General features: G+C 39.8%; 4 protein-coding genes across 7 annotated transcripts in view; 1 reads left to right on the forward strand and 3 right to left on the reverse strand.

Annotated features, from left to right (window-relative positions):
* zhx2a (zinc fingers and homeoboxes 2a) overlaps positions 1-13,942 on the reverse strand; it is a 17,770-nt gene extending 3,828 nt beyond the window's left edge. The window contains exons 1-2 of the mRNA XM_028817626.2: positions 13,749-13,942; positions 893-3,309 (exon numbers count right to left, since the gene is read on the reverse strand). Coding sequence (XP_028673459.2) covers positions 893-3,127 — 2,235 coding nt within the window. The 5' untranslated portion in view covers positions 3,128-3,309; positions 13,749-13,942. The remainder of the gene's footprint in view (positions 1-892; positions 3,310-13,748) is intronic.
* A 9,660-nt stretch (positions 13,943-23,602) lies between these two features.
* Positions 23,603-82,034, forward strand: ints8 (integrator complex subunit 8). 2 transcript variants are annotated; one of them, XM_028817622.2, is made up of 28 exons: positions 23,603-23,622; positions 28,192-28,325; positions 28,436-28,610; positions 29,097-29,237; positions 29,723-29,794; positions 29,890-29,941; positions 31,924-32,106; positions 32,663-32,770; positions 33,831-33,986; positions 35,194-35,294; positions 36,051-36,192; positions 36,548-36,618; positions 41,029-41,204; positions 47,264-47,394; positions 48,575-48,685; positions 49,393-49,594; positions 50,168-50,289; positions 51,229-51,413; positions 52,524-52,557; positions 54,582-54,641; positions 54,738-54,799; positions 58,512-58,630; positions 60,417-60,520; positions 63,749-63,799; positions 72,995-73,068; positions 73,142-73,206; positions 74,412-74,455; positions 81,802-82,034. In XM_028817622.2, the coding sequence occupies exons 2-28, from the start codon at positions 28,196-28,198 to the stop codon at positions 81,916-81,918; spliced, it is 2,988 nt and encodes a 995-aa protein (XP_028673455.1). In that variant the 5' UTR covers positions 23,603-23,622; positions 28,192-28,195; the 3' UTR covers positions 81,919-82,034. The 2 variants fall into 2 exon arrangements, with proteins under 2 accessions (XP_028673455.1, XP_028673453.1); XM_028817620.2 differs by lacking the exon at positions 23,603-23,622 and adding an exon at positions 23,652-23,906.
* On the reverse strand, positions 81,996-103,413 carry ccne2 (cyclin E2). Of its 3 annotated transcripts, none has more exons than XM_028817623.2 (12): positions 102,566-103,413; positions 101,643-101,678; positions 101,440-101,521; positions 101,254-101,301; positions 95,902-96,050; positions 95,160-95,295; positions 93,191-93,337; positions 89,094-89,189; positions 88,001-88,135; positions 87,609-87,720; positions 86,605-86,762; positions 81,996-83,137 (listed from the first exon to the last, which is right to left on the reverse strand). In XM_028817623.2, exons 2-12 carry the CDS (start codon positions 101,654-101,656, stop codon positions 82,985-82,987), a joined length of 1,230 nt encoding a protein of 409 aa, XP_028673456.1. In that variant the 5' UTR covers positions 101,657-101,678; positions 102,566-103,413; the 3' UTR covers positions 81,996-82,984. The 3 variants fall into 3 exon arrangements, with proteins under 3 accessions (XP_028673456.1, XP_028673457.1, XP_051791467.1); XM_028817624.2 differs by lacking the exon at positions 102,566-103,413 and adding an exon at positions 102,381-102,559; XM_051935507.1 differs by lacking the exon at positions 102,566-103,413 and having other exon boundaries at positions 101,643-102,373.
* A 10,470-nt stretch (positions 103,414-113,883) lies between these two features.
* Positions 113,884-135,991, reverse strand: tp53inp1 (tumor protein p53 inducible nuclear protein 1). Its single transcript, XM_028817619.2, has 4 exons — positions 135,758-135,991; positions 130,591-130,885; positions 128,411-128,750; positions 113,884-118,625 (listed from the first exon to the last, which is right to left on the reverse strand). The coding sequence occupies exons 2-4, from the start codon at positions 130,706-130,708 to the stop codon at positions 118,379-118,381; spliced, it is 705 nt and encodes a 234-aa protein (XP_028673452.1). The 5' UTR covers positions 130,709-130,885; positions 135,758-135,991; the 3' UTR covers positions 113,884-118,378.
* Positions 135,992-144,179: the final 8,188 nt, after the last annotated feature.

Raw genomic sequence — 144,179 nt, forward strand, 5'->3', positions numbered from 1 at the left:
ACTCTGAATAGTTAAGTGAGCAGAAGATGAACCGATCACCAAAACTCTTAAAATTCAAGATGACACGTTTCTTTTTTAGCATTTTATGCAAGATGAGTGTATTGTTTTAAGTTTTGTACGATTGTACAGTGAAAAAAGGAAAGGAATACCATGCAAACGTTTGGGCACCCCAAGATATTTGAAGTTCTCAGATAACTTTTGCCAAGGTGGTCTCAGAGCTTCATTAGCTCATTAGGGCTATGGCTTGTTCACAGTCATCGTTAAGAAACCCCACATGATACAAATGTCAAAGCTGCCTAAATTCTCGGACTCCTCAAATCTCATCCCAAGAATCATCAGCCATGGGCTCCTCTAAGCAGCGGTCTAGCACTCTGAAAAGTAAAAGTATTGATGCTGACAAAGCAGGAGAAGGTGACAAGAGGATATAAAGGTAGGCCCAATCTAGAATTTGAATAAATTTGCAAAGCTTTCTGAAAGCATGTTTTCACTTTGTCATTATGGGTTAGAGTGGTAAACATGGCAAACTTATCAATTGAAGATTAAATCGACAACACAGTAAAGTGTGCAGAAAGTAAAAGGGTTTGAATACTTTATGAAACACTGTATGTGAGTTACATCTACCATCCACTATAATATCCAACCATCCATTCATGTTTTGACTGTAGCAGCCAGAGTTTACCCCACCTACATCTGGTCCAAGGGGGCTCCTTAACCCGGTATGTGGCACCACCCCATCACAGAACACACCTACCCCATGCCTACAATTATTTCTCTTAATCTTAACAATTCACCCGCTCATCCAGCTAAAAATGGAACTGACCATCCCAGACAGAGTCAGTCTTGGTGTTGCCCAAAGGGATCGTCAGTTCAGTTTGGACAAGCTGCTTCTTACCTCTTGTTGTGTCACTTCTGAAGGTTTGTCGACCACTTTGTTCAAATCCTCCTCCCTCGTCTCCAGCGTCTTGCTGCAGTGCTGATGGAGTATCGGCGTAACAGTTTTTGCGCTGTCCGTTGTCGGACTCTGTCCATTTTTCCTCTCACCATTCATCTTCTGATATTGTTCCATCCAATCCAAAGTTCCAGACTTGAGTCCCGACCGATTGTCTTTAAACCAGCGAACGATATCCGTTCGAGACAATCCTGTTTTAAGTGCTAACTGGTCGTACTCCTCGGGCGATGGCCACTGAGTTCGTACAAAGACGCCTTTCAGAAGTTCCTGAGAGGCTTTACTAATGGGGACATGACTAAGTGTGGAGATGATCACTGAAAGTGCTGATGCCTTAGTCTGTCCTCCATGACCTAGTATTCCGTTGTGTGCTCCTTGGTCAAGGGCTTTTTCTTTATCAGCATTCACAGAGTTCAAAAGGACCTCTTCAACACAGGTTCTAACCTTTTGTTTATCTAATAACCTGTCCTCAGCATCTGTTTTAGGAACCCTGGGGTCTCCTAAGAAGTTATCTGTATCAACTTGTGACGGAAAGCAGGTTTGATGTAAGGTGCGCTCCACCATCTTGGCTGGTTCTGGGCCACTGCCCTTGCAGTTTTTCAACGACATTTCGATATTGGGATTCTGAGCCTTGCTTAAGTCGTGAATTACGTCTTTCATTAAAGAGTCATTTGCCAGATTTATAACACCCTTTTGAGTCCGGTAGCGTTGGTCGCTAAACCACTTCTTAATCTCACCTCTTGAGAGTCCGGTGGCCTCAATTAATCGATAGACCTCCATATCTTCTGGAAATTGTTGTTTTGTAAAGCTTCTCCTAAGTTCAGAAAGTTGTTCCTTTGACTTCTTTCGTTCCAAAAACAAATGAGATCCGTTAAACTCCAAAGATGAGGATTGTGAATGCGCGACTTCGATAACGTTTGCCCGTTTCACTTGCTGGTCCACAACTGGAGTGGGTAAAGGCCGCTTGGTTGCCTGCATGTTATTCGCTACAGTAACTGTGATTGGAGAACAAGTCATCGTTGACCCATTCGCCATCTGGGTCAGCACCAAACTGGTTTGTCCTAGAAACTGACAAGGGACGGTTTGGATTAGGGATGGTGGGGTTTCAGTTGTCGATGACAAATGATTAGGCAAAACGGCAAAAGCAGGCTGCACTGGCTGGATGGTGCCATTGAACATTTTCTTTCTGGCTTCTTCTACTTCCTCTGGTGACCAACTGATGCCTTGCTTTAGGCGCTGGGCTGTAAACCAGACTTTTATTTGTTCCTCAGGATGTTTTGATGCTGCGGTCAGCCAAGAGAGTTCTGCTTGGGTTGGATAGGGGAACTTATTAAATGCAGTAATAAGAGTCGTGTTGATATCTAACAGTGGATTATATTTAGAAGTGTTCAAAGGAACAGCAACTTTTGGTACCAAGCTGTAGTTGGGAGGTCGCTGAAGAGAGGGCATAACATGAGACAGACCCTCTTGCACTGTAGGTTCTGGTATGATCACTGTTCCATTTATGGTAAATGCTGGAAAAGTATCCTTAATTATCAGCGGCCTAGGAATATGTAGATCATCGGCCCACCGGGGTATTCGGTTGGTCTCCATTTTGGGCTTTCCAGTTTTCATAGTGGAAGTTTTGTTCACAGGTACAGATGAAGGAGCGTCACTTGTGATCACAGTGGCAGGGCTGAGGTTGATGGCACTATTTGAGCCCTCGATGGTCTGTTCCAGAATGGTCTGGATGTTGTTTTTGATCAGCTTCAATTTGAAGTTGTTCACCCCGGGGTGAGATTTGAAATTGTGGTGAGATAACGTGTCGTACTTCTTTGTGCTGAAGTTGCATTCGGCACAGACGTAAAGTGGGTTGAGAATAACGTTGGGATGGCTAGAATCCACATGCTCAGTAAATTTATTTAAATCTTGTGTAGAATAGGGGCAGTACTTACATTCATAACCGCCTTGTGGCTTCCACTGATGTTGTCCATCCTGTGATATTTTTTCCAGCATTGCATTCATCTCTTCATTTTGGTCAAGGTTGCCTGAATTCCAGGTACTATTGTCTGGTAGAGTGTGTAAAGACCCATTTTCTTTGACTTCATCATCAGTGTCTTTGACCTCTTCAGGGTCATTATCTTCATCCAGTTCAGATGCCCTTACCATACATGGAACAGTTGATTTTCTTTTGCTGGCCATTGCCCGAATTTAACATGAAACTGTATTTCAGGTTCAGATAGTAGTAAGTGCATGTATCCACGAGTGCAAATGATGAAGACTGGAGCCCAGTCTTACTGCACGGATGGAATGCTGAAGTTGAATGACCTCCGATATCCGCTCCAGGTGAGTACTTCAGGAGACCTCATCCCAGACTGCTTGACCTAAAATTAAGAAATGAAAAAGACAAAGTGTGAAGCCAATGTCACGTTACGCAACTTCCAGTCAGAGGGGTTATCACACATGATGACTGCAGTTGCAGATCTCTTGCCTAACTGGAAGCAGCTGTGGATGTCAAATAACAGTTAGGTCCATAAGTATCTGGACAGTGATTCCATTCTGATAATTTTGGCTCTGTGCGCCACCACAATGGATCTGAAATGAAGCAATGAAGATGTGATTGAAGTGTAGACTCGCAGTTTTAATTGAAGGGGTTGAACAAAAGCATTGTAGGAGCCATTTAGAAAAGATGGCCATTTTTATACATGGTCACCCCATTTTTAGGGGCATAAAAGTATTTAGATAAACTAACATAATCGTGAATGTAACGATCACATTCAATACTTGGTTGAAAATCCTTTGCAGTCCATGACTGCCTGAAGTCTGAACCCACGGCCATCTCCAAGTGTTGGGTTTCCACCCTGCTGATGCATTGCCAGGCCTTTACTGCCGCTGTCTGCAGGTGCTGCTTGTTCATTGGACTTTCTGCCACCAGTTTTGTCTTCAGCAAGTGAACTGCATGTCCAGTTGGGTTGAGGTCAGTTGATCGACATGGCCATTGAAGAATATTCCACTTCTTTGCTTTGAAAAGCACTTGGTTTACTGTCACTGTATGTTTTGGTTCATTATCTCTCTGTTCTGTGAAGCGTCATCCTATCAGTTTTGCAGCATTTGTCTGAATCTGAGCAGACAGTACAGCGCCCTGGACACTTCAGAATTCATCCTGCTACTTCATATTATCAATAAACATCAGTGATCCACTTCCAGAGGCAGCCATGTATGATCACGAGATAACACGGCCTCCACCATGTTTCATAGATGATGTAGTATTCATTGGATCATGAGCCATTTTCTCTTCACCATACTCTTCTCTTTCCATCATTCTGGTACATATTGATCTTCATTTCATTTGTCCAAAGAAAACTGTTCCAGAACTGGACTGACTTTTAAGAAATGTTTTCTGGCAAAGTCTAATCTGTCCTTCCTATGCTTGAGGTTTACCAGTGGTTTGCACCTTGTGCTAAACTCTCTGCCTTTACTTTCATGAAGTCTTCTCTTGATTGTAGACTTTGCCCATGACAGGCCTACCTCTTGGAGAGTGTTCTTGGTTTGGGTAAATGTTGTGAAGGGGTTCTTCTTCACCAATTACAGAATTCTGCAATCATCCAGCACAGTTAACTTCTGTGGTTGTCCAGACATTCTGATATTGCTGAGTTCACCAGCGTGTTCCTTCTCTTTAAGAATCTACCAGACAGTTGACTTGACCACTCCTGGTGTTTCTGCTGTCTCTCTAAAGGGTTTGCTTTGTTTTCTCAGCCTAATGATGGCCTGTTTTTACTTGCATGAACAGCTGTTTGGACCTCATATTGAGAGTTCACAGTGACATGCTTCCAAGTGCAAATTCCACACTTCTACCTGCTTAATAGTTAATGAAATAAGGAGCGACCTGCTCACACCTGGCTATGGAACAGCCTGTCAGTTAAATGTCTGAATACGTTTTCAGCCTTCAAAGTGGGGGGACCATGTATAAAAATGGCTGTCATTCCTAAATGGCTCATATGATATTTCAGTTAAACCCTATGAATTAATGCTAAAAGCCTACACTTTAATCATGTAATTGTTTCTTCATTTCCAATCCATTGTGGTGGCGGATAGAGCAAAAATTATGAGAATTGTGTCACTGTCCAAATACTTGTGGAGCTAACTGTATGTGACTGCATAACAACTTTTCAGCACAGTTTCACATTTCCAAAGTACAGTAATCCCTCGCTATATCGCACTTCGACTTCCACGGCTTCACTCTATCCCGGATTTTATATGTAAGCATATCTAAATATATATTGCGGATTTTTCGCTGGTTTGATGATTTCTGCTGACAATGGGTCTTTTAATTTCTGGTACGCGCTTCCTCAGTTGGTTTGCCCAGCTGATTTCATACAAGGGACGCTATTGGTAGATGGCTGAGAAGCTACCCAATCAGAGCACGTATTACGTATTAAATAAAACTCCTCGATGATATATGATACGTATGCTTGTGCGTAGTATATAAACAGTGTGTTTACATACATAATTTCAACTAATCTTACCTAATATCTAAGAGAATATAAATGGTTTATGCTGTATAACTGTGTGGGAAATGTTTATAAGAGTGTGATAGATAGATAGATAGATAGATAGATAGATAGATAGATAGATAGATAGATAGATAGATAGATAGATAGATAGATAGATAGATAGAATTTTAGTATAGTAGGCTAGATAGATAGATAGATAGATAGATAGATAGATAGATAGATAGATAGATAGATAGATAGATAGATAGATAGATAGATAGATAGACAGATAGATAGACAGATAGATAGATAGATAGATAGATAGATAGATAGACAGAATTTTAGTATAGTAGGCAGGATAGATTGATAGATAGATAGATAGAATTTTAGTATAGTAGGCAGGATAGATAGATAGATAGATAGATAGATAGATAGATAGATAGATAGATAGATAGATAGATAGATAGATAGATAGATAGATAGATAGATACATACTTTATTGTAGTGTGGGAGAGTTTATAAGGGCTTAAAATATATTGTGAGCAGGGGGGCTGTTCGCACCCCTAGAGGATACGGACACTCCTCTAAAAAACGCTGAAAGACTACCTTCACATTGCTCCCTTTCTTGCTGGGCTTACCTGCGGCTGCTTTGTCGCGCGATATGCATCCCGCGCCGGTGCTTTGCATTACTTAAAAGCCCGAACAGCGCCTATTGATTTTTGATTGTTTGCTTTTCTCTCTCTATCTCTCTGACAGTCTCTGCTCCTGACGCGCACTCCTTTGAAGAGGAAGATATGTTTGCATTCTTTTAATTGTGAGACGGAACTGTCATCTCTGTCTTGTCATGGAGCACAGTTTAAACTTTTGAAAAAGAGACAAATGTTTGTTTGCAGTGTTTGAATAAAGTTCCTGTCTCTACAACCTCCTGTGTTTCTGTGCAAATCTGTGACCCAAGCGTGACAATATAAAAATAACCATATAAACGTATGGTTTTCACCTTTCGCGGGGGGTCCTGGAATGCAACCCCCGCGATCGAGGAGGGATCACTGTATTGCAAGCTCGCCCCTTTTCCTGACAGCCGATAACATGATGCCTGACGGAGCTGGTACCCGTGTAAATGGTTTATATGTCAATCAGGGTCTCAAACAACACCAAATGAGGTGTGAGGCCTCGCCACAAAAGCAGGCCAAGAACTTCAAAAGCCTGCCAGGAAAGGTTCACCCCAATACAGCCAGACCCCAATTACTACATGCTGCCTTTGATTATGTTCTGATAGAGAACTAACGGGAACGTTTTGAAAAGTAATCGGGAGAAACGACGTAGTCGAAAGCCCCAGAAGCCAAATTGCCAGACAAAACCAAAGCCAAATTTACCAGCATGAGTCAAGACCGGAGAAAACTTTCAGAAAAAGGATTTGATTTGAACAAAAGAACGACTGACGAAAAGGGGTTTCCCAACTTGGATGGGAAGTGAACTTTTTGGTGGCCTTTTAAGAACCCGTCACATCATTGACAAACATCTGAGGACATGCCCTTAACAACACGGAAAGCTTCATGACGATGAGAGCACAAATTGTGAAAATCGTGAAACAACAAAAATGGAGGCCAGGAAAGGACAAATTGTCATGACAGGTAAACGTTTTGAGTATCATCAGGGGTTACGTTTAAAAAAACAAAAAAAAAAAAATGGACAACCTGGGAAATCACTATTAAAACACAAATCGTGAAATAAAATCAAAGTTAAGAGAACAGGCAAGAGGTCAAAACTGAATGAAACACACAATATTATTTAGAGCAGGGCTTTATGATAGTGTTTTGGTATCCGCAGATCGAATAAAGAAATGAACTTCTAGCCACCCTTTTATCTCATCTCTGAGGCCTCACCCCTAGAAACACAGGGAATTCAACATGGAGGCAATAAGGACCTAAAATCAGTGGCGTAGGAAGGCGGGTGAGGTGGGTGCGGCCCGCACCGGGTACCAGCTCTGAGGGGGTGACAAAAAATTGCCGGTTTTGTATTAATGCGCCTTTTTGTTACATAAAATAACGTCAAATAATTTACATGGGCTTTAACAATCCCTAATTGCAGCAAATTGTGGGTGAATGATGTGATGCTGTAATTATTTAGTATTATTGTGTGGTGCGTGGGGGGGGGGGGGTGTTCTGTCTCGCTTCTTTTGAACTGTGCTGGTGCTCAAGTATACAAACAACCGGTCCTGTGACTCGTTGTCTCATCCCTGCCACAAATATATCATCGCCCCCAAGTCGTTCTGTGCAACAAGATGATATTTTTAACCCGAACATCATAATAATATAGTCGGTGCGAAACGTTTTAGACAGTGGGGTGGGTAGGCATTGTCCGCTCTAGAACCGACCATGTTTACTTTAGGATCATTCTACGAGCGAACGGACAATATCTCCCTCCCCATCCCACTATCTTAAGGCCCCTATATATACACGAGCCGGGACACACGACGAAATCATGTGTCACAATTCTGGCTAATTGGCGATTTGGCATAATTTTTTTTTTTTACAGTAATTCCACGCCTAAGAAGATTTCTAAAAGCCGCCAAAGCTCCAAAAGAAGAGTCTCTTGGTTGGACTTCCTTAAGATTCTTAGAGTTTGTGGTTGAATATGAACTTTTAGACTCTGTTCCCAATCTCACTTTAGCATTAAGATTTTTCTTAACTTTATGTGTTTCTGTTGCATCATGTGAGAGGAGTTTTTCGAAACTCAAACTAATTAAGAATGATCTCAGATCCACTATGAACCAAGCACGACTCTCTAGCTTAGCTATTTTGTCAACTGAAAATAGTGTAGCTGAAGGTATCGATTTTGATGATGCAATTTCAAAATTTGCAGAATAAAAAGTTAGAAAGAAGTGTGGATAGCGCTTTGAGTACTGAGAAAAGTACTATATAAATGTAATGAATTATTATTATTCTTAAGAGATTCTAAGTATCATGTTAAAGTACAGTTTGTTGGATTAGAGCCTAGAGAACGAAACTTGTAAACAATTAAGTTTTCATTAAATTGTATTATAATAATAATAAAGTTATGCACTAGGTACTATCACTATGAAAAAAGATTTCTTACATTGTACATTAAACTGGCTTTTTTTATTCATAAAAAATTGTTTACAAAATAATTAACATTATGCCCTCTTTACTTAACCAATTGAATAAAAAAATTGCTTTCTCAATAAATTTCATTTTATATTCTGGTGGACATGAGGGTGACAAGTTTAAACTCCACACCGGGTGCCATCAGACCTTGCTACGCCACTACCTAAAATGGTGTCCAAAAACGCAGCAAAAACAAAACACAGCATGTAAACCATAAAGACCTCTGAGCAAAAAATGACAGAAGCAGAATCCTTGAAATCAAAATCCCCAAATTCAAGTGCGAGGTAATACTATTTAACAATGTGATATAAATAATGTTTTAGATCCGGAACCAAGCTATTAATCCATCAATTAATAGTAAAATCGAATTTTATGTTATAAAACACCTCTAAAAAAAGTCCAAGATCTCACAAAACAAAGAAAATCAGAAATAATAATAGCCTATACAGACCCAAAATGGGGAAAATGGCTTATAAAGTTCAAATTATACTTTAAAGTCCCCAAAATAACCAAACTATCTCACGGGGGAGAGAAACTGTGAAAACTCTGGCTTTAAGAAACAAGTCGAAATGCAGAATCTTTATAAATGCAAAGGTTAATTCACAAAAACAGGAAACATAAATGCTAAAATGAAGTTGATTAAAAGGCAATCCTAGGCGAACAAGTCCCAAAACTCAATCTAAGAGATGTGGCAAATCATTTAATCGTCAAAATACTCTCAGAAGCAGTGAATGGCGTCCATCAGTAAAATTACGAGGGACGTTCAAAAAGTTTCCGCACTTTTCTATTTTCGTTGGAAACGGTGAAGGTCGGGAGGAGTAGTAATCGGTCGTGTCTGAGTGTCATGTGACTGAGAGAATTGCATCGCAAAGGAAGGTGACTTTAGAAAAGTGATGCAATTTGTTTTTGAAATTTTTAATAAATAGAGTTAAAAAAAAGTGAGCAAACTTTTTGAACGTCCCTCGTAACATTAATTTGAATTGTTTCTTTCAGAATTTAATATATATATGACAATTACCTCTGATCAAAACAACTCAAATTAATTAGCTGAGTGACATTAATAATTCATTTACAATTTACCTATATTCAATAATTCACACACCTGCATAAAACTAGCAACAAAATGTAGTCATAGTAAAACATACTATAATAATAATAATAAACGTTATTGGAAGAAAACCATTTTACACATTAAAATGAATGCAATGTTTAACAAAAGCCCTTTGTGTTGGCTGGTGAGAAGGAAAGGTTGCTTTTGTGATGTAGGATGTGCTACAGATTCACCAATTTATTAAAAACAAACCGCCATAAATAATCAGCTCTCACGATCACAAAAAAAAGAGAAAAAAAATACCTTCAGCACACACAGAAAAGCGACTCTGCTAACCATCTAGAAATGTAGGTTTCCCACAGTACAAAGGTGTGAGGGTCATCGGGAACAGAAAGGCGTTCCTTATGCAAATATGCAAATTTTATGCAAATTTTGAATTGACTGCCATTGTTACTTTACGGCAATGCAACAATTATTCATAAAACAGTCTTGCACACTGAAAACAATTAACTGACCTCGAGAGCTACAAACGTTGCTTAAATGTTCATTTGTGAATATTTATCTGTTTAAAATCATTACTTTAACCATATAATAATAATAATTTTTTGCATTTATATAGCGCTTTTCTCACTACTCAAAGCGCTTAGCAATTGCAGGTTAAGGGCCTTGCTTATACTGTATTACATATTTTTTTGTAAAAATATACGGTTAATGTAATGTATTTTGGAGATTTGTTGTTCACGTTTCCCTCCAACGACTCAACTTGTAAATTTAGTAAGTTCACAGTCGAAAACCTTCTGTGAATGCCACTTTTTGTGTGGCGCTGAATGGCAAAATGTAAAGTCTTATTTTCTAATTTTTGTTAGCTACCAGATACACGCTTTCCAGATGATTTTTATATGTTGGAACAAAAAACATTTCAAAAAATGCTAAACTACAAAACAGGGTGTAGCAAAACAGGTGGCGCGGGGTGTCCTGTGACAACTGAGTGTCATCTGTAGAATGCCGAACGTCCACTAAACATCCAAGCTGACTTTCAGCGAGGCCGTGGCACGTGTGGGGCGGGGCCTCCGAAATTTCCATTTATAAGTGGGCGTGTCTATTTGCTCTGAAATCAGTACTAGTGGAGCAGCTCGCGAAAATATCAATCGACTTCACGTCATCGTACAGGCCAGGAGTACGTATGAGCAGGCCCCTAAGTTCTGCTTGGGGGGCGTCGATGTCAACTGTACATAGTTCAACCATTAATTAACGGACAGATGTTGTTGGTTTCCATGTATGTTAATCACTTTCCACTTTACTTTCTCTGTTTTAAAAAGTCACTTTTTTTGTGTACTAATTCTGTTATTTGGTAATGTGTAAAATATATACAGTATATGCGATTTAACTGAGAATTTGTCACAGCGCTCTTCACCTCCTCTCGGTGAAGAGCGCTAAACAAAAATAAACTGAATTGAACTGAATCTGAAGAGGTGGAGCGTCGAATGATCAAAGTTACAAAAATCCAAGTAACAGTATACCGACAACTTGTTTAGGGAGGGCTTGACTTGATATTTGGGGGTGATTAGCACGTGGAGCCGGGTCTGCGTATATGAATTGGACTGAGGCGCATCGTCCCACGAGCCTGCGCCAAACTCGTCCCTGTTGTTTGAGCCGTTTAACGCAGCACAACGCGAGGCTGCATCGTTAAGGCGGAGTGAGTGGCAGGCCTTCGGGCTCTTACCTACAGGTTTGCTTGTTTGTTTGTTTTTTTTTGAAATGTAGATTATATAACATTGAAAAAAAACCCACCGAAGTCTGACAAGATGCCAACTACCGGCGTACATTATCACAGGCTGTAAACAGTTCACTATACTTTAAAGGTTAAAAGAGTGTCATTTAACTGTCAACAACGATCGGAAGCATTGAACACTGTGCTGTTAATAACAAATAACATTCTATTCAACATTTGAGTGAACTATTTAACTACATACATAAATGCATTTTATGCTGATTTCAGAACAATAACCTGAATTGTCTGCGTATTAGTTTTTAACAGTAAAAACCACTCCTGGAGTCATGCATTTAAGTATGTCATTATAGCCTATACTGTGTACGCATGATAATAAACTTGAATTAGTATAAGTGAGTTACAAAATGAATGAACTAATGGAATATTTAAACGCGGCACAAAGGCTAAAACCCCTTCTTCACAACTAACTGGGATGAGTTGATTTCATTGGCCAGTGTAGGTGTCATCATTAAGACTTCTCCACAAACTCTGAACATGCTCACTATGTGAAAGTCTGTTTACTCGCAAGATTGTACGGACACTTTCAAAAATATCGGTTCCTTATCGGCACTTTACAAGGTTGTGTGGGTCCTCGAAGAACCAACCATTACTTGACAAAAAAATCATTTCATACTGGGAATGGTTCTTTGGATTTTGAAAATGGTTCTAATAAGTGGACAAAACAGAAATCTTTAATGTATAGTAAGCTATCTATCAGGACACTAATAGTTCAGGAAACCTGAACATTGTCCGAGTTATTGTATGCAACAATTATAATTTTAAAATCATGAATTGGTATTTCAGAAATCTGTTATCATCTGTTCATGGTTATATTGACACCTGTTAAATATCGAATGATCTTCCTGGAACTTTCGCCTGGGTGGTCCTTTATGAAACCAAAAATGTTTCCCCTATGGCATCGCTCTGAAGAACCACCCTGGCCCCTTTATTAAAAAAAAATGCAGTTATGAGTTAGCATCCCGTCCACTCCTGGAGGTCGATGCTGCCGAGATTTTTTTTTGATTAATAGCTTTCTAGACACACGAATTCGGAAAATTCACGTTTTTATTCTTTCTGATGACGCACAAATCCCTCTCGATATTTCTGCAGCAAACTAGAGGCTGCACATTTCGCACCGTTAATGGCTTCGCTCGTGGAGATTCGGCACTTGCTGCGATGCCCTTCTCCCATTTGGGAGCCCCCGATCCAGTGTGTGTGTTTTAAAGCCACCTTGTGGAGGCTGTCAGCAGGCACACACAGGCTGAAAAACCGCAAACAAAAGGCAGTGAGGAAATAGTTGAGGGCAGACCCCCACATGGCTTTGAAGTAAATCAATCAGGTGGAACTCTCAGCAAATCGCAGCATCTTCCCGCATCCCGAGGACAAGTTCAAAAATCTCAGAAGAGTTAGGTGCTAGCTGGTGGGAATATTCCTGCAAAGGAGGATTTTTTTTCCTCTTGGAATTCGAACAAAGACAGGAAAAACGAGCGTAGCAGAAGGGAAAAAAGCGAGCCATGCTGGCTTAGCCGTGAGTGAGTGAGTGACACATCCACGGTACAGCGTATACCGCGTCCACGCAGCTCTCTCGTCCGATCGAATGCGATCCACCGTACGTAGGGCACATATTGTATTACCGACATCGTCCGATCAGATCGAGATGTTCTAGCAAAATCTAAAGCGCACAGACCGCGCTTTGTGTGCATTCGCAGCTGCCTCGTTCGTTTTGCTGGTAGGCGTCACCACCATTTCCTACATCATAACGCCACAAATCCAAAGGCACTGTACGACGCTGTACATAAAGGATCGACATCCAGGCTTACAAATGTATCCACCGTCATGCTCCAAAAACGATCATGTTAAGACAGCGGGCGACAATGTCGGGTTATATTTTTCCTACGATACAGTACGCCAAACCCTCCAAAAATAACGAGAAATATACAGATATCCGAAGCGACGTAACGCCATGTCGAAATCGGAAGCCATATTTTGCTGGTAATTTCGACATAGGGGGGTAGACATGTTTTTTTACCTCCTCCTCCTCATCCCGATTCCTTTCACATTTTGACAAACGTGTTTATTTTAACTAAAAATGGCTCAAATATAACCCTTCGATAGCTGTCAGTCTGCCCTACGATTTAAGGGATCATTGTGAAATTCTGTAAACTTCGCGGCACAAGTTCTAATTTCAGACCTTCACGAAACAGATTTTAATACATCCATTTAAATGATCTAGGTGAGTGTGTACCCAAGGTATATGACATCTGTAGGAAACGGACGACCCGATGAGGTAAGCGCAGACAGTGCAGTTAAGTTTAGGACTTGTTTCGCTCACCGGCTGCTACCGATCGGAATCGTCAAACGCCGACTTTCCGAGTTTTCTTACCTGCCCTCCGTATCTGTGGTACACGACACGGGGTTACGCGGCGGCGCAACACCCGAGTGAGGCTCCCGCTTTTCTGCCCTAATGCTGATCGCCGGGATTAATTGTAAAGATTGTAACCGAAGCCTAAAGACAACAGTGGGGGGGGGGGTGAACAAAATTCTCGATCAGAGGGGGATCTACGCCAAAACCCACATGATCGCCAACGTCAGCGTGCGTATTTGCATACGATACCAGAAGCGCTTCCACCTTCGAGTTTTTTATATTACTTTAGACTTGAACTTGAGAGATGCTTCAAAAAAATCTTAAAATGCTGAAGGGGTTGGGACGGTCAACGGCGTTTCTTTCACTTTCTCCGAAAAGTCTATTGGTTATTTCTTTTTCTTTTTTTAATCCAACTTGTTAACGACTGCAACCGAATTATTTTCATATTTAAATTTGAGAAGGGTCTTGCCGTCTGCACGTTTGCGTCGTTGTCACCAGTATCTTGGGCAGGGTCCGGGTTTAAAAAAAAAAAAAATCTATGCACCGCCACACCACGGCTAACACTCCAAAGGCAGCGATTGCTTTTAATGAGCCCGAATAGCTTGGGAAAATATTTACCGCTAAAAGAGTGGATTGTACGGACTAAGTGACCTGGAAACTTCGCTTGTCACCCACTGTGGACAAAACAGGGGGAAGGGCTTCATCGGACCTGCACCTCGTCACATTTTGGTGTCCCCCTCGTGGGGGAGGCAGGCCATCAAAGTCAAAAATCGGTAACGCTTCACAATCGAACGAATGAGCTTTTCCGTTTCTGAGGCTCCTAATAAGGACTAAGTTAAATACTTTTAGTAAACGGGCCGCATAATCGTAGGCCTGTGTTTAAACCAACGCACGCGCGCACTTCAGCGCTTGTCACACGAATAACGAGTTTTATTGACTGAACAGTCATACACGAAGCAGAAAATTATTAGGTGTTAACGAACGCGCACTGGTTACACCTGCACATGAAACTTAGTGGAAAAAAAGTTTGATCCCTCAGTTTACACATGCAGTTCTCGTGTAGCTTATTCAGTTTATTTTTATATGTCGCACTTTACTAGGTGCAGGCGCGCTGTAATAAGTTCAGTTTTTTAATGTCATTTTTTATTGTATCAATATTAAAACACATTAGTAATACAAGTTATCCATTAACATTGAATGCAAACTTCAAAAAATAAAAGATAATTTACATACATGAACAGTTAAACCGTTATGTAAAAGACGGATTCAGAGATTAGCATTACAAGCTGTTAAGAAAAGAGCGGACAATTTCCGCAATTTCTTCACCGTCTTCCCCGAAGAGACTTTTTAGGAATTCTATTTATATATATATATATATATATATATATATATATATAGGTGGGTAAAAGTAGGTTTACAGTTATGAGTCAGCAATTTCAACGCTTACGAGACTAAACCTAAATGCATTGGGCCGTTGTGACATTCTTTTGAGTTAATACAGCTATCATGTCGTTTTACATACGAACAACTGTTAACCTACTTTTGTCCACCCATATATATATATATATATATATATATATATATATATATATATATATATATATATAAAGGTAGTTATAAAACTGTTTTTCTTTTGGATGTTTTATATATGGGATGGCACAGTGGTAGCGCTGCTGCCTTGCAGTAAGGGGACCAGGGTTCACCTGCCAGGTCCTCCCTGTGTGGAGTTTGCATCTTTTTCTTGTGTCTGTATGGGTTTCCTCCGGGTGCTCAGATTTACTCCCAAAGTCCAAAGGTATGCAAGTTAGGTGGGTTGGCAATGCTAAACTAGTCCTAGTTTATGGTTGATGTGTTTGTGGTTGTACGTTTTCCCAGTGATGGACTGGCACCCTGTCCAGGGGTTCTTTCTGCCTTACGCACCTGAGATGGTTGGAATATGCTCCAGCACCAACTGCGACCCTGTTAAGGAAAAAGTGGGTTAGAAAACGATTGACAGAAAAATGAATATTTTATTTTTGCCCATTTGTCTTAATATTCACTCCTATAACATACCTGGCAATATAACCCTAACCTAAAATGAATTCTGACAAGAACAGGCCAACATAGCTCATGAATATATATATATACTAAACTGTTTCAAAATAACATTAAGCTTTAAAAATCACTTTTTTTTTTATATCTGTTAATTTTAAATAGGTTGTTGAATATTTTAAGAGCACTAACTCTTTAAATTAGTGTAACCTTTGACCTCCTTTATTTAATAATTAATTTTTTTTTTTTTCAAAGTCAGTCAGGCAGTCATTTTCTAACCTGCTTAAACCTAAACAGGGTCATGGGGGTCTGCTGGAGCCTATCACAGATAGCACAGGGCGCCAGTCCATTGCAGGACAAACACACACACCCACCAAACGCATAGGGCTAATTTAGTATTGTAAATCCAGCTAATCTGTACGTCTGTGGACTGTGGGAGGAAACCGGAGCACCTGGAGGACTCCGACACAGACACGGGGAGAACATGCAAACTCCACGCAGGGAGGAACTGCCATGCAAATCCCTGATCTCCTTACTGCACGACAGCAGTGCTACCATTGTGCCACCATGCTGCCCTTTTTTTCCAAAGTGTCTCTGGTAATCCTTTCACAGGTAGACCACCCCCCCCCCCTTTAAAAAAATGAAAACACTGTCATTCCATTGTGGTCCACAGGCAGTTATAACAGACAATGTCAGACAAAATCACAGTCCTGGAGACCTTGGCCAACTGGCTGCCCACCATTTCCTTTGCATTCTACAGACAAAGTCTGTGCTGGGTTGTCTCATATGAAAATCCTTGCAAACTCCACACAACAATTGGGTGTTAAACTTCAGTCTTGTACCGCCCTGCGGTGGGCTGGCACCCTGTCCGGGGTTTGTTTCCTGCCTTGCGCCCTGTGTTGGATAGGATTGGCTCTAGCAGACCCCCGTGACCCTGTAGTTAGGATATAGCGGGTTGGATAATGGATGGATGGACTTCAGTCTTGTAGGATGCTGAATCAATCAGCAATCAATATACTATGTGACATCTACAATACGCTTTCAGGGTGATGATTGACATCCAAGGTTATTCCTCATTTTACTTTTATTTTATTGTAGAATGAACTCTCGGCAGCGGGTAGCAGGGCAGCCCTGCGGCACATGCGTACAGCTGCTGTTCTCATCCCTACCACCTTCGCCGTCACTTCCCCTACCTCTTCATATCGTAAATCATTCTTGAGGCAGATTGAAGACTTAAGTGACCAGCTTAAGTGAAAAATTAAGGAAAACTCACTAAGTAATTGCAACACAAACACCGACTTAATCAGTTTTAATGCAAAAAGATGCCGGCGAAAGAAGAGAAGAAGTGGGCCGCTAGGGTGGAGAAAAGACGGGCTGCTCAGGAAGCAACAAGCGCATCAACCTCTGAGCAAACGAATGGTAAATGTACAGAGAAAGAGGAGGAAAATTAGGAATGTCAAGTCAAGTGGATTCACTGCATGTTATTGTGCAGTGCGCCATTACTGGTCTATCTATAATCATTGTCATTACAATCTGTTATCATTGTATCATAAATGTAAGTCGCCTTGGATAAAGGCATCAGCCTAATAAGTAAATATAAAATGTAAAGCCTTTCATAACTATCTATCTATCTGTCTATCTATCTATCTACAGTGCATCCGGAAAGTATTCACAGCGCATCACTTTGTCCACATTTTGTTATGTTACAGCCTTATTCCAAAATGGATTCAATTTATTTTTTTCCTCAGAATTCTACACACAACACCCCATAATGACAACGTGAAGAAAGTTTACTTGAGGTTTTTGCAAATTTATTAAAAATAAAAAAACTGAGAAATCCCATGTCCATAAGTATTCACAGCCTTTGCTCAATACTTTGTCGATGCCCCTTTGGCAGCAATTACAGCCTCAAGTCTTTTTGAATATGATGCCACAAGCTTGGCACACCTATCCTTGGCCAGTTTGGCCCATTCCTCTTTGCAGCACCTCTCAAGCTCCATCAGGTTGGATGGGAAGCGTCGGTGCACAGCCATTTTAAGATCTCTCTAGAGATGTTCAATCGGATTCAAGTCTGGGCTCTGGCTGGGCCACTCAAGGACATTCACAGAGTTGTCCTGAAGCCACTCCTTTGATATCTTGGCTGTGTGCTTAGGGTCGTTGTCCTGCTGAAAGATGAACCGTCGCCCCAGTCTGAGGTCAAGAGCGCTCTGGAGCAGGTTTTCATCCAGGATGTCTCTGTACATTGCTGCAGTCATCTTTCCCTTTATCCTGACTAGTCTCCCAGTCCCTGCTGCTGAAAAACATCCCCACAGCATGATGCTGCCACCACCATGCTTCACTGTAGGGATGGTATTTGCCTGGTAATGAGCGGTGCCTGGTTTCCTCCAAATGTGACACCTGGCATTCACACCAAAGAGTTCAATCTTTGTCTCATCAGACCAGAGAATTTTCTTTCTCATGATCTGAAAGTCCTTCAGGTGCCTTTTGGCAAACTCCAGTGGGCTGCCATGTGCCTTTTACTAAGGAGTGGCTTCCATCTGGCCACTCTACTATACAGGCCTGATTGGTGGATTGCTGCAGAGATGGTTGTCCTTCTGGAAGGTTCTCCTCTCTCCACAGAGGACCTCTGGAGCTCTGACAGAGTGACCATCGGGTTCTTGGTCACCTCCCTGACTAAGGCCCTTCTCCCCCGATCGCTCAGTTTAGATGGCCGGCCAGCTCTAGGACAAGTCCTGGTGGTTTCGAACTTCTTCCACTTACGGATGATGGAGGCCACTGTGCTCATTGGGACCTTCAAAGCAGCAGAAATTTTTCTGTAACCTTCCCCAGATTTGTGCCTCGAGACAATCCTGTCTCGGAGGTCTACAGACAATTCCTTTGACTTCATGCTTGGTTTGTGCTCTGACATGAACTGTCAACTGTGGGACCTTCTATAGACAGGTGTGTGCCTTTCCAAATCATGTCCAAAACATCTCAAGGATGATCAGGGGAAACAGGATGCACCTGAGCTGAATTTGGAACTTCATGGCAAAGGCTGTGAATACTTATGTACATGTGCTTTCTCAATTTTTTTATTTTTAATTAATTTGCAAAAATCTCAAGTAAACTTTTGTCACGTTGTCATTATGGGGTGTTGTGTGTAGAATTCTGAGGAAAACAATGAATTTAATCCATTTTGGAATAAGGCTGTATCATAACAAAATGTGGAAAAAGTGATGAAGTGCTGTGAATACTTTCCGGATGCACTCTATCTATCTATCTATCTATCTATCTATCTATCTATCTATCTATCTATCTATCTATCTATCTATCTATCTATCTATCGTTTAAGGCTTTGGACTTCAGACCCTGAGATTGTGGGTTCACATCCTGCTACTGGCGCTGTGTGACCACGAGCAAGTCACTTCACCTGCCTGCGCTCCAAATGGGAAAACCAAAAGAAATAAAAACTTTGAAATGCTTCTTTGAATGTGGTGGCCCCTGAATCATTAAGTACACAAAATAAGAGAATACATTTGACGAATTGGAGTCTCGTTGCCCTATCTGTCCAGCACAACATTTTATTGAATTTCTCAGGCTAAATTGAAAATGTACATTTATGGTATAGGAGTGATTGTGGGTATATGTTAAGTGTGTCTTGCAGCAAACTGGTATAACCACCCAGGATTAGTTCCAACCATCTACCCTTGGATGTGGCTCCCAGAAATGTATCCATCTATTTTAATATCTAGTTAGTCCAGTTCACGGTTGTGGGGGCCTTAGCATATTCCAGTAAAAGCAGATGCAGGGCAGGATCTAATCCTGGACGGAATGTCAGTCCATCGCAGTCAGAGCTACAGGATCACACGGATAATAAACCACACTGTTTGTGAGAACTTTGAAACTACCAACTAGACTCAAATAAAAAATATGAAGATGTGAGACTTCTGAACTGGCCACTGTATCATCATGCTACTCTCTCAGCAAATGGTTTAAACAGGTCTTGAACCCCTGTCTACCTGGTGGTGTTGTCACAAAGTAGCACACAAGCCCACCCTTCACTTCCTGCTTCTCCTTCTTCAGATCCATGCTGATCTTCCTACAACAAGTTGTTTGCGCCCCCCCATCTTCTCCATTCTGCATTTAGTAATTCAGTTCAACCTCATGGTGAATCACATAGTCAAGGTAATCAGTGGGAATGAAGAGGAAGTGCATTCAGGACTGAAGCCAGAAAACACTTCTTTATTCAAAGAGTTGTGACATGTACAGTTGGGGTGAAAAGTTTCCATCCACTCATATAACAGACATATATGTGTTGGTCTGTCAATGGTTTCTACAACTGTTATTTAATGTGGCAGAATGATTGTAAAACATATACCTTTACTGTATTACAAAAAAAAGTCAGAACTTTAGTGCACATGTTTTAATTTATTGTGGATTTAATGAAACCATCACACGGTCAACAATATCCATACACCTACTTAGATTATTATTTGGTACTGAAAGTTCCAAAATGTGATGTTAGTGATCATGTTAGTGATCATCATGATTGACTGCAGCTGTTAGCTTTTCCATTTTGGGTTCGTTTGACAGCAGCACTCATTGGATTGACCAACACACATTACAATGGGAAAGTCCAAGGAGCTCAGTGCATACATGAGAAAGAGGATCAGAGATTTATACGAATCAAGAATCTCTCTTAGAGCCATTTCTAAACAATTTCAGATTCCAAGATCATCAGTTCAAACAAATGTTCATAAGTAGAAGTTCTGTGGAGCTGTAGATGCTTTGCCAAGGTCTGGAAGAAGACCCAAACCATCACCCTCAGCTGATAGGAAATTGGTCCGAATGGTCTGGTATAATACTAGAACCTCCAAGAAACAGGTCTACTGTGAACATGAAGCGGCTGGAACACCAGTGTCACTGTCCAAAGTCAAGTCAATTTTACATGACCATGGCCTGAGAGGCCCCTGCTACAAAACTCGTCCGACAAGACACTGGCGCTGTATAAGAAGGGTCAGACCAGACTGTACTCCCTACGGAGGCTCAGGTGTCTTGATGCATTTAGCAAGCTGCTGGAAATGTTCTGTCAGTCCATAGTAGCCACCAGTGTGTTGTTCTACACTGTGGTCTCTTGGGGAAGGAACTTGAACTCAAAAGAAGCACAATGCCTGAAGAAACTTATCAGGAAAGCCTCCTCCATCACAGGACAAACCATGGACACAATGGAAGCTGTTGTGGAAAAGAGGATGATGGCAAAATTGGATGCCATCATGAAAAAGCCTCTCCAGGAGGAGCTCTCTCTTGGAGTACTTCTAGCCACTAACTCATTCCACCATGGTGTGCTAAGAAGCACCTCTTGTGGCTGTTTCTGCCCGCTGTTATCAGGTAATGCAATGCCTCCTCTAGACCCTCTACTTGTTAAATTTATTTTGCAATATCTGCACAATATACATTTTTTGAAATTATTTATTGATTGGCTGTGTTATTTGTCTGATGAGTCAGTTTTTATGTTCATGCTGCTATATGCATGTGAATTTTCCCATGGGGATTAATAAAGTTGACCTAATCTAATCTAAAACTGACCCCTTCAAGCTCAACTAAGTTTTGTAGTTGACCACATGGACAAAGAAAAGGCCTTCCAGAAGGAAATCAATGGCCAGATGAGACAAAGTTTGAGGTGTTTGGCCACAATGACCAGAGGTATATTTGGAAGAGAAAAGGCGAGACATTCAACCCCAAGAACACTGTGCCAACTGTTAAAGTCTATAGGTGGTACCTTCATGCTGGAGGCTATTTTGTTGCCTACAGAACTGATCTGGTGCACTGCACAAATTAGAAGGAACAATGAGCAAGGAGGATTACCTCAGAATTCTTCAGCATAAACTCAAACTGTCAGCTAGAAGGCTGAAACTTGGAAGGAGCTGACAATGACCCTAAGACATACAAGGAAACAGTATTTTGGAATGTCTAAATCAGGCTAACATTAAGCATTTGGAATGGCCTTCCTAAATCCCTGACCTCAACCGCACTGAAAATATTTGGATTGTGCCAAAAAACCAACAAATCTGACTGAACTCTACCAGTTCTGCTAAGCATAGGAGTCAAATACCCAACCAGAATTCTGTCAGAAACTTGTTGATGACTACCAGAAGAGTTTGATAGAGATGAAACTCACTAAATCAGGGGTCCCCAACTCTGGTTCTGGAGGGCCCCAGTGGCTGCAGGATTTCATTCTAATCCTTTTCTTAATTCGTGACCTATTTTTGCTGCTTATTAATTTCTTTTGAATTAATTTTAATTTTTATATACTTGCTCTTGAAGACTCTGACCCCTTAATTGTTTCTTTTTCCTTAATTAACAGCCAAAAAATAATGATATATAAAATGAACCAAAACAAGACAAGCAAACTGTGTCCATCATACAATATCTGACAATAAAGAAAAGTGAAGGTCTCAGGAATTCTGATCAGCTCAGATCGCCAAAACATTTTAATGGAGCTCTTAGAAAAGAGAAAATCAACAATTTCGGAAATGTCTGCTATTGCACAATGAGAGCAGCAACAAGCCATGAATTAAAGAATGGGTTTAGTTAACAACAAGAATCACAGCCTAATTAAGCAACCGGTTGGAGTGAAATTGGTTGGAGTTTGAGGCCCTGACTTAGTTGGTCTTCTGTTGGCTCCCTCACTTCACATTTCATTTCTGTTTGGGTGCCATTTAAGGAAAGAAATGAAGTAATTCAGAGGAACAAATCTTAACAAAGCAAGTCAATTAAAATTAAATCAAACGAAGTTAATTAGCAGTCAGAACATGTCACTAATTAAGAAAAGGGTTAGAATGAAAACCTGCAGCCACTGGGGCCCCTCCAGGACCGGAGTTGGGGACTGCTGCACTAAAGGGATATAGTGAACCAAACATTAGGTGTTTTATGGATATTTTTGACCCTGAGATGATATCAGAAAGCCCTCAAAACATTCAAACCTTTGCACTCAACTTCTGGTTTTGTTTTCTTGTAGTAGTTTGTGCAATCATTCTGCAACATGCAAGATGTAGAAATCACTGAAAGCTCAATACTGCACTGACGTACATGTCCGTTAGATGAACGGAGTTAATAATAATAAATGATAAACTTTCTTAATCCAATAGAATAATTCAAATGTACAGAGCAGCAGAAACATATATAAAACGAATACAGTCCCACAGGACAGACAGCACATCCAATCAATCGATAAACAGATAAAAATAAACTTAACGAGTCTATCGGGTGGAAGCATTTATTTGCCTGATAGCGGTGGGCAGAGGGGAACCCCCCAGAACCGTTAAAGCAGAAATCTCAACCACCCTTAAGAAGAGTCTGGATGAAATACTGTATTGGGACGGCTTAACTACACAAACAAGTGACAAAATGACCAAATTGTCTCCAAATTCTTTATGTTCTCATGTTCATTAAGACAAGAATCTGTTTGTGAAGGTTCTTTAAATCCCTGCACATGGCATTCGCGGGTAAATTTGTAAAATTAACATTTTTAGCTTTGGGTATTAGGAAACCACATCGATTAAACTTTCTTTACTCATATTTTAGTGCCGTTTTCCAAAATAAATCCTCCGTAGCCCAAATCTATGTTTTAGAACGCAGATCCTATGTGTTAGAAATACTGTAAATCTTTAAACAGCAGATGTCATTCCCTTCAAAAATTGGCAAGCTGTACCTGATTTCTTTGATATATGAAAACCGCCAAAATTTTCAACAAAATTGCGCAGCCTGACGTCCCATGACGCGCGCACAATAATATGAATTTGGAAGTCACTTCCGGGATTTCAGCCAATTACAGGAAGCGATAGCACAGTGACCCGGATGTTCTACTTCCCATTCAGCATCAGTATGTAAAAGAAAAGAAAGTGTGGGGGGTTTTTTGTTGGTGGTTTTTTATAATAACAATAATAATAATACATTTTATTTAATAGGCTCCTTTCTTAGCACTCAAGATCACCTTACAATGAAATTAAATTACATTAGTAAAATTAAACCAAAGAGAATGATAAATTAAAAATAAATAATTAGCAAACAAGCAAAAATAAAATTAACTTGCAAGGTGCTTAGTGCAAAAAGGCTTATTTCCCCTTTATGGACGAGTTTTCCTAAATAACAAGTACACGTCACAAGGTAAGCCCTTATGTTCGATAACGTGAGAAAGGTAAATGTGTTTTTGAATGTGTAAAGTTGTAGTGATTCAATAGTTCAATTGGCAATAAAGAGTTTAAAACCGTTTGTTGTGACGAGAGTGTTCGGGTGTGAAAAGGGACGAATGTGATCTGTTGGAGAAGCTGGTAGATAAATTAGTAATATTTGTTCAAGTGTTGCATGTCATTTTATAGAATGGTGTGATACGGTTTCATGCAAGTTTAGAACCGAAGTTTTAAAATGAACGAATGTGGGCATAAATGAAAAAGATGTTTTGCGGATTTCAGTGGGCCATTGTTAAAAATATGCTGCTGTTTTTATTCCTTCGGAAGCAATATAATTATGTGTATACCTCACTAACCAATATATCATCATTATTTGTGTTTTAACCAATTTAATACGAAGCTGACGTCATCAAGTAAAACGGATTATTTGTTTGACAGCCAGCTCCATCGTAGCCCAATTTGGTGTTATGTTAACCCCCGAATATGAAAACGAACCAAAAGCGGATTTTTTTTTTTTTTTTTTAACAACAAGAAAATGTTATGTGTAACAGAGATATAAACACCAAAACCTCAACTTAATCGCAGTAAGAAAGGCAAGTCTAGTGGCCACTGCGGTATTGATGCGGAGTTCGTATACGTGCTCCGTCTGATATGCTTTGACAGTCACCAACGTACATAGGCACTGTTCCAGCAGATGACAAAAGATTTGTTTGTCATATTTTGTCTGTTTCTTGCGCATGAGAGAGTAGAATGGCAGTCAGTGCACGATCGGCGCGCCCCTTGTGTTACTGTAGGCTACCACAGTACATTGACAGCTGCTGGTTTGTGAACAGTGCTAGAACTTGGCACCGAGCCTTGCCCGTGCACTGTATCCACGACAGTCCTACCCTGTAACCCGTGAGACTTTCGTCACTACTTATTATTTCAGGATCAGGGACATACACCTTCTGCATAGATGCACATTCCATAGTTTGTACAGTTTCGGTGCTGGGTGACTGACTTCATCATTGTCATCGTTATTAGTGAAATGTAGGTATTTCATAATGAGTGAAAAATCACAGCCAGTATGTGAATCAGTACCATCTCTAGACTGGTTTACCCTCAATGCCCCATAGTATAAGGAGACTGAAAAACACACAAAGTCACCAACAACTGTGACAGCCTAATGGTTTACTGTGACTTTTCAAGCACTGCTGAGCACGGTGGTCTGCTTCAACAACTTTTCTCCACCATTAACATATCGTTATATAGTCTAGATTAGGGGTGGGCAAAGTCAGTCCTGGAGTGCCGCAATGGCTGCAGGTTTTTGTTCCAACAGTCAGTCAAGTCAGGTTGGGGAGCATACCGATCCTGGTTGGCACCCCCCCCCCAAGTAGACACGCAGTCCAGTCCCACCCTCCAGAAATGACCCTCTATCTGCCATAGTCAGGTGTTAAGTGGGTGTCTCCATGCCCTGTTCCAGCCACTCGGGTCCCCAACAGTTGCTTAATTAGAAAACAGTTCTTGCCAAGTATTTAATTTCATGGCCTGTTAGTGTGTTCTCATATCCTAGATTTTTTTTTTTTTTCCTTTCTAAAGATATCATCCAAATAATTTAAAGTCTAAAACGGATGAGTAATTCTCAGTCCTTCACTTTTTTCTCTTCACTTTCCTTCAAAGTATTTAATTAAACCAAATAGTGTATGATAAACACACATGGGTGTAAATGGAAACAAGCTAAATCGAGAAATCCTGGTTTCTTTTGTCATTTGTCTCTTATTGCTAATAAGGAGAAATTAAAAACCGAGAAGACAGCTATTTAAAATAAGCAATAAGTGTTCAAAATCTTAACGAGCGAGATGACTATAATGAAGCAGAAGTGTTACTTGAGCAGTAAGTGCTTCTTATTAACTAACTGGGTTGGAACAAAAACCTGCAGCCACTGCGGCCCTCCAGGAGCGACTTCACCCACTCATTGTCTAGATAATCATGATCAACAGATATCTTTAGACCAAGCTTACCCGTAATTGGGCAACAAGGATGTGCAGGATTGTCAGCAGCAGTATGAAGCCAGCACCAAACGTAAACATCACTGAAAATCGGCAGGTTGGAATCTGCCAGACAGGTGTCAGTTTCACTTTGTGTGATAATGGTTGATGACCAATTCACATTGTCCTCACTGTTGCTTGATTCGAGCAATGGTTCAGTTTCAGTTTTGTCCTAAAACTGGCTTTAAGGCTTCTCGTTTCCCATTGTCTTTTTGGTTGAAGGCTACACCCGACTCATTAATGTTGATAAGTTACAAAATTATAAAATGGCAGAACACATAGAAATATTCATGATTTTTTACAGTATAATGTTATTTCATTTATTAAATTGCAGCAGCATACCGTCACAAGTGTTATTCGGGCTAAATACTGTAAAGTGAATCATTACATGTCACTCCGGGTCTGTCTTGGGCCTGTCCATATTTACGTATATTCCGATCCCAAGTCTCGCTCAGGATTAAAACCATAGAGACTAAATAGCTTTTTCCTAGTTAACAATAAAGTAAACTTTTCTACAAGGTGTATGTAAACTTGCATCATTAAAATCGGTGAAGTATTTGAAAACACAAATATTCCACATTTTGAAAGTGCACGCGTAGAAATGTATACGATAGGTCACATAGTGCCATCCTTATTTTAACAGTTTTGTGACAAGATAGATTCCTTTGTTATTTTGTATTTTCTGTTTATTTGTTTGTTTGTTTGTTATTTGTTTCCATTTGAGTTTTGCTGTATCCAATGTGGGTGCACTGATCTAATTCACTGGCAAACTTAGCACACGCCTGTATTTAATGCATAGAACTGTCCAATAGGGCAAAAATCCATTGCACTGCACCAATGGGAATGTGTGTTGTATGAAAACTGTGAAAGTAAGGTGGATCAACATGACATGACCCATTTGTACCCATGCAGAGCCTTAATATGGAATACCAGTAACAGCGCACTGCACGATAACGTGCAGTGAATACACTTGACTTGAGCATTCATAGTATTCATCGTCTTTCTCTGTACGTTTAGCATTTGTTTGCTCAGAGGTTGATGTGCTTGCTGCTTCCTGAGCAGCTCTTCTTTACTCCACCCTAGCGGCCCGCTGCCTGTCTTCTTTCGTCGGCATCTTTTCGCGTTAAAACTGATTAAGTTAGTTTTTGTGTTGCAATTACTTAGTACGTTTTCTTTATTCTTTCACTTAATCTGGCACTTAAGTCTTCAATCTGCCTCAAGAATGATTAGCGAAGGTGGTAGGGAATGAGAACGGCGCCCGTACGCATGCGCCACATTGCCGCCCTGCTGCGCGCTGCCGAGAGTCGATTCTACAATAAAATAAAATAAAAATAAAAAGAGTAATAAAATCATCACCCTGAAAGCGGATAGTAGACATCACGTAGTATATGTGTAATAAATTTCAAGTCAATTGGTGAAACGGTTTGTGAGCTACTGGTGATTTAAAATCCTGGACAGACAAACGAACAGCCACAGTAGCGTATTATAGAAGAAGATTTGTGTGGTTTTTTTTTTTATATATATATTAATAATTATTTGGTTTCCTTCTAGTCACTTTAAATAAATCCCAGATCGGTGGAGTGTTGCAGTGATGGTTGTCCTTCTAGAGGCTTCTCCCATCTCCACATAGGTTCTTTGGAGATCAGCTAGCATGACCATTGAGTTCTTGGTCACCTCTCTTCTCTCCCAAATTTCTCAGTGTGGTCTAGTAAGAGTCAGGGTCATTCTAAACTTCTTCTATTTAAGAATTATGGAGGCCAACTTTGCTCTCGGCAATTTGTTTGTATTAGTTTCAGAATATTCTGGGGTTTAGGCAAGATTCGAGAAAATACAATTATGCATTTCAAATGTGTTTAGTAGTTTTGCAATATAACGCACTGTTCAGCAAAGCCCTTGAGATTCAGTTACTGTTTTTAGTGAAGAATTAGAAGGAAAAATGATGTAGTGGTTATTAAAATGGGGAAAGTGGCAGCATTTTGTTTTAACTTGTATCCTTATAGTAGCAATAAAGGTGCCAGTAAGCATTTATAAAATCTAGAGTGAATCTGCACATAAGACCCATAGAATTTAATCCCTGTTGCAGTTCTAGTGTAAGACAGGTGTATTGAGCAGTTTAAAGTTTAGAAATTGGTGGGTGAGAATAATTTGTGATTTCTGTAATCTTGGTGACCCCTTTTCCTCCCCAGTTTCACACAGCACCTTTATACTGTATATTATGTTTTTGCTAATCTACAGTAAGATGAGTGCTGAGGCAGCAGACCGTGAAGCTGTGACGTGCAGCCGACCCTGCACACCTACACAGACATCATGGTTTGAATTTCTCTTGGACGATTCCCTCCTAGAACGTCACCTACAAAACCTATGTCCTGGTAAGATGTTTACACAATAAGCAAAGAGTGTTTTATATGTTAAGTACCATAATTCTTTCCCCAAATATTTCATTTGTTGGGTTGGTTTTCTGTTTTGTTTTATTTTCCAGATCCTGCACCTGTACCACTCATCATTCAGTTTCTGGAGCAAGCTTCAAAACCCACAGTAAATGAACAGAACCAAGTTCAGCCTCCAGCAGATAACAAGAGAAACAGGACACTCAAGCTTCTTGCTCTCAAAGTGGCTGCTCATTTGAAGTGGGACTTGGATGCTTTAGAAAAAGGGTGTGATTATTATTTTTTCTTTTTACCAAAAATATGTCAATTTCCATTTCCCTATCATTTTTATTAATCCACAGTCCATTATTTTGTATGTATTATTGTAGACATATTCAAACAATGCAGTGACCTGACATTAAAAACAACACATTATCATTAGAATGCTTTAGAAGAAGCTTTTGATATATTTTAGTTACGGTCCTATTCAAAGGAGTGACATGTCTTAGGAGTGACATAACGAAGAAGTGAAACCTCAGATATAAATTTCAAAGGAGTGACAACCATCCAACCAACCATCCAAGTGATTTTTTTGGCGAGCATACTTTCAGTTGTGTGTGGTTTGTCACTCCTTTAATACGGTATTCATGTCACTCCTTTGTTATGTCACTCCTATGAAGTGTCACTCCTTTGATACAGACCCTTTAGTTATGGTGTAAAATGAATAAAGCATCATGTTTCAAGATGTGTCCTAACATTAGTTTTGCCTTTCAGTTTGTCAATTCCAGTTCTCAATATGCTTTTGAATGAACTTCTGTGCGTTAGCAAAGTACCACCAGGAGTTAAACATGTGGATCTCGATCTCTCAACATTACCTCCAACTACCGCTATGGCTGTTCTTGTGTACAATCGATGGTAAGATCTTAATATTAAATTTCGTCTTAAATGATTTATGGTTCCTCCACAAACCAGAACTGAATTAAGTTGGTTTGTTAATGTTATATTTTATTTTGATTTATTGTTTAATTACTCTGTGACTCTGCTCTGGATAAGCAGTTTTGGAAGATGGATCGATGGATGTTTAACTTACTTTTGCATTTTGTACATCATAGGCTGTTGAGTAGAAATTGTTACCTCCAACATTGTTTCTTCAGTCTAATTCTGTAAAAAAGTACTTTGGCCTGATGTATGCACAGTAATGAGTAGATACAATATATATCATGTGGAAGTAGTGTCTATAATAACATTACAGATTATTATTTTTAATAGAGCAGAAGAGCAGCCATCCATCCTGGTACTTGGAATTGTTACAACATTACAGATATCAGATTTTTAAGGAAAGGTTGAAATTTACTGAAGTACATTCTTATTTTATTAAAAATATTTTTATTCTCTCACAGGGCTATTCGAACAGCAGTTAAAAGCAGTTTCCCAATAAAGCAAGCAAAACCTGGACCACATCAGCTGAACATGTATGTTGTATCTAATATTAAAATGTTAAGGCCATTCTTCTTTTTACATAGTGACTGATCTTCATTTAAACATATTTTTGATGCGTATTATTTAGGCTGAACCATGTACAGCAGGAAAAGGAATTAACAGAAAACATTTTAAAAGTGGTGAGTAGGATTTAATTATTTTATCAAATATCTATTTTTTTTATGAATGATGACACATGCCACTTTTCTTTTTGCATTTTAGTGATGATGGGAAGTGAAAAAACACAATTTTTGAGAGAGAAATATTTTTTAAATTATTAAGCCATGTAAAATGTATAACTTACATGTATAATTATTTTAAATATAATTATTACATAAAAAAGTTATCGCTTGGTAGTTTTTTTTTTTTTTGTTTTCTCTTCTAATCCTCTGAAGGGGTTTCTTTGCGGAATAATCAACATAAGTCTGCTAATGCACACTTGCTCCACTTTGAACTCTTAACGTTTCTCTATCTGAGTGATGTCCAGGTGGATGGCTCCCCATGTTCATCAGAGACCATTAGATGTTCTGTTTTACTATTTGCTTACCTGTTACCTGGTCAAGACAATGGATGGGTCTACCAAACCTTCTGTAAAAACCATTTAAACAGCAACCTTCTCTCTTCTAGGGAATTACATTGTACTGGCTATTTTTTGAAGGAATAAGTAGGGAGAAAAAAATACCAAATAGAAAGCAAAAAGTGTGTAGCAGATACCTAATTTTGGGTTGTTTCCACTTCAACTATCGTTAAGAACATAAGAAATTCGATGAACAAGAGATAAACCATTCAGTCCATCAGTCTCACTTGTTTAGTTAATAACTAAGGTTTCCCAATATGTCATCCAGATACTTCCTAAAAGTTGTTAAGGTTTTTGCTTCATCTACATGTCTCAGTAGTTTGTTCCAAACTCTGACAACTCTTTGTGTAAAGAACTGCTTCCTTGCCTCAGTAATAAATAAACATCCTCAAGAACAAGGGGGACTGATATTTTTTATCTCAAAATATACTTCATATTATGAGCATGAAAAATACCTATGCCAGAAAAAAAAACATTTTTTTTTTAAATCAACAATTTTATTCAAAATAGCTGAATCTGATATCTTGCAAAAACAGTTTATGTTAGAGAATTTTTTTTTTTTTTTTGGACCAACCCTTTAGATCAGTTACAGTGCAATATTATTTATGAAGTGTAACAATAGTGGAGTTGATTTTAAGTGCCATATAGAGGAGGATAAATGAGCCCTCAATACTTTTGTTCTTTTTTCATGAATATTGCAAAGGAATAATTGGTTCCAGTTGAATTAAACACCTGTTAGCAAGAAAATGAACATAATAATTTTTAATTTGAAATATTAAACTTTTTCTAAGGACTTTAAGTAAATGGTACTGATTTTTTTTTTTAACAGAACTCTTGAGTACTTTTTTTTTTAAGTTCTTATTGATGAGTTATGAGATGCACTGCTTTTAATGCACATGGTCCAGCTTATAGAATAATGAATTCTGTTTACTATCTGCTCCAGCAAAAATAATCCCAAGAACTAATGTGATAGCCAGTTTTAAACTAGTAGTATAATTACCCAGCAGAAAGCTTGTATTTGACAGATTTTCAACTATCAAGGATACCTCTTTATTCCTGAAAGTGCTAATTAAACAATGATCTCGCTGCCCTTGCATAACTTACAGTTGTTCTGTTCTTCTATTATTGTGTTAATATTTGAAAATAGGGTGTTGGCAACATGTTATTATGTTTTATATCGCACTTCTAATTAAGCTTGTATATTTCTTAGTGTTGTTATTATTTAAATTATTATTGTATTTTTTTTCCCTGAGATGATGATAAATGATATTCACTATGGACGCAAAAAAATGACATGTAGTATGACAGTCTTAATGCATGATAGAAAAGCTCTGGATGTGCTGAAGCTGAAACTTAAAAGGTGAAAGTAGGAATACTACAACAACTATTACTTTATCGTATGTAAATTTCAAGTGACGGCAACTACAAGTATTTTGTGTAGATTAAGGTGATGGTGAACACATACTTTTCTTTCTTTTATGTATGAGACCTGCTGAATAACTGTAATTGATTAATTTCAAAGAAACTGATTTTTGCTTTTTATAGCTTAAAGAGCAAGCAGATGACTCTATTGCTGTCCTAGAGGCCATCCTAGGAATGAAGAAGGATTTCTATGTTCACACAATGAGAACTCTGGATCTCCTGGCTGTAGATTCATGTACTTCAAATGGGGAGACTGAATGTTCAACTGCAGGGCTCAAAATAAGCAAAGATGAGCTGCATTGCCAGGTATATTTTCTGTTACCAGCAAACGTTTATTCTGAGAAAATGAGGGAATGGGTTTAAAATATAACAATTAGATTTTAACATGATCAATTTGTTAAAATATTTAACAAATATATCATTAATGCACAACAGTGTGACCCACATTTTCAACCATGGAAATTTGAACTTCTTGCTCTATTTGTTTTAAGGAAATGATCCAGCGTCATGGGTTCAAGGCCATTAGACAGGTTTTCTGTGTGAAGTCTGTACGTTCTCCAGGTTTGAGTGGGGTTTCCTCAGAGTACTACAGTTTTCGTACTCCAGGTTAAGTGAATTGGCGATTCCTAATTGGATTGGTAGCTTGAGTGTGGGTGGGCGTGAGTGAGTGAGCCTTATGATGGACTGGTACCCCGTTCAGGGATATTTTCTACCCTGTGCCTACTATTGTCAGCAATAGGCAAAGACCAACCCAACACCCACCCATTATGTAAAGGAGAACTGATATTGCATTCATTATCTAAGGAAATAGACCCTTTTCATTTTTCAAACATTAATAAATTATTTTGTTTTTTTACTGTAGGTTTCATATGATCTGGGCACAGTCTTCTTTCAGCAGGGCTGTGCAAATTCCTCATGTTATGAAAAGGCCAGGGAGAATTTCTTAAAAACAAGAGAATTGCTTGCTAAGGTATTTGATAATCACTGTATTACTTCATGAATTAAGTAAAATGTATAGCATTGTTTAACCAATTAGAGAGCGTAAAATATAATGATGCAGCATTACCTACAATTCTAAACAGGGACAATTACTCAGAACATTAAACTATTAAGCACAGATCATGTCCTGTATGTATATGTATATGTGTATGTATATATATTATATATATATATATATATATATATATATATATATAGCTTAACAGTGCCTGTAGTGTGTGTATACAGTATATTTTTAATAGGTACGACATCATTAACTTTTGTTTTTCCGAGATATTTATAAAATGTTTGCCATTTCAGTGGTTTTAGTACTCATAATTCAGGCTTCAGGTTGTTATCTGAAGATATGCTCATGTTTTTTGTTGTCAAAATATGGCACATGAAACCTTTGTTTGATTGATTGTTTGTTTGTTTGTTTGAGCTTCTACCACTGCTTGTTTATAATTCCAAGAGAACTTGTGTATTTACCTCACTATTATTTTATATATTAGTGCGGTTGTGAAATGCATGCCTGTGTGTATCTTTTGATCTCTAATTCCGTGGAAAACAATGTCTTTCTGAAGATATCAAAACAGATGTGCCGATGCAAAAATGAGTAACGTGTGAAAGGTTGAAAGGTAATGATAAATGAGGATGTCATGTAGCCATATGAAGCAAAACTTCTTTATGCTTTGTTTATTATGTACAGTGAAGAGTTTTCACTACTTTTAACATAGCAAAATACTGTATAGCAATGGTAAATGTGTGTTCGATCGTCCATGTTAAATGAGAAAGATAAACACTGTCTTTTACATTTCTTTGCTGAAAAAGCAGGTTAAGAAATACTGGAGTGATTATTTTTGAATTTTTTAGGGATATTCCTGTAGCCTAGATGAGCCAAGTTATGGTACATACACTAAAACTCATCTTAATAATGATTCAATAAATAGGGTATAATTGAGCCTTTAGCTTAGTTATTTTGCAGTTTTTGTGTTTATGTTAGTCAAAAAGTGTGAAATATATGATTGTTTTTTTCCTGTGTTCTTTTTCAGCTTGGTGCAAGAGCTGTGCATTGTAAGATTGATGAAAGCAGGTTAGTTGGATACTGCCAAGCATGTGGGGTTTTGACTGGATTATCCAAGGGTGATGATGGACAATCTGTGATATATGGCAAGATACACAGCTTAGTCAAATCGGGAGACTATAAGGTAAAGAATGCTAAATAGTGATGTTGTTTATAGTTTTATGTAAGTTTGTTATGTGTCTTGTAGGTTCCATTCACAATTAAGTTATTTTGTACAATGATGAGAGTAAACATTTTGAATATGAAATGTGTAACAAATGTAGGTGCTGCACTATATGTAGCAGCAGAGGGAAAAGTACAATAAAGATATAACACGCATTCCAGGCTGCAGGAGAGTTTTTACCCCCAAGCTGTTAGACTCCTTAACACCAGGCTGCCCCCTGGGACCTTCCACACGGCCTCAACCACCACTAAAAACAGAACTTTTATACATGTGAGCCACTGTCCTGCAAAGACGAGTGTGCATGTAGAGAAGAACTGAAAATCTCCTACTGACCTTTAAGTATTTTGACACTCTTGTTATCCTTCTGCTGTGAAACATTCTGACCTGTCATTGTTTACACATTTTAAACAACTATTATCATGCACTGATCATTTCTGTATTATCTATATCTATTATTTATTATATTACATACTGTATTTTACACATCAATATTGCTGCTACTTCTTTGTCTTTGTCTTGTTTGTGTTTTAATTTTAATTTAAATTTTAATTCTATTTTTAAATTATTATTTGCACGTCATGTTGTTACACTGTGGACCCTGAGCTTCGCAATTTCGTCTATCTGTATACTTGTATATGGTTGAGATGACAATAAAGTTTACTTTGACTTTGACTTTGAAATAATCTGGAGAAGGCATTTACTTTCTAAAGTGCATGCTCACAGCTTCCAGATATTAGCTGAAGGTTCAGGTACAACCTTTTGCAAAGTCCTGGTTAGACAGACAGACTAACAATTTTTCACCTTAAAAAGAAATCATCTGCTCCATACACGTCTCTGAGTTGTCAATTTAACATTTTTGCCTCCAGTTTTCATGTATCTGTAATTTAAGCAATACCTAAAAAGCAGTTTCCGTGCACTCCACCAGCAAACTACCATTTGACAATTTTTTCAATTCCATCTGCACCAAATATCACTTTTAATGTTGCTGCCAGTCTTGTAGCTCAGTTAATTATATTTGTGTGATTGTTCCCTTTTCTGTATGATAGATTTTTATGTTTATATCTGTCATTTATATTATTTAAATGATGTTTTCTTTCTTTTGATTCTTTTCATTTTGTGGTGAATTTGAAATATTACATATTCTTTATTCTTTTTTTTTCTTTACCAGGGAATAGTTGACATATTTTTAGAGGACAACGTAACCTTGAGTTTACCAAATCATTTCAGACAATCTATTCTAAGAGAATTCTTCCAGAAAGCACAGCAAGGGTGAGTACAATTCCACACCCTTCCTGCAAATCAGTCAACAATTTTATGCAAGAAAATAGTAAGGCTGGGAACATTGCCCATTAAATAAACAGCATGGTGGAGCAATGGTTTTGTTTTTAAACAAAAACAGTAGTGTGGACATAGTCTTACATTCATTGCTTCCAGGTTAGCCTCCAGCGCCTCTTTTGAAGTTCTGGAAAAAGTTAGTTAAATGTAAAGATAAGGAGATAAAGCAAGAAACAGGACTATTTATTTAGCCCAGAGGCCTGAAATTGAAAATTAAATCTATACAGAAATTTGCTGTATGGACCTTGTGGGTTTTGGGGCTGTTCTAAGATAGCCAGGAATGTGAAGGCTTTCGTCTTCCCCTGTTATGCCTTCCCATTAAACTCCAGGATGACAAGAGCTTTTAGAACAAACATAATAGATATGGAAAAGAGTATAGAAGGTTGACCACAAACCATTAACGTTTTAGTAGCAAATGTTTTTATAAGATATTTGCTGTGTTTTCTTGATTAGGTAATGTAAAGGTATTTAAATAATGCAGCCCAGTGCTGTCAATCAATAAAAAATAAGCCAGACACATTTCTTTTTTGTCTACTATTGGAAATCTGAAAGTACTGCATGGGTAACTCTATAGTACTAGCTGATATTAGTGTGGGAATGATATTCACTGAATGGGCAACTAGATCAAACATTAGATGAATAATTCATATTCTTATTTTGTGTACTTGCTGTCTTTATATTTTTGTTCAGGAATAAAACTCTAGATGAAGTGTGTTATAAAATCTGTATATGTAATGGAGTGCGTGATGTCCTGGAGGGTGAAGTAATTAGTCTTCGATTTCGGCAGCTTCTGCTGAAACCAACAAAAGAAAAACTCAACTTTCTGCTTGAGGTAAGGATTTGCAACTAGAGAGTATACTCATTAGGTATAAGCACTTCAGCAGCTTTTTATTAAACTGTATTTTTTAAGGCTTTATGACTTTGGTTTTTTTTTTTGAAGAATCACAAGGTTATGCAGAGCAAAATTAAATTCTGGAGCTTGACTTGTAATGCTGAGCATAGGACTCCAAACGTTCAGTTTGTATCAGTTAACTTGTTCATAAATTAATGTTTTCTTAAAAAGATTATTTGATAGCTTCTTTATTTTGTAAGTGTTCAGGATTAAAGGGGTGATCAGTTTTTGAAGAGACATTTACATAAAGCTGTTTCTTCTGAATTTCAGAAAGATTTAAAATGTATTTTTGCAGGTATGCACAAGATCACTGCCAAAGGAGACAGCTTCAGAAAGCATGAAAAAGAATATGACTTCTTTTTTAAAGTAGGTGTTAATTCGTTTCATTCCTCTATAATTTTGTCATTTCGGGGAAGAGTAAACTTGTAACCCTTGCATTAAGATCAGCTCTTGAAAAGTACAAATGGTAATAAAAACCCTATGCTACAATTATCATAACTTCAAGATTTATATTTTTTCCTTTCTTTCTGCTGAATTATTAAAACACCAGTAACAGCGCTGTTTCGTGAGCAGCTCTTCTTTTCTCCTCTATAGTGGCCCGGTTCTTCTCTTCTTTCATTGGCATCTTTTCGCGTTAAAACTGATTAATTCAGTGTTTGTGTTGCAATTACTTAGTACATTTTCTTTAATTTTTCACTAGAGCTGGCACTTAAGTCTTCAATCTGCCTCAAGAATGATTTAAGATATGAAGAGATAGGGGAAGTGACGATGAAGGTGGTAGGGATGAGAACGGCGCCTATACGCATGCACCACACGGCCGCCCTGCTGCCGAGAGTTGATTCTACAATAAAATAAAATAAAAATAAAAAGAGCAATAATTCCAAAACTCTTCGCTTTTAATAAAAAGCTGTAGTGCAGAGTTTCAGCGTAGTATATGTGTATCAAATTTCAGGCTACAGGTTAGGTGATTTTTGACCTTGACCTTCCTGGGTTGACCTTTGACCTTGGAAGTCAATCATCACCCTGAAAGCGGATAAGAGAAGAGGTCATGTAGTATATGTGTACCAAATTTCAGTTCAATAGGTCAAATAATTTAGGCATGTTTACAAGTCTTAAGTTTTACTCCTTAGGCCATGCTCTCCTTCTCAGGGGTGGGGTTTGATTTGTTTTCAATCCTACTTTTTGTAAAAATTGATTTATATGTGCCAAATGATTACAATAAAATTAATTAAAAAAAAGTTAAAAAATAGGTCAAATGCTTTTGCGTGCTACAGGTGATTTAAAATCCTGGACAGACAAATGGACAGCCACGGTAGCGTATTATATGAGAAAGATGTGGTGACAGAAAAGGGGTTAAGAATGCCTTTTCTAGATACAAAGTGATTTCGTACCTGTATTTTTTTGTTTTTTAAGGAAAGCTTCCTCCATGTGTTTTCATACATTCTTGACAATTACTCCTATTAAAATAATATTGGCCTTCACAATTTACTATATGTCTAAAGACTATGTCATATTAGAACACTTTTCCAGCGACATCATCTTACTGAGTTGGAGGCACGCTTCTGTGAAGACCACTCCCATAGTCTGGCATACCCAGCGACTCACTCCCACTAGTCTCCAACTCACCCCGACCAACTCAAACAGGTTTGATTTTATCTTTAGTTGTAGGGATGGGCTCTGTGTATGTGAGCGCTGACAACCAATTAATGCTCATGTGGTAGTACATTGCATGTAATGCAGTGACAAGGAGTAAGGAATGTGGATGTTTTGGACCTTACAAACAGAAGACGTGCTCCTCAGTTTGATGTCTCATGTTTTATGTACCACAACAAAAAGGAAATATAGAAAGGAAAGGGCTGAGATTGCAGTTCAACTTCTCATATGCCTATTAAGACTTCACACAGCACCGACCCTGCCAGACAGCATACTATCAGCTGTCAGAGAAAAGGGTGAGCTCGACAGTGCTGATAAATTTGATGTGCCCAGTGATTTTCAGTCATTTAAATTGACCTGATCCTGCAATGAAGTCAACAAATGCAGTTTAACAAACCCTACAACTAGATGGTGGAATTGGCTTTAAAAGATATTAGTTATAGATATGGAATAGTTTGGAGGCAGTTACCCCAGTACCCTTCCTCACAGTCCTTCTCATGAACTTCAGTCATCACAAGCTTAGCTTGTTCCTTCGTAGATGTGCATTTGGATGTTAATAAAGTCGAAATAAAAAATAGTCACTGTTCCAAGTGGGTATATGTACTCTCTGAGCAATAGCTCCATGATTATATGTTTATAATGTTTTATATCAGGGGTCCTCAATCACAGTCCTGGAGGGCCGCCATGGCCACAGGTTTTTATTCCAACTAGTTTCCTAATTAGAAAGCAGCCTACGCTGATAATGAAACTTGGTATTGAACTGTTTAGCTTGATAATGCTTGTGTTCATCCAAGAGCAGTTTTAATTGCACTGTAGAGTTTCCTTCTGTGAGAACATCATCCTTGTGTTTTGTGGACCCGAATAGATTTAAACTTAATGGTCCTTCCAATTCCCCTCTCATTCACTTCTAAACATTTTTTGACAGATACTTCATGGTAAGCACGTCAGCTGGAGAGCTGCTGGTATATTGGTTATCTGCATCTCATTATTAACTAATGTCTGATTAAGAAAACATACAGCAATTAAAAGTTAAATGCAGCTGCTAAAATCTAAAATAGGCAATTACGGGTTCTGAATGCTAACAGGCAAGAGAACTAAAATTAAGCCCAAAAATGTATTGCTTTAGTAGTAAATAAAAGGGTTCTAATTAAGAAATTGGTTAAAGTGAAAACCTACAAATGGACAGGACTGTAATTGAGGACCTCTGATCCACAAAGTTACTAAAATTTGTCTTTGATGATTAAAGGCACTAACAGGGCATAGAGTTAAACACCAACTTTCATTATCAGCAAAGACTGAGTTCTAATTAGGACACTGGCTGGAATGAAAACCTGTAGCCACTGCGGCCCTCCAGGACCGTGATTGAGGACCCCTGTTTTATATGATCCATAATTTATAAAATCATTTTAATTCTACATCCCAAACCTAATTTATATATATGGAAAAAAGGATCTTGTTACTGATGACACATCAGTGCACATTAGGAGTTGGAATTGCCAAGTACAGTATCATGTCAAGTACAGTATGACTCAGTATTATTGTGACACCTCCATCATTATACAAGAATATATATATATATATATATATTGTAAGGTGGTCGCTATATACCACCCGACACAGACTGGACATGGGAGGCACATGTAAAAACAAAGAAACTTTTATTTTTCTTCGTCTGTGGGCTACGCCTTCCCCGTACCCACAGACACAACACAGTCTCAAGCACATAAGTAAAAAAAGCACTTTCTCTTCCTCCTTGGCACCAGCACTCCCCCCAAGTAACCTTGTCCTCCTCTACCCGACTCTGGCCGCTAAGTAGTGGATGCTGGCTCCTTTTATAGTTCACCCGGAAGTGCTCCAGGTGCTTGATCACCGAGTTCCTGCTGCACTTCTGGGTGTGACGAATATGCTGCCTACACGGCCTCAGGAGTCCCAAACACAGCACCCCCTGGCGCTCCCTGCGAGACCCAACAGGGCTGCACCCAACTCCAATTCCCAGGGAGCCCTATGGGAACCTGAGGCACTGCTCCACCCCAGGGGGGGGGCGGCCATCTAGCGTCCAGGTGGAGGTATTGCACTGTCCAGGGCTACTCCCCCCGAATATGGTGTGCTGGGGCGTCCTGGCTGGGCATGGACGCCAGCCGCCTGCCACAATAAATATATAGTGCATCCGGAAAGTATTGACATTTTTTTTATTTTTAATAAATTTGCAAAAATCTCAAGTAAACTTTTTTCACGTTGTCATTATGGGGTGTTGTGTGTAGAATTCTGAGGAAAAAAATGAATTTAATCCATTTTGGAATAAGGCTGTAACATAACAAAATGTGCAAAAAGTGATGCGCTGTGAATACTTTCCAGATGCACTGTAGATATATATAATATATATGATGTATTGCATTTTATTACTACTTTTGATTTAACTAAAGTTAAAAATTAAATCATACCTATACACGTCAAAATGTCAGTGTTTGAAACCGTTTGTGATTCTGCATCAAGTATAAATAAACCTTCATCTGATCCTGCTGGGTTTAGAGGAGGGAATGGTTAAATTGCATTTTAAGTTTTTTTTTTTGCCATGATATTGTGAAAATAAAAATGAACCTAAACTCTCAACTTAAGAATTGGTCTGTCCATGTTTATAGGAATTTTTGCAGCTGCTGCAATGCTTGTAGTGAGTCATGTGTTGGGCTGCACTTAGTCATGAAATACATCATATAACAAATAATGCATCACAGGCATTACCACTGTTCCAAAAAGGTATAGGCGAAATATTGCCATGAAAAACATTTACTGGATTGATTTTGCTTCTCTCTGCCTGTAGTACATGTACAGTATGTTTTTAAAATGCCTGTCTTTAACTGTACATATTTTAAACAGGATTTGTTTTTCAGTCAATACACTTTGTCTTTTCTGCTGAAAAATGATTTTCTCATGTAAGATACTGTGTAAACAACATCTTTCTGCTAAGGAATCATTTATAATTTTAAAAATTATAAGTATTGCTGACTTTATGCATGTATAGTATATGCCTTTTGATTAATTCAGCTGCATTTTTCATCTAAACTTCAACTTAAAATTTAGTTTAGTTCAAGCTTTAACTTATGTGCCTCTATACTTTAATCTCAGGAATCTTTGTCTCAGCCTCGAGGACCTCCAGCTTGTTTTCATGCTTTCTTCCCATGAGCTCTTCATAACATTACTGAAAGATGAGGAAAGAGTAGCTCTTGTAAATCAGATGAGAAAACGGTCATCGGCCATCAATCTGTCAATGAAACCTTTGACTTCCTTTTATGATATGCCAGGTTAGTAGCTCTTCAATACTGGAAAACTGTGGAATATTTTAGGGGAAAAAAAAGCAGGATTTCAAAGGAATATCATATAGAATAGTTGGTCATAGGTTCTCGACTGTATTCATTATTAGAACCCAGTACATTTTTTTTGACAGAACCTGTCATTTAATTGGATTGTTTGCTCCTCCTCTTTGTCTTCATTGTTATTTTGCCAGTACTGGGGTTTACTTCTCTCCATGAGTTTTGGAAAAATGACTGCAGTGTACACAGTTTATTTGATATATGTGAATATTTTTTTTTTATTCCCTTGTGTCCGTTAATTTTGCTTCTTTAGATGCTGAACCCTCAATTACTGCCAATAAACAATTGAACAGGAATAATCTAATAGCCAGTTTTACACCTTAAATATTTATGTGTAATTATTTTTTCTGAAATGCATGATTTTTGCTATTTACTTTCACTAAGTGTTGTGGGTGGAAAATGGTCTGACAAGAATTGTCTTGATTTTAACTATTACGTTACGAAAAGGTTAAACTTCAGTAAAGGTTGGCAGACTTTTCATATTCACTGCATGTGCCGTGTAGCACTCTTGTGGATCATATTTGTGAAAATGTAGTTCGTTTTGAGCCTGTACAGTGAGAAACGGGCTATCCATGAATAAACTAAACAGAACTGAGCATACCACTGTGCACTCTGCTGCCCCTGTTTGAAGTTGGCAGCCCCTGCTAATTCTGCTGCTCTCACTGGCAGCTATTAAACTATAGTAGGCATGTAATGAAGCAGACCTTTTGCATTCATTTCCTACAGTGTGGTCTGACTCATGTATACATTCTTCTTTTATGGATTTATTCACTCAAAGTTCAACTCTGCTTTATTAAGCTTATCAGAAAAGGTACTGTATGTATCTTGGTGCTCTGATATGCTACAGATTTAAATGAATACAGAAATGAATATAAAAAGGCTTTGTGAAATCAAGGTTAACTTTTTATGTCTGCTTTCATTCCTAGTGCTATTTTTGACACAGCAAACCTTGAGTTGTACTTTTTTAATTCTTACTAAGGGGATTTTTAGATTGTCACAATAAAAGTAGAAAATGGACAATTAAGTAAATTTAATTAATTTAGGAGTACTAGGGTGTTGTACCGTGTTAGCCATTATGAATGTAGAGAAAAGCCAAGCAAAATGACCCCTTTTATTGGCTAACTAAAAAGATTACAATATGCAAGCTTTCGAGTCAACTCACGCCCCTTCTTCAGGCAAGATGTAATTAATTTAGGAGTTTAGTTTAAAGCAGAAAATAAATCCAGCTGTGGTCTTTGGTTAACTGAGTTAAATAGTCAAGGTTCACAGAGGTTCTAAAAGTCAGATATTGATTAACAACACAGTACATCAGTCTGGTGCTGATAAAAAGAACAGAGACAGTTGTCTTCCTTAAAACACATAAAAGCAGTTATATAAATTTATATATACAGTGCCTTCAGAGAATATTCAGACCCTTCATTTTTACCATTTTGTTATGTTGCAGCCTTAACTAAAGTCATTTAAATGTTTTCCCCCCACATCAAGCAAAACTCAATACACCAGCATAACAAAATGAAAATGGATTGCAGAAATTTGAGCTAATTTATTAAAAATAAAAAATGAAAATATCACATTGGCCATTAGTATTTAGACCCTTTGCACTGATACTTTGCTCAGGTGCCTCCCATACTATTGATCATCCTTGAAATGTTTCTACACCTTGTCTGGATTCACCCTGTGGTCAATTCAATTAATTAGACGTGATTAAAACAAGGCACATAGCTGTCTATAGAAAGTCCCTCAGTTGCACAGAAGCCAAGCCGTGAGGTCAAAACAATTGCCTGCAGAGCTTAGAGACAGGATTGTATCAAGGCACAGATCTGGGGAAGGCTACAGAACATTTCTGCAGCATGGAAGGTTCCCAAAAGCACATTGGCCTCAGTAATTTTTAAATGAAAGAAGTTTGTAATGACCATGACGCTTATTAAAGCTGACTCCCTAACCCTAACTGAACAACTTAGGGGCCCAAATAAGCTATTGTGATTGTTGTGATAAAAGTGGCAGTTAAATACACGCATGATTCTTTATACACCATTTTTAATTTTTGCATTATCTGGTGTTAAGTTCTTTTAATGCCAGCTTTGTTTTACCATTCATTTACAATAGGAGTACATATGGCACATTGCATTAAGAGAAATAAAAGGGTAAACAATGGAAATAGAGGAGAAAGTCAACATATACAGTATTTGTCTTGAATCTTATTTGCGACTTTTTATTGAAAATTCCGCAAATGGATTAAATAGAGACAATTCTGTGTGTGCACTGTGTTGAGCTAACTGAATTCCTGCATGCTTCTGTCTTATAGCTGTGTATCATCAATATACATGTATCTATTGCAAAATGAATTTATGGCAGGTGCCACTTTTAACCCATCTAAATGGATTTGTCTTCTTCTTTCGGCTGCTCCCGTTAGGGGTTACCACAGCGGATCATCTTCTTCCATATCTTTCTGTCCTCTGCATCTTGTTCTGTTACACCCATCACCTGCATGTCCTCTCTCATCACATCCATAAACCTTCCCTTAGACCTTCCTCTTTTCCTCGTCCCTGGCATCTCTATCCTTAGCATCCTTCTCCCAATATATACTCAGCATTTCTCCTCTGCACATGTCCAAACCAATGCAATCTCGCCTCTCTGACTTTGTCTCCCAACCGTCAAACTTGAGCTGACCCTCTAATGTACTCATTTCTAATCCTGTCCATCCTTGTCACACCCAATGCAAATCTTAACATCTTTAACTCTGCCACTTCCAGCTCTGTCTCCTGCTTTCTGGTCAGTGCCACCGTCTCCAACCCATATAACATAGCTGGTCTCACTACCATCCGGTAGACCTTCCCTTTCACTCTTGCTGATATCTGTCTTTCACAAATGACTCCTGACACTCTTCTGCACCCATTCCACCCTCCCTGCAATCTCTTTTTTACCTGTCTTCCACAATCCCCATTACTCTGTACTGTTGATCCCAAGTATTTAAACTCATCCACCTTCGCCAACTCTACTCCTTGCATCCTCACCATTCCACTGACCTCCTTCTCATTCACACACACATGTATTCTGTCTTGTTCCTACTGACCTTCATTCCTCTCCTCTCATATCTCCACCTCTCCAGGGTCTCCTCAAACTGCTCCCTACTCTCGCTACAGATCACAATGTCATCAGCAAACATCATAGTCCACGGGGACTCCTGTCTAATCTCGCCTGTAAACCTGCCCATCACCATTGTAAATAAGAAAGGGCTCAGAGCCGATCCCTGATGTAATCCCACCTCCGTCACTTCTACCGCAGACCTCACCACAGTCACACTTCTCTCATACATATCCTGTACAACTCTTACGTACTTCTCTGCCACTCCCGACTTCCTCATACAATACCACAGCTCTTTTCGAGGCACTCTGTCATATGCTTTCTTCAGGTCCACAAAGACGCAATGCAACTCCTTCTGGTCTTCTCTAATCTTCTCAATCAACACCCTCAGAGCAAACATCGCATCTGTGATGCTTTTTCTTGGCATGAAACCATACTACTGCTCACTAATCATCACCTCACTTCTTAACCTAGCTTCCACTACTCTTTCCCATACCTTCATGCTGTGGCTCATCAATTTTATCCCCCTGTAGTTACTACAGTCCTGCACATCCCCCTTATTCTTAAATATCGGCACCAGTACACTTCTTCTCCACTCCTCTGGCATCCCCTCACTTTCCAAGATTCCATTAAACAATCTGGTTAAAAACTCCACTACCATCTCTCCTAAACACCTCCATGCTTCCACAGGTATGTCATCTGGACCAACGACCTTTCCATTCTTCATCCTCTTCATAGCTGTCCTTACTTCCTCCTTGCTAATCCGTTGCACTTCCTGATTCACTATCTCCACATCATCCATCCTCTTCTCTCCGTCGTTCTCTTCATTCATAAGCCTCTCAAAGTACTCTTTCCATCTGCTCAACACACTCTCCTCGCTTGTGAGTACGTTTCCATCTTTATCCTTTATTACCCTAACCTGCTGCACATCTTTCCCAGCTCGGTCCCCCAGTCTAGCCAATCGGTACAGGTCCTTTTCTCCCTCCTTAGTGTCCAGCCTCTCATACGACTCATTATATGCCTTTTCTTTAGCCTTCGCCACTTCTCTCTTCACCTTGCGCCTTATCTCCTTGTACTCTTGTCTACTTTCTGCATCTCTCTGACTATCCCACTTCTTCTTTGCCATCCTTTTCCTCTGTATACTCTCCTGTATGTCCTCATTGCACCACCAGGTTTCCTTTTCCTCCTTCCTCTTTCCAGATGTCACGCCAAGCACCCTTCTTGCTGTCACCCTTACTACATCTGCTGTAGTTTCCCAACTGTCTGATAACTCTTCACTGCCACCCAGTGCCTGTCTCACCTTTTCCCTAAACTCAACCTTGCAATCTTTATTTTTCAACTTCCACCATTTGATCCTTGGCTCTGCCCTCACTCTCTTCCTCTTCTTGATCTCCAACGTCATCCTACAGACCACCATCCTATGCTGCTTAACTACACTTTCCCCTGCCACTACTTTGCAGTCCTCAATCTCCTTCAGATTAACAGTTCTGCGTAGGATGTAATCTACCTGTGTGCATCTTCCTCCACTCTTGTACGTAACCCTATGTTCCTCCCTCTTCTTAAAATACATATTCACCACAGCCATGTCCATCCTGTTGGCAAAATCCACTATCCTCTGACCTTCTTCATTCCTCTCCTTGACACCATACCTACCCATCACCTCCTCTTCTCCTCTGTTCCCTTCACCAACATGTCCATTGAAATCCACTCCAATCACCATTTTCTGTCCCTTGGGTACACTGCTCATCACTTCATCCAACTCACTCCAAAAATCTTCTTTCTTATCCATTGCACACCCAACGTGTGGGGCATATGCACTAACAACATTCATCATCACACCCCCAATTTCCAGCTTCATAATCATTACTCTGTCAGACACTCTTTTCACCTCCAGAACACTCTTGACATACTGTTCCTTCAGAATAACCCCTACTCCATTTCTCGTCCTATCCACACCATGATAGAACAATTTGAATCCCCCTCCGATCCACCTGGCCTTACTCCTTTTCAATTTAGTCTCTTACACGCACAATATATCAACCTTCCTTCTCACCATCATATCTGCTAACTCACTCCCCTTACCAGTCATACTGCCAACATTCAAAGTTCCTACCCTCAGTTCCACTGTCTTTACCTTCCTCCTCTCCTCCTGCCTCTGGACATGTCTCCCCTCTCTTCTCCTTCTTCTTTTTCTTCGGCCAATAGCCCAATTTCTGCCAGCACCCTGTTGACTAACAGTACTGGTGGCGGTCGTTGTTAACCTGGGGCTTGACCAATCCAGTATGGAAATTTGTATTGTTGTCCGCATACTGATTTGGCAAAATTTTACACCGGATGCCCTTCCTGACGTAACCCTCTCCACTTATCCGGGCTTGGGGCCTGCACGAAGAAACACACTGGTTTGTGCATCCCCTGTGGCTGGGTTATCTAAATTTGTAATTTGTTTTATTTAATGTAATCCAGGACAATCAAACATGTCGGATAAATGTACCTCTTCAATTAAATATAATAAACACATAAATGAATTTTAAATGAATTCACACTAACAATAAGTATTCTGAAAATTACAAAAAGTATGAAAACATAGCACCATGTGGTATATACTGTATATTCTTAAAGATGCTGTATTTGATCTTTGTGTGGCAAATCCAGAATTGTTGTTTATCTCCTGTTTGCCTGTTTGAAAGTTTCTTCATTTTTTTTTGCAGCTGAGTTGTGTTGAGAGCAGTAGTGATGAGGTTTGAAACTTTTACATTAAAAAATAGCAACAATATTTTATACTTCTTTTAATTTCTGATTTAATCTATCAAACTGACAGATACTACAGTCTTTAAGATATTTATTCAAACTTTTTTGTTTTTATGGTGTACACGTCTCATTTCTACGCATTGTTTTTCTTTCCGTAGCAACAGCAAGTGTAAGCATAGGACAACTAGAGCATCAGCTGATCTTGTCTGTAGATCCATGGAGGATACGTCAGATTTTGATTGAGTTGCATGGTATGACTGAACGACAGTTTTGGAAAGTTTCTAGTAAAGTAAGGAATTTTATTATTTTAATATTGATGGTTGACTCTTTTCAATCTTACTAACAATAAGTTCATTTTACATCCATGTTAATGTGGAAAAATCAGCACCAATAAAGAGATTAGTTGTAAGCACTTGTACAGTTACTAAGCACACTTTTGGAATTTTCACACTATGTTGGTCTGCTTGTTTTGTTTTTCATGTTGAAAACTGCATTGGGGGAAAACTAAATTACACTTTTCAGTACAGTTGTTTACTTTATTATACAGTGCCTTGCAAAAGTATGCCGTCCCCCTGAAAATCATCACCATTCTCTGGATTTCAAAAGATCCATCCATCCATTTTCCAACCCGCTGAATCCGAACACAGGGTCACGGGGGTCCGCTAGAGCCAATCCCAGCCAACACAGGGCACAAGGCAGGAACCAATCCCGGGCAGGGTGCCAACCCACCGCAGGGGACACACAAACACACCCACACACCAAGCACACACTAGGGCCAATTTAGAATCGCCAATCCACCTAACCTGCATGTCTTTGGACTGTGGGAGGAAACCGGAGCGCCTGGAGGAAACCCACGCAGACACGGGGAGAACATGCAAACTTCACGCAGGGAGGACCCAGGAAGCAAACCCAGGTCCCCAGGTGTCCCAACTGCGAGGCAGCAGCGCTACCCACTGCGCCACCGTGCCGCCCATTTCAAAAGATAAATACACCTATTACTCCAATAAGTATTTGTAATGACAACCAAACAGCTCATATTTAAAACCAACGTAAATAATTTGTCAGAAGTATATTTCTAAAAACAAAAAAAGTTGGAAAAAACAGTGCTTGCATAAATATTCAAACCCTTAAGGGTCCACTTTAGCATTCAAAAGGATTCAATCCCCTTCCAATTCCTCATCATTCTCTGAATTTCAGAGAATGGTGGTGGGCCTTTAATTTTAAGAGATTTTTCTTCTATAACGTGGCAAAATAGCAATTCAACAAGGTACAGTTTAGGCTCTTTAAGGCAAAAATGTCAGTCAGTGTTCTTTTAATGTTAATATTTGCTGCCTAATATTTTAGTAAAATATTTTGTAAACACAAATTCTTTCCTGCCATATTGAAAAATCCAGAATGTTTGATATTAATTGAATATTCTTATGCACTGATTACAGTGTTGATTTGGTTTTTTTTTGTTTTTTTTGCAGTGGGAAGTTCCTCCAGATTACAGCAGTGTGATTCTAGGAATTAAAGACAACCTTACACGGGATTTGGTTTACATTCTTATGGCAAAGGGCTTGCACTGCATTGCCATAAAGGTCAGGTCGTCTTGATTCACCAAATTCTCTTTGTATGTACTGTATTAACTGAAAACGTTAACATTTCTTAAGCCTTCGATTGTTAAGGAATTAATTTATAACAAGGTGTCTTTAGTGGGATAAAAGTAAAGCCTTTCAACATTTAATGCAGACGTTGCAGTGTGGATTCAGAACTAGAAGATAATGTATCTAAGGACTTTGATATACTTGACAAAGTACAGTAGTGTGTAAGGAATCAAATCCAAAACAGTCCATTTTATTGGTCATTACAGAAAAAAAAATAAAAAACATTTTCAATTTACAGTGGACTCAGAAAATATTTTACATACTTCATTGTGTTGCAGATGTATTTTTAAATGGATAAATTTGCTATTTTTGCCCATTTTAATCTATATTCAATAACCTATAATGACAAAGTGAAAACATATATTCAGCAAGGTTTGCAATTTAAAAAAATAAAAGTGTCATTCATATAAGATGCTCAAGGTGGCAGCATCATAGTATGGGGACAGGGAGACTGGTCAGAATTGAGGGAAGGATAAACAGAGCCAAATACAGAGAGGTCCTTAAAGAAAACCTGCAACCTCAGACTTGGACGATGATTCACTTTTCAGCTTCTGTGTAGTCAAGATTAGTTATTAAAATTTAATTAACAGTAATTTTTAAGATTTTGGAATGTTTCATATTTAATATTTTTCCAATTGTAGGACTTTATTCATGCCAGACAGCTGTTTTCTGCCTGCCTTGAGCTGGTGACAGAGTTTTCCCCAAAACTGCGTCAGGTAATGCTGAACGAAATGCTACTTCTGGACATCACTGCTCATGAGGCAGAATTTGAAGGAAGCAGAGAGCGGCCACCTCCTGACCTCGTAAGCAGAGTCAGGGGCTACCTGGAGATGAGAATACATGGTGAGAAACAATGGAGGAAATAAAACAATGCAAGAATAATTGTGCTAGTCCTGCCAAATGTGGATTTCTCTCAAGCAGAGATGACAAGGATCTGATGTGCACTATCAGTATTGGGCAGATAAAAAATGATAGTTTGCCTATTTGGAAAAAAGTATAAAACCAATCTGATTCTCCAACAAATATAACCTGAGAAACCACAAAAAAGCTTGTATCCATGCTTAGCATTAGCTACCATAAAACATAAGAAAACTAGGTTATGTTATGACATGAGAACAACATTAGTGATGCACTTACTACCTGCAAGAAAATTGTGGGTAATTCTAAACACTCACAACTCTCTACATTGCTCAGTCCATGAAGTTGCCATCTAAATTGTTTGAGTGATGGTTGTGGATATCTTTCTTTAGGAATAAGTTAATATAATTTTGGTTTATAAAAGGTGTATATTCTTTCCCTCTTTCCTTTTGACTCATGGCCATTTTGAATCTGTGTTTTAAAAATTGTGTATGTCAGCTGTTTCATAGCTCAGGTGTTTTTTTTCCTTATTGTAATAATGCCCTTATTCTCTTTTAGATATTCCTCTTCGGCAGATTTTAGGGAAGGAGTGTGTTGCGTTCATGTTGAACTGGAGAGAAAATGAATACCTGACTTTGCAGGTCCCTGCAACACTTGTGCAAAACAATCCATATGTAAAGGTGAAAAAAATGTTTTCAATTTTTGATAAAGAATAGCACTACTCGTAGCTCCGGGGACCTGGCTTGGAATCCTCACTTGGTCACCATCTTTTAGAAGTTTGCACTTTATCTGTGTGTGTGTGTGTGTGTGTTTGGGTGTAGATGGTCTTGGGGTACTCCAGTATCTTCCCATGCTACAAAGATGTGTATTTTACATCACTTCATAACTCTTACATTGGACCTGAATGCAAGATTGGTGATGTATATGTATGAGAGATGTATGACAGTAACACATGGCCAACAGGCATACTTTCCAGGACTGACTCCTTACCAAGATGGGATCCAGCTCCCTACAACCAGAAAGTGTCATAAGCAGATTCAGAAAATATAAGATAGTTTACACATTTTAACAGATTGTATTTTCCATTCCACATTTTCTGTACAGAAGTTGTATTTTACCTTATAAAAAAGAAATTGCACCAATGATTGCTCATTTTCACCTTCTACCTGTGTGGTCACAGTGCTACCTTGATACATGGGATAATGGTGATTACGGGGGCATGATGTGTGTGTTGTGATGGGCTATAAGTAAAGTATCAGTTCAGTGTTTGATAAACTAGAGTAAAATGGTTTCTGTGATTTTTGAAGTAAATATGGACAATATGTAAAAATTAAATGTTTTAATTGCTTGAAATTTCCAAATGAGTTAATTGTATTATTGTGTAATAATTGTTTGTAAGTATTCAATAAAATAAATCCAGAAAGCAAGTTATTGTTAAGGCCATATTACTACTACTACTACTACTACTACTACTACTACTACTACTACTACTACTACTAATTTATTATTGTTACTACTATTATTTTTGTGTAAGGTTAATTGCATTATTGCTCTTGTTTAATGTTGTCTACCAGTTTCTTCATTGTTTGTATGTTTTGTTTTTCTTTTGTGTGCTCCAGTTGGGTCAGCTGCTGGCAGCCACCTGCAAGGAACTTCCAGGACCTAAAGAGACTAGAAGAACAGCTAAAGATCTTTGGGAAGTTGTTGTACAAATCTGCAGTTTTAGCAGCCAACACAAACGAGCCAGTGATGGAAGAATTAGCTTGATAAGGCAGAGAGAGTCCACTTTAGGGATTATGCACAGGTATTCCACAGTGTGTTGAATGCTAACTCTTGACCTGAAATCACAAGACAATCTTGAAATTAAACAAATTTATTTTAAATCGGGGTGACACAGTGGTGTCTCATGGGTCTACAATCCTGGGTTTGAATCTGACACATGGCTATTGTCCATATTGATTCGGCATTTTCTGTCCATGTCTGCATAGGTGTTTCTCCTGGTGGTCCAATATTTCTTCTGTAATTCCTGATCTTGTATAGGTTATGTTAAATGGCCCTGTGTGAATATGAATATGAGTGTGTACGGGAGTGGGACCCTTTCATGGATTGGTGTCCTGTCCAGTGCTAATGGGATAGTCCTACATCCTAATCCTCCCTAAACACCCTATCCCCAAAATCTCCCATCAACCATGAGTTAGATTTAGTGGGTTTGAGAAAGGAATGTTGTATTACATTTAAGAAAATGTGCACACAGTATGAAGTCCAATACAAGCAATTAATTTGTAATGTACAGTATATTTTTGTCAGTGATTAATAGAAAACAGAGAATTATTTCTCCACAGATTCAGTTAAGAAGCCGTAGTGGAATGTATATGGCATATGAAGTAAAGTGTACATTTAAAACTTATTGAAGTATGTGACTACTTCTTCTTTTTTTTTTAATAAACAATCTGGTCATCTAAGTTTTGAGTAAATTTAATAAGGGACTGGAAATTAACACTTACAGAAATACAGTACTAAATATTGATTACTATGTACTTAACAAGTAAATAAGTAAATACATGACCAGGTAATTCCGCATACTTCTTTTTGTGTTGTGTGGAGTGCCACTCATTTCTTGGCTTACTTAACAGTATGCAGCAGTGCGTGATAAACATTTGTTTGTTAAATGTTGTTGGCACATAACAGATCAGTTGTGTTTTACTCTTTTTGCTGTTCACCTTGATTTAATTCTTCTGGTATTATTTAACATTCAGTACTGGAGAGATTAAATACTGTATATTGAATACTATTGCACAAGTTAAGTATTAATAATGTTTAAGTATTTTCTGTTAGAAAGAAAACTAGTGAATATGTAAATTGACATTTGTACATCCATGCTTACAATGAGTTTCTTCTGGCTTTCTAATTGTAGGAGTGCATTTGTGGCCTTTATTCAGAAGCTGAGGGTGAGTCTTTTTACAGTTTAAAGTCTTTGCTTTTCCTTATTATACTGTATGTTGGACAGTATGTAACCTAATGCGGTTTGCATTTTTGACAGTAGGTGTAAGAGGTAATGCCTGATCATTCCCATATACTTTTTCAAAATATGTTGTGGGAAAGAAATAGTTATTCCGCATCTGTTCATATTTTACAGTGAATTCACAGTAATGCCATTGCATTAATTTTTTCAGTATTATTCTCATTGTAAATCACTGAAATCCATTTGTCAGTGTTCTTATAAATATAAAATAAAAATCTACACCACTTTTATTATTAATGGCACAAGAAATAAATTCTTAAAATAAAATAGAAATTTTTCTATACTTCCATAATTATTCTTTAGCAAGATTAGAAATAAAATACTTATGAAGTATTACCAAAATTATTTTTTTAATATTGCTCTTTTGCTTGTTTTTGACAAATGTAATGTATTAAGAATGTGGGAACTGAGTTTCCAGGCATGTATTGCTGTTAACGCTGTAGGTGATGATGTCTCTCGTGCAAATGTTCTGAGCTGGCACTCGTACCCACTGTGCAAGTCACTATATTAATAGTAAATGACAATAAGGGTTTCAGATTTTCACTCAGGCCATGACAAGAATGACAGTTCATATGCAAAAGTAGATTTTAATATTTGCAAATGAAATTGGTTTGGAAAAAAAGTCTTTACTGTAATCTTTCCTTAGGCACTGTTAGGGGATACCCAAGCAGGAAAATGTTTTGTCCTGCGGTGGGCTGGCGCCCTGCCCGAAGTTCGTTTCCTGCCTTGCGCCCTGTGTTGGCTGGGATTGGCTCCAGCAGACCCCCATGACCCTGTAGTTTGGATATAGTGGGTTGGATAATGGATGGCTGGATGGAAAATGTTTTGTCTTGGTTGTTCCAGCTGTTCCCAAGAGAAATATCAGATTAGGAATACTCGTCTGCTCCTTGTGCTGTTGATGGTGCAGATGTTCAGTTAAGACTGAGTTTGTATGCGTTTATTTCTTTTTATCCTAGGGATCACTCAACATTAGTAGAAGCTGCACAAGACATGTTTGTATCTAGATAGATAGATAGATACTTTATTAATCCCAAGGGGAAATTCACATACTCCAGCAGCAGCATACTGATTTAAAAAAAAAACAACAATATTAAATTAAAGAGTGATAACAATGCAGGTATAACAGACAGTATCTTTGAATAATGTTAACGTTTACCCCCCCAAGGTGGAATTGAAGAGTCACATAGTGTGTGGGAGGAATGATCTCCTCAGTCTGTCAGTGGAGCAGGACGGTGACAGCAGTCTGTCGCTGAAGCTGCTCCTCTGTCTGGAGATGATCCTGTTCAGTGGATGCAGTGGATTCTCCATGATTAACAGGAGTCTGCTCAGTGCCCGTCGCTCTGCCACGGATGTCAAACTGTCCAGCTCCATGCCTACAATAGAGCCTGCCTTCCTCACCAGTTTGTCCAGGTGTGAGGCGTCCTTCTTAATGCTGCCTCCCCAGCACACCACCGCATAGAAGAGGGCGCTCGCCACAACCGTCTGATAGAACATCTGCAGCATCTTATTACAGATGTTAAAAGACGCCAGCCTTCTAAGGAAGTATAACCGGCTCTGTTCTCTCCTGCACAGAGCATCAGTATTGGCAGTCCAGTCCAGTTTATCATCCAGCTGCACTCCCAGGTATTTATAGGTCTGCACCATCTGCACACAGTCACCTCTGATGATCACAGGATCCATGAGGGGCCTGGTCCTCCTAAAATCCACCACCAGCTCCTTGGTTTTGCTGGTGTTCAGTTGTAGGTGGTTTGAGTTGCACCATTTAACAAAGTCCTTGATTAGGTTCCTATACTCCTCCTATTTCGTTTTCTTTCTAATTTTTCAATGTGATTCATTTGTATTTTGTTATCGAGTATCTTGGCAGTTGGTTACATGTTCAGTGAATTGAATATATCCACGTTGCTCAATACATCCTTCTAAAAACAGAATTTTGTTTTCTTCCTTTGACAGGAACCACTTGTGCTGACTACACTCATGTCCTTATTTGTTCGGTTGCACAGCATTGTACGGGTTAGTATGAAACCTTGGTGCTTTATGGTTTCATTTCACAATGTGTGGTCTTTCCCGTCAATTGATTTTTGTTTTTTTTCCCCCTTTTACATCCAGGATGATATTGTAAATGAAGTAACTGCCGAACACTTGTCTATCTGGCCAACATCTTTACCCAAGTATGTGTTTTTTTTGTTTATTTTTTTTTTTTTTTTCCCCTCTCATAAAATAGTCCTTAGATTTTCTTGTCAAGTAAAGACGATTTTAAGTAGTTGTAATTACTGAACATGTTGCGGTTCAGGAATGAAGGCTGTAATATTGGACAGGTGCACAGTGCTTATGGCTGTAAGCTCAAAAGAAAGAAGAATGGATAAATAACTTGGATGCTTACATACTTTATGTTTACATGTAAATTGTGTGGTAAAGTGCTTGTTGTGTGTATATATAGCATTTCCTTTTACACAATATTGTAAGTATTTTAGTTTTTGTTGCTTTTCCGTATTAAGAACTTGTACATTAAGAGCAAAAATTGATGTTGCTCTAGACCAGTTGTCGCCAACTCCAGTCCTGGAGGACCACAGTGGCTGCAGGTTTTCATTCTAACCCTTTTCTTCTCAGTGACCTGTTTTTACTGCTAATTAACGTCTTTTGAAATCATTTTAATTGACTTGCTCTTGAAGACTCAGACCCCTTAATTGTTTCTTTTTCCTTAATTAGCAGCCAAACAATAATGAGGTACAAAATGAGCCAAAACAACTGGTGTCCATCACACAATATCTGAAAATAAAAGATAGATAGATAGATAGATAGATAGATAGATAGATAGATAGATAGATAGATAGATAGATAGATAGATAGATAGATAGATAGATACTTTATTAATCCCAAGGGGAAATTCACAAAAGGGTGGAGGTTTCAGGAATGTTTATCTGCTCAGGTCCACAAAACATTTGAACAGTGCTCTTAGAAAAGAGAAATTCAGCAATTTCAGAAATGTCTGCCATTGCACAATGAGAGCAGCAACAAGCCATGGAGTTAAAGAATGGGTTTAATTAACAATAAGAATCGGAGTCTAATTAAGGAACTTGAGTGAAATTGGTTGGAGTTTGAAGCCCTGACTTAATTGGTCTTCTGTTGGCTCCCTCACTTCACCTTTCATTTCTGTTTGGGTGCCGTTTAAGGAAAGAAGTGAAGAAATTCAGGGGAACAAATCTTAAAAAAGAAATTCAATTAAAATGAATTCACAAGAAGTTAATTAACAGCACAAACAGGACACTCATTAAAAAATGGTTAGAATGAAAACCTGCAGCCACAGTGGTCCTCCAGGACCAGAGTTGGCGACCCCTGCTCTAGATTGTAATGCGTTTGGCCATGTGTAAAAACAGACAATGATAAATAAATACCAAAAATATCTAAAGTTTACTGTGTGATGCAGATGGAGGAAATGGCACATGTGCTTGCATGCTGAAGTGTAGTACAAAAATACCCTAGGTTCTTGTCTATAAGCCGGACTCATGTATAAGCCGGAGACAAAAAAATCATACGAATTTTTAAAATAAAATCGTATCATAGATAAGCCGGACTCATGGATAAGCCGAACGTACTATAACCTATAACTAATAGAAGGGAGGGAGGTCAGTGGTCTCACTCGCACCCATTTAATTTCTTTAAGGGGGGAGAGAGTGTGAGATATTGGCGTCTCTCTCACTCCCCGCATGGCGCGGTTGGAGCGGCCGGAGCGTGTTCTTTCTGCTCTGGGCGTCACCGAGTCAACACGCGCGCGTAGCGGTCATTTAAATTGTGATTTTATATGTAAGCATATTTAAATATATATTGCGGATTTTTTGCTGGTTCGCGGATTTCTGCGGACAATGGGTCTTTTAATTTCTGGTACATGCTTCCTCAGTTGGTTTGCCCAGTTGATTTCATACAAGGGACACTATTGGCAGATGGCTGAGAAGCTAGATTGCTTACTATTCTCTCACTCTTGCTCTGACTATCTGTGATCCTGACGTAGGGGGATTGAGCAGGGGGGCTGTTTGCACACCTAGACGATACGGACGCTCGTCTAAAAATGCTGAAAGATTATCTTCACGTTGCTATCTTTTGTAAAGCTGATTCCTGAAAAGACATGCTGCACAGTGCTTCACATACTTAAAAGCTCGAAGGGCACGTATTGATTTTTGACTGAAAAACAAACTCTGTCTCTCTCGCTCTCTCTCTCTCTCTCTCCCTGCTCCTGACGGAGGGGGTGTGAGCTGCCGCCTTCAACAGCTTTGTACCGGCGGTGCTTCGCATACTTAAAAGCCAAACAGACATATTGATTTGTTTGCTTCACTCCTTTGAAGAGGAAGATATGTTTGCATTCTTTTAATTGTGAGACGGAACTGTCATCTCTGTCTTGTCATGGAGCACAGTTTAAACTTTTGAAAAAGAGACAAATGTTTGTTTGCAGTGTTTGAATAACGTTCCTGTCTCTCTACAACCTCCTGTGTTTCTGCGCAAATCTGTGACCCAAGCATGACAATATAAAAATAACCATATAAACATATGGTTTCTACATCGCGGATTTTCTTATTTCGCGGGTGGCTCTGGAACGCAACCCCCGCGATGGAGGAGGGATTACTGTATAAACCGGATTTATGTATAAGCCGATATTCTATTTTTTCATTTTCACAACTTTTTTCCTTAGATAAGCCGCGGCTTATAGACAAGAACTTAGGGTAAGTGCAGAATTACAGTTATAAACAAATATATCTGTATCTGTATCAGAGATGTATTACAAGAACAGAAATGTAATAAAATTGTCTCTATTTTATTTTACAAATAAATCTCAGCTAGGATTAGTGACTTGCTCAAGGTCACACAGCAAGTCCAAAGTGAGAACTGAGCTTGAAATTCTTGTGCTTAAAAATCCACTGACGTGGCTAATGGACTACGCTGTCTTGACTGCTAAACCAGTTGATTAACTAAAAACTCAATTGATGTTTAATTTACTTCATATATAAATATAATTTCGTGGCGTACTAGTGTAGTGGGAACACTTGTGGACAAGATAGTGTCTCTGGGTAGTTTGGTTTCCTCCCACATTCTAAAGAAGGCCATGTTAAATTAATCGAGGATTCTAAACTTCCTATGTTTTAAAGACTGTGGGTGTACGTGCCAAGGTGCCTAGAGACAAACTGGTTCAACATCAAAAGTTGTGTCCAGTAGCTTCACATAACTATATAAAGGAAAAATAGACCAGAAAAACAGATTGACAGATGAATTATTATGCAGTTTATCTTTCTTCAGTTCTGCTTTACACTTCAGCCCAGATTTTGAACAAATACATATTATACATACTGAATCTGTTTGGTTTCATTTTTCTGTGCCATTGATACTTGGCAGTAGTACATGAACTTTTGTGTTTGCTTTTATTTTACCCTGGTCAGTGTAATCAGCTGTTGGACATTAACTTTTTATTAAGGATATTTTCAGGAATTGAAAGCATTATTTCCACAGTGGTTATAGAGAGCACACACCAGCAGTTTCCGTCAGTCCTTATTTTATGCGATATGCGTTACTGAAAATCACTTTTTACCCTCGATGTCAAATACTACTAGATAATTTGAAAGGGCTTTCCTTACTATCATATACTCTTGTTTTGTATTTTTTTGAAGTGCAATGTGAAGAACATTATATATAATAAAGATGAAGTAAACTATGTGTTTTTGTAATTCTTCCCCCTTGTTATTTTATAATGTAGTGGACCGTTAAAAAAAAGCTTTATCAAGCTTTAGCATAAAACAGAATACTTTTAAAAGTATATTTTTTCTCCTTCATATATATGGACACCTGAAATATCATCATGTATGTTGTCTTGTTGATCTGCTCTTCTGTCTGTGTTAGTTTGCAGTCCGTAGATGTGGAGGCTGTTGCTATCACTTTGAAGGAGGTTGTGAACCACGCATTGACGCTAAATCCAACTAACCATTCTTGGCTAATTACCCAAGCAGATATTTATTTTGGTAAGTGTTTCAGATTTGCATGATGCGGATATAATCGAGAGCGGCACGGTGGCGCAGTGGGTAGCGCTGTTACCTCGCAGTTGGGGGACCTGGGTTCGCTTCCCGGGTCCTCCCTGCGTGGAGTTTGCATGATCTCCCCGTGTCTGCGTGGATTTCCTCCAGGCGCTCCGGTTTCCTCCCACAGTCCAAAGACATGCAGGTTAGGTGGATTGGCGATTCTAAATTGGCCCTAGTGTGTGCTTGGTGTGTTTGTGTGTGTCCTGCGGTGGGTTGGCACCCTGCCCGGGATTGGTTCCTGCCTTGTGCCCTGTGTTGGCTGGGATTGGCTCCAGCAGACCCCCGTGACCCTGTGTTCGGATTCAGTGTGTTGGAAAATGGATGGATGGATGGATATAATCAAATGATATAAGCAATAGGTAGGTCTATAATTCTGTTTGTTGAGGGTTTTCAAATAGTTAAAAATTGTTCAAATGCAGCTACCCATGAAGGGCATTCAGCCAATACAGGGTGGTCCAGATCTAATTATGCAACTGTTCGACTAACAACCGTCTCCCCGCCATTTTGGAATGCAAGGCAGGTGCTGCCATCTATCGGCAACAAAAAGAATTTTAAGTGAAATCTCTATGTGCAGGGCAGGTACTGTGAATTCTCTATGTAATAAACTTAAGTTATAGCGTAATGAAAATTGCATAATTAGATCTGGACCACCCTATAGTATGACTTGTCCATAGTCCAAGAGTCTTCATTTTAAAGATTTTAGTGAGTGTCAAAGGAAAAGGTTCACACAAAAAAAAAGAGGAAAAAAGTTGATAATACACACAAAAATGGGGAAACTTCTTCTTTCTGTAGTCAGTATCTAGGTACATTTTTTAAGGTTTCTGTCAGTTATCACATACACTAGGATCTACGTTTGACCTACGTACATGACAGTCGCAAAACTGCATGCCCTTAATGGCTGTCTGTCCAAGAATTCATGTTTCTTTCTACTGATCTAAGTTCAATCTGAGAGATACACTGCCGTCACACAGAGCTGACATTAAGAACATTCCATTGTCTTTAACTTAGGGGAGTTAAACTGAATCTTCTGTTATCTAAGGCCACATTATATTCAAGTTCAAAATTAAGCAAACTAAAGTAAATTTACCATTAATATTAATGTAACGGATTTGGCTGTTGCAGTGTCATTAATACGTCATAATCATATGCCTTATTCTGAACAGAAAAGGCATGTTTGAAAATAATTTGATTTCCACTGCACATTTCAACAGAATTATTCTCATTAAATTTCTGAGAACAGTGTTGGTGTTAATAGACCGCATATCACTTTACAAGAGCAGATTTCTAAATACTAATTCATGCTGGAGATATTTCATTCATTAACAACATCTGGCTTCTTAACAGACAGTTAAAATATTAAAAATAAGTTCAGACTTGCATTATCAGCTTGTATATAAGGACGCCGCTACCCTTCTACTAATTATATATCTGGTGGTTTATAAAATCATATGGATTTATTTATTTACTTTTTTGTTACTTATTAATATTCTTGCCTAATCTTTTCTTTTCTTCTCTTGTAACTTTTGACATCTTGTAAAGCACTTGGAGCTACACTCTTTGTATGGGAGTGCACTAAAGAAATAAATGTTATTAAATTAGTGACTATGATCATGGTTTTAAATGTTAAGAGTGATTTTAAAAAATGACAATCCAGAAAACCTTTCAATTATGACAAACACTAGTGAGCATTTTAAGCTGTCATGATTCTGACCGTTGTCTTGCTTTGCAGTCACCAGTCAGTACTCTGCTGCTCTGCACCACTACCTTCAGGCTGGAGCTGTGTGTTCGGACTTCTTCAATAAAGCAGTACCTGCAGATGTCTACACAGATCAGGCAAGTTATGTGCCCTGCTTTCAAAATCCAACTAGTTTTAACACGTACAAGTTGCTCTTTTTCGCTTTGCGCTCTTCTCAACGATACCCTATCGTCTATAGGGGAAGGAGCGGAAGGTTTAGATTTGTCAAAAATTTTGGTCTTTGGTTTTCGATGGATCTCGATGTTTTAGGGTCTCCTGATAGTAAAAATGTTGATATCTCGATGATGGATGTGTGTCTCTCTGCGTGTGTGTGTGTCACAGTTTCTTGAGGACGGTCTGGAGATAAAACAGCTGGACAGAAAAATACAAAACTCGAAACTTAAGCCTGTTATGAGATGACGATGTGCTGATTAGTTTTTGAGCCAAATCGTGCAAGAGAAAGAGGCCCTCTAGAGGAACCCTCAAATACTGTAATTCTGCAATGAATTATGAATTCTTCTCGTCAATTGCTATCGTAATGACTTACTTTATGATCAGAAAGATCAGCATCAGAGTGGTAAATAATTACTGAAATGTTATTAGTTCAGGTAACTTGGTTCCTAGGGCGCAAAGCCTACTGACGCTCACATCCGAATTTTTGTTTTATTTACCTATTATTTGTTATCATTGAGCTAATGAGTTTTTGTGAAAATTTTTTATATGCCATAATTTTTAAAACTAAATAAGCAGTTTCCCTACAGCTTAATATCAGCTGTTAAAACCATTATATGTGGGTAGTTGGACAGGCAGGCCTCATGGTGTGGATGCTCTGCAGACCGCACAGTGTGAACTAAGGGTGTGCGATATTGGGGGGAAAAAAATATCTCGATATTTTCTGGTACTTTGACAATAACGATAATTCCAAGATAATGTAACGTATTATTTGAAATTATATTGAATATTTTTGTCATCTATAGCTTTACTTATCAGGTCTTTTTGTATTTTTAAACGTCATAATAAATAAGATCAATTTAACCTAAACTGCATTTTATAGAGGAACCCCAAATTACTCACCAATCGCAATATGAAGCCAATGCCCAAAACAAGGTAGCCTCTCCCAGTTATTAATCCGTAGTGCACTGACAATGTTAGCCCCGCAGTCTGTTGTCACGTAAACCATGCGGTCTTCTCTCAGTGACCGTGATGCCAGCGCATTTTTCAGACATTGCGCAATGATGTCGCCAGTGTGGTCTTGTGGGAAGTAGGATGTTTGCAAACAGAAGCTTTGCAGTTGCCAGTTTTCATCAATGAAATGCACCGTCAGGGAGAGGTATGGCTCGGATGTTCGGCTTGACCATACCTTTTGAAACCTTTTGCAGTTTATTCGTCAGAGTTACACGAATCATACAACTTAGGCAGAGCTGTTTGACTGAAATATTTTCGGCCAGGCAGTGTGTACCTTGGGTCTAAAGTATTCAAAAGTTGTTTAAAACCATCTCTCTCAACCACTTGAATTGGCACCGTATCTTTTGCGATGTAATTGGCGACGGCGTTTGTTATGTCATGCCATCTGTTGCTTTTCTTGTCGTAAGGCACTTTTTTTGCAGAATGAGTCCGCTAAAGTTTGCTGAGTGTGTTTGTGTGCTTGTACCTTGGTTACTTTAGACTTGGGTTCTATTCAATAAGGGCGCGCACAAAAAGGCGACCTTCAAAAGGGCGACCTCAATTGGGCGCGGAGAATAAAAGCGCACATAAATAAAAGCGATCTTCAAAAGGACGACCTCAATTGAGCGCCGAATAAATGCGCGCGTAAATAAAGGAGCGCTTCAAAAGGATGACCTTCGGAGCAAATTAAATTAATTGTCCTTGATTATGCTAATAGACCGCATCTCGAATATCTACGTGGCATTGCACATAATCTACAGCTTCAAGTGTAACTTGTTTTCACCTTTTTATACATTGTCATTGCCTTAATCTAATTTTCTGTAATTTTGAAAACAACGAAATATAGAGAGCTTTAGAAATAGTTTGTTAGAAGTAGTTCGTTAGAAGTTCATGCATTAATTAATTGGATGTTTTAATATTCTTGCTTTCACCTTTTTATACGTTCAATCATTGCCTTTATCTAATAAATTTTCTGTAATTTTGTTGCGTTTGCCTTTATTCGCTGCGCCCAATTGACGTCACCCTTTGAAGCACTCCTTTATTTATGCGCGCAGTTATTCGGCGCTCGATTGAGGTCGTCCTTTTGAAGCTCGCCTTTACTTGCGCGCGCCTTTATTTGGCGCTCAATTGAGGTCGTCCTTTTGAAGCTCGCCTTTACTTGCACGCGCCTTTATTTGGCGCTCAATTGAGGTCGCCCTTTTGAAGATCGCTTTTATTTATGTGCGCTTTTATTCGCCGCGCCCAATTGAGGTCGCCCTTTTGAAGGTCGCCTTTATGTGCGCGCCCTTATTGACAGATACCTTAGACTTGTGCTGGACAGTTGACTCCTTAAGCTTTTCATATTCTTCGTATTCTGTGCGGTGGTTAGCTCGCAAATGGTGAAACAAGTTAGTTGTCGAGCTGTCTTTAACGGCAACTGATTTACCACATAGTTTGCAGACTGCCGTCTTTTGAGCAACATCGGTCTTTTTAAAACCTAACCACTGCCATGCGAGTGAGAATGAACCACGTCTGGCAATTAACTCTGACGACGTAGATGGCGAGGCTGTTTTATCACCTGGCGCTGTTTGTTCACTCATTTTGAGGCAGGGAGCGATGCTCACTTGCGGCTTGCTGGACGTGCACGCCTACGCAACTCGTTTTGCGCACGCGCAGTGGTCTATACTGTTGCACTAGTGAATGAACTCTGTTTCTTTTTTTTTGCAAAGCGAGTTGCATACTCGATAATTTAATCTCGCACATCGTTAAAACAGCAATTAAGATATAATCGTAAACGATGTGTATCGCACACGCCTAGTGTGAACAAACCCTGTATAGAGAATTCATCAACCAGTTTTGACCTGCTTGGCTTAGCATTGAGTAAACGGTCTTGGGTGGGTTACGTTTTTATCTCCATTGATCTTTGCAGATGTGCTCTGACAGCAGAGCAGTGATTTGATTTCAGCCTCATTCATATTTGCTCTCGTCAGCTTTGCTTTTTACCTTGTGCACAGTGTTGCTAGGATGAGCTCTGGACACCCATAACCTTGAATTGGGGTAAGTGGGTTCAAAAACTGGAGAAATACGTACCATCATTCAGGTTATCAGTAACCAATTTCTTGCCAGAATGATTTTATTTTTCCTGGGCATATAGTAACACAGAGTATTTTATGTGCTTTCAGGTGCTAAAACGAATGATAAGGTGCTGTTCACATCTAAACTGCCACACCCAGGTAAGTACGTTATTGGAGAAGGAGAAAAAAAACCCAAAAAAGACTGTTGTGTGAGGGTTCAGGTTTATTTTGAAATACAGTTAATAAACAGAGGTAATAGCAGACACTTAAAAATCAATCTAAAATGCTGTATAGTGTGTGATGTAATGTTGCAGGCTCTGTCATATCTGTCAAGTGTATGAGCATATAATTGGGCAGCTGAGAAGTTTAATATTAGTGGCTGCCAAAAGTGCAGAAGACGGGCAATGCCACCACAGTGAAGCCAGATTTGTACATCCTGTGCTGCAGTAGAAATGGGATATGTGGACAAAATGGTGTGCATGCTTTTATGCATCATTCTAATTTGAAACTCTGCACATATGATTTGTAAAGATGTTTTATGGTGGCATAACTAGGTTCTGCTCATCTCTCTGGTGAAACATGGTGATGACAGCATCCCAGTGTGGTGATACTTCTCAGATTTTTGGTTACACTGTATATGTATGCATTGGTGGAAAAATCCTTGAATGGGTGGTAGGACCCCCGGCTACAGGGTTTATTGCAACACTGCAGTGACCAGTAAGTGATTTGATTTCTGCACATTTATGCAGCATTTAAACTGTGCAAAACACAATTTAGATGCATACAGGTATTCTTCCTTGAGGGGTCACGGAATGAGACGACGTGTTGAGCAGGATCCAGTCTGGGAAGGGCCACATCATAAGTCTGAACCAATCAGAATGGGATTAGAAGTCTGTGTTTTCATCTGTCATCATTATAACACTGAGACGGTGTATCCAGCAGGGGGTGCTCTTTCTCCTCTGGGATGTGCCCTTTCTTGATGCAGAACAGACTACAGCCAATACCATCCTTTTTGTAACCAATGGCGGAAATAATTACACGAGAGAAATATGGTACAAAAAGAGAGAGATGTATTTAACTTGCTTTAAAAGATAATATGTAGTCCCAATAATACAATGTATGATCATATATATTCAGGCTGGAGAGAAGCCAAGTGGGGGAATGCTGACAACCAGATGTGCCACCTGGCGGATCTATCGATGACACGGAGGCGCTTCTGACTTTGTGCTGGATCCTTGTCATTATAACAACTCACATATTTACATATTCATAGAATTCTTATCAGATATGGGCAACTACCAGACGGGTTGTGTGCCAAAATAACATCTTTCCCTGTCCTCACCATTGATGGCTTCTGCAGACTGTGGCTCTGTTTCAGTCAAGCAGACATCAGCACTTTTAACATCGCCTGCTTGTGTGTCCTTCACAGGTTTTCTGTCCATCTCTCTTTTGTTTGCCGTCTAGTTTTCATTTATTTATCTCTCTGGCATTTCCTCTCTCTCTCAGTTGAATTGCATGGCTTCGAAATAAATTTCACAGATTACAGGTGCTGGTCATAAAATTAGAATATCATGACAAAGTTGATTTATTTCAGTAATTCCATTCCAAAAGTGAAACTTGTATATTAGATTCATTCATTACACACAGACTGATGTATTTCAAATGTTTATTTCTTTTAATGTTGATGATTATAACTGACAACTAATGAAAGTCCCAAATTCAGTATCTCGGAAAATTAGAATATTGTGAAAAGGTTCAATATTGAAGACACCTGGTGCCACACTCTAATCAGCTAATTAACTCCAAACACCTGCAAAAGCCTTTAAATGGTCTCTCAGTCTAGTTCTGTAGGCTACACAATCATGGTGAACACTGCTGACTTGACAGTTGTCCAAAAGACGACCATTGACACCTTGCACAAGGAGGGCAAGACACAAAAGGTCATTGCTAAAGAGGCTGGCTGTTCACAGAGCTCTGTGTCCAAGCACATTAATAGAGAGGCGAAGGGAAGGACAAGATGTGGTAGAAAAAAGTGGACAAGCAATAGGGATAACCGCACCCTGGAGAGGATTGTGAAACAAAACCCATTCAAAAATGTGGGGGAGATTCACAAAGAGTGGACTGCAGCTGGAGTCAGTGCTTCAAGAACCACCACACACAGACGTATGCAAGACATGGGTTTCAGCTGTCGCATTCCTTGTGTCAAGCCACTCTTGAACAAGAGACAGCGTCAGAAGCGTCTCGCCTTTGGACTGCTGCTGAGTGGTCCAAAGTTATGTTCTCTGATGAAAGTAAATTTTGCATTTCCTTTGGAAATCAAGGTCCCAGAGTCTGGAGGAAGAGAGGAGAGGCACAGAATCCACGTTGCGTGAGGTCCAGTGTAAAGTTTCCACAGTCAGTGATGGTTTGGGGTGCCATGTCATCTGCTGGTGTTGGTCCATTGTGTTTTCTGAGGTCCAAGGTCAACGCAGCCATCTACCAGGAAGTTTTAGAGCACTTCATGCTTCCTGCTGCTGACGAACTTTATGGAGATGCAGATTTCATTTTCCAACAGGACCTGGCACCTGCACACAGTGCCAAAGCTACCAGTACCTGGTTTAAGGACCATGGTATCCCTGTTCTTGATTGGCCAGCAAACTCGCCTGACCTTCTATGGGGTATTGTGAAGAGGAAGATGCAATACGCCAGACCCAACAATTCAGAAGAGCTGAAGGCCACTATCAGAGCAACATGGGCTCTCATAACACCTGAGCAGTGCCACAGACTGATCGACTCCATGCCACGCCGCATTGCTGAAGTAATCCAGGCCAAAGGAGCCCCAACTAAATATTGAGTGCTGTACATGCTCATACTTTTCATGTTCATACCTTTCAGTTGGCCAACATTTCTAAAAATCCTTTTTTTTGCATTGGTCTTAATTGATATTCTAATTTTCCGAGATACTGAATTGGGACTTTCATTAGTTGTCAGTTATAATCATCAACATTACAAGAAATAAACATTTGAAATACATCAGTCTGTGTGTAATGAATGAATCTAATCTACAAGTTTCACTTTTTGAGTGGAATTACTGAAATAAATCAACTTTGTCATGATATTCTAATTTTATGACCAGCACCTGTACATTGCCACAAAATAACCTTCTTGCTACAGACGGTGTTTTCAGAAATGGACGGATCTGAAAAGTGTTTTCAAAAGTCTCCTTGGTTGAGGTTATAAACGATAGGGTAGTCCAGACAAAAGGCAAAAAATGAAGACTACTAGAATGTAACATGGATGGGCACTAAGTGTCATTTTTATCATTGAGTGCTTCATTGTAACCGTGGCTGTATAGAACTGAAACAAGATGGTGTGTGTATCTCAGCTGCTACTTGACCTCTGTGCTGTTAACCCCTAGCATCACTTAGGCATGGAATTCTATGCAGTTATGGTTAAGCACAAGTCCGACTCGGGGTGACGTGTAATGATCTGCTTTACATTTTTAAGCCTGAATAACACTCGAGACAGTATTCTGCTGCCATCTAGTGGATGAAACATCATCACATTACAAAAAAATCAAATATTTCTGCAAATTTTGCCACTCAAAGGTAACTCTTTAGTATTCATTAATGGACAGAGCCTTCAACTAAAAATACAATGGGAAACAAAAAGCCGTCAAGGCAATTTTACAACAAACAATTCAAGCTGAACCATTCCTCGAATCAAGCGATAGTGACGACAATGTGAATTGGTCATCAGACATTGGCACATAAAGTGAGACTGATGAATAATACGGTACTGTACGACCAAACCGCTGTGATAGGCCCGGTGAATTTTGTCACATGAAGTTTCAGCATAGTGATATGGGTAGCTGCGTGACAAGAAGGTAAAATAATTGTGATCACGTGCAAGGACAAGCAAGACATTAGCCCCCAGTGCACTGTTCACAATTCGGCAACTGTCAGTGTTCAAGTGTTCATGCTTGGGGAAATGTGGAAGTCATTAAGCCTTGCGCCTACAATAATGAAAGGGGCTCGCCGATCATGCGGGTCGGACACTGACATTCTACCCTGTCATGTGCAAGCAACAAAATAAAGTAAGAATAGTGTGCAAACACAAACACGCCTACTGTCTCAATTGCAACATGAGGCTGTGCATTGGTGACTGTCTCAAAACATGTCACACGAAAGTCGTGTACTACATTTGCATCAATCAGTACAGCAGCCGACACTCGGTATGATTTTCCTGCTGTATTTATGTTGACATTTTGCTGTTTGCTTATTTCTGTTACACCTAATATCATTTTTCTTGCTGGGGGGGAAAATGGATGCTTTTGGCTCGTTTTTCTGGGGGTAACGCTAATGCTAAGGAGGCTACAGCTTGGAGCCCACATCTCTCTATTGTATAAAAAAAGACATGACAAGACTTTTTACAAGAGATTTTTTCAAGATGAAAACATCAACTTACAATATCCTGAAGAATAACTACAACTGTTAACACCGTCCGGTCTTCCACCAGCCGAATTACTGTTGCAAGAAGGATGTATCCCATAAAGGTAATGTAGTACATCTTCCCCGGAAAACATTAGAAAACAAAGGATCCATATTACTAACCGAGAATGGTAAACCGGATATGGACGCAGGAGACACAGTGCGCAGGCGCTACACAAAGCCCCCCGCCCCATAGCGAAACGGGAGAGACTACGAACCGTCTGACATGCCGCAAGCAGGATAAAGCGAGGTCAGAAATAAAAGATAGAGTAGGAAACAAAGTAAAACGTCATAAAGAGGTTAAAGAACGGGGCCAAACACATGGAGAGCAGGTTACAGGAGTCAGACTCATGCCCCAGAGTGAAACGGGTCAGACTACGGAGTCCACATAGGTTCACAAATCAAGGCCGAGATAGTACGGAAATCGCCAGATACTACGAAAGGTGTATTCGCCTACAACACATATACGGACAAAACAAAATATTTGAATCACATTACAGTAATACAATATTAACAGTACAACCACAGATAACACAGGCGCAACACCTGATGGGTAATAAGAATAAACGAACGATCCGTATTACACCTACGTCATCCTCACACGTACAAACTATACAGCATAGGTGAATCTCATTACAGTGATGCATTATTAACAGTACAGCCACAGAAAACGCTCCATATTAACAGTAAGTGCAATCATCCATATTACTTACCCATATTACTAACAGTAAACAGCAGGCACGGGTTCAAAACGCCGGGGGTTGACGAAAGACAGAGTAGACAACAAAGTACAACGTCATAAAGAGGTTATAATGCAAGGAGCCCAAACACATGCAGAGCAGGTTACAGAAAATGAGAACTGGAATTCAAAACACTCAAACAAAAACGTGGGCACGAAACACATTCAGAGCAAGATACAGAAAATGAAAGCAGAAATAAACGACAGTGTCAAACAAAGAACGTAAACATTACATTAGCGCAAAAAAAGAGAAATTATTACTCTGAGAAATCACTAAACGGCAAGTAGTCATCGAATATATGGACACAGGTGATATGTCAGATGTATGTAAATATTGTAAGGCTGTTGTACCTCACATGCATTTATTACTTACTTTCCAAAACAAACTAATCACTGATGATGATGTGGATCGCTTGGTCTATGCTGGAATTCCAAAACCTATCCTGAATTATGGTACACAGTCATTAAACACCTGTCTCACAGACCTCATTTAAAGGATTCAGCACATTGGAACTCAAAGGATTCCAAATATTGTTTTTACGTAAGTTCTGAAATAAAAGTAAAATTAATGAAACAGCAACAATCTTAAAGGTGCGTATCCAGAACACCAAACACAGGGGGTTGGCGAGCGAAGCCCCCTAGTATCTTGATATGCCATTCGTATTAAAATGTTAACCGTTTCCCATTGGAACAGCTGTTGCAAAGACAATTAACAAATCACAGAGACAAACATTCGAAAAAGTCACTTTATTTATTAGAGAGGAAGAAACGAAATTCTGCCGAAGTCCAAACACAGAAGCAAAATTCAATGCGATATTGACGAAAACTTAATTCAAAAAATTGTTTTTACTGAAGTTTTACTGTAAAAGTGTATGTTTAAACTCTTTTAGGGCTAATTTTTTTTGTTTGTTTCTTTTCTCCCAGGGCTGAATATTTTTCCAAAAACGAACTTTTTAAAAAAAAAAAAAGAACACAAAGCAATTGAAATCAACAAAAAATATTTCCTTTTGACAAATGTTACTGTCTTGCATGTTGTATGAGCCTGCATACTCTATGATTTCACATACATATCACATACATGTTACACAGCAAAGTCCTGCAAAGTCTGATCTCGCTCAAAGCAGCCAATTTCAGTCATTGCCACATTGCACTCCTTACAATACGTGTGGCACTGGTGCCCCCTTTTCAGTTGTCTGTTGCTGCACTTTCTCACATGTATTGTTAGTGTGTACTGTAGAGAGACAAGTTACCCGTTTGCCATCGTGCCATGCCACTGCCACCAAGTTTTCTGCCCGCATGAAAACCGTATTGTCACCTCTTTTCCTCTTCAGCCTGTCTGGCTTCATGTGTCTCCTGTTCACCCTCACTGTGCCACAAGCTCCAATTCCTCTGCTCTGTAGCTCCATGAACAATTCTGGGCAGGTATAAAAATTGTCCAAATGTACACAACGTGACCACAGCCCTGAAGCAGCTCCAGCACAACCTGACTTGTCAAGGGACACTTCTCTCTTTTTTCCTGTATATGTAATTACTTTCAGGCAGAAACCAGTGTTTGCTTCTGCCAGTACAAAATCCTTTATGCCATACTTTGTGTGCTTGTGCTGGCATATATTTGCAGAAAAAAAAGGTGTCCCTTGTATTTTATCATAGATTCATGCACAGACAAATCACAGCCAGGCTGATAAAATTGTTTCTATGTTGGTTCCACAATGTCAAGCAGGGGCTGAACTTTATACATGGCGTTATAGCCTGGCTCACCCCATGGGATTTGCTTCTGGTTATCACAGAAGTGAATAAAACTTTGCAGCAGCACGTACCTATCATCACGCTGCATAACCTGTCCAAAGCACGTTTGGACCAATGCTCCCTGAAGTTATATCACCAGTTCTGTCCCATCTCTATTTGTAATGCCACAGCGCGCTTCATCTCGTCTTTTGTTGTGGGTTTCCACTTTGAAAAACGAGAATGCGATGCAAGCGCAGCCCGCGATTCAAAAAATTTCTCTGCCTACCTGTTTGTCTCGTCTGACAGTAGCTGAAAAGCAGCATCAGGAGAGAGCAGCCTGAAGTAGTCCAGCAGCGGGTGATCTGTCGTGTCCAACAGCAAGCCATGCTGTCGTGTGAAGTCCGGTAGCCAGTTTGGCTCCCACGGATCAATGTCTTGTGTATTCCTCCCACGCGAACCTTGCCGTAGATGCATCGGCTGCGCGAATGCGCTCAGCTGGCAGCGGATCAGCTGGCGCGGCATCGGCTGGTGTCCGATCAGCTGATGCCGGTTTCTCACTCTGTTGTTCGATCTCCTGATCACTGCCAATAAAATCCAATTCTGAAAAATCAGAGTCCAACTCCGCGATAATGTGCAAAACATCATCTGCCGAGTGTTTTCTTTTCTGCACTCGCTTCGCTCCCTTGTGACATGTCGATGCCATCTTGCCATTGATTACATTTCGCAACTCACGCACACGCAAGGATTAGTTGCCGAGTCAACGAGTCTAGCATTCCTCCAAGCACAGAGGGAATGCCTGCGACGTGACAGTGAGTTTTGTCGCCATTAACAGCTGATTGTCGCCCTCTATCCCTGGATGTCAACTTTTGTCGACATTCGCCCTCAACCCCTCCTGTCAACAAAGGTCGACATCCGCACTAAAAGAGAATATTTGTGTGTTAATTTCAAAGCCAAACAGAACGAAATCGCATAACACAAAGAAAAATTGTAACGCAACATCTTCTTAATAATAATAATAATAATAATAACATAATTCGCCAGCCTCCTCACTCACTCACGTCCGTCCGAAGCCGAATGCGCAGTCGCCTTCTGCACAGCTGCCCGAAAAACTTTACAAGACCGACATCGCGGCAGGCGGTGGATTTACGGGCACGAAAATTCAAAGAGAAAGGCGACTTCGATTAAAGCTCTAGAGGCCTGAAAGGCGATTTCGACTACAACTCGAGGCCTAATTACACATTCATTCAATACACCTATATCAGGTTTGTGGTGCTTATACTTTGTGAAGGAGAGCCGGGTCCCATGCCCGGCAGGGACGCCCCTGCTGCATCTGTTCCGGGGGAGCCACCATGGGCAGCTCAACACCTCCCCCGGGACGCTTGGTGGCAGCCTCCCTGGTGCACGATGATTCCCCAACCTGGCGCAGGGGGCTCCATGGGAGATGGAGTCCTCCACAGCCTGGTTGGGGGCTCGGATGGCCGCTAGGGGGCGCTGCATGACGTCTGCAGCCCAGCTGGTCGACTCGTCAGCCCCACCCGGAAGTTCAATTAGGACCAGGTAATCAAGCACCTGGAACGCTTCCGGGTGGGGTATAAAAAAGGCCAGCCACCACCACTCGAGAGAGCCAGAGTCGGGAGGAGGACGACGACTAAGCCTGAGGAGGAGTGGTGGTAAAGGAAGGAAGAAAGGAAGAGAAGAGTGTTGTGGTTTGTGAGTGTTCTGGGACTGTGTTGGGCCTGTGGGACACGGGGAAGGCGTGCCCCACGGCTGAAGACGAATAAAAACTTTTAATTAAGTACGTGCCTCTGCCTGAGTCTGTGCCAGGTCGGGCGCTATATAGCGCTCATTTCACAACTTATTACTATTCCACTTGTGCCTGTTTCATCTTATGTTGTCGAAACGGGCTCATTGTGTAGTGAAACATAATTTACTTTCCAATTATAACATTTTACTATTTTTTACTATGGCTAATTACTCGCTGTAATGTAAAATAGTTAGTTTCGTTATGCGTATGTAACGATTCCCATGAAAATAACAATGTTTAAATTGTACATCCACTTCCCCATACGTGACTGGCAGACCTGCAAAGTTGCTAGTGCGTAGTGCCTGCCCGGGGGTTGGCTAGCATAGAGAACAGGGGACAGCGCCCCCTAGTCATCCACAAAATAAATTACAGTATATGCGTACATTGTGTGTAAAGCTGTTGATGCTTATGACTGATGTGTATACACACTGTGATAGAAGTGAAGCCAAGGGCAATGTGAGAAGGTAACTTAAGGATATTTTATTGGGTCGTATCCCGCACATAAGGCGCGATTCTACTGCACCGTATAATTACTGCACATTGAACCTGTCACATAGTTTCTAAAACGTCTGCACATCTAACTAAACGAAATGTGTCGACCCTTTTCTTTACCACAGGTGGCAATTTTGTGTCAGTTCCTCCGCGAGGTGGACTACATGACGGCTTTCAAGGCCTTGCAGGAACAAAACAGGTAATCGGCTCGTGCTGAGTTAGGGCTGTTTTTAAAAGTTAAACGTTACCCTAATCACGTTCTCTTTGTGCAGCCATGACGCCATGGATTCCTTGTACGAGTACATCTGGGATGTGACTATTTTGGAATATCTGACCTGTATCCTTTTTATGAGTGGGTTACAATAATTCATCTGATTAGAACTGGCCATTCAGCCTAACAAGCTCACCAATTCAATTTATGGCCCTTCAGGGAGAAGTTCCTGGTGCTAGGCTAACAAACTGTTTCTCAAAGGTGGTTGATATATATATATATATATATATATATATATATATATATACAGTGGGTACGGAAAGTATTCAGACCCCCTTCAATTTTTCACTCTTTGTCATATTGCAGCCATTTGCTAAAATCATTTAAATTAATTTTTTCCCTCATTAATGTACACACAGCACCCCATATTGACAGACAAAAAAAAGAATTTTTGAAATTGTTGCAGATTTATTAAAAAAGAAAAACTGAAATATCACATGGTCCTAAGTATTCAGACCCTTTGCTCAGTATTTAGTAGAAGCCCCCTTTTGAGCTAATACAGCCATGAGTCTTCTTGGGAAAGATGCAACAAGTTTTTCACACCTGGATTTGGGGATCCTCTGCCATTCCTCCTTGCAGATCCTCTCCAGTTCTGTCAGGTTGGATGGTAAACGTTGGTGGACAGCCATTTTTAGGTCTCTCCAGAGATGCTCAATTGGGTTTAAGTCAGGGCTCTGGCTGGGCCATTCAAGAACAGTCACAGAGTTGTTGTGAAGCCACTCCTTCGTTATTTTAGCTGTGTGCTTAGGGTCATTGTCTTGTTGGAAGGTACACCTTCGGCCCAGTCTGAGGTCCTTAGCACTCTGGAGAAGGTTTTTGTCCAGGATATCCCTGTACTTGGCCGCATTCATCTTTCCCTCGATTGCAACCAGTCGTCCTGTCCCTGCAGCTGAAAAACACCCCCACAGCATGATGCTGCCACCGCCATGCTTCACTGTGGGGACTGTATTGGACAAGTGATGAGCAGTGCCTGGTTGTCTCCACACATACCTCAGTGCAAGACACATGACAGCCCTCATGGAGTTTGCTAAAAGACACCTGAAGGACTCTGAGATGGTGAGAAATAAGATTCTCTGGTCTGATGAGACCAAGATAGAACTTTTTGGCCTTAATTCTAAGCGGTATGTGTGGAGACAACCAGGCACTGCTCATCACTTGTCCAATACAGTCCCCACAGTGAAGCATGGCGGTGACTTTCCGTACCCACTGTATATGTATATATATATATATATATATATATATTTTTTTTTTCCCTTTACCATAACTTTTAGACATTCATCACAAAAGAGGAGAAGCTGAAAAACGACAAATAGCAGTAAGTACCCAATGGAGATTTGAAGGGGGGGGGGGTCTTTTTCCTTTTGGACCTTCCGATTATTTGATGTTAACTCTGAGGAGGAAAGAATTTGAAGTTCAGTCGCTTACCGAGTTTTTCAGTCACAGACATCATTTAGATAATCTAACGAGTTGGAGACCGTTGGCATTGCGCTCTCATATGAACGGCAGTACATATCCAGACACTCACGCCAACTAGCCTACACCTCGCTTCGGGTTCGATTTTGTCTTTAGTCGTAGGGGCAGCTCTGTGTGCGTGAGAACTGACAGCCAATAAATTCTCAGCCAGAAATAACAATTTGTACAATGCCAGGTGGGTCACGGTCACAAGGCGTAAGGTAAAGGGTGCACACAGTCCGGGGGCATCAAATTAGGATAAGTGGCAGTTCAGGGTGATGTTTTTAGATGGGTGCAGAATTGGCTCAGACACAGGAAGCAGAGGGTGATGGTGTGATGGACCTCATCAGAACTGGCCGATGTTAAGAGTGGTGACCAGCAGGGGTCAGTGCTGGGGCCGCTGCTATTTTTAATATCTATAAATGATTTAGATAGGGGCGGCACGGTGGGTAGCGCTGCTGCCTTGCAGTTGGGAGATCTGGGGACCTGGGTTCGCTTCCCGGGTCCTCCCTGCGTGGAGTTTGCATGTTCTCCCCGTGTCTGCGTGGGTTTCCTCCCACAGTCCAAAGACATGCTGGTTAGGTGGATTGGCGATTCTAAATTGGCCCTAGTGTGTGCTTGGTGTGTGTGTGTGTGTGTGTGTGTGTGTCCTGCGGTGGGTTGGCACCCTGCCCGGGATTGGTTCCCTGCCTTGTGCCCTGTGTCGGCTGGGATTGGCTCCAGCAGACCCCCGTGACCCTGTGTTCGGATTCAGCGGGTTGGAAAATGGATGGATGGATTTAGATAGGAATATAAGTAACAAGCTGGCTAAGTTTGCAGGTGATACCAAGATAGGTAGATAAGGAGATAATTTGGAATCCGTTATATCATCACAGAAGGACTTGGATAGCATACAGGCTTGGGCAGATTTGTGGACGATGAAATTTAATGTCAGTAAATGTAAAGATGCCCTGCGGTGGGCTGGCACCCTGCCCAGGGTTTGTTTCCTGCCTTGCGCCCTGTGTTGGCTGAGATTGGCTCTAGCAGACCCCCGTGACCCTGTAATTAGGATATAGCGGGTTGGATAATGGATGGATGGACAATGCAGTGACGAGGAATAAGAAACACGGGTGTGGTCTTCCGTTTGTGAGGTCCAGAAGCTCGTCTGGATGATGCGTCATGTTTTATGTACTGAAAAAAGAAAAGAAAGGGCAGAGACTGCGGTTCAACTCGCCATCCCTGTTAACCCTTTGCACAGCACCGGCTCTGTCAGGCAGCACGCTATTGGCTGTCACGAAAAGGGGAGAGCAATGCGCTGAAAGTCATCATTCAGTCACTGATCATGCACCGCTATTCCAAAGCCACGTTGTCTGGGAGTCCCCAGACAAACTTTCCAACTCATACTATGGGTTCCCAAAGTGTCCCCAAGTCCTCCCAGCAAACCCTGGGGGTCTCCTCCCAGGTGGTCATACCTGTAAAACCTCCAGAGGGAGAGGCGTCCAGGAGGCATCCCAATCAGTTGCCCAAATCACTTCAATTGGCTCCTCTCCTGAATGTCTGTGCTTCTCGTCCTATCGCTAGGGGTCTTTGAAAGTCGCCATTCAGTCACTAAATGTGTTTCCAGTCATGTAAATTGACAGGGTCTAGCAACGAGATCGGTGACACAGTTGGCAAGTCTGACATGCACACTGACTAGAAATCACAAAGTGTGACATCGGCTTGAGGTACAAATGTCTGTCCGTCTACTAATTAATAAAACACTAAGGACTGTGGGTCCGGTCCCTCGGAGCAATCTGATTGGTCAGTTTGGCTTTGGTGATGCTATGAAAGAGGAAGTGTGAGACACACAAGGAGGAGTAAAGGTGCACGCTGAGAGAGTCATGTCGTCTTCTATGACAGAAGATACGAGACTGGACAGGAGATGACAAAGGCGTCTTGAAAATAACGGCAGAGTCTATGAAGAAGGGCCTATGGGATCACGCTGGAGAAAAGGAGACATTCGCACATGCAAATACAGAACAAAGGCACTGAGCATGGTACACTTGGGCAAAAGATTTAAATATTGTTTATTTAAATTTATTTAATTTTATTTAAATTTATTTAATTTTAATTAATTTAAATATTTTTAAATTATTCTATTACACCGTGCCTATTTGAAGGTAAAAAGAAGGGGTGCCACATATTCATTAGTTTTTTGGAAAAATACCATCCAAGTGGCTATAATAATAATAATAATAATAATTCATTACATTTCTATAGCGCTTTTCTCAGTACTCAAAGTGCTATCCACACAGGGAGGAACCGGGAAGTGAACCCACAATCTTCCACAGTCTCCTTACTGCAAAGCAGCAGCACTACCACTGCGCCACAACTGCCAGCGTCTGTAATGGTAGTGGGGGTGCATTAGGACCCATGGCATGTGTATCTTGCATGTCTGTGAAGGCCCCCTTTAACTCAGAAAGATGATTTTGGAGCCAGATGCCATCTTTTCCAGGGACCTTTCCTGCAGGATGTAACCAAACCACATCATTGTGCCCGGATTACAAGTTCATGGCTGCGTAAGCAGAGAGTGCGGGCACTCGACTGACCTGCCTGCAGTTCAGACTTGTCTCGGATTGAGAATGAGTGACACATCCATCCATTTTCCAACCCGCTGAATCCGAACACAGGGTCACGGGGGTCTGCTGGAGCCAATCCCAGCCAACACAGGGCACAAGGCAGGAACCAATCCTGGGCAGGGTGCCAACCCACCACAGGAGTGACACATTATAAAGAATAAAATACAACAACGAAGGAGCAGCTGAAGGCCTGCATAATGGATGAATTTTGATGGGGGGCTTCCATTTGGTAAACCTCTCCATCTTGTGTCTTCCATAGGCTCATAGAATGGGTGATATGACACAGTGGTAAACACTCGACCGGCCCAACCTGAGCGTGTTGCAGGCACCAGATATGACACAGGCGGAGTGCTGGCTCTGAGGCTGGGGATCTGCACTGGCACTCGGAAGGAAGGTTGCCGGTTCGAATCCTGTAAAATGCCAAAAAAAGGGACTCTGCTCTGTTGGGCCCTTGAGGAAGTTTGAGTAGTGAGAAAAGCGCTATATAAATGCAAAAAATATTTCAAAAAAATTTTAAAATTATATTTAAAAAAAACAAAAGGAAATTCACAAGGTAAACCAACCAACAATGTGGTGGTGTAGCATTTTCAATGTACTACTTGGGGTTGGGAAAGAATTTGCAAATTCTCTGTCTTGTTTTTACTACCATTATCTGTCCAGTTCTGCTTTTTTGGTCGTGTGTGTGTGTGTGACCTGTACAAAAGCCCCCTATATATTTTTATTTAAATATATACATTTTGTGTTTGGTGTTATAGACGTGAACAAATCTGTGGAAAAAGTGCCATATGTTTAAATGAAAAGCGGTTGTCCCCTGTATACCTGCAGGCCTTTGAGGTGTCGTCCAGTAAAGCAAAGCAAGTGTGACAAGAGATCGAGTGTTGCTTATTCTAAAGAAGAGAGTCTAAAACGCCCTGGACATATTTTTGGGGACTCCTATAAAAGACCCTAAATATCTGGATTCAAGTGATTTATTTTTCCCCAAGCTGCTTGTTTTTTTTGAAATTCTTATCACATAAGTCTCCAATCAGTCATTCAGACGATTTAAAATGGAAATACCAAGTCACTGTCCTGTCTGGGATCATTGTGTGTCCCCCCACTGAACATGGACCAGCAAAAGGAGAGAGTTATCTGAGAAGATCAGACTAAAAATGATAGACAAACATGTTAAAGGCAGGCGCTAGAAGACCATCTCCTCCCAGCAGTTTCATGTTCCTGTGACAACAAAGCAAATATTACGAAGAAGCTGCAGATCCATCAAGCTGTAGCCAACCTCCCTGGATGTCACCAGAAGAGAATGGCTGACAAAAAGCCAAGGACAACTTCCAAAGTGATACAAGCTGAACTCCAAGGTCTATCAGCGTCTGATCCCACCATCTATCGCCTTTTGAGTGACGGTGGGCTCAATGGGAAAAAAGAGTCAGGAGGAGAACAGCAAAGCAGTTCAATAATATGTAACACCAATGGTGAAGTATGACATGTCACAGGTGTCGTCAGGTTGTCACTGAGCCCACATTTTAATGCATAATTATGGTCTGGCACACCATAATGGTGCGAGTAGGCAGACCCAATAGTGCTGTACTTACTATATTACACAAAAGCTCTACCGAGTATGCATGCATATCTGGGGCTGCACGTGTCAGTTGTGGTCTCTAGAGGGTGCTATTGAGCCAAACGCCAATGGAAAGAATTAAAAAAGGAAAATCTTATAGATAGATAGATAGATACTTTATTAATCCCAATGGGAAATTCACATTCTTCAGCAGCAGCATACTGATACAATAAATAATATTAAATTAAAGAATGATAATAATACAGGTGAAAAAAAACAGACAATAACTATGTATAATGTTAACGTTTACCCCCCCTGGTGGAATTAAAGAGTCGCATAGTTTGGGGGAGGAACGATCTCCTCAATCTGTCTGTGGAGCAGGACAGTGACAGCAGTCTGTTGCTGAAGCTGCTCTTCTGTCTGGAGATGACATTATTTAGTGGATGCAGTGGATTCTCCATAATTGATAGGAGCCTGCTGAGCGCCCTTCGCTCTGCCACAGATGTTAAACTGTCCAGCTCCATGCCAACAATAGAGCCTGCCTTCCTCACCAGTTTGTCCAGGCGTGAGGCGTCTTTCTTCTTTATGCTGCCTCCCCAGCACACCACTGCGTAGAAGAGGGCGCTCGCCACAACTGTTTGATAGAACATCTGCAGCATCTTATTGCAGATGTTGAAGGACGCCAGCCTTCTAAGGTAGTATAACCGGCTTTTTGTCCTTTGATGATCACTGGGTCTATGAGGGGTCTGGGCCTCCTAAAATCCACCACCAGCTCCTTGGTTTTGCTGGTGTTCAGGTGTAGGTGGTTTGAGTCGGACCATTTAACAAAGTCATTGATTAGGTCCCTATACTCCTCCTCCAGCCCATTCCTGATACAGCCCACGATAGCAGTGTCATCAGAGAACTTTTGCACATGGCAGGACTCCGAGTTGTATTGGAAGTCCGATGTATATAGGCTGAACAGGACTGGAGAAAGTACAGTCCCTTGTGGCGCTCCTGTGTTGCTGACCACAATGTCAGACGTGCAGTTCCCAAGACGCACATACTGAGGTCTGTCTGTAAGATAGTCCACGATCTGTGCCACCAGGTATGAATCTAATCCCATCTCTGTCAGCTTGTCCCTAAGGAGCAGAGGTTGGATTGTGTTGAAGGCACTAGAGAAGTCTAGAAACATAATTCTTACAGCACCACTGCCTCTGTCCAAGTGAGAGAGGGATCGGTGTAGCATATAGATGATGGCATCTTCCGCTCCCACCTTCTCCTGATATGCAAACTGCAGAGGGTCAAGGGCGTGTTGAACCTGTGGCCTAAGGTGGTGAAGCAGCAGCCTCTCCATGGTCTTCATCACATGTGATGTCAGAGCAACAGGCCGAAAGTCATTCAGCTCACTAGGACGTGATACCTTTGGGACTGGGGTGATACAAGATGTTTTCCAAAGCCTCGGGACTCTCCCCTGTTCCAGGCTCAGGTTGAAGATGCGCTGTAGAGGACCCCCCAGCTCCGATGCACAGACCTTCAGCAGTCGTGGCGATACTCCATCTGGACCCGCTGCTTTGCTGGCACGAAGTTTCCTCAGCTCTCTGCTCACTTGCGCTGTTGTTATTATGGGTGGGGATGTTTTTCCTATGCTGGTATCAGCAGAAGGATGTGTGGAGGGTGCAGTACTCCGAGGTGAGAGTGAGAGTGGGTTAGGGTGGTCAAACCTGTTAAAGAAGATGTTCATTTGGTTTGCTCTCTTCACGTCTCTCTCAATGGTGGTACCCCACTTCGAGCTGCAGCCAGTGATGATCTTCATCCCATCCCACACTTCCTTCATGCTGTTATTCTGCAACTTCTGCTCCAGCTTTCTCCTGTACTGCTCCTTCGCCGCCCTGAGTTGGACTCGGAGTTCCTTCTGCACGCGCTTGAGCTCATGCTGATCACCGTCTTTAAAAGCCCTTTTCTTCTGATTCAAAAGGCCCTTGATGTCACTTGTAATCCATGGCTTGTTATTAGCATAGCAGCGTACAGTTCTTACTGGAACTACAATGTCCATACAGAAGTTGATGTAGTCAGTAGTGCAGTCAACAACTTCCTCAATGTTCTCACTATGAGATCCCTGCAGGATATCCCAGTCTGTAGTTCCAAAAAGTTCTCTCAGAGTATTCTCAGCCTCCGGGGTCCACTGAGTTTTACTGGCTTTTTTTTGTTCTTTATTTCACCTTATACAATTTCTTGTATTAGGAATTTGTTAGTTTTCGCATACCCCTTGGGGTCAGAGAGCAGGGTACAGCGCCCCTGGAGCAATTACAGGTTAAGGGCCCAGCAGAGTAGGATCTCTTTTGGCAGTGACGGGGATTCGAACCGGCAACCTTCAGGATCCCAGCACAGATCCTTAGCCTCAGAGCCACCACTCCGCCCTGTAAGTAATTAGGTTCTGTACCTCTGTATCAGTCAACGCAGGAGTTGTACTGTGTCAGCTTGTCCGATTCCACCATATCTATCAACACTTGACTTCTACTGGGTCGTAGTTAAGTATGCTGTTTTACTTCCGTATCAATGAATACATAAATGTTATCAGGTTGGTAAGTAAATATGTTCCATACCTCCATATTGGTCAGCATAAGTTTTTACTGGGTAGGTAAGTACCAGTACCTCTTGATCAGTCAGATACTACATACATTCTACATGCTAGTTTACCACTGCTTGGTGTGCATCATACCTCAGCATATGAGTGTGCACTGAAGTGAGCGTAGCAGAAAAATTAAACTTGCATGAAGTCAACTTGGCTGCTGCCTTCAATGAGCACATCTTGCAACCATAAGGCAGAAGAAATCGCACCATAACGGCAAAATTCTGGAAGGAGTGATAACCCCTCCACGACTTCAGGTCCAGGACTCTAGAATAGCTAAGGGCTCAGCTAGTAATTGGTATGCAAGAGTTGAAGATGAAAGTAATGAGGTACAGGGTGTCCAAGTCTGGCACATTTTAAATGCAAGGCAGCGGGTGTGGAGAGTGATGTGTGTCGCGTGTCAGGGTCTGTTTTACACTCACGTACGTCTTCTGTTGTTCTATCCTTTTCAGATCAAAGCCATCGGACAGACGGAACTGAACGCAAGCAACCCAGAGGACGTGTTGCAGCTCGCAGCACAAAAGAGAAAAAAGAAGTTTCTCCAGGCAATGGCAAAATTGTATTTTTAAAAGGTTTCTATGAAATAAATACAAGACAGAATAAATGCAGTTTATAATTTATATTCACCAAAAAAAAGGTACATGGCTTTATCTTATAAAATAAACATTCAGGACAAAAGTTCTTCTGTATATACATTTTTACAAAATACATATTTACAGTAAGATACAAAATATATTTGTAAACCAAAATAAGTATTGGCTTCATAGCACAAATCTACATCAAAAACAGAAGCTTTAAGCGAGGGTGAGGTATTTGAAATGTCTTATGGAACGACCTGGATAAAGAAAGAACTGACTCTTTGAATATCAAAATGTACAAAAACAGAAATCAAATCTGCTCCTGCAGGAAGAACATTGCAAAATTACTGAAAATAGTTATAAATAGGAATTATTATTTTTTTTTAAATTAGCTAATGTCATTAAGTTAATGTAATTCATAAGTCACATTAAATTACATCTTGAACCAACTACATATTTACATGGTAAACAATTCCTGTTGCACTCTTCCGGGCTCTCCACCTATTAGAGGAATGTAAATGGTGGGTTCACATCACATAACACTGCAGGGAGGATGAACAAAACTTTGCATGTAGAAGACCCCCCCCCCCAACAAAACCGCCATCCCCCCCAAAACTGCATTTTTGCATAAACGTGGCTCAGACTTCAGCTTGCACAGTTTGGCAGGAAGTAATTCACAATGTTGTTGAATCCCCCCCAAATATTGTTTAAAAACCTAAATAGTTTCTGGATAAAAGGCCTCATTTAATGGTAACTAATGAAAATTAAGGAGGACTACATAAAAAGGCAAGGCTTTTAAAATTGTAATAAAAATAAAAATACATAAAAGTGTGGTGTTCAAACAAAGCTTGGGGTAATTAGAATGTGAAATAAAAAAATCAGCCCTTATGGGGTGGGGTGGCGGTGGCGATTTTTGGAATGTTTTAAGTGTTATAGAAAATTAAAATGCAGGCCAGATCCTGGGTACGAGGGCCTCTCAGTCGGCACCAGTGCTAACAAACTCTGCTTCTGAACCCCTGATAACACGTCTCTCTTCTTCGAGTTGTGTTTTTGTTTTTTAGGGGGAGTAAGGAACAAGGCTAGAAGATTGCTTACTTAAGGTACAAGATGATAACTTTTCAGTGCTTTTTGGTGGAGTCAGGATTCCTCCTAAAGATGCTGGAGATAAACATCCTGGTGAAACTTCGGTCTGTTTCTTTAGTGCAGCATCCTGAAATTAAAAAGGTAAAGCTTTTAGGTTTTGACAAGTGACTGTATCACTAGGATGAAGCCAACATGGACATTTGTAATAATCACACTGCAAAGGACAAAAATACTCCCTACTGATATTCCATCCATTATCCAACCCGCTGAATCTGAACACAGGGTCACGGGGGTCTGCTGGAGCCAATCCCAGCCAACACAGGGCACAAGGCAGGAACTAATCCCGGGCAGGGTGCCAACCCAGCGCAGGACACACACAAACACACCAAGCACACACTAGGGCCAATTTAGAATCGCCAATCCACCTAACCTGCATGTCTTTGGACTGTGGGAGGAAACCGGAGCGCCCGGAGGAAACCCACGCAGACACGGGGAGAACATGCAAACTCCACGCAGGGAGGACCCGGGAAGCGAACCCAGGTCTCCCAACTGCGAGGCAGCAGCGCTACCCACTGCGCCACCGTGCCGCCCTACTGATATTCCTTACCTTTAATTACTATGGCAAGTGTTCTACTCGCACATTTCAATTAATTACAGGCAACTAACATTATAAAATTTTCACAGGATGAGTAATGGTGGAGAATAACACATTGGCTGCCATTGTGCTAGTAGGTAAATTGGTCCCTGACATCAGTGTAAAGTTTGGGGTTGTTATGGTCTGCGAGACCATCGGGAGGCGCTCACTCTGTGGATCCCATTGCCACTTACAGTAAAAGTTGGCACCGTCCTTCGGATGAGACATAAAACCAAAGTCCTGACTCTCTGTAGTCCAGGGGTCTCCATCTCCAGTCCTGGAGAGCTACTGTGGCTGCAGGTTTTCATCCTAACCCTTTTAGAACAATCTAGATGAGAACAGGCCATTCAGCCCACCAGAGCTCGCCAGTCCTATGCACTTATTTCTTCCAAATTAACAAGTCGAGTTTTGAAAGTCCCTAAAGTCTTACTGTCCACCACACTACTTGGTCGCTTATTCCAAGTGTCTGTCGTTCTTTGTGTGAAGAAAAACTTCCTAACGTTTGTGCAGAATTTCCCCTTCACAAGTTTCCAGCTGTGTCCCCGTGTTCTGGATGAACTCGTTTTAAAGTCACCGTCTCGATCCACTGCACTGATTCCCTTCATCATTTTAAACACATCAATCATGTCACCTCTTAATCTTCTTTTGCTTAAACTGGGTATATTTTCTTAATTAGTGACCAGATTTTGCTGCTAATTAATGCTTTGCCGCTGGTTCTATTCCATTTGAACTAGTGTAGTGCTGAGGTGTCACCCTTGGGTCCTAGCCTGGGGTCCTGAGTTGGTTTGTTATGTGGTGGGTGCGTCAATGTGCTGTATCAGCGCGTGCTCCTAACCTCCTCCTTAATTTTAATTGATGCACAACTAAGACTTGGGCACCTTCATTTTTTCCTTAATTAGCAGCCAAACAATATTAAGACACAAAATGAACCAACACATAAACAACAACCTGTGCCCATCACACGATAATAATAAAGAAAGGTGAAGGCCTCAGTAATGTTGATCTGCTCGGGTCCACAAAACATTTTGACAGCCAGTGCTCTTAAAAAAGAAAATCAACAGTTGTGGAAATGTCTGCCATGGCTGAATGAGCACCGTGGAATTAAATAACGGGTTTAATTAGCAACGAGAATTGGCTTTAAATTAAGAAACTGAATGAAGTGAAGTTGGTTGGAGTTTGAGGCCCCAACTTAGTTGGTCATCTGTAGGCTCACTTCACATCAAGTTTATGTTTAGGTGCCATTTAAGGAAAAAAGAATCAATTCAGCAATCAGGGTCTCAAGGAAAGTCAATTAAAATAAAGGGAAAGAGTTAATTAGCAGCAAAAAACTGGTCACTAGTTAAGAAAAGCGTTAGAATGAAAACTTGCAGACACAGTAGCTCTCCAGGACTGGAGGTGGAGACCCCTGCTGTAGTCATCCCTAGGTAACTTTCAAAAACAGAAGGGCATTTCCATTTCCAAATAGCCCACTCCAGTCTGGTCACTCCGGCCCCTAAATCATCCCCTGCTCCTTAATGATAAACTCTCTGTCCTCTTCACTATCCATCCATTTTCCAACCCGCTGAATCCGAACACAGGGTCTGCTGGAGCCAATCCCAGCCAACACAGGGCACAAGGCAGGAACCAATCCCGGGCAGGGTGCCAACCCACTGCAGGTCCTCTTCACTACCTAAGAGCTGATGGGTTGCGAGCAAACTGGTGCAAGAATGGCTGCCGTCTCATCATCCAGGTGGGTGCTGCACATTGACGGTGATTGAAGTGACCTCCCTATTGTCTATGTAAAGATCTTTGAGTAGGTTAGAAAAGCACTATATAAAAGGCAATTAATTATTATTATTAAAAGGAATGCGCCACAGAGAAATGGTATTTTTTATGTTACTTATACCACATCTTGTGTAGTGATGACTGAGAAAAATGTTTTTAATGTCATGCCTGGAAAAGTCATAAACAAGAAACAGATTGCCACAATACTGAGCTTTTGAATTGAAGACGATTAAAAATGAGGTGAGGAGCATATCTTCTATTTAGAAGTGCAGTTTTCATGGCAAATTTATTTCCTGTTTATGATGTACTCATAACTTTCCTGAAGTATCTATTTACCAAAAAAAAATGCCTGTGTTATGCATGTCGTGAGGAATTGACTGGATAACTGACCAAAAAAACAAATTAAAACAATTTTATGCACTCAGCAAGGAAGAAGCAATGTTGGAGAATTGCAAATGTGGGTAATATGCCGGAAGAACATAAAGAAATGTGTGAAAAAGTAGGATGTAGTGTTGAATAGGAGGACTTTTGAACATCATGTATGATGAAGGTTCCTGGCTGAGTTACCAACAGGTTGTTTGGGGTGGTGTGTGTAGTTTGAAAAGAAGTAGCAACAGTTACGATACACATAATGGATGGACTGGCACCCCGAGTGGTTCCTTACTGGGCCAGGATTCCATCATGGAAGGACAACGTGGATAGAGGAGTCCCCCCTAGATGGGTTGGTTTCCTATTCCCTTTTCCATTCTGATGGAAGTTATAATGGATGGAGTGGGGAAGACTGCCAAGAAACGTTCATCCCCTAGTATGACAGGTGTCATTTCTCTGGATGATTTTCTCATACATCACAGTATAGTTCTGCAACCTGACCACCACTTTGAGGGAGGCATCCATTTATGTGAACACTTGAGGCGATGGACCCTTGGGAATTGGTACTATAAAGTTCAACGGAGTAGTGGGGTGTAAGGTAATTTGCTTGTTCCCTGCACATCTTGGATGAGCCTCTGATGTGTACTTAATGAAGGTTGTTACTTCATGGCTTTCAAAGTTAGCTTGTGTTGGACGTAGGAAGTCATGGAGATGGATGGATGAATGCTGGGAAGGATAGTTGTATAGTTAACTATTTTCACTGCTGTCACTCTACATTTTAAATATGACCTTGTATTAGATATATCGATAATGAGCATAATCCTTACCAGCATTGCCAAGTAGTTTGTGTGAGTTTGGATATTATGACTATCTTCCGTTGCAGTCTTCTTAAATTCCTTTAGGACTGCGGTCGAGTCTCCCTTTATAGTTTGAACAAAGGGTAACATCCAGTTTACACAGTTTGAAATAGAATCCCAATCAAGTCCTGTAGAGCACGAGAAAGGGAAAAAAATCACAATTTTACAAATTTCATTTAGCTTAACCACACCAATTACAAGCTCAAAAGCGATTGCCCTGTAACAGTAACCCTAAGAATGACTTTGGCATTGGGTGCATTAAACAGAGTGGTAAGGTGTTGCATATTGATGTGCTCATGCCTGTAAGAATTTCATTGTACAAAACACATCACAATAATGACCCCATTAAAAGTATTGTAGTGTACAGCTTCTAATAAAGCGATGACAACAGGTATACCAGGCTGTAGAGTAAATTATTTGTCAGGTAAGGAAATCCCTGAATCAAATGTTATATTCCAGCATTGCCCAGCTATACATCCTCTGTAACTCCTTAGTGTTCATTTTCAAAACATTAAGAGGCTGAAAGGTCAAGTTTTAAATGGGAAATAGAGAAGGACAGGACTAAAAATATTATTTTGGGATGGGTACAAGTACAAATAGCCATTTGTAAATGAGCATGATAAAATAAAATATTATTCAAGCTCCCAAAACACAGTGGGCCAGATGCAGAAACTACTTTGAGAAAATGTAACTTCATTATTCTACCAGTTTCTGTTTTGTAGGAAATATTCAAATATCCTTTAAACATAAAGTAGGAATATTTGAAATGCCAGCCCCCCAATACAACTGAACTCCGGGGGTTTGGCATGGGGAAGGAATTCTGAGAATATAATTTTTGTGTTCCTCTTCCTGACAGTTGACTTCTAGTTTGGATAAATTTTATACTAATGTGTAACTGCGTACAATAATGATTTATGATACTTAGTTTGTCAAAAAAAAAAATTTTTAGTTCATAAAAATAACCGCAAGCTTACCTGACACCTTCTGAACCAGCTCAAAGGACGTATAGTGGTAAAATGCAGCAGCTGCCAATACGCCATACTGATATTCCAAACAATTGATATCAAGAATGCATAAATCTAAAAGCTAAATCATAAAAATGAATTAGTATTGTTTCAATTTAAACAAAATGATTCTTATTGACAAACAATGCAGTTTTAAATGGGGAAAAGCAAAAATAGTTCAATGCAGAACATTTTGGACCAAGTAAACTTTATATAGAATAGTCAAAACACTAGCACAGAATGCAACACAATGGTCTCATTCATTCAAGAATTGCAACCATGGACATTTGATGTCCTCCTAGAGATTTCTGTGCAAATGTAATAAATTATAAAATTGAGGGAAAAAAACCCAAAAAACTCACTTGTGCTACTTGAATAAATGTCTCTTGAGGAAATTGAGGTAGTAAGACATTCCTTTCTTCATCTAAAGAAGCCATCTGGATATATAACTTTAGCCATGAGATAATAGTCTCTGGGCATAAGTCCCAGTTTAATGCCTATTTAACATTGGAGGAGACACAAACAAATTTGAATTAGTATGACTCCAATCCCTTCCTGCTTAATTTTATTTTTAAATGGGCATGCCAAGTGTCTGTCCTTGACCCCTAAAGACTGTAAAGGCACTGCAATTTCTCAACTGTACAATCTAAGAATAACTTAAAGACCTAAACAGGAAAACTTAAAAAGTCTAAATACGAATCTAGTAAACGGCATTCAAACAGGATAAAGATCGGTGGGTACTGACAATGCAATAGATCTCATTAAAAACCAAATAAATCTCATTTTGTAGAAATACATTTATTTTATGTACTTTGGGTTCTTTATGACAGGTTGTGATAGAGGAACGTCAACCCACACACTCTAGTGCCATAAAAATGGGTGCCATTTAACCATGCAGTCAGTTTTATTAGTATTTTTTTTCCAGAAGTCAAAATTTGAAAGAAATAAAATAAGTTAAAATGTTCTTGCTTTTTGGTTTGTACGATGTGAAGTCTTTTATTGACAGTTTTTTAAATTGTTTCAAAAGATTTTTAAATATTATTTAACTTGCACATTTGCAAGCATTGAGTTTATAGACTTGTCTCTGGCCCTAGGTATGTTTACCACATCTTTTGACTTTAACTTTGCTAGAATTTTGCCCTTCCTACTAGGCCGTAAAAGCATTAGTGTTTTTTTTCTGCATAAATAAAATGTAACATTTATCACACTGCATAGTTACCAAGCAGAAGAATTTTTAAATGGTGTAATGGATAGACCTCCATGAGTCCTATTTTTTTTTTTTCAAACTTTGCTAAAGTCTTTGTAATTTGGTCAACACTATAAAAAATCTGATTTAAAAAAATGTTAAACTTCTTTTTAGCAGAATATTTTCTTTGTTCTTTTCCAAAAATATGAAAATGAATTAAAAGCAACCCAATCACACTAAGATGTTAGCAAATAAAAAAAAAACCTTACCTTTAATATAATTAATTCCATATCTATAATTTCTTCAACGGAGCATGCACCATCTGTTACATAGGCAAACTCGTGTAATTTGGGAGGGTAAATTTCCTAAATAAGGATACAAATTAAGAAAATCGTTAAAAATGACAACTCAAGACTCTTCAGATCAATATGCTTGTATGCACTTTATTGGTAAATTAAGAGTATTTTTTTTTTAAATTTTATTGTAATAACACAACATTCCATACAAATAGATCAATTTTAACAAAAATAGGATCAAAAACAAATCAAAATTAAAAGTAAAGTGTTGTACTAGGGTGTTGTACCGTGTTAGCCATTATGAATGTAGAGAAAAGCCAAGCAAAATGACACCTTTTATTGGCTAACTAAAAAGATTACAATATGCAAGCTTTCGAGGCAACTCAGGCCCCTTCTTCAGGCAAGATGTAATCATCTTGTCTGAAGATCAAAGATGTGATTACAACTTGCCTGAAGAAGGGGCCTGAGTTGCCTCGAAAGCTTGCATATTATAATCTTTTTAGTTAGCCAATAAAAGGTGTCATTTTGCTTGGCTTTTCTCTACAAGTAAAATGTTTAAATGCTACTTGTTTTAGTATCATCCATCCATCCATTTTCCAACCCGCTGAATCCAAACACAGGGTCACAGGAGTCTGCTGGAGTCAATCCCAGCCAACACAGGGCGCAAGGCAGGAACCAATCCCGGACAGGGCGCCAACCCACCGCAGGCCACACACACAATCACCCACACACTAATTTTTTAGTATCAGTCCTAATGAAATAAACACGAAAGTGCTTAGTGGGCTAGCTATCCCTTTACATTTTAACTTGTTATTTAGACACAAAATATACAAACACTTTCTACCCATACTCCCTTCATTAACTCTTAATATTAAAAAAGGAAAATAAGATGAGGTAAAATGATAGAACCAACACCAGTCAAAATCAGAAATAATGCATGCAATTAATTCTAATTGAAAAATCTGTCCATCCAGTTTCCAAATTCGCTTATCCCAAGCAGGGTCTAAGACAAAATGTTTGTGCAGAACAAAAAAACAAAAGCTATAAAACATCTTAAAAATGAAACCAAACAACTCTAGAAATGTTGATAAAGAAACTGGACATTTTGAGCCTTTTAGTCAAAACACATGCATGTTATATTTATTTACAGTCAGCACATATTTCATTATTTTCTGCGTTAGCACTAAGTCAGTTTTATTATTTCTACTGTATTATAAATTTCCTAGTTTAACATAACCAAACCTTAAAATGCAAGATATATGAAAATGATGCTGTTGCAAGGGATATTAAAAAGTGCCTTGTATTTTATTTTTGAATTGGATAAATGCTAGTACATTAGTAAGGATTAAAGGGGACAATACTTGTAATATTAAAATTTGCAGCATTTTAATACTTGTGTTTTGTTTTGGTTGACCTTTAGTCTCTCAAGTGGTGGTGTTTTGTTGCCGAGAGATGACACATGTGACATTCTGTAACCATATCAATAATTTACCAGAAAAGGCAGTCACAGCAAGGGAGAGACGGCTGCAGATGTGGAAGGGGTGGAGTACTTGTTCATACTTTCCTTTCATAAAACATTTTAACGGATAAGAAAATTGACCTCTGTAATAAACACGTTTTTTAAATAACATTTCCATTTAATAAATACAGCACAAACAAAACAGTAAAAAATTAATATAAAAGTAATAAACTGGGACACTAATTATGCTAAAAAAAATGACAGTATATATAAAGCACATTTTTGTGCTACTGGTAAATAGTGTTTTTCTATGATTTCCACACTGGCAGGTTAAAGAAATGCTTCAAATGAAATTCAAAATGAACCTTAATTTTTTACTTTAAGAAATGTCTGTGGGAGACAGGAATTAAGTTTTTGATTTGCTTGTTATTTTGTAATGAAACTTTAGTGGGTTGCAATAAATAGAATGACAAAAAGGCAAGTTCTGCAATTTAAACCTGAAAAGTTGTACATTTTCAATACACTGATATTTTACTTTTTTTAATATTTACTTATTCTGTACTGTCAGTTTCATTCTACGGATACAGGGTTTTCTGTGGTTATGGTTTTAAAACAACTGCAGTATTTACAGCCTTTGTTCTAGAAGTTTATATGTACACTGATCACACCTTTCTCTGAAACCTAACATCTGATGGCAGTGAAGCAGAAGTGTATAATTAGATCAGATTTATTGTTATTTTGAATAACATTACCATTACATTCAGCTGCTGCTGAAGAATGTGAATTTCCCATTGGGATTAATAAAGTATCTATCTATCTATCACATATGGCTTGGACATGGACCCTAAATCAATTCCTGGCTGAAAGGTGCAGTGTAAATTTTACATTTCCTGTAGCTTGTATTGGTTTTCTCCAGGGACCTGTGTGTCCTCCAGTGTGTGCACATCGTTGAGCAGGTTTATGTAATCAGATGGATTGACCTCTCAGAAGTGGCCAGGCATGGGTGTGTATCCTGTGATGGACTGCTACCCTCTCCAGTGCTGAATCCTGACTTGCACCTGATGCTTTCCAAACAGGCTTCACTCCTCACACTACTGAATTTTGATTTTTAATTCACTGAAACCAAAAAATATTTGTACTACACTTATTATTTAAGTGCATCCACTTTAATGCAAGTTGGATTTGATTCTGCTAGAACTCAACAGACTTGGCAATTAAACTTATTGCAGCTGAAAATATTCTGTATATTTTGAGATGATCACTGGACGTGTACAGTCAGGAGTCGAGTCCAAATAAAAGTGCTTTAACGCAAATGGCATTGGGAGGATGCAAGATAAATATACAGTAGTTGAGAACCCAGAAAACACTGCAAATAACATTCTGATTAAATTAGTAGTATTTACGTAGGCGCTAACAGGTCATGTGAAATGACATGATAACTGGCAGTAATCTGTAAACTGGCATCCGCTCAGGGAGGCAAAGAGCTCACTTCATTAAATACTTTTAAACATGCAGTGTTAAATAAGGATTAGCATTTGTGCTTAAAAAAATGATTTGCTCCTACTTTATTGTTGTTGTGCACTCTTGCTTACAGAAAATTCTCTCTATGTTTTAATTGTTTATGAGAATAACTATATTTAAAACAATAGCACTGATGCCTATTGTTTTCATTTTACCTGATATTGCACTTGTAACTAGGACATTAAAAGAGTTATGACATTAGATCTGCATTTTAATTGATTTTGACCATGTAATGTTCTCCACTTGAGTTGTTCTCCTTCCTTATACAATACAGTAAGTAACCAAGCACTTGAAATTGTGCCTCATATGGTCTAATGACCATTTTGGCAGGAAAAAAAAAAAAAATTATATTATATATATAATGTATTATGAATATATGTCATTTGTTCACAAACAATAATTAACATAACCAATGCTCCATTTTAGTAATGGAAGTGTATTATTAAAAAAATTAAACTGAATTAATGTTCAAAAAATTCTCAGTTTAAAATTGTATGTGCTGCATTTAAACTGTCATTTTGTCTAATTACTTGAGTTGATTTACATTGTTGATTGACTCCCTGTTTGAGACACTACAAGACGGTTTTTCTATTCACATCATCCAACAAAGGACTGTATCATTTTGTTATAAATATTGTTAACCCTTGTTGTTTCATGTATAAAACAATGACAATTTTAAAAGCATAGATTCCACTAACCCATACATGTTTCTCAAAGTAGTAAAACAAACATGAAATTACGAGTTGTGTGTGAACTATTCTATTACGTAACAAGACACAAGTCACACCACAAGTGTAGGAGTCAATCTGATACAGGTGTTAAAATCTATTCATACCCCGATGCTAATTCAACCTGCTAGAATTGTGGAAGAACTAAATATGCAGCAACTGTTTCAATGCAAACTAAGTAATAATTCCACCATTTCACTCTGCTGCAGCTTGTGAGGAAACACAATTACGCAAAAGGCTGACTATACTTTCCTGTGCATGGGAGCAAACTGACCAAAGCAGAGATGATATGAAATATACAAGTTTGCTCCTGGAATAATATACCACAAGAAGCATCTGAAACAAACTTGAAAAATACTCACCTCAATTTTGGAAGCAATAAAGAGTGTGGAAATTCCTATTAGTTGTAACATATTTTTATTGATATTCTCCTGTGTTACCATAAACCGATCAAAGAAATCTTGAGCCAAATAGAAAGTTTCCCGATGCAGTGCATATACTTCGCATACCTAAAAGACATTAAAACATGGGTTAGTACCTTTTCACCAACATCAGGACAGAATTACGACCATCACCCATCTTAGATGGTTGCTATGATGTACAGGTTTGCAAAAAGTTGGCATTCCTTTATGTGCATATCACTGACTAATTACTCATCCATCACATTTCCAAAAATGCTTTTATGATTAGAGGGACATGGGAAGCAAAAGAGCTATAGCCAACCCTAGACTGGCCATCAGTCCATTTATTACAATGCATGTTTACATTGGGCCAGTTTATTGTCTTAAAATGCTGCCTTTAAGCTAAACAAGTTGATTGTGTATATATATATATAATATATATATACACACACACACACACATTTTATATATATATATATATATATATATATATATATATATATATATATATATATATATATATATATATATAATATATAGAGAGAGAGAGATTAGTGCTTTGACATTTTCATTATACTGTACTGGAAATGATACTCATTTGCCATCTTGCAAACTTAAGAGTACATTAGGTAATCTGCCTTAAATAATCCACATACAAACATACAAAAACCACAGTAAAGCTGAAAATAAGCCTGATGCTAGTACAACCTCTTCCATTTTAGTATTATAACCCCAGTATTTCCACTGCCAGTGAACTAAGAGCAGGTAGGATGAGTCTAAAAGAAGTCTCTTCCAAGCATCGCCACATTACAAAGCAAAGCATTACATTGTCTAAAATATGCATGTAAGCCTCTATTTACCTCTTTTAAAGATTCAACCTACATTTTCTAACTTGTTTATCTAGGTCAGGATCATAAGTAGCCAGTCCTTGTTTTGGCCTCTCTGAGTGCAAGGTGAGAAACAAGCCTGAATGGGGCACGACTCCATTATGGGGCATATGCATTCATACCAGGCCAGTTTAAAGTTGTCAATTAACATTATATGCAGGTTTTGGAGGATCTGGGAGGAATGTCTATACCAGTGTTCCCCAAACTCGGTCCTGGGGGCACACTGTGGCTGCAGGCTTTTGTTCCAACCGGATTCCTAATCAGTGACAACACCTGATAGCACTGATCTCATTTAATTAGCTGGTATTTTTTTCTTCTTTTATTTGACATTCAGAAAAGCACAGCAATGTGATTTTTACATTTATAAGACATTTAGAAATATTTCTGCTTTTGCTATAGATTTAAATGCTTAACTGTCTTTTGTTGATTTCATTATACTTTGCTCTTTCTCTGTGCAGTTTTTCCCCATTCTTTGTATCTTAATAATGACAATTTAAAATGATCAGAGCAGACACCCAGGCAAACAACACGGAATAATCAAAGGCTGCAACTACTTTAGCATCAGACCCACTAATTAGTAAATAATGGATTAATTAAACAATTAGACCTAGAAAAGAAGAATGAAAATCAAGATGAAAATACTGTTAAAAAGAAAAAAATACATTATTCCTATATAACTGCTTGGTACATTTTAATATTTTTTTTTTTTAGCAAACTTAGTTTTCTAATTTCTATATTGTTCCCTAAACACAGAACTCAGGAAATATCAGTTCACTTAATTAGCCCAGGAGTTCAATTAAAGACGGAAGCTGGTTGGAACAAAAACCTGCAGCCATAGGGGTTCACCGGGACCGAGTTTGGGAAACACTGATCTATACAAACAGTGTCCAGGAAGGGATTCAAATCAGGTTGCTGTAGCTATGAGGAAGGAGTTCTATGGACTGTGAGATTGTACATTTACACAAGGAAGAAGGTGGGTTTAGGAAGGAGGACAACAGGACACCACTTAGAAAACATAACCAAACACACACACACAAACTCACCTCGAGCAGCCAGTCAAGAAGAATGGCCCTCATTTTTGGTTGCAGCATTGGATGCTGATATAGAAAGCCTTTGTTGTGAGTGTATTTTACTTCTTTATTCAACATTCTTATCCATACATCATCAGAGTTTGCCCAGCTTCAATTCGACAAGGAAGGAAAAAAAAGATTTTTATTCAAATTAAACAATTTTAAGCAAAAGCAATTAAATCGAAATTAAAACTATATTTTATAAAGGGTAAATTACCACAATTAAGAGTATATATGTTTATGTACATCGATGCCACCATATTCAGTAAAAACAGAAAATTATTTTTTGGTACCTCCTTAAGGTTAAGCTTGCAGTAGGACTTAAAAGACACCAAACCGTATTTTTGTTCAAGTTTTAAACATATTGCTTTTGATTGCATTTTTGTATTCATATAAATGTACTACACAAGTAAAAAAACAACAAAACTCTCTTAACTGTGATCCTGTTTCTTCCATTTCTATCTCTACTGACTGTCTAGAGAAGATTATAAACCTTTCGTCCTTTTCTATGCAGATTTTGATTTACTATAGTTTTACAGGAGTACTAGGGTGTTGTTTACAGGTTAAACGCTCAAAGCTCCTTTGTTGTGTTTAATTACAACAAACTTAACATTTTACCACATTCAAATAAACCTTGTTGTGGAAAGAAGAAAATGCAAAGTACTAAAGAATAAATAGTTTATTCATATTAATATGTAAACAAAAAATAACTTACCTAAGATGTGGTAAAGGTGATGGCTTTATAAAGAGGTTTTTAAATCTGTATTGTTTAAACCCAGAGAAGTCAGTAGTGGTGGTCTCAATTTCTTTGTGAGGTGTTTCAATTAGGATGCAAGGACTCGCAACTCCAGGTGCCCAACAGCTCTGCAAAAATGGATCCAAAAATTCAATCAATACATATCTTTTTATTAGGGAGGGAGGGAAAAAAAAAGAAAACTCCACCAATCACAATATGTGTTGTTTGTGGCTTAGGTGACCTCTTGGTCTAATCATAATAACACTTTGTACCAATGCTTAGATCCATAACAGAGTACCTGTCTTTTTTGTTATTTTCTAAAACTTACATTTTATTTCACCCTACTTCAATGCATAATATTGCTCTACTTGTGCCCATTAAGTATACTTTGAAAATCTCTAACATGCAAATAATCATTGTGTAAAATAGTTTGTATCAAAACACTATGCATATCTTTGCAGTGGGGAAGAAGCAAACTGACAGAAAAAAAAAACAATTTACCTTAGTGCTTATACAGTGGTGTGAAAAACTATTTGCCCCCTTCCTGATTTCTTATTCTTTTGCATGTTTGTCACACAAAATGTTTCTGATCATCAAACACATTTAACCATTAGTCAAATATAACACAAGTAAACACAAAATGCAGTTTTTAAATGATGGTATTTATTATTTAGGGAGAAAAAAAATCCAAACCTACATGGCCCTGTGTGAAAAAGTAATTGCCCCCTTGTTAAAAAATAACCTAACTGTGGTGTATCACACCTGAGTTCAATTTCCGTAGCCACCCCCAGGCCTGATTACTGCCACACCTGTTTCTAATCAGAAATCACTTAAATAGGAGCTGCCTGACACAGAGAAGTAGACCAAAAGCACCTCAAAAGCTAGACATCATGCCAAGATCCAAAGAAATTCAGGAACAAATGAGAACAGAAGTAATTGAGATCTATCAGTCTGGTAAAGGTTATAAAGCCATTTCTAAAGCTTTGGGACTCCAGCGAACCACAGTGAGAGCCATTATCCACAAATGGCAAAAACATGGAACAGTGGTGAACCTTCCCAGGAGTGGCCGGCCGACCAAAATTACCCCAAGAGCGCAGAGACGACTCATCCGAGAGGTCAAAAAAGACCCCAGGACAACGTCTAAAGAACTGCAGGCCTCACTTGCCTCAATTAAGGTCAGTGTTCACGACTCCACCATAAGAAAGAGACTGGGCAAAAACGGCCTGCATGGCAGATTTCCAAGACGCAAACCACTGTTAAGCAAAAAGAACATTAGGGCTCGTCTCAATTTTGCTAAGAAACATCTCAATGATTGCCAAGACTTTTGGGAAAATACCTTGTGGACTGATGAGTCAAAAGTTGAACTTTTTGGAAGGCAAATGTCCCGTTACATCTGGCGTAAAAGGAACACAGCATTTCAGAAAAAGAACATCATACCAACAGTAAAATATGGTGGTGGTAGTGTGATGGTCTGGGGTTGTTTTGCTGCTTCAGGACCTTTTAGGCTTGCTGTGATAGATGGAACCATGAATTCTACTGTCTACCAAAAAATCCTGAAGGAGAATGTCCGGCCATCTGTTCGTCAACTCAAGCTGAAGCGATCTTGGGTGCTGCAACAGGACAATGACCCAAAACACACCAGCAAATCCACCTCTGAATGGCTGAAGAAAAACAAAATGAAGACTTTGGAGTGGCCTAGTCAAAGTCCTGACCTGAATCCAATTGAGATGCTATGGCATGACCTTAAAAAGGCGGTTCATGTTAGAAAACTCTCAAATAAAGCTGAATTACAACAATTTTGCAAAGATGAGTGGGCCAAAATTCCTCCAGAGCGCTGTAAAAGACTCATTGCAAGTTATCGCAAACGCTTGATTGCAGTTATTGCTGCTAAGGGTGGCCCAACCAGTTATTAGGTTCAGGGGGCAATTACTTTTTCACACAGGGCCATGTAGGTTTGGATTTTTTTTTCTCCCTAAATAATAAAAACCACCATTTACAAACTGCATTTTGTGTTTACTTGTGTTATATTTGACTAATGGTTAAATGTGTTTGATGATCAGAAACATTTTGTGTGACAAACATGCAAAAGAATAAGAAATCAGGAAGGGGGCAAATAGTTTTTCACACCACTGTAGATAAGGCAGTCATTTTGGAATCATTACTGATTAATAAAATTACGATTCATCTAACTTTATGTCCTTCATGGTTTTAAGTATCTTGTTGTAGAATGCCCTAAGAAGGACATCCATCCATCCATCCATTATCCACCGCTTATCAGAGGTCGGGTCGCGGGGGCAGCAGCCTAAGCCGGGAAGCCCAGATCTCCCTCTCCCCGGGCCACCTCCTCCAGGAGGACCCAGAGGTGTTCCAAGGCCAGCCGGGAGATATAATCCCTCCAGCGTGTCCTGGATTTGCCCCGTGGCCTTCTCCCAGTGGGGCATGCCCAGAACACCCCCTCCAAGAAGGCGTCCAGAGGGCATCCTTACCAGATGCCCGAACCACCTCAACTGACTCCTCTCAATGTGGAGGAGCAGCGACTCTACTCCGAGTCTCTCCCGGATAAGAAGGACACTTAATAGATATTCAATATGCATATTGGAGAAATTCTTATCTTAGAAAATACTTAATTAGTCTTCACTTTCATTACATTATGTATACATCTGTAGTATTACATGTCCCTTATCAAAACCATTTAGGTTTTCTGAGAAGAGCAATTTTCAGTAATGCCTCAAAAGCATATTGTAATCTTTTTAGTTAGCCAATAAAAGGTGTCATTTTGCTTGACATCTCATGACACACCTAAATGATCACTCATATCGGATAGTTTTAGAAATCATAGAATAGTTCAATGGAAGTCTCCACAAAAACTGAGTGATTGTGCAAAATGAACAAGACTAGTGAGAAAGGCCACCTGCCATGAAGGATTTACAAGCTACAGAAGCTAAGACTGGAGAGACTGTGCATTCAACAACTGTTGCCTGGGTGCTTCACCAGCCATAGTTTTATCGGAGTGAGGCAGAGAGAAAGCCGCTGTTAATAAACGTCATTTTGCTTAAAGTTTGCCAGAAGGCACATGGAAGACTCTGAAGTCAGCTGGAAGAAGGTTCTTTGAGGAGTCCAAAATGGTGTTTTTTTTGGCAATCAAACTAAAATCCATGTTTCAGCATAAATTAAGCAAACACACACCGTCCCCACCGTGAAGCATGGTAGCATCAGGCAAGTTTTTTTCTGCAGCTGCCCCCAAAAGGCTTGTGAAGTAAAAATGAATGCAACAACGCACAGGGAAATCTAAAGGGTGCCTAAAAGAAAAAAAAATAAAACACCCTGCTCCTTGGGAGAAGATTTGTTTCTCAAAAAAACAACAACAACCCCAAGCATAAAGCCAAAGCAATACATGGATAGCACAGAAAACTGCAATCTCAATGTCGCAGAAAGACAGAGTCAGAGTCCACACCTCAGTCCAATTGACAATTTGTGGCTGGACACGAAAAAGCTCTTCACTCACAATCTCCATGCAGCCTTACAGAGCAGGAGCAGTTTTGCAAAAATTAATGAGGACAAATTGCATTGTCCAGATATGCAAAGCTTAGGGAGAGACCTGTACACACCAACCCAAGGCTGTCATATGGCTGCCGATGGTGTGATAAAAAGTGAAAACTTCCAAGGGATGAATAATTGTTATAGTCACTCTATTTGTAATCCTGTGAGCATTTCAAATTTGCATATACAATTGGTTAAAACTTTGCTTTAGCTGTTGTCATACCTTCCCCTAATTAAGTGAACAGATCTGAATGTTAACTTTTCAAGTATGTGTGCCTCTGTGATTCAGTGTTCCTTAAGGATAAAAATATGAACATTTTCAGTGGGGTGAATACATTTTATTGGCATTTTACCCACACATTTTATATGATAGACAAGAACGGCACTATATGATGGAGATACTGTATCCCTATCTACTTCTGTATACACACATCCATGACACATATACACATGTATGATAGATAGATCCTAATTTTAGTATAGTAGGCAGGATTAGATAGATAGATAGACAGACACTTTATTAATCCCAATGGGAAATTCACATTCTCCAGCAGCAGCATACTGATACAATAAATAATATTAAATTAAAGAATGATAATAATGCAGGTGAAAAACAGACAACAACTTTGTATAATGTTAGATGTTAACGTTTACCGACTCCTGGGTGGAATTGAAGAGTCGCATAGTTTGGGGAAGGAACGATCTCCTCAATCTGTCAGTGGAGCAGGACGGTGACAGCAGTCTGTCGCTGAAGCTGCTCCTCTGTCTGGAGATGATACTATTTAGTGGATGCAGTGGATTCTCCATAATTGATAGGAGCCTGTATGTGCACACATAAACTATCCAGTTGTGTATTTTTCTTAAGATATCCTTTGCTCACCACACAAATCTGTGTAACTGTGTGTATTGTTGTTAAATCTTGAATAAAAATATTATCAACGATGCTTAATCGTCGCCCCAAACAATATATACTATATACAAGTGCACATCCATCCTCGTTTTAAACAAGCTATCCATTTTCTGATTCTGGGAGTCCGTGTCTGTCTTGGCAGCACTGAGCACAAGGACCCTGTCATAATCTCGCTCACTCATACAGGGCCAGTTCAATATGACGGTCACGTTTTTTGGGTTGTGTGAGGAAAAACTATGCAAACGTAGAGACAAATGATCAAAGTTTGGTTCCTTGACTGCACCTATGGTGCCAACCTCTCCACTGTCCTGTATATAGTGTATACTATTTACTTATACTTACATGTACTGTATGTACATATAAATATTACAACTATAATTAGAAATACACACACAGATACATACATAGAAAAACAAATGAAGCAAAGCGGATAATCACAGTCGTTACAGCGCTCTTCGATGGAAGAGCTTCTATAAAAGAGAATAAAACTATTTCTTGCTAACCTTACATTTTATGCCCGACTGCTGAAGTGCCACGCAAGGGACAAAGAGTGGTCTTGAGCGGAATTAGGCGGGCACACAGATGGGCGGGCGCAGGCGCAGGCGCCGCGCGCGCACACACTCACCCGCCAAGCCGCAGGCGCGCCAGGACAGCCCGAGCCTCAACAAATGCGCCAGGCGGCTCACGCCGGTCACACAGCAGCTGTCACCACACTCGCGCTTTCTATCGCCACCAGCATATTTGTCGGGGGATGGGTGGGGGGGTGTTAAACCCGCGGAAAGAACAATGATAACCCCCATTTAAAGATTATACGTGCCCCCCCCCCCCAACATACACACCACTTCCCGGTGTTTTTCTAGGTAGTCGATTCCCCCACTAACCTGTATTTCGTAGTTATGTTTCTTGATTACTGTTAACTCCGGTTCGTCCTGCAAAAGAGACGAACAAGTTTAATAACGTTTTATATATACATATAAACACATATATAGTTGCATACAAACATACTTATATATATATATATACACACACACACTTCAGTCTAATAAAAAATTAAACTCCTCCCTTACTATTTGTATTTCACATCTCCTTTTTCTAGTTGTATTGATTCTTGGGGGACATCCAATTTCATTTCTGGCTTGTAAACGAACACTGCAAAGGTAAGTCGAAAAATAGTATTAAAAATGTGCCCGTAGAACATATGTGAAAGGAAATATCAGAGTGCTCTATATATAAAAAGATCCCCAACACAGATGTATGACATAAAACTCACCTGCGCCTTGACATCCTGTTGAAAAAGAGCTGATAGCTATAAAACAAAAATATATACATAGTTAAGCTACGTGTGCATCGATAAAGGTGACAAATCATCAAAATAACAATTTAAGCAAATTGCGGAACTACGCAAATTCAACAGCCAGTTTAAGAAAGGACACACGGCGGCAAAAGCTTACGAGAAAAAAAAAAAGTAGGCAGACACAACGGGGAGGCACTGCCGGCTCCTCAAAACATAATCGTTTAGTATAAAAAGTACAAAATGCAACCCCCGCTGTAGTGTGCTTTATTTTTCGAGGCCAAACGTGGAGTGAAGAGCCTCGCTGAACAGGCGCCGCTGGTTATTTTAGGAGGCTTCAGGCTCACCCTTCTCCGCGCCAAATTGTGCAAAAGCGGGCAGGACCGTTTTGGTCACGTACCTCAAAGGGCTTCCCTACACGAGTCGCTGCCACACACACACACACACAGAAGCACAAATATACAAATATTAATAACGTCTGCTAATATTTCCTGCCTATTTCAAAAAAATAAACGAGCTGACATCTCTAATCGTTACTCTTGACGCGCAAAGGGAAATGTTCAATGACAAAGTCCACTATACCTTACTTTCATTTCATGTCCTTACAAAAAAAAAATACAGCACTGTCAGGATTACAGGAACCGTTTTTCAAACACAGAAAACAATCCGATAACGTTATTAAACGACTTAACAGATGCAGCGTCCACAGATAATTACCAGCAAAGTTGTCCGAATAACCAACTCGATCGTAAATAAAAAAATATAACAGCAATGCACAGTGCCCGAATTGTCCTAAAACGATTATGCCAGTACTCCTTCCACCCTTTCGAATGGGTAAATCATTGTATTTTGCAAATCCCGCGCAGTTTTCTACGCGCCGATTCCCAGCAAAGCCGCCTTACCGGAGGAGTGTGACTCTGCAGAGTGAGCTAGCATCAGTGAGCGCCGGCGCCAAGTCTTAAATTGTACCGGCACCCCTGCTACCGCGCATGCGCCCGTCCGCCGAGTCTGCCCTCCAGGGGCATCGCTTTCAGATTCGAAACCGCGGACGTTTCGTTGTTCCTCCTAATGTATATCTATATGTTGTAAAATTATACATCCATCAATAGCTTTGACACTGGCAAAGAAAAGGAGAATTCAATCAAAAGGTTGAATTGAAATTTTCTCTTCTGGCGTCTGCACGTTAGGTTTTTGTTAGATTTTTCATACTGAAGATCCATATAAAAATAAAGTGTGCAGCAACTGACAAAATGTTTATTACTTCTTACATTATTGCGAAGTTTTAACTTTGATTTATTTATTAATGGATGTGCAGATTCTTCTTAATTTATTTGAGGTTGCGGTCACCAATATGCAAAGAATCGATTGGGTACTACATACGCGTTCTCCCCACCTTGGGGTGGAGCTACGAGTGAGCATCAGCCAATGAAAAGAGTGTAAAGTGGAGCCAACGTGAGCGGTACAAAATGTAAACAGACAGCTGAGTTCCTGCTTCCCGTGTGACGTACAAGCAACCCCGGATGAGGCATCCAAAATTTGAACAGCTTAAAACGTACGGCGGGGGTTTTCTTCCATTTGCATTACTTTGTGCATAACAAGTTACGAACGCGTAGCCCTTTATATTAACAATATGGAAACAATAATATACGATATATGGATCAACTTTTGTACTCGCTCAACAATTCATTCAGAGACGATAGGTACTGCACTGCAGAAGCCCAGTTCAAGGTAAGAGTCCATCTCTGTCTTTTGGTGTGCAGACTTACACAGACAAATTTACATTTAAATATAGGGAAAATGTTTTTGATACTGACCGAAATTTCTTGTGTTAAAATATAAAATTCACATTTATCTATATTAGCAAAACTGTACAATGTATACTGACAAGATAAGTAATTAAAATCGCGTGAAACTAGATTTCAGAAGTCACACCAAGTAGATCGCATTTCCATCTGTCCATTTTATTATTTTTAGTCCCTGTATCTAGTTTAATTTATATTGTTAATTAATTTATTTATTTATCAGACACCTTTATCCAAGGCGACTTACAAAGTAAGTTATAATACGTAAAGGAATGATTAGAAGGTGCAAGCATCAAAAGCAACAGAGGAAATGATAAAAAAGCAAGCAAGAGGAAGTCATACTAGTACTACTAACTATAATTATACCAGCAACTAGACTAAGACACACATCAGTATCTTAAACTCTTTGTCAGTACATGATCTATCCTGTAGAAGAAACACTAAGCATTCCAAAATATTTAAAGAAAAGGTACTGTATGTTTTCAAGACACATAATAGGAGGAAACTGGGGTCCGTTCGAAGATCATTCCACAGCTTTAGCGCAACAATGGAGAATCTTACAAGAGAAGGAGCCATCAGTAGAGAGGCAGGAGGTAAGCCGTTTATTGCTGAGGTCAGAACAGAACTGGATACAAGGAGGAAGCCAACTCTAGATGGAACACAAATCGATTGCAAGGCCCACTTATGCCCGCAGACTCACTAATACAATGCCAGTTAACCAATTAAGGCAACACACTTTAAATGGTTACTGTAACAGTGAAACACAGATATAACAGCCAAAATCAGTTAACACTACTAAAGCATATAACTATACCAACATTAACCATCACAAAGTACACTTCACAATCCGTTGACCCTTACTGCCCTCTTGGTGTCCCTCGTATGTTTATGTACAGTTTTTGATTTTTGGTCTTTAACTTCTCCCTCATCTTCTCCGATTTTGTTTTTTTACAATTCCCCTTTTGCTTCCAATGTTTTGTTTGCTAGATCTCTTTGGCCTGTCTCCCTCTCCATGAACATTTATTTATTTAGATTCCATAGTTGTCAAATTACTTGTTGCTTCCCAATGGAAACTCACAGAATTGAGGACATAAGGGAACTGGCCATCTACCTTCTCTAATCTGATTTACTCAGAGTTAAGTTTTACGGAATAGCAAGTCCTATCAGAACTGATATCTTGCTGGTTGTCTGGTTTGATCCTTAATTCTGCGAAATGTATGACACAGTAGCTTCTTTATTTGGGTGTACAGTAGCGGTGTTTGATCTGGTATAGCCTAGGTGTTGGAATCCTTTTGTATTTTTTAAGTATAGTTATATCATTTGTCAAATATATACACACTCTTTAACCATATAAATAAAAATCTGCTGTGCCTAGCACATGGCTTTCACTCAAAAATTAATAAGCTACTAGCATTTTACAGTGCTGCATGTTGTGCTAAAATTCCTTCAGACTGTGATTAATTTGTAAGTCAATGTGTCCTGACTCTCATATGAAACACACACACATATTCCTCCAAAATTGGTCAAATCATGTTAAGGGGTGCCTAAAACATGTCATTTGGTTAAGGTTGAAATGATGACCCTGTCAAAATACATTTCCCATTTACACCAATCAGCCATAACATTAAACCTACCTGCCTAATATTGTGTAGTTTAGGTCCTCTTCATGCCGCTAACACAGCACTGAGCCAACGAGGCATGGACTCCACAGAACCTCTGAAGGTGTCTTGTGGTAACTGGCACCAGGATGTTAGCCATGGGCAAACCACCTTATTTTATTTCTCCTCGGCAGAACCTCCACACTTTTTGGCACACTAATCTGGTTGTTGTCATCTCTTTTCTTTTCCAGCTTTGCTTACTGTACCACCTTCATTGGCTTGCCTCACCCCAACACACCATAGTACGCCTGACACAGGTTTCACAAAGTTTACCCTTCAATGCCAGAGACATGCCTTTGGAAGTCACAATGGGGAACAGCTCCTGGCATTTCTTCCACACACTTGTCACCTAAGTAACAGAGCATCGTAACTTTCTGCAAAATATTTCCTTTGCCGATATGTAAATTTATACTTACCGCACATCTGCATTCTGCACCCCACTTACACACTGTCAAGTAAATCTGAAGTTATAAATCGTGATCTTTTGAAGAGAGACAGAGACACACTTTCACGTCCGGTGAGACGGGCAAGTCACGTCATACTTACAACCTTTGGAAGCAAGTCCCGTGATACACAAGCAGAGCAGGTTAGAGATAATGGAAGTAGGAAAATTCAAAAGTCTCAAATAAATGAGGGGAAAGATCACATTAGCGCAAACAAATGGAAAATATTACTCGATAAAATAACGGAACAGTGTTTGAAGATGTCTAGGGGAGAAGAGAGACAAGGCAGTGACTTTAAAATGTTCGAAGCGCTGGGCGAAATGCAGATCACGCGGCTCGGGAGCAGCAGCATGCCAGCAGCTGTTCGAGCAAAGAGGAGGTAAAAAAAACCAACAGTTATTTGTTTCCCATTGTATCACCGTTAAAGAGGGGTTTCGGAGGAGCGACCGTGTCTCCTTGGGGTGTGTTCAGCCCCACTTTTCACAACAGCGCGTAGCCATAGAGTAAAGATCACATTAGCGCAAACAAATGGAAAATATTACTCGGTGAAATAACGGAACAGCGAAAAGAAGCCGAATAGTGTTTGAGGATGTCTGGGGGAGAAGAGAGACAAGGCAGTGACTTTAAAACATTTGAAGCGCTGCGCCAAATGCAGATCACGTGGCACGGGAACAGCAAGCCAGCAGCTGATCGAGCAAAGAGGAGGTAAAACAATCAACTGTTATTTGATTCCCATTCTATCACCGTTAAAGAGGGGTTTCGGAGGAGCGACCGCGTCTCCCTGGGGTGCGTTCAGAACGTCACTCTTCACAACGGCACATAGCGCTTGACGGGGGGTGGGGGGAGGAAGGGGTTGGCGAGCGAAGCCCCCTTAATACATCACAAAAAAAGATAGTCTTCTCTCCATTCTCAAACGTAGTACAAGCAGCAGTGAGCACAAAGCAGGAGGCAGTCTGCCAGTTCCATTGCTGGGCCAATGTGAAAAAACCAATAAACCCATTCAGTATGTCTTGGGGGTCTGGGAGGAAACCCCAGCAGATAATAACTGGGTGCAGAATACAAACCCAGGACACAGAATCTGTGCTGCAGCAGCAGTGGTGGTCCTACATTTGTTTGTGGCCCTGAAGCTTGAACTGTTACGGGGGGCTCTTTCAAACCAGCAGCGAGGTCTGAGTAACCACCGTTATCTTCTTCAACCACCACAGACTGTTAAAAATATAACCACATCATCTCAGATTTTGATTAAAACTGCTGTACTGGATTATCTTGCACATCAAAGTCACTGGTTTGAAAACAAAATTTCTATTCCTTTTAGTTTTATAGTTTATATTTTTATTACCATTTCATTTTTACTGTATTTTAATTGTACATAGGTAAAATTATTATTTATTGTAATAGTATTACATGTTTAGTATATGTTAAGGTTTTATAATATTATTCACGTAAATAAAAAGTTACCAAAATGTTGTCCTTTACAATGACCACAAGCAACGAAATATGCTTTCATTTTTTGATTACGGCTAGCCTAAGATTTAAAATTTTAATTAGCATTTAACCTTTTGTCCTAAATGTTAATAGTGTTTATGATTATTTATAATTATTTTATATTAAATATATTTAGAATGAAACATCCTTAATGTAAACATGTTTTTGTTTATGGCTAATCTACATGATACTTTAATAACCTTTTTAACTATTGTTTTGCATTGAATGAAACTATATTAATATATTTTTGAAAAAATGCCGTCTCATACAGTGGGCACCTAAAATGTTTAAGCAATGCGGACTAAAGTCACTTCCTGGGTCCTAAAGGTTAAAACTTCATGAGTTTCATAGGAGATCCGGCCCTGTGCAGCAGCAGTGCCAACATGCTACTGTGCTGTCACATGATAAACTAGGCAATTAAAAATAAAAAAAAGTACCAGTCAAATGTAAGAAACCCCAGTCTATGAAGAAGTATAGATAAAAGCTTATCTAAAAACGGCAAACAGTACGCCAGAGCACCAATGTTTAAAACAGCAAACTCTTAAAACAAGGGACTTTTTGTAATTCACTTAAAAATATAACTGTGGTGGACTGGCACCCTGCCCGGGGTTTGTTTCCTGCCTGTGCCCTGTGTTGGCTGGGATTGGCTCCAGCAGACCCCCGTGACCCTGTAGTTAGGATATAGCAGGTTGGATAATGGATGGATGGATAAAAATATAAGTTCGGTCACGAATCCCTTTCAATGTCTGCTGAACCCGGTCTTGTTCTTTTGTCTGAAGCAGCTTATGTGAATAACCTTCCACTTTTAATAGAAATGGTAATCATTGCGAGGTCACAATGTGACACTTCAAACGGTTTTTTGTTTTCTAGCAAGTCAAAGGAACCGTCTTCAGTATCCTAAACCGAATTCTATTCATCATCTTTGGGGCTGCTATCAATGAGATGGTGACGACTATCTGCACATTTTTGTGTTCTCTGCAGTGACAGTCAATAGCTGAATGCACCTCTGGTAAGCCGTCACTAATGTGTCACCTTTGTGTTTTGTCAAGCAGATTTTTATCTTGTAGGGCAGGGAGTTCATAAATGCTAGGATTTCACAGTGGATGGTACTGTATCACCGTTGCGACAGCTTTATTGAGGTACAGTACACTTGATTGCAGACTCATGCAGACTTACTGCTAGCTCTTGCTGTGACATGAAAGGATTTTAGTATTTTGCAGTAATTCCTGTTGTCAAAATCGAATTTGTGTTCGTAAAAATTCTTTATGGATGCTTTGAAATCACTTGGTTTTTTTTGACTCACCAGTTACTGTTTGACTCATCTTCGATGTCTAGTTATGCATGGCGTTGAACTTTTTGGGGTCCCCCTATTTTTGGCCCCCTAGACCCTAATTTGTGTATTATATTTTGTGTAGGAAATTGCACCCTTATGGCAAAGAGTAAACCGATAGAAGTCGTCATCAAAAATTATCGGGGGGGGGTTGATTTGTTTCGAACCTATTTTTGTAAAACTTGATTTTTTTTGTATGGAATGTTATTTGTTTTTAATAAAATAAAAAACAAAAAAAACTTGGTCATGCATGCCACATTAACTGACCCCAGGGATTCACCCCCAAATGGGTTACAAAGGGTCAAAGTTACTCCTGTTCACAAAGTTTTGAGAAAAAAAAAAAAGGATTGTTAATACAGGCAAGTGGAGTGACATAGATATAATCAAAGTTTTGATATTTGATTCCTTACCGGTGGTCCTAGCCGGAAAGTTAAAAATGACAAATTTCAAATATAAGCATGTGAGGTATCATTTTAGATGATATCAAGGTCAGCGATTATGAATATGATGTTATTTTTGATCCTTTACTAGGGACATAGCCCTCTATGGACCTCTATCAGAGGGTGAAAAATGACAAATTTCTATTAAAATTGAGAGTAAAGTCAAGCAAAATGGCCCCTTTTATTGGCTAACTAAAAAGATTACAATATGCAAGCTTTCGAGGCAACTCAGGCCCCTACTTCAGGCAAAATGTAATCAACTGGGATTACATGGATTACATTTTGCCTGAAGAAGGGGCCAGAGTTGCCTCAAAAGCTGGCATATTGTAATCTTTTTAGTTAGCCAATAAAAGGGGCCATTTTGCTTGACTTTTCTCTACATTTATAATGGCTAACACAGTACAACACCCTAGCACTATTAAAATAAGAGAAATTAAGACGTGAAACATTTAAATTGAAGCACACATTTTAATATTCCAAACATATGATGCAGTAGTTTTGTTTATTATTTACTTCAACCTCACAAAGTAAATCATTAGATTTATTACTAACACCCTGAATTATGTCGGCATATGCTAAATCAAACTTTGTTTCTTTTCTTCAGTTAGGTGATATGCTTTCTGGATAAGATTTGCAATGCTGGAAAGGCTCAAGTCCTAAGAGGCAGTCTTTGGGGATTTTATTTTGTTCTAATCATAGTTTCAGCCACATATAATTTTATAGATCAGTGCCAAGGGCTTGGTGAATTCTTAGACTCTCAATGGATCAACACATGTAGACATTTACTGTCCTCGACTGAGATTGTCGTCCCTTTAATTGGAGAGATCATTTGAAGGTAAAGGTGTAATACAGTGATACTCAACTTTAGTCTGGTGTGCCCCATGATCTTTTATTTATACTGCCCACTTTGCTTGCCAACCCCCCGGCCTGCACTACGCGCCAGCCACTTCACATCTATGTGGATTTCACTTTCACCAAACAGCAAATCCTTTAATTCTCGTGGAAACGCCTCTTCATTGGGAAGAAACACTACTTTTCCCTGATGGCAACACTAATTAGATGATCTACAAGTCTCCGACTTAAAGTTTAAATCCTAACAATATATCTGATCTCTTTTCACAGTTCTGTTATTTCACCATTTGTTTGGGGTAATGCGATCTTTACTATCATTTTTTTCTTGAGACTTTCGAATTTTCGTACTTCCATTATCTCTAACCTGCACTGCATGTGGATTGAGCCAACATTTTTGAATTCTTTACGACGTTCTACTTTGTCATCTACTCTTTGTCTATTATTTCCAGCATCGGGCCTGGTTAAATCTCTTGGCACAAAGTCTCGTCTCGCGGGACGTGAAAGTATTTCTCTGAAAAAGTCTCATCTGGGGCTAAAAAAAATCCTGGTACAATATAATAGAGAGATATTACATTTTAGTACACTTTCAAGTATATTATTTTTCTAATAATTTCTTCAATGTGTTTTTGTTAATGAACATTATGCTGAAGCTACTACTGCCTTGTTGATTTGCTGTACCACAAGGTTCCTGGAAATGGGTGCACAGAAACAGAATAAAAAGTACATCAGGTAAGCCAATTTCTAGTTCTATTAAGGTAGTGAAAGTTACTGTGCCTTCAGTAAGTTCACCTGACCTGGGAATACTTCCTGTGGTCATTCCATTCTCTTCTTGATGCTCTTCCAGGTCAGGAGGAACCACCCTGGTTCCACAGCAGTTAATTCCCAACAGCTCCCCCTGGTGGCTACCACAGAACCCAATAGGGCAGCCCTATTGCACCACAATTCACATGCTCCCCTGGCAGTTTCCACACCAGGGCTTGTCAGTGTATGGGGTAATGATCTGACCATAGCATGTAATCTTCCAGTGCCTTGTATTCCTGGCCACCCAACCAGGAAAGAGAGACTATGAACCACCCCAGTTGGGTTCCTTCCCTGTCCAACATGTCCATCCACGGCAGACAGGAGGTCAATCAACTCTGGTCTACCTGCTGCCATAACGTCCTTCTCATGTCCACATTCCGGTACAGAGGAGAAAGATTGCAGCTCACTTTCTGACCATCCCTTATTTTGGCTTCCAGGTAAGAGTGCGGGGTCCTTCCCAGCCGGGACACCAGCCACTCCATCACAGACAATAGTGAAAAGAAGCAAGTCAACTCAGATTGTGGAGCAGCCAAAAAAAACACTTGCCTCATCATAAATCAGAAGTTTTTAGATGCCTTGTGCTTCTTGCAGAAGTGGCAGGAATTATTATTATTATGAAAACCACTGCATTGTTAACTAGCTGTGCTACTTGTCAAAGCTGGGTTGAAACCGAAGCAATCAACGTAGACCTCAGTGTTAACATTTGCAATGCAGTGTGGCAGTGTGTTTGTCCGATGGCTGTGTCTCTGCTGTCCAACACATGGCGCATCACCTTTGGAGCTACCAAATGGTAAGTAACAGAGACATAGCTACCACATGGGCACTTGTTCTTTTACTAAGGTGGATGCTTTGAAAATATTTCTTATACAAAATTACATGAATGGACAGAAAACCAAACAGACATCTCTCTCTTTATAATAGGATTATTTATTTATTGAATGTTTACATTGTGAGGACACACAAATATTGTGATTTATAAGATACAGGTTACTTCTCTTTAACACTTTTTTTTTTTTACTTTATCAAAAAGAAATTGTAATTCTGTCAGTGCAAATAGCACAATGTAACTTTACAAAAGAAGTTAAAATGAATTCAGGAGAAAATAAATAAACTATAGATCCTACACCGTATTATTTATTTATTTTTTTGGCAAAGTGCTGTATCTTCCAGTAAACCGAGTCCATGAAGCAGAAGTCTGTTCATTTAGGTAGCAGTGAATTAATACACTTGAGGAAAACAAAGATGGTCTACTTCGTATGTACAAGCTATACACAAGTGGTTCAAGCAACAAAGCTGCCCTTTGGTTGCTTCAGGTACACCATTAGGATCAGGGCCATTTGTTAGCCTTCCTTAGGGCCTCCACCCAACATATCACAAGTCTCCAAAGCAATCTGGCTGGGGCACCCATTGGCCACGGGGCCTCAAGCAGTTGTGCCAGGATGGGAGCCTGATAGGTGGCCAGAACAAACCCATTTATCAGAAATAAACCAGAACTTTCAGATTTCAAAGAACGGTACGCAAATTTATTAAACTTATAGCCAATTTCCATTAGCCACTAGTTTCAGAAAATCATTTCAAGATGTACATAATTCTGTATTAATTAGTAACCAACAGAAAGCTGTTTCTTGACATACATACACAAATGCAAAGATTTAAAAAAAAAAAACTTTAGTGCTTCAGAAAGGAACAAAATAATACATTTGCAGGTTATTAGAAGTAAACACTACATTGTATACATATTACATGAAAACACACACAGCGTTTATTTTCAAATATCATTGTGGATTTTATATAAAGTTTTCAAATATCAAGTTTTTGCACATAACTGTTCCAGCCTTCTTATAATAAGATTTGCAGCTTGTTGTTTTAGTGAAGTCTCCATGGCTTGAATACAAAATTCTTTGCTTTGACCAGTGCATGTGTTTTATTTTTTACATTTTCAAGATTGTGAGAATTGGTACAAATAGTGACTAGAAAGTATGTTTTGAACAAAGGTCAGCTTTAAAATCGGAATTGTTACAGCGCCCCTTTTATATTACAACGTCAAAAGTGAAATGGCCAAAAAATGAACAATAAAATGTCAACGTGGTCACCCTTCCTTCTAAATGTTACTAACTAGAAAAGAGTTTTAGGATGACATACCCAGTAGTCTCATTTGACTTACATGACAGGGATTGCTGTAACAGAAGGCCTTGCAGCAGAATACATCCCTGATTGATAGATGCTTGGGGGCAAAACTGGTACCGTGACATACCAGCTTTCAGGGACCACTGAAGTTTCTTTACTCCATTTAGTGGACAGACAATAAAAGCAATGCAGAATCACGTAAACTAAAAAAAAAAATAAAGGTTAAAAAGAAAAACAATATATAAAACAATATAAAAAGCTTCACATTTTGGAGCACAGCGGCCTACTGAATGGTACAGGTCTCTAATCATCTTGTTTAAAAAAAAAAAAAAAAAAAAACTGACCTAACCGTAACCCTGAACCGGATTAAGCAAGTTTGTACGTTTTTAAATTTTGTTACTGCATTCTGGAAAGGAGACTTTAATAGTCGGTCATTTTTATATCGTTTAAGCGCACCACTTACGGCAACAACAACAACAAAAACACTTATTTGCAGATTTTTCGCTCAGTGACGAGAGTCGCACTTTCATTACAAAGACCACACACCAGAACCATTAAGCACTTCGAAATTTGTAACTGTGCTCCTCCATACAGTTCTTTTGAACACAATTTGTTTTGGCTATGAAGATTTTCTTGTATGATGTAAACTCGATGCACTTCATTCAATCCCCTTCTTGTATCCAGTTGTTTAAATTTCAAATGTGAAAGAGCACTCCATTAATGTTATCATCGCGAAAGGTCATTCTAGTAGTTCTCGGGTACCAGTTCAACACTGTCTGTACAAAATGCCCAGATTTCTACCAATAATTAAACAATCAAAATTTAAAAAAGTAAGAAAAAAAAAAGTTATTAAAAACGGCCTGCGACATTTTGATAAATGTTTATAAACGGTCAAAAGATGTAAAGATTCCCAAATCGTCACTATTACAGAGTACTTTTAGGTAAGCACACACAATATTTACACATCTAAATAAAACGTTATGGTACAACACCTTAAATATTAACGAGTCCTGTACATTTATGTAAAAATAACCGTGTATTTATAAGCGCACTAAAATTGCTGTCAAGTAATTTGTAAAGTGTACAGCTGAACTGTTGCTGACCCTGAGAATCATCCAGAAAAGTACAAAGTGTATCATAAAAGGCAGGATTAAGACACTTTTCACTCTCCTGAACACAGCCGTTTGCATAAAGCAGCTTGAGTACGAGTTATTTCGTATTGTATATACAGAGGCACATACCAGATAAATCACACACAAAAACTGATATGCAGTACGATATGATATTGTATCTTCTACCTAAGAGCACTACACCTACACTCTCACTGTACCCACTCGAGGGACAGACATTTTCCCGACAATTCTTCATACGTTCTATGTGATTTAATTTATCCTGTGCTCCCAATTACCCAATTGTGAATTCATATGCAAGCTATTTGTGGCACAGATTAGTGGTGTATACAAAACAAAAAGTAACAGAATTTCCAGGCACACCAGACATGATTCAAGTTGCATGTGCTAAAAAAAATAAAAACACAACACACACAAGGTTTTTAACCTGGATTAAAATTTGACTTGCCATTAATAAGAGACACTCAACTACTTATCACAAATAACACACACTTTAAGGAACTTCACATCAAATTTCATTCCAATATCAGAAACGCTACATTTTCATTTCTTGCCACAGAAGCTTTAAAACACATTTCACAATTATGGACGATATAGCCGATTTAGTGAAATATCAGTAAGGGTGTCACATCAGCTAGCGCTGTGCAGTCTCAGTCTCGAGGTGCTGTAGTGGTGGACGGTTTCAGTTTCTAACAACCTGAAGGTTCTTGTAAATCAGGGTGGGGTGTTTCAAACTCGGACCCCGGAGGGACACAGTGGCCTCAGGTTTTCATTTTAGACCCTTTCCCGGTCTCCTGTTGCTAATTAAACAGACATCTTTTGCCTTAATTATAATTAGCCTACTTAATTGTTTTTGTTTTCCTCCTTAAACAAGCAACCAAGCAAGCAGATGACCTACTAAATGAGGGGTCTTGGAACAGTCCGGAATGGCCAGCATTATCACTGTGGAACAATTTGTTACTTAGCTGATAATGAAACCCCATATTTAAATTCTATGGCTTGTTAAGTGTTCACATTCTGCCACCCAAGCCATTTCAAAAGATTTGTTTTCTTTCTGAGGTATTTCCCAGACCTTCACTTTTCTCTTTTTTTAAATATTTTATTGAAGAGGTGTATTTAGGACTGAAGGTATGCAGCACTTCACTACTCAGAGTTGTGAGATTCTGGAACAAACTACCGAGACGCATCAAGCTTTCTGCTTCAGCTACAACATTTAAAAAGCCTCTGGAGCAGATATTTGGACCACTTAGCCAATGGTTTAAAAAAACGAGTCTGATGGACTGAATGGTCCCCTCAAATTTGTCAAATTCAGTTATTCAATGAAATCTTACTTAGCCTGGTCATTTCTTGACTCTCTTTGCATCTCATTATTATTGCTTGGTTGCTGGTCAAAGAAGAAATTAAACAATTAAAATGCAAGTCAATTAAAATCAATGCACCACAGTATGTTTAATTAGCATTAGTAATTGGTTAATAATTGAGAAAGTGGCAGAAACGAAAAGCATCGGGAGGAGATATTTGGACAACTTAGCCAAATGTTCAAAGCTGCACTGTATATAAAATACAGCCACCGTGGCCCGCCAGCAGCCATCCGGTTTGATATCACTGTTGTAAATGATCGTCACATTTCCGTTGTATTTCACCTCCTTCAGGAATTTTGAGAATTATCACTTGTGACATCCGTAACGTCCAGTGCCCTATCTGTCGGCTTTGTGTCTGATGCTAGAGGAATAGGCTCCAACCACCCTGAAACAGATTAAGTGGGTTAGAAAACGTAATTTTGGATGTCACACTTTCTCATCCCCTTCTGTTTCTGAATTTTAGGAGAAACGTGACATTGGTGTTCATATTAATCTTGATTTGCAAAAAAATAAAATGAACTATAAAGTTTAGCCTCTTTTTTTAATGAGAATAAATCAATGGATACAGCAATTGCTACAAATAGAAAGTGGCCATAAAATGCAATTACTGGCTCACTGATAATTTCTGTTTTATATAAGGAAGTGACGACAGGTCAGCATTCCATCACAAGTTGGTGTACATGGGAATCCAATTCTCTTGTGAAGCTACCAGTTGTTAAGGCATTCATGTAAAATTTCCCACTGATGCTTACACATCCCCATACCACCATGCGCTGAATTGCCATCAGACTGGTTTATTTTTGCATTTAAGAGAAAACTGGACTATTATTTATGGTAGACATATTAAACATTATGGGCTTGTAGTGAAGGTAGTGGACAAAAACTACTGGGTCACTAGTCCAATCCCTGCACCTGCCACAATGGGAAACCTCCAGAACTTCACGTATCCTACTTGCACTCACATTGTAAAAATATTTTATTTGAGTAATTGTATCATATCCCTCTGTTTGAAAAATACACTGGGATGCCTTTGTTATGGATAGAAAAAAAAAATACAAATTTAATATACCCAAGTATCATTGGTATAAATTTTAGATTAACGTCTCTCTGCGTCAAGTTTGGAACTGCACTACTGTTCACACTTGCCTTAACATCAATGACGAACATTCAGAGAATTAATAAAAATCGGGACCTGGAATGCAGTTGTGGACAACATTATTGGCACCACTGCATTTTAGGTGTGTTATGTATGAGTACCTTGAGAAATAACTGGAGATTTACCAACTCTACTTTATTAATATTTAATAGTATGTCTCAGAAGTAAGGAAGAAAAATGTTTGTGCCAACTTAGATGGAGTAGTTGATGGCAACAAAAAGCTAAAATATGACTTGAATATGATTATTTGCACCCTCAGATGAAGAAGAGAATTCCATTGCAGTAAAACTAGTTTTGCCTATGATTGATTGACATTGCTCACATGACTCAAATTAACCAATGAATGATGGCTTTATTGTTTAAAAAGGCCACATTCACTCCCTGTTCCTTTTTCACAATGGTAAAGACGAGAGAAGTGCTCAAGACCGCCCAAAGCACCAACATCACCTAACATCAGATTGTAAAAAGAGTATAAAGGCCATTTCCAAAGACCTTGGGATTCCGGTATCTACAGTCTGTAATGTTAAGAAGCTTTCTACTCATGGAATTGTCAAGAAACTCCCAGGACGTGATAGGAGGAGGACAGTTGATCCAAGAAGTCTTGGAAAGGGAGTGTGAATTGTTAAAAATAAACCACAACATCCAGCAATTTCAAGGCATGCCTGAAGCATTCTGGACTGGTGGGTACAACCTGCACCATATGCTGTGCACAAAGAAGAACTTGATGGAGGAAGGCCAAGGAGGACCCTACTGCTCAAAGACCGACGTAAAAAAAAAAAAAAAAAAAGCATGCCCGATCTTTGCCTGAACGCACCTCGACAAACCATAAAGCTTCTTAGAAAATGTTCTGTGGACAAATGAAACCAAAATTGGGCTCTTTGGCAATACAGACCACTGATACCATTACTGTATAAGTGAAGAAATTAAGCTTACAAGGAGAAGAACAGCATTCCACAGTTAAATATGGTGGAGGTTCCATAATGTCGTGGGGCTGTTTCAGGAAACGCAGGCCGTGAGCGTATTAAAGGAATCACTAAGTCCAAGGATTACAAAGGGATTTTAGAATGAAATGTGCTACCTAATATAAGCAGTCTAGGTATGTCTTGAAGGTCATGGCTCCTCAAGCAAGACAGTGACCCAAAGCATACAACCAAATGCAAAAAACAATGCTTTTAAAGAGGCATAAATGAACAGTTTTAAACTGGCCAGCAATGAGTCCTGATCTCAATTTAATTTAGAAACTTTGGAAAGACCTGAACTCTGCCATTAGGGGGAGGAGTCCTGCACAAATGTTAGAAACCTGCAGATGGCTCCAAGAAATGTTAGAAGGCTGTCATCACTGCCAAGCATCATGCAACAAAATATTAGTGAAGAGTGCCAATAATAAAGTCCAGGTCATTTTTGTTTTTTATTCCCCTCAGAAATGATTACATCTTAGATGCACTTTTTTTGTTATACTTGTGAACATACTAAAGATCTTAATGATATAAATTTGATATAATTCCAATCCCCCCCCGCCCCCCCAAGATATTGTACATAACATACCTAAATAACACAAAAGGTGCCAGTAATGCTCGCATGATGCAAACGACACATCTGTTCCGATAGTTCAAAATGTATTAAGTATGAATTTTTTCCAACTTTCATACAAAGTGGACACCACTAACTCAGCACCAGGGATGAGAGTCCCGACCCTGGTATGCGAGCTGAACACAAAGAGACACTTCATTAAAATGTTTAAAAAGGTTTTTAACTTTACACTACGCTATACATCTGTTCATTTTAAACCGTGTTACAACAGGCTTATATTTTTAAACATTTTACAAACAAAGCTGGCTTAATAAACCTCTTATATATAAAATAAAGGTGGATGTGGTACTTTTAATTATAAGCCACTATAATAATTAAAATCATCAAGGAGTCAGTATTTGAGCAAGTGAAGGATGAAAACAAAAAGTATATAAAAATGCGCATACACTATGTGTATAGTTTACATTTTTAGCCCAATGACTTGAGCTGCTTGAACTAAGGAAGGACATTTAAAACAGGAAGCTTTCATAAGCAAGAATATATCCAAAGGAATAACAAATAAAAAAAACACTATGCACACATTTTCCAGACACTGTCATATTAATAATTAAATTGCCTCTGGCAGGGTTGCTGTATGAAAAAACCACCTTGTTTATTTGCACGAGAAGGACACTCTTTGGCAAGGTTCTGGCGACGTAGGCTGCTGCGTGTTAATCTCTGCCTCTGCACATTCTCCTTGGCACGAAGAGCGAGTCGTGTATGCTTGGCTTCTTGCAAACTTGTGTGGGTCGCAATCGCAGCTGCATAGCAGCCAATATGTTCTCCCATTCTTGGAAGGCCTCCAAGTCTGAAATAAAACCAAAAAAAAAATACACACAATCATCTACAGCAGAACTGTGGCCATTAAGGTGTACTAAAAAGTGACAATACCACCCCAAGACACAAACATACACATGATCATTCTATCCCACTTCTTTTTATTCTTCTATCTCAAAACTGAAATTTTATGCCGTATAAATAAGTTGATAATCCAGAATTCAAGTTACTCTTCTACTGTCCTCTTTATATCGAGGACCACATAACCGTTCTAAAATGTATGACACTTATCACATATCTTGGGGTGCCCAAACATTTGCATGGTTCTCCTTTTCTTTTTTCACTGTACAATTATACAAAACAAAAACAACACACTAATTTTACATAAAATACTGAAAGGAAAGGTGTCATCTTTAACTTTTAAGCCTTTTGGTGAGACGTTTATATTCATCTCACTTAGTCATTCACAGTAACAGACACTTTAAGCAAGGGGACCCAAACTTTTGCATTCCACTGTATTTAGGACTTCTATTCACTGAGAAAAATGTGAAACTTGTCAAAATGGCTAGTGCAGTTTTTAAACAAAAGAAAAGTCAGAACTGTAGTGCAGATGTGTGAGAAAAACAAAGATGAGGGGCCACAGCGCACTAATAGGGAAGAGGCTAATCAGGTATGCAAGTGCATTTAGGAAGATCTGCACAGCCATCTTTCATTCTCAGCTCTGCAGGGTCTATTAGAGCAGTGCATACACAATGGAATAAATATTCTGAGTAGATGGAGAACAGACGGAAAAATGACCGGGACCCCCTGCATCGACCTTTCCACTGTGGCTCAATTTGAGAAATCCAGGATCACAAATTGAGGTGTGAAAATGGATTCCACTTTAAAGCTTGATAGCCATGTGAACGCAGTGGTAAATTCTTGCTTTTTTCAGTTGAGGCGGCTGTCAAAATCAAGCCTGTTTTGTCTAAACGCAACCTTGAAACAGTGATACATGCTTTTATAACCTCTCATCTAGATTACTGCAATGCGCTTCTTTTTGGAATCAGCCAAGCCTACATTGCTCGCCTACAGCCGCTGCTCGATTTTTAACTGGCACAAGAAAGCATAAGCACATTACCCTGATATTGGCTTCCCTTCACTGGCTTCCAGTTCGTTTTCGAATCCATTTTAAGATCCTTGTATTTGTTTTTTAAATCCTTTAATGGCTGTGCCCCATTTTATTTGTCAGAACTGATGCAGCCTTATGTACCGTCTCGCTCTCTCAGGTCAGCAGACCAGGGGCCTCATGTATAAACGGTGCGTACGCACAGAAATATTGCGTATGACCGTTTCTACGCTCAAATCGCGATGTATAAAAACCTAAACTTGGCGTAAAGCCACACACATTTCCATGGTACCTCATACCCTGGCCTACGCAATTTCTCCGCTCAGGTTTTGCAGACTGGCGGCACCCAGCGTCAAAGCAGTGCTACTGTTCCTGTGTGGTTACCCTTTCTTTCTTAGACCCACATTCCTGACGCGGCTTTATAAATACACTGAAACTAACTGCATATTGTTTATTAGTGTAATGCAACTGATTGTAATTAACCTGTAGCAATATAATGGTCCAGGGAATAGCCATAGTATTCCAAATGCCATAACTGCTTTAGCGTTGTTACGCTCACTGCATCTTCTTCTTTCAGCTGCTCCCCGTTAAGGGTTGCCACAGCGGATCATCTTTTTCCATATTACTCTCACTGCACCTATCACTGTATCTGAGTGGGGAATCACAGCAGCAGCTGATCCGAAAGAGAATTATCGGTATACAGTTTCAGAAACAGTTTCATCCCAAGAACTGTAAACGCAAATCAGTCAGTCCATCAAGTGCTCCTTGTAGAACTGTTTGTACTTATAAGTACAATTACCCCACTGTAAACTTGCACTACAGTTATAATACTGCACAACCTGCGCCACTTTATAAAGCGCGTATGATGACGATATCATTAAGATGAAATGCAGCAAAATGTTGCTTATAGTATACAGATAAAACTTTAACTTCATTTAAATAATCAGTATTGTTAATAATTAAACATGTGAGGACACGGTGCCGCAGCGCTAGCTAGTTCACGGATAGCTCCTGCCTTGCGCTGTATTATTGCTGGTGCTGACGCGACACTGGAAGGATAGACGGATAGAATAATTAAACATGTACTACGAAGATATTTCAATGTTCCTTAAAAGTTTTGAAGAATCTGCGTTCTAAGCTTACAGATGGCTTAACGTCTATTACAGAGCTGATTGTGTGACGATTGGGTATTTGGAGAAAGAAAAGTAAGGACAGGAATTGGAGGTTAGTACGCTTGAAATAGACAGTACTTCTGTAATAAATTATTTCATCGAAGGTCGCAGCAAGCCTCTTGCGTGAGTTATGAACAATCACTGCGCCACCGTGTTCTTATGTTTAATAACATGCTTTCATTCCTATCATCATGAAAAAGATATCACGTATACATCTCAGTATTTTAATTATTCAGAGAGCTGTAATATCACGAATGTAATGGATTCTGTGTCCTGTCGGAGAAAGAGAAAGAACGGAAGCACGTAGTGATTCACACACACAGAGCACATAGAAGATCAAACACAGAACAAAGCATTTAACATGCTACTTGAGAAACTAGTAAAGTAAACGATTTTAAGATGAAGTTTATGATGTTCTACTTTAATGACAAAATAAATTACGTGATTAAAGTGGAATTTCGAGATTAAAGTTGACATTTCGTGCTTTTTTCCCCCACTGTGTGCCCATTTTTTTTCTCTGTACCCTAATAAGCTTTCATATGACACTCAGACGGTCCGCTACGAGTCGCCTTTTCACGCCAACTTTGACATGTGACAACTTCTTTTTTTATTTCAGGCACTGTGCGACTTTGTGAACTTGAGCTTGAGTTTCTCCGACACTGTGTCACTCAATCAACTTTCTTTTGTTAATTATACCACTGTTTAAACCAACAAATAGTAAGTTTTTCCTTGCCTCCACTTGGTATTCGCTGAAATTCTTGTATTTTCCCCCGTGCTTTTCCCATTGTCTTTTCACAGAAGGTTATTTATATCGATTTGCATATCCAAAGAGGCAGAATTCTGGAAGGAGTTGGGGCGGGACAGAAGGCGCGTGCACGTGCGTTACATTTCACGCTGATCGGGATTTATGTAGTGGAAGAACGTGAAAATTTGCATACACACAGATTCCTGCATCTGGATTTTTCTGTGCGTACGCACATTCCCGCTTTTGTACTTAAGCCATGTTATAGTGTGAGTTCTACGCACGGCGTTATACATGAGGCCCCAGATGCTTTTACGTGTTCTTAAGGCATGATGCAAACTCCGAGGTGAACGGGCTTTTTCAGCTGCAGCTCCAAAACTCTGGAACGATTTGCCGTTGCACGTAAGGCAGGCTCATTCACTTGCTGTCTTTAAATCAGTGACCGGAAAGAAGCACACAGGAAATAACCGCACACGGGAAAAAAACGCACGTGGAAAAATGCGCACATGGCAAAGGCGTATATGCAAAGAAGAAAAAAATTTTATATTATACATCGTAATAAACGAAATTGTACAATTGTTCACTAAACGTATTTATAAGCTTGTATGTTTTAATTTGTGCTAACTGGGGTAGTGGGCTGTTGGATGGTCCATAAAATAAAATAGACATTAATCCTTTTATTACTGTCATTGTTGTGCCTAAATTACCATTTTTAGGAAATTATTATTCTTTACAATAGTTTTCAGAATTTACATTATACCTTCTTATTCCACAGGTAGGCAACTTAGGGTTTTATAGTTTTGATTACGGCAAGTAATTAAAGATTGTCCTATAAACAGACCACACAGAGTTTTCTTTAATCTTCCCTAACTTTCGATTTCGAGCAAGGCAAGTCGACATTTCATTTTTTGAATAAGCGAGATGGAGTTTTCAACCAGTCAGAAAGGCAAGCAAATTCTTGGTTACAAGGGATTTGAATATCTGCGTTTTCGCACAACAAATGGAATAGATACTTGGAGGTGCCGTGAGAATCGATCAACAAAGTGCCATTCCTTAATGAAAACGAAGAACGGAGACATTGTACAAGAGCAAACCAGTCATTGTTTTATTATAATAAAAAATGTCTAGCAGTATAGGTGGGAGTATATTTTATATTTGTAATAGTTATATGTCGCTGCCGTCTGCTTTTTTCCACGTGCGCACTTTACCGTATGCGTATTCTTGCATTTTTTTCCCGTATGCGGTTATTTCCCGTGCGCTTATATGACTGTGCTCTTTTTTGTGTGCAGATATTTCCTGTGCGCTTCTTTCCGGGATTCCTTTAAATCTTATTTAAAACACACTTTTACTCTCCGGCCTTTAACCTTTTATTATCAATCACTTCAGCTCTTATGCGTTTGTGTTTCTGATTCTTTTACCCTTTGGTTATTGTTTGTCTGATATGTTGGGTTTTTATTGTACAGCACTTTGGTCAGCCTTGATGTTGTTTTTAAAGTGCTTTATAATACTAGGGTGTTGTACCGCGTTAGCCATTATGAATGTAGAGAAAAGCCAAGCTTTTTTAAAAGGTGTCATTTTGCTTGGCTTTTCTCGAAGTGCTTTATAAATAAATAAAATAAATAAAAAACACAAAAAGTAGGATCAGAGGGAACCAAAGACAGAGAGAGGACCTGTCAGGTGAAAAGTCTCGGTGTGGAGCGCTAAGTTGTATTCCCAGGGAGATGAATTGAACCTGCTTAGCAGCAGTTCAGAGCAGGAGAGATGGTGGGCTCAAGATGCATACCTATGGAGACTGGCAGAGATGGCAGGAAGGCGAGATGAAGATGGAGTTCAGTGGCATCTCATGCCTGCTGAACAATTTCAGAGGGACAGCAGAGTGACAGGACGTTCACTAGTGGATTTTTATGCATTTTAACTATTTATTGGATTACTTCACTGTTTTTACGAAGTGAATGAAATTCTGGCTTATTCAGAAATATTGGGTTTGGTTTTGCAGCATCTTCCTCTGCATAGAAATATAAAATAATAAATTGAATTTGACAGAAGGGTAACAGCCACATTAAAATTTAAAACTGCCAATGAGAACAGGACTGCTTAGGCCCATTTGGGAGCAGGATGGGGTGGAACTCGGCATCAAGGAGAAAGAAAAATGTCTTCTAATTCTGACCTAATGCTGTGTCTTTTTTGACCCACTACTTACATGATCATCCCCCTCCTCCTTTTAGGTGCCCTAAACATTAATCTTTTTTTTGTCCCAAACCTACTTTCTGTTGATTGACTAACTTAACCTGTAGCCCCCTCATTGATGTCAAATAATTCCAACTTTTAGAACAGATGACATTTAGGAAGTTCCTATGGGTGGATTTCAAACACAAAACCTGGTCAAATTTGACCCAAGACGTTGTAAGGCTTAACTCACCCACAGGGCTACTAAACTGAATCTTAATCCAGAAGGTGCCCAGTTTAACGTGTGGGTAATCCTGAGCAAATCACAAAACCTTTGTGTGCTCCAATATCTGATTTCAATAATAAAATACTGGCCTATAGTAGGGATGAGCGGTACACCGGTACTTTATCAGCATTTTGTTAAACGGTAGTTTTGGAAGACCTCGTGCTGAGCTCTTTGTATTTCTGCTAGAGATTCCATGGGGGTTTAGGGCCATCTTAACAGCACCATAGGACCCCGGGCAAAGTAGTGTACTGGGGCCCCCGTTTTGACAGCAAAACAGAAACATCGTGGGGGCCCCCGGCCAGTGCCCTTACATTAAGATGGCCCTGCATGGGGGACCCACATCCAACCCAATCTTCGATGTGCGCTTAGGACTATGTAGGCCACCCAAATTTTGACAAGCTGGAGAATTTAAAGGGGAACAGCTGTTTGTAATCTATGCCAGGTGTGACAATGGCAAAGCAGAGAGGCGTGTGACTGTGTGCTGCAACGGGGAGACTTATCCGTCAATTGCATTGGGACCGTTTCAGTGCTGTACGAGTACCGAAAACTGCTAACAATACCAATGTCACAATTTTAGTACCAATCCAACACTAGGCAGGAGTTAAGCAGAACAACCTTATCGCATTAAAAAAGTATATTCTCTTTCCCAAGTTATGCTGCAGTTTGGGCACAAATGCACACAAGCACTACAACATCATTGCTATACAGCAAATTCAACTGCAGTTTTGCTTAAAGTCAATATGTTTCTAGAATATTACAGTTTATAACAATGCCCAGGTTTCAGTCTGGTTTAATGCTTTGTTTCAGAGTTATCTTGTCTAATGACTCCTGACACACAGATGACTAACACACAAACATCGATCTGAAAGTGGTCAAATCATGTTCAGGGAGAGTTAAAATGGGTAAATTAGATTAGATAAACTTTAATGATCCCATGGGAAAATTCAAAATCCAAAGTTGAAACATTATGATTCTGTTACAAGAATTTCCATATATACATACTAGTGGGCTCCGCCCCTTGCTCGCTTCACTCGCCAACCCCCGGGTTTGGTTAACCGGATATACAATTTAAAAAGATTGTTATTTTCATGGGAATTGTTACATATGCATTATTTTCACTATAACTTTAAAACTTGTTAAAATAATATTTGGAATTAACTTTTCTTCAAGATCGCCATTGAATTTCGATTCGAATCGTGACAACGCAACGTATAACTGCCCGTAACTGAATATCGTTTCTTACTCTCAAACAAAATGACTTTTTCGAATGTTTGTCCCTGTGATTTATTAATTGTCACAGCAAAAGCTATTCTCACGAGAAACTGTAAACGTTTTAATGCGAATGGCATATCAAGATCTCCTTTTATGTCTAATGTTATTCGCGGAATATGTACTACTTTACCTTTCTTGTCGCCTGTTAAAATTTTACATGTCAGAATTGTTCGACCAATTTTTAATACAACTAATCTTGTTCCATCGCATAGCCCATCACCCAGACATAAATTATGCAATAACATTATGATACGTCCTTCTTTCAACAGTAATTCGGCCAGTGGAAGACCGAACGGTGTTAACGCTTGTAGATATTCTACAGGATATTGTAAACCAGTAAACCCCCAATTCTCTAAAGAATCGCAAATGCAAGAATGGCAATCAGTTTCTATTCCCTCCGATATTTGGAGGAATGACAAATGATGGAGGGTGGGAGCGTCCTGGTAAAGTTTTCATTGAATTAAATACATATATTTGTACTAAATTAATCAATTTATTAAAACAAAAATTGAATTTTAATTAATTGTTACATCATTTAAGTCCAAAATGTCCGAGTTGTTGCACTTATAAATAAAAACAGTATCGGAGTGGAATCATTGTTTTTATCCATACAGGCTCGGTTTTGTATTTCTAATCGTTGAGCTCCTTGTTTTTGGAGCCGTGACTCCTTTGCTTCTGCTGTTTCAGAGGCACGTTGTAGGTGCCTTCGTTCATTGTTTTTATCCATACGGGCTCGTTTTTGTATTTCCGTTAGTTGAGCTGTTTCTTTTTGGAGCCGTGACTTCTTTGCTTCCGGTGTTTCTGAAGCGCATTGTAGGAGCCTCCGTTTATTGTTTTTATCCATGAGGTCTCGTTTTTGTTTCTCTGTGGCTGTGTCGTTAGGTACAACTCTTACTTTTAATACTGAATTACTGTTATGTGATTCAAATATGCCACACTGACTGCTGGCACACAAGTTTAGTTTACAGGTTGTGTTGTTTGGGTGCATCCATGCGGTCTCGTTTTTGTTTTTCTGTGGCTGTGTCGTTAGGTAGAAGTTACCTTTATGTGATTCAAATATGCCACACTGATATGCAGGTGCGTCCTGCATCCACCGTCCGTGCATATATTAAACTGTCGTTTAGTAATATAGATTGACGTTTTCATCTTCCACAAGATCACCACCAACTGTTCCAGCATAATCTATTGATACGCATTTAATCAATTTGCCATGTACCCAATCAACAATTTTCGCATTAATTTGTTTGACTTCATCGTTTCTCGCTGCTATATTTAGATAAATGGGTGATTCTAAACTGGATCTTCGTAAGTAAGTGTGCGTGTTTTCATAAGTAAGCCCTTTTAATGGATGGATGTCTGTCCAGGTTAAGTGCTGGAATGCACCTGATGACCGTGGTCTTGTTTGAAGATAATTGCAAGTAGGGAGTGACTTGAAAGAATCTCATGGCAAAAGTCTCACAGGACTTCCTTCCAAAATGTCTCTTCAAAAAGTCACATCTCGTCCCAAGATTTTTTTTTATTATAATAGAGAGATATTACAGAAAAGATATTAAACAAATCCACACTGTACTGTGCAAAAAAAAAAAAAAAAGATCACCCAAGACAATGACTTTAAAGCTAGTTGTCTGGGAAAGGTGATTTATATAACATACTGTTGAAGGGCTACCCAGTGCTGACTGGGGTGGAATAAAATGTAAGTGTGGTCACTAACTAAATTTCAGTACAAGATAAAAATTTTGGCCCTAAACCATAATTTCACTGAACAAATCCACCTTAGAGGAACAACTTTGGATGCCTGTGCCAAGTCCCAAAAGTGCCTCCTAGGAGCACTTCCCTAATTTACTGCAGGTGTGGTCACTAAATACACTTCCCTAAGGGGAAAAATTTCAGAGCGAACCGTAGCCTGTGGTCTTCAACTGTACAAATGAAGAATCTCCTTTAAAATCTGGCAGAGATCAGTTATAACGGTGTGGATTTGCTTACAGGACAAACACACAAGCACAAACACAGCTTTTTTTCTAATCTAAACACAAACACCGATAATGCTTAAAAGTACCAAAAATATAGGATTTCACGTCAACCAAATAAAAGCAACATCTAACCTGGTGCTTACTAAGTAAGCATCACAAGCAAGGATCATTCTGCTCCAGTCTGTAAAACGGCACCCTGAGCATTACACATATTATAAGTCTTACCAATATTACATGTAGGTAGTAAAAATGTTAGGTCCGAATACACAATGGGAGGTCTGAAAATCGAAAGTACACCTTATGAGAAGGATTTAGGAGTCGTAGTGGACTTTACGCTATCAACTGCCAGGCAGTGTTCAGAAGCCATGAAGAAAGCCAACAGATTGTGTTAGGTTATATAGCACCTTGATGTGTGGAGTACAAGTCTAATGTGGTTATGTGCTGGTGAGGCCTCATCCGTAGTACTGTGTGCAGATAGCAGTGCTGGAAACAGTCCAGAGAAGAGCAACTCGGCCGATTCCAGGACTACAGGGGAAGAATAATGAAGAAAGATTAAAACAGCTGAGCCTTTTCTGTTTAAGCAAAAGAAGATTAAGAAGAGACCTGAGTGAACTATTTTAAATGATGAAGGGAATTAGTCCAGTGGATCGAGACGGTGACTTAAAAAGGAGATCATCCAGCAAACAGAGCCACGGTTGGAAACTTGTTAAGGGTAAATTTCGCACGAACATTATGGAGTTTTTCTTTATACAAAGAACCACAGACCATAGTGACCAAGTAGTGTGTTAGACTTTCAAAACACTACTTGATGTTATTTTGGAAGAACTGAGTGGATAGGACTAGTGAGCTTTGTTGGGCTGACTGGCCGGTTCTCGTCTAGATTGTTCTAATGTTCTTCACAAAATGATAGCTTTTGCCCTCCTTCAGACTTCTCAGGCATGGCACTAACCCTTCTGTACATAGTCTGCAAGCTTAAATACTCCATAAACACCTTTCACATCAGACCAGACTATTGATTAGACACAAAACAAAAACCTTGAGGCTTAAACAGGAGCTCTTCAAGTAACATTCAAACTTCTAAAAAAAGGAAGCAAACATACCTCAGTATTGATTTTTCAGTAGACCTTCTGGTAGCTTCCTTCAGGCCATTGCGAAGGCTGTGCACTGCATAGACAGACATGCTGGGGTGCTCTATGAGGAGGTTCTCCATGGGACTCATCTCCACCAGAACTGGGGCATGCCCACCTGCAGTAAAGCATGGAGGAGGCGTAATAAACCAGCTCTCCTCCAATGCACAGCAGTCCAGCTGGAGGAAGACGAGGTCACCGGTGTCACCAGGCACTTCTTGAGAAGATGAGGAGCTGGTCAAAGGGGTGTCGTGCTCAAAGGAAGAAAGGTCCTTCTCACAGGCATCTTCTGTAAAGGTTTTAGTGTGGCCATCTGAGGATTGTGTGAAAGATGACACAGGGGGACAAAAAAAAATGAGAGTGGAGTAGGGAAGAGAAACAAGTCCAATGAGAAACAGAATGAAAGGGGATAAGGAGAGAGATGGGGGGATAAAATCCTAAATAGAATACATCACGATTCATGCAGTACAAGAAGATGCAGCCGACATTCGCTAAGCAAACATCCTCAAATCATTTTTTATAATTCAAGGTTCAGGGGTCTGTAGTATTGTAGTGGACAACCAATTTTGCATTTCAGAATTTATTTGGACCACTTTGCAGAGATCTGTTTTCACTTTTGACATTAAGTCATTTTTTCTGCTGGCCAGTGTCCAAAAATCCAAATTAAATACAAGGTGATCCAATGTTGTAGACCAATAAAATATGAGAACAACCAAGGGGGATTAATTTTTATAGGCAGAAAAGGTACTAGGACCCCTTCACTTTTTACTCAGTTTGTTCTATCGCAGCCATTGCTAAAATCTTTTGAATTCATTTCTTACCACATCAAGGAACACTCAAAATACCCCAGAATGACAAAGTGAAAACACTATTTTATTTATTATACATTTGTAAAAAATTCTAAATCAAAACGGATCATCGTATTGACACAACTATTAAGAAGCACCTTTGGCAGCAATCACGGCCCGGAGTCTTCCTCAGTGTAGCATGACAAGCTTTGCACATCCGAATTTTGGGGGATTTTCTGACGTTCTTCTCTGCAGAGCCGCTCAAGCTGTGTCAGGTGGGATAGAGACTGTCGGTTGCACACTCTAAGTGGCTTATATGTTATTCTGTCATAAAGCCCAGATATATGGAGTGTTGTAATGTTGGTTGCCCTTCTGGAGGCTTCTCCAATCTCCACACAGGTTCTCTGGAACTCAGCTAGAGTGACCACTGGGTTCTTGGTCACCTTTCTAACCAAGGCCCTTCTTCCCCGATTGTTCAGTTTAGCCAAACAGCCAGCTCTAGAGAGAGCCATGTTTGTTCCAAACTTCTTCCATTTAAGAATTATGGAGGCCAGTGTGCCCTTAAGAACCTCCAATGCAGCAGATATGTTGTTGCCTTCCCCAGATCTGTGCCTTGACACACTTCTGTCCCTAAGCCCTGCATGTAATTCCATTTGACCTCGTGGCTTGGAGGGGCATTCTATAGACAGCTGCGTGCCTTTCCTAATCAGTCCAGTCAACTGAACTGACCACAGGTGGACTCCCAACAAGGCACAGAAACATCTCAACAATGATCAACACAATGGGATACGCCTGAGCCAAACTTCAAGTGTCATAGCAAAGGATCTGAACACTTGTACCAATGTAACATTTCAGCTTTTTACTTTTAATAAATTTGCAAAATTCCCTATAATCCTGTGATCCTGGGGTATTGAGTGTTGTCTGATGAGGGCAAAAAATGAAGGTAAACTGTTTTTAGCAAAAGGCTGCGATAGAACATAGTGAAAAAAGTGTAGGGGTCTCAATTATATCTGAGGGCTCTGTATACCACGGCAGCCCCCAAGAGATCCAAGTTATGAGGAGAGAGCCCACATATTCTTTCTGTTACTAGAGTAACAGGTCATTGTAGAAATTAAAAACTAATCAGTAATACAGAACCAGCTATGATTCTGTTTCTTACATTCTTATTCTGCCCTATATTGTTCAGTTTCTTCTATTTGTAGCTTCAATAATGCGACAAATTCCCAACAACTATGGTTCCTGTAAACAAAGTTTTAATCGTTTTATATCTTGTGGAGTCAAGTGCCAATGACAGAATGAATTTTTCTGCGATTCGAAAAAGATTTTGGTCACTGAAAAGATTAACCACACTTCCATATCACTTACCCAAATCCACAAGAATCCAGTCATCCTCCTCTTCCTTTTCACTCAAGTCAGGCTCTGTGTTTGCACCATTAGTATATGCAGGCTCCCCAAACAGGCAACTGGTAAACTTCTGGAACATGGTCGAAGGAGGAAGGAAACGTTTGGCTGCAGCTTTGTAGCGAGTGCTTTAAGAGAGCGCAACGGGAGCTGCTCAGACAGGTAACTGTTTATATTATTAAAGTGCATAAGTATCAAAGGTTCATATGAGGGAAGTACTTGGAAGGTTATTCATAGTTCTGGCTGGTCGCGGAATGCCCTGCAAGGCAAAAAAACAGCAGCAGATTACGATAACATCTTCACCAAAGTGGTTGCTACCGTCTAGACACAATAATACATAAAAGGCTCTTTTTATATTATACAGAGAGAGAACAAGGCATTGAGCGGCTACAATAAAGAAAATTGGCACATGTCACAGATATAGCACATCATTATTGGCCTAAAACAACACAAAGGGTGAATGAAACACATTTCCTCACATAATGGAAGGCCCACTACAGAAATGCTGAAATAATGCAGGTAAAAACAGACAATAACTTTGAATAATATTAACCTTTACCCCAGGGTGGTGGAATTGAAGAGTCACATAGTTTGGGGGAAGAACTTAAATCATTAACTTAAATGTGATGTAATGGGAACAAATAGTCAGTTATACCACAAAACGAGATTCATTCTGGGCAGGACTGTAGTGTGGTGACACACACATAAGAGGCATGATGGCACAGCCGCTGCAGAGCAGGTTTAAATGCCAGCCAGATGGCTGTCTGTATCATTTGCTCGGATTTTATTTTATGCCAGGCACTTCAGCATCTCTAATTAGCCCAGTATAAGTAAACTTGGGTGTCTCCCCTGCAATGCTAGTTCTCAGTGTGGATGAATGGAACTTTGTGCCCAAACAGAAATTTGGCTTTTCAGAGCAGCTGTCTCTTTATATTATATATATATATATATTTTAACAAGTGCAATTTGTATATTTTGTAAAGTACTTTTATTACTATTTGGTTTGTTATTATTTTCTCTCCTTGTCTTTTTAACTCTTATGCCTCACACCGAGTCGACTGCACCTTCAATTTTGTTGTTCCTTTGTAAAGGTGACAATGACAATAAAGATCTATATTTATATATCTATCTCTCTCTATACAGTCGACCCTTGATATACGACCGGCCTGACATTTACGACCAAAATTTTTGTTTTGATTTACGACCAACATTTTGCGTTACGACCCGAATGCGGTCACGTGTATCCGCTTGCGCGATTGTAAACAAACAGCCGAGAGTGTTTTTAAGCGTCAGTCGGAGCCCAGATACATGTGTTTGTGGATGTAATTTTGGTCAGCGCAGTGATTTATATAATTTTTTTCGATAATTGCTAAGAAAGGAAGAGAAAGTAACGAAGGTAAAGAAAGTGATCACAATCGAAACGAAGAAGGAAATTGTGTGGAAATATGAGAGTGGCGTTCGTATGACCGATCTCGCTAATATGTACAGCATGTCGAAATCCACCATCTCGACAATTTTACAAAGAAAAGATTTGCATAAGGAGGCTCCTTCCAAACAATAACCACCTTCCATTTCATTTTCCTCCTCCTCCCTTCCTGCAGCCCAAAGATGTCAAATTAAATGGTGAGTACAGTATGAAATTGTTGTTTCTGGTAGGCTAGGCACTTTTTATAACTTTTTGGTTAGTACATTAGAAAAATTATAGGTGTTTTGGTAAATTATGCACATTATACAACCCTTTTTTATTATGAAAAGGTTAAGTAAGTGTTGCTGTGGGAGGTTCGGAATGCATTATGGGTATTTCCATTATTTCTTATGGGAAAAATAGTCTTGATTTACAACCAACTTGAGTTACAACCAGCCCTCGCGAACAAATTGAGTTCGTAAGTCAAGGGTCCACCGTATATCTATCTATCTATGTATATATTTATACACACACACCCCTCAAAAAAATTAAAGGGAGCACTTAATCATCCCAGTCTAACACCAAGTCAGTGAAGCTTCTGGGATATCAGTCTGTCCAGTTAGTAAGCGTAAGTGATTGTGAATCAGTGTCACCTGCATGGGTGCAAATGAAAGTGACAACAAGTGCACTGGAGAGGCAGCAGCAAGACAACCCTCAAAAAGGAAATGGTGGCCACAGACTTATTGCTCTCTCCTTATCCTTCCTGACTTGATTCTTCTGTAGTTTTGCGTTTTGCTGGTGTCTGTCTTACTACTGGTAGCATCAGGTGGTATCTGCAGCCCATTCAGGTGGCACAGGTGGTCCAGCTCCTCTAGGATGGCACATCCATATGTACTTAGACAAAAAGATTTGTATTAGATCTCCCAGTATGGTCTTAAGAACATGGAGGAGATACCAGGAGTTGGGCCGTTACACGAGGAGAGCTGGACAGGGCCATAGAAGGGCATCAACCCAGCAGCAGGACCGGTATCCGCTCCTTGGTGTGAGAAAGAACAGGAGCAGCATTGCTGGAGCCCTAAAATAAAAATGACCTCCGACGGGCTACTGGTGTGTATGTTTCAGACCAAAGTGTCACAGACAGACACCATGAGGCTGGCATGCACCAGTGGGACTAAGCACAGGTGTGAACCGGGCACCAGTGCCGAAGCTGCCAATTGTGGTGTTCTCTGGTGAATGCCATTCGAGCTGCATGGTGATGGGCTGTGAGCACAGGTCCCTTTTCAAGGTTTGTGAAGTGTAGACTTGCACACCAATACGGTTTCTTGTATCAGTAGGAGATGAGATCTTTATTGTCACATGCACTGTGAGAGCAGTGGGGGATTAACTAAATAGTAGTACATATGTAACATATAATTACAGATACATCTGCAGCTGGGTACTGTACAGGGCATCTAAGATCAGGTTTCCAAGAGTTCAGCAGACTTGGGGTAAGCAGCTGTGCCTGAAGATGATGGTGGCAAGTGGTTTAGGCTCCAGTAGCACCTTCAAGTCCAGCAGAAGGTATCAGAGTCTGCGGACCAACGGTGCCAGACTGAACAACAGCTTCTTGCCATAGGTAGTTAGGCGACTGAACTCGGCGTTACCTCCGTCCCCGGGGTGTACGGTTATCATAGGCTCATATCTAATTACCCGTCTGCATTCCTGGTCCACTGTACACCTCCTATCATCACCGACTGCCATTTGTCAATGTGTCATAAATTTGTACAGATGTTGTTTCTTGTTGTGCATTCCCTGATGTAAACCCAACCCCTGTATTGCTACTCTAATAAACATAAATAGACCCACCTGCCATACATGCCCAGCCAGAAGGATGCTGAAAGTAGCAGTTAGATGGATGTGGGGGTCCCCAGCCAGGATGGGTGCTAATTTAAAGACAATGGGAGACTGCTCCTAGAGAGCAAAGAATCCTTCTCTGGACTAGGTGGTGATGCTCTGCTGGCATGCCAACCCCAGTTTGGGCCCCCTGCAGAGGCTCATAAAAGCTGTGGTTCAGGAGGGCAGCCTTACTGGGTAGCCCGGGGGAGGTCTCCACTAATTTGTTCCTCCTCCCTCTAGAAGTGTTTCAGTGCTGCAATGCTATAGCACCGGACAAGTACTCCTGGGGCCGGCGTAAAAGGAGCCAGTCTGCCTCAGCCAGAGAGTCAGGAGGGGGACGACAACGCTTGTAGGGGAAAAGTGGAAGGAAAGAAAAAGGAAGGAAGGATTGGGCAACACTGTATGAATGAAAAAAAGGCCAGTTGAGGTTAAATAACAAATGACTTCATTTGAACCAGGGACTCTGCTACACCCCCTAGTGGTCACACTGTATTGTCATTATTTATCGGCTAACATTGCACTATATGGCCCTACCAATTTGTAATTTCATACCACTGTATTGTGCACCACGGTGTGTGTATACCGTAGATGGTATGACAATGAAGCCCACTTGACTAACTGTATTTGAGTTTGGGTGCCAAGTTTTCTTCTTTGTACCTCGGTTTATTGCAGTATCTTTTTTACATAAATACAAGCATAAAATAAAAATGCGATCATTGTAATGCACAGCATTTACAGTAATGAGTAGATGTTGTTCATAGGTGGTCCTCCATATCTTGATAAGCCGTTCCCCGACCCAAAACAACTTGAGAACCACTCATTATATCAAATATACAAAATTCATGAGGGTTTACACTGCAAAAAGAAACCTGCTTGGCTTCTACTGGTATTATTCTTGACAGGTCAGTCTCCACACTTTGATCAACCCCCATTAGTTTAAAAAAAAAAAAGTTGGAAACTTGAGGCTTGCAATACAAAAATAAATATAGCATTTTAAAGTTCACGAACACCAAACTAACACATTAAAAATATTACCGTAACGGTGCGCAAAAAATGTCGCATTTGTTCGTGTGCTCAGATCATCCGTGCCATACTGTTCCAAAAGTCAGCTTCCCGATGTCCTGAACGATTCTTCCGAAGCTGTGGTTGTTCCTCTCCGCCCCTCAGTTAACGGCCCTGTCCCAAGGCGAGTTGTCTTTACAGTTTACACACCGACTCGCCGTTTCCGCATGCGCATTACGCAAAAGAAAAAAAAAAAAGATCTCGAATAATTACGAAGCACCGAAGCCGCGTTACGTCGCTGTGGGTTAAACAAGCCTCTGGACTGGCCGTTGAACGGTGTCCATCGCATAAGGAGACGGTATATCCAGACATTAGTCTTGAATGTGTAGGTATTACAGTCGTCAAGAAAGATCGCGTCCATTTTTTTTTTACTTGATATGGAGGATATCTCTGAAAACTGGAGCCTCCGGGTGGGCTGACGTTACGACGGTACAAAACCCGCCCGCATCCCGCCATTCGAGTGCTCGGTACGGGCCAAGCGTCAACTCGCCCAGTTTTTTGTTTTTTTAATTCTTCTCTTTATTTAACCACCACTAGAGAAAAGCAGACACCGGGCAACACGAATGACACCCTTAACTCTGCCGTCTTTCGACTCGGGTTCCAACTGATTTAATTTTTTATCATTATTCTTTTTAATCATTTTCTAATCAAACATTAACCTAAAAAATAATTTGCCTATGCAGCGCGTTTCTATTTCATTCTGTCCTGATCCCCGTAGCGAAGCTGCACGTCGGGCCGTTTTTCCTTGTTTTCCGGAGACGCGTCTTTACACAAAGAACTCTCACCCACCTGCAGTTACTTTATCTTGTCTCACTTGTAAACTCTTGGAAGGCAAAAATAAGGCTTGATAAAAGCTTTGAGGTAGAAAGACAAAAAAAAAAAAAACACAAAATAATAATAAAAAATATACATATATTTTCTTCTCAGAAGAAAGTATAATTAATTTTCTGGACCTTCCTAATCCGCACACAACATTTAATCCACCACTTCCTCTCACTTCCCTAGGTCCAAACTGACTTCTTTGTTATTGTTGTGGAGTATTAACAGCTGATCGCTAGTGACGTTTCTGGGCCCGCCCCCATTTCGGATGACGTCACACTACAGGCCAATGAAAAGGGTTCTCCTACTCCAAGGTCTCGTTTCAAAAGGTTGTCACTAACGCACGTGATCTGAGTCAGAGCGACAACTACAAACAAGTCCGGGCAGCAAGGATAAAAAAAAAAAAAAACCGTTCGCTGGAGAAGTCACCTTAGGAGACCGGGAGTCGCTAACAGACGCCGTCACTCTGCCAGCAGCAACGTTTGACCGAATATGAATTATGATATTTGTATTAGGCCTACATAATAATTCGTATAGACTGCATTCAATCCGTCATATGATTAAATTATTGATTTTGAGTAACTACTGTGATTATTAAGGTGGATATAGTTTAAGCTGTTTTTTATTGCACATTGTGCAGTTATTCTTTTGATGAACAGCCAGGTCGTTTATCAAAAAAAAAACGTCTGTTCACATTAAGTACTCACAGGTTCACATATACAGTACCAACCTTCGCTCCGATTTTGTTTCTGCTTAAGGACAAGAGGCTTAAACATTAAGTTGAGCACACAGGTTTCCAACATTCTTAACATTTTTCAAAAATCTCAAAATAGTCCTTAATTTCATCCATCCATTTTCCAACCCGCTGAATCCGAACACAGGGTCACGGGGGTCTGCTGGAGCCAATCCCAGCCAACACAGGGCACAAAGCAGGGTGCCAACCCACCGCAGGACACACACAAACACACCAAGCACACACTAGAGACAATTTAGAATCACCAATCCACCTAACCTGCATGTCTTTGGACTGTGGGAGGAAACCGGAGCGCCCGGAGGAAATCCTTAATTTCACAATGTTAAATAATAAATTGTAGAGAGGGTCAACAGAGCCATTAATATCCATGGCTGAAACTTCTTTCGATGAATATTAACTCGTTTTCCAACATGCGTTTCAGGACTTTACTTACTTCATCAGGGCCGGACACTTAAGAGACCTAAAGACAAACGGATTGCTTTCTCCTTAGTAAGGTGTCTATATTCCATATACAGGTGCTGGTCATAAAATTAGAATATCATGACAAAGTTGATTTATTTCAGTAATTCCATTCAAAAAGTGAAACTTATATATTAGATTCATTCATTACACACAGACTGATGTATTTCAAATGTTTATTTCTTTTAATGTTGATGATTATAACTGACAACTAATGAAAGTCCCAAATTCAGTATCTTGGAAAATTAGAATATTGTGAAAAGGTTCAATATTGAAGACACCTGGTGCCACACTCTAATCAGCTAATGAACTCAAAAGCCTTTAAATGGTCTCTCAGTCGAGTTCTGTAGGCTACACAATCATGGGGAAGACTGCGGACTTGACAGTTGTCCAAAAGACGACCATTGACACCTTGCACAAGGAGGGCGAGACACAAAAGGTCATTGCTAAAGAGGCTGGCTGTTCACAGAGCTCTGTGTCCAAGCACATTAATAGAGAGGCGAAGGGAAGGACAAGATGTGGTAGAAAAAAGTGTACAAGCAATAGGGATAACCGCACCCTGGAGAGGATTGGGAAACAAAACCCATTCAAAAATGTGGAGGAGATTCACAAAGAGTGGACTGCAGCTGGAGTCAGTGCTTCAAGAACCACCACACACAGACGTATGCAAGACATGGGTTTCAGCTGTCGCATTCCTTGTGCCCAGCCACTCTTGAACAAGAAACAGCGTCAGAAGCGTCTCGCCTTTGGACTGCTGCTGAGTGGTCCAAAGTTATGTTCTCTGATGAAAGTAAATTTTGCATTTCCTTTGGAAATCAAGGTCCCAGAGTCTGGAGGAAGAGAGGAGAGGCACAGAATCCACGTTGCGTGAGGTCCAGTGTAAAGTTTCCACAGTCAGTGATGGTTTGGGGTGCCATGTCATCTGCTGGTGTTGGTCCATTGTGTTTTCTGAGGTCTAAGGTCAACGCAGCTGTCTACCAGGAAGTTTTAGAGCACTTCATGCTTCCTGCTGCTGATGAACTTTATGGAGATGCAGATTTCATTTTCCAACAGGACCTGGCACCTGCACACAGTGCCAAAGCTACCAGTACCTGGTTTAAGGACCATGGTATCCCTGTTCTTGATTGGCCAGCAAACTCGCCTGACCTTAACCCCATAGAAAATCTATGGGCTATTGCGAAGAGGAAGATGCAATACGCCAGACCCAACAACTCAGAAGAGCTGAAGGCCACTATCAGAGCAACATGGGCTCTCATAACACCTGAGCAGTGCCACAGACTGATCGACTCCATGCCACGCCGCATTGCTGCAGTAATCCAGGTCAAAGGAGCCCCAACTAAATATTGAGTGCTGTACATGCTCATACTTTTCATGTTCATACCTTTCAGTTGGCCAACTGAAAATCCTTTTTTTTGCATTGGTCTTAACTGATATTCTAATTTTCGGAGATACTGAATTTGGGACTTTCATTAGTTGTCAGTTATAATCATCAACATTAAAAGAAATAAACATTTGAAATACATCAGTCTGTGTGTAATGAATGAATCTAATATACAAGTTTCACTTTTTGAATGGAATTACTGAAATAAATCAACTTTGTCATGATATTCTAATTTTATGACCAGCACCTGTAAGTACAGTGCCCCCTCCGTGATGTTTGGGACAAAGACCCATTTCTCCTTGGTCAGCGAGTTTAAAATTACAAATCAAACAATTCAGACATCGTTATTAAAGTAATTTAAGGGAATATGCAGACATTTCAGTTACACAACATGGTTCCCCCCATTTCAGGACACCGTAATGTTTGGGACAAATGGCATCATCCCAGATGTTTGTGATTCTTCAGGTGGGTTTCATGGTTTCACAGTACACCTCGGTTTGCTTCTACCCTTTGCAGTCTGTAGTCGCCATTGTTCAACCCAAGGATAAAAGCTGTGTCAATGAATGTCAAAGAAGCCATTATGAGGTTTAAAACAAGAATAAAACCATTAGAGATATTAGAAAAACTTTAAGGTCACCAAAATAATCTGTCTGCCTATGCATGAAGAAGAAAGAACACACTGGTGAGCTCAGTAATCACAAAGGGTCTGGTAGGCCAAGGAAGACCTCCACTGCTGATGACAGAAAAAGCCCCCAAACGCCTGTCTGATAGATTAGACAGAGTCTTCAGGGGGACCTGTGTGTGTGTGTGTGTGTGTGTGTGTGTGTGTGTGTGTCAGAGACGACTATCAGCAGAAGACTTCATGAACAGAAACACAGAGGAGGCCACACTGCAAGATGCAAACCACAAAAACTGGACAGCAAGATTACAGTTTGTGAAGGACTTGAAAGAGCCTGCAGGATTCTGGGAAAAGGTCTGGTGGAGAGACGAGACAAAGATGAACTTCATCAGAGTGACGGTGAGAGAAACATCTGGGGACAAAAAGGATCCAAAGCAGACCACCTCATCTGTTAAACATGGCGACTTGGGCATGTATGGTTGCCACAGGTCCTGGCACACTTCATTGATGATGGAACTGCTGATGGCACAATGAATTCTGAGCTGTTGAGAAACATCTGATCTCCTCAGGTTCCAGTAATTCATCCTAACACAAGATAATGATCCAAACATAAAGCTGAGGCAGCGCAGGAGTTTATCAAAGCTAAAAAAAAAAAAAGGAAAATTCTGGAATGGCCAAGCCAGTCACCTGATTTAAATCCAGTCAAGCAGGCCTTCCATACACTGAAGATGGAAGGTACTGGTATTGAAGATGGCTGCATGAGAGGCCTGGCAGAGCATCACCAGAGAAGACCCTCAGCGTCTGGTGAGGTCTACAAGTCGGTGACGTCAAGCAGTCATTGCATGTGAGGGATATGCGACAAAGTCCTAAATATGACAGCTGTAACAGACCTGCCATTGCTGTGTGCCAAACCTTATAGTGCCACACCTGAAACCGGGGGACCGTGCAGAACAAGTCTTGTGGGTCCGAAATGTCTGCAGATTCCCTTAAATGAAAGTCTGCGACGTGCACTTTAATCACAACATCTGAATTGTAATTTTTAAATTTGGAGCAGAGGGGCAAATCAGGGAGAAATGGGTCCTTGTCCCAGACATTATGGAGGACACTGCACATGCCCTGAAAAGGATATTCACAATAAAACATTCCCAATAGTATAGAATTCTGAAACACTCCAAAGGCAAAACGTCTGCAGTCTTACTTGTAAAGAATCCCATCTTTAAATAGCGCTAAACTGGGAACCAGTACTGGCGTGCCAATAACCCCAACATGTCACTTTATAAGTAAAACTGTAATAGTACTGTAGTGCAGTGTGCCAGAACGGGTCCTGTGCTCTTTGAATGGCCCTTAAAAGACCCGCACGCTTTTACCACAAGAGATGGAATTCACTTTGCGACTTTGCCAGCTTGCCGTTTGTAAAGACGTCCCTGGCACTGGAGATAGAATGGCAGCTTATACTATGGGTGGCTCATCCCGTTACATAGCCCTCTGTAATAAATGTATATGTTTAATATGTCACTGTGCTTTGTACAAAAATAGTCTATAAATCTACTCGCATGTACAGCTAACACAAGGCCAGATTTAGCACACACAGGAGTTCACCGTATAAGAACGGCTAGGCAAGCATTAGAAGACAAGACAGGGACAACTGCAAAATGGCCATTGTACTATTTCTGTGTGTCAGAGTCAGCATGAAACTGTATCCTATTTGCCTTGTTTTGAATGGTTAGTGGGGGCCTGCACATGGAGAAAGAGGAGTATAAAGCCTTGGACCATTGCCCGGCGCACCTTTGAAGCCGACGGACGGATGGCAGATAACGTCATCCGATCCTGAAAATCCTTCAAACGCAGAGATGAAAATGGCAGACTCTACACATCGAGCCCCCACTCTCGAACTGGGTTTGAGGGGTATCACCTTTTTATATTATCTCTCTATTATAAAAAAAAAATCTTGGAAGGAGACGAGATGTGATTTTCTCGGAGACACTTTAATGTGAGACAAAAGGACAGCTGCTGTACAGGCTTTTAAATGTTCGAAGCGCCACACGAGTTGCAGATCACGCGGCACGGCAGCAGCATCAGCAGCAAGCCAGAAGCTGATTGAGCAAAGAGGAGGTAAAAAAAATTTGTTTCCCATTATATTACCATTTAAGAGGGGGTTTCGGAGGAGCGACTGCATCTCCTTAGCGCGCGTTCAGCCCCTCTTCACAATGCGAGCAGCTGGCACTGGGGGAGGGTGTGGGCAAGCGAAGCGAGCAGGAGGCAAAGCCCCCTAGTATCGATATAGTTTCGGGTTATGTAACATGCCACGATTACAAAATAACATATTCCAACAAGGGAGTTAGCGCCCCCTGCTGGATACACCCACCCTTTGAACTTGTTTTCCCCAGTGACCTCTTCCAACTTCTTGAAACGGTGCACAGCTCTTCAAAACGGCCGAGTGGTCTTCATTTCTCCCGTGGTCACGTGGTGCAGCAGCAGGGTGTTAGATGGTGTGCCGTCATGCAGTGCAGCCGCGGTGTTGGATCTGTCAATTACAACTGAGCAGGCCTCACACGGCTCACTTGCAATTCTATTTTCCACCCTTGTTCCCTGCTCCGTGAACCCGAAGCTCCACCGCCGTCCATACAACCCAGGCCAGTGGACCTTAGATAGATAGATAGATAGATAGATAGATACTTTATTAATCCCAATGGGAAATTCACACTTAAGCAGATGGAGAAGCTTTGGCGGAACTGCAGAGGTAGAGGTCTCACCGCTGTCTTCCTTCCCGTACAGATACTGCAAACAGCACTCGAGATATCGGATTTCAGCCTCGAGACTCTCCAGCAACTCCTCCAAAGAGCTAAGCAAGTCCATTACGGCCTCCAAAGTACACTTGGCTGAGTTGGACAGGAGGTCTTATCTTCATCCCACTTCTCACACCAATGTAGCACCAGTCCCAAGTGCCAGAATGGACCCTTTTGCTCTTTACATGGCTCTTTTAGGTGGCTTGCTCACCTTAAAAGGACATCCCGCACTAGATGGAATCCTGTTTGTCATTTCTATAGATGTCCCTGCCGCTGCTGATGGAATTCCAGCTCATAATTATGAGTGACTCATCCCTGGCTGATGCAACTTGTCGGTTCCATTACGATACAAGCAGCACTATTAAAACACACAGAGCTGCCTCTGTTCCCCTCACGCAGGATCTGACCGGTGATCACCAGCAGTGGATTCTACCATTTCTCATCACATCAGCAGAAAGGAATTGCCTCCCAATGCCAACTACCTCATTGCTGAAACCCACAGATATCTCCGTTTTACTTTGTCCCCAAAATCCACAGTTTGAGCAGTCCTGGGTGCCCTGTTGTTTCTGCGGGCCACTGTCCCACTACTCATAGATCAGCTTTCCTCAACCACTGATTGAAGGTCTCCCTTCATACATGAAAGATAAGCAACAATGGTCTCCAGTTGTTTGCAGCTGCCTGCTTTATCTTCATCATGGACCTCCCCTCTCCGTGCACAGTCATTCCTCACACTAAAGGTCTCATTGCCCTCAGTCAGGCATTCAACAGACATCCAGTCTGGGATCCTCCCACGAACAACCTCATCAGACTGGCAGAACAGGTTCTTGCCCTCAGTGCTTTCTCTTTTGATAATAATAATTTTTGCTATGAAGTCAGTGGTGTTGCAGTGGGTACTAAAATGGGACCTAGCTGAGCCAACATCTCCTTTAGCTGAGCAGAAGAGCGTATTTCTCTTCTCACTTTGTGCCGGACCTGTACAAAAGATATATCGACAATTGTGCTGGTGCGGTGTCTTGCTGCAGACGTCAGCTAGCAGAATTGAATAATGCCTTTATGAGTTTCCATCCACCTCTTGCTTTTACAGTTGACTTTTATACCACAACTCAGCCATTTGTAGATACCAGTCTTTTTTTTTTTAATCAGATTTCCATAACCAAAAACGGATGCTACTCTGTTGGGCCCTTGAGCATGGCCCTTAACTGGAAAAATTGCTCCAGGGGTGCTGTACAATGGCTGACATCTGTATGCAGACCTCCAAAGGTCATGCGAAAAGACAATTAATAAAGTATATGCAAATCAAAAACCAAACACCTAATAATAATAATAATAATAATTCATTACATTTATATAGCGCTTTTCTCAGTACTCAAAGCGCTATCCACACAGTGAGGAACCGGGAAGCGAACCCACAATCTTCCACAGTCTCCTTACTGCAAAGCAGCAGCACTATCACTGCGCCACCTGTGAGGACGCCTGTCTATTCCAATCCACCTGTTCTCACACAGTGACCTTCTTTGCAGGTCCTTCCATCGCCGTCATGCCAGGAACTCTCTGCCTCTTTCATGGTTTCTTAGATTCCTCTGCCTCTCCTCAGCAGATGAGGTAGATTTCTGTAATGAAGCATGAGGAGTTTCTGCATTTATGTATAAGAAGATACACTTCTCATGTTGTGGACAAGTCCCTCGATCATACCAGAAGTAGCATCCACTCTAAGAGGAACCACAATAATGAAACCCGGATCCCACCAGTCTCTCTCTCCTTCTCCCACAGGTCAGCAAACAACATTTCCCAAGTTTGCAGACTGATCCTTCCACAATGTCCTGAGCTAGGAGTCCCAAACACTTCCAATAATGCCCACTAGAGGGGGGTATCACCGTTAAACCCCAGCTAGTAATAAAGGCAAGCACTGAATCTTCCATCCATCCATTATCCAACTCGCTGAATCCGAACACAGGGTCACGGGGGTCTGCTGGAGCCAATCCCAGCCACCACAGGGCGCAAGGCAGGAACCAATCCCGGGCAGGGTGTGAATCTTTATAACATAAAAGATTTATTCTTCACAAAATGTATTACAGTCACAATGATGCTCCACGGAGCACAAAGGCAAAATGGAATTGTCTGAAACACGAAGACCATCCAAATCTAACAAGTCCCAAAACTGACTCTAAAGGCATGGTCAAAAAACAAAGCAGAATGTCAAGAGATTTAATGTGTCACAGAATTCACCATAAATACTACAACTCACCACTCCCAGGCATGTTTGAAATGAACCACCAGGAACTGTGGGAAACCCTCTGAATTTATTGGGGGGGCAGTTCCTGACAGTGACTGGCAGGTGTCTCCGTCTCTTGGGGGACCTCCCACAAAATACATGGACCATAACACAGGCACCT

This window comes from Erpetoichthys calabaricus, chromosome 13, assembly GCF_900747795.2.
Source record: "Erpetoichthys calabaricus chromosome 13, fErpCal1.3, whole genome shotgun sequence".
NCBI classification, from domain to species: Eukaryota; Metazoa; Chordata; class Cladistia; order Polypteriformes; family Polypteridae; genus Erpetoichthys; species Erpetoichthys calabaricus.

What these genes read in the sequence shown, in the direction of transcription:
- ints8 (XM_028817622.2), top strand. Translation starts at nt 28,196, where the DNA reads ATGAGTGCTGAGGCAGCAGACCGTGAAGCTGTGACGTGCAGCCGACCC. An exon ending in CAGAAAACATTTTAAAAGTG is followed by an intron (nt 29,942 to 31,923) that starts GTGAGTAGGATT and finishes TGCTTTTTATAG; the next exon opens with CTTAAAGAGCAAGCAGATGA. An exon ending in TGGCCAACATCTTTACCCAA is followed by an intron (nt 54,800 to 58,511) that starts GTATGTGTTTTT and finishes TGTCTGTGTTAG; the next exon opens with TTTGCAGTCCGTAGATGTGG.
- ccne2 (XM_051935507.1), bottom strand. Translation starts at nt 101,740, where the DNA reads ATGATTTGTCACCTTTATCGATGCACACGTAGCTTAACTATGTATATA. An exon ending in TTCTTGACTGGCTGCTCGAG is followed by an intron (nt 93,338 to 95,159) that starts GTGAGTTTGTGT and finishes AATGTCTTTTAG; the next exon opens with GTATGCGAAGTATATGCACT. An exon ending in CATTTATTCAAGTAGCACAA is followed by an intron (nt 87,721 to 88,000) that starts GTGAGTTTTTTG and finishes TTTATGATTTAG; the next exon opens with CTTTTAGATTTATGCATTCT.
- tp53inp1 (XM_028817619.2), bottom strand. Translation starts at nt 130,708, where the DNA reads ATGTTCCAGAAGTTTACCAGTTGCCTGTTTGGGGAGCCTGCATATACT. An exon ending in CTGGATTCTTGTGGATTTGG is followed by an intron (nt 128,751 to 130,590) that starts GTAAGTGATATG and finishes CACAATCCTCAG; the next exon opens with ATGGCCACACTAAAACCTTT. An exon ending in ACTGAAAAATCAATACTGAG is followed by an intron (nt 118,626 to 128,410) that starts GTATGTTTGCTT and finishes GTTTTATTTCAG; the next exon opens with ACTTGGAGGCCTTCCAAGAA.